The sequence below is a fragment of the Camellia sinensis genome, chromosome 3, assembly GCF_055761805.1.
Source record: "Camellia sinensis isolate YWXY chromosome 3, ASM5576180v1, whole genome shotgun sequence".
Taxonomy (NCBI): domain Eukaryota; kingdom Viridiplantae; phylum Streptophyta; class Magnoliopsida; order Ericales; family Theaceae; genus Camellia; species Camellia sinensis.
The window spans coordinates 139,171,747-139,315,925 of NC_138963.1; the positions used below are offsets into that span (position 1 = coordinate 139,171,747).

The 144,179-nt window shown below is 39.6% G+C and overlaps 2 protein-coding genes across 2 annotated transcripts; both read right to left on the reverse strand.

Moving 5' to 3' along the window:
* Positions 1 to 31,498: 31,498 nt before the first annotated feature.
* Positions 31,499 to 32,994, reverse strand: LOC114262858 (uncharacterized; the record flags this gene model as incomplete). The annotated part of the gene is made up of 4 exons (XM_082917697.1): positions 31,499 to 31,883; positions 32,377 to 32,580; positions 32,688 to 32,796; positions 32,885 to 32,994. Coding segments are annotated over 4 exons (543 nt in total), but the record flags the coding sequence as incomplete, so codon positions are not given.
* Positions 32,995 to 36,121: 3,127 nt separating this feature from the next.
* On the reverse strand, positions 36,122 to 106,309 carry LOC114262832 (tropinone reductase homolog At5g06060-like). Its single transcript, XM_028203248.2, has 8 exons — positions 105,972 to 106,309; positions 102,542 to 102,613; positions 102,198 to 102,406; positions 41,443 to 41,658; positions 41,211 to 41,341; positions 38,472 to 38,566; positions 36,637 to 36,697; positions 36,122 to 36,145 (listed from the first exon to the last, which is right to left on the reverse strand). The coding sequence occupies exons 1-8, from the start codon at positions 106,307 to 106,309 to the stop codon at positions 36,122 to 36,124; spliced, it is 1,146 nt and encodes a 381-aa protein (XP_028059049.2).
* Positions 106,310 to 144,179: the final 37,870 nt, after the last annotated feature.

Consider the following 144,179-nt stretch of genomic DNA (forward strand, 5'->3'; position numbering starts at 1 on the left):
AGAACAATTGGCTAAGGTTCATGCCGAACTAACAGCTAGAGAGAAGTCTAGTCTTGTTGGATTGGAGAAGACCCTGATGGAGACAGATAGCGAGACCGAAGAAGAGAGTAACGTAAGCCAGAAGAAAGAGGTTGTGGAGGAAGAGATGTTCGAAGCCTTCATGGCTGAGCAAACGTTTCTGACTGAAGAACCAGTTGAGAAAGATCCTTCGAATGGATCAGTTAGCAATGAAATACCAGAATGCATCATGCAGGATGTTTCTGAGGGAGTCGACCAAAGTAACCAAGAGGGGGAACAAGTACAGCCAGCCATCCAGTTTGGCTCGTTTCCCCCAGTCTCAGTGAACATGGTACACATACTACCACAGGAATTCCGAGCTGGAGATGAAAACCAAGAGGGGCAGGAAGCTGATCCAGTTCAGATTTCTAGTGAAGACTCGCAAGCAAGCATGGTGCAAGATAACTTCGAAATGGTTACACCGATGGAAGATGAATCTGAAAGTGAGGAAGTGGTAAGCATCAATCTATCGTATCCATTCGAGTACCCCTCAGATTCGATGACGCAGCACGTCAGGCCTTTGTACATCAAGGCTTTCTTTGATGGAATACAGCTGAACCGAGTCCTGATAGATAATGGGGCAGCAGTAAACCTACTCCCGAAATCTTCTTTGAAGAAACTAGGAAAAAAGAATCCCAGGTTGATACCAACCAGCACAACCATTGCTGGTTTTACTGGAGATAAGCAAATGGCTCAGGGGATTCTTCCCATTAATTTAAGTGTGGGAACCAGGGATTGTATGACAGCATTCTTCGTAATCGACAGTAATGCTAAATACAATGCTTTGCTTGGAAGGGATTGGATCCACACTAACAAATGTGTACCTTCTTCTTTACATCAGAAAATCATGATGGCTCTAGGCAATGGAGAGACAGAGGAAATCGATGCAGATCCTCAACCCTTCATAGCCTGTGCAGACTTTGCGGAGGCTAAATTGTATATTGAGGGAGTAACACCTCTCAGTATACTGATGAAAGATGACAGCTCAGCCGAAGTGACGGCTGATGAGGAGGTGACACACCTAAAGCACTTAGTCCAAAAAGGTGCTGATGAAGAGGTTGTCCTTAGAGATGACAATGATGCCTGGTTATAGGCAAAGAGAGGAACCGCAAGAAGCCAAGTCCTTGGCTTTGATTAAATTTTCAGCATTGGACATAAAAGCAATAGTCCAGAAAGTTCAGGAGCAAGAGAGAGAGGCCATGATAATTGGCCGCAAACAGCAGAAGCAACAGGCTGGAGTCTTGACTCTTGATAAGTACTGTGCATTGGACATTGAAACAAAAGTCCAGGAGATACAGGAAGAGGAAGCCTTGTGGACAGACTTTGTCTACGAGGAGGAGGACAGAGATATTGAATTGAAGAACCTGGGGGCAGAACCAAGCTTGAAGATCACTTCAAAGGTAGCAGAAACCAGAGGGAGTTCTCATGCACAAGACCCTTTAGAAGAAGTAAATCTAGGGGAAGGTTCTGTACAACAGCCCACTTACGTAAGTACTTGTTTGAACGCTCTGGACAGAAACCAGCTTTTGGTTGTTCTGAAGAAATACAAAGATTGCTTTGCATGGTCTTATAATGAACTACCAGGATTGGACAGGTCATTAGTGGAACATAGGCTCCCTATGAAGCCTAATTTCAGGCCATATAAGCAGAAACCAAGAAGGATGAGTCCATAAGTAATTCAGAAGGTCAAGGAAGAGATCCTTAGACTCCTCAAGGCAGGTTTTATTAGAACAGCCAGGTATGTCGAGTGGCTATCTAATATTGTGCCTGTAGTCAAGAAGAATGGCAAAATGAGGGTATGTATCGATTTCAGAAATTTAAATCTGGCAACTCCCAAAGATGAGTACCCCATGCCTGTAGTGGATTTGCTGGTGGACAGTTCAGCAGGTCACCAAGTCTTGTCAATGATGGATGGGCATTCCGGCTATAACCAAATCTGCATTGCAGAAGAAGATATCCACAAGACAACATTCAGATGTCCTAGGAATATTGGCACCTTTGAATGGGTTAAAATGCCATTTGGTCTGAAGAATGCTGGAGCTACATATCAAAGAGCCATGAACACCATCTTTCATGATCTTATTGGAGGATATTTGGAATGTTATATTGATGACATTGTGGTTAAATCCCAATCCATGGAAGACCACCTGTTTCACTTAGAAGCAGCTTTTGAAAGGATGAGGAAGTTCAAGTTAAAGCTCAATCCTCTTAAATGTGCTTTTGGTGTATCATCTGGAAATTTCTTGGGCTATGTTGTTCACAAGAAAGGAATACAGATTGATCAGAATAAAGCCAAAGCAATCATCGAAGCCAAACCCCCATCAAGTAAGAAAGAATTACAAAGGTTCCTTGGGCAGGTTAACTTTCTTCGAAGGTTCATTTCTAACACTGCAGGGAAAACTAAAATATTTTCTTCCTTGTTAAGGCTGAAAGATGAAGAGGAATTTGTGTGGACAGCAGAGCATCAAATTGCTTTCGAAGGTATCAAGGCCTACTTGGCTAACCCTCCAGTGCTGATGCCACCAAAGGGGAACAAGCCCTTGAAATTGTACATAGCTGCAGCAGAGGATTCATTGGGAGCTTTCTTAGCCCAAGACAATGAAGAAGGCAAGGAGCAAGCTATTTATTACCTTAGTAGGTTTTTAAATTCTTGTGAATGTAAATATTCAGCTGTTGAAAAGCTGTGTCTTGCTTTGTATTTTGCTGCAATAAAATTAAGATATTATCTTTTGCCTACAACTGTCTTGATAATTGCAACCACAGATTTGGTTAAATATATGTTATCTAGACCAATGTTGAGGGGAAGAATTGGCAAATGGATACTTGCCTTATCAGAATTTCATCTAGAATATGTCCCTCAAAGGGCAGTAAAAGGGCAAGTTTTAGCCAATTTTTTGGCAGACCATCCATCTCAAACAGAGAGCCAAGAAGTAATGGAACTTGGTATGGCCAGTGTTGAGCCATGGCAAATGTGGTTCGATGGGTCGAAAGCCAATGGCTTAATTGGAATTGGTATTGTAATCAAGTCTCCACAGGGGACAGAAACTACCCATGGTTTTAGAGTGGATGAAGCTACCTGTTCCAATAACCAGGCTGAATATGAAGCCTTAATTATGGGACTAGAGATTGTTATTGGATTACAAGTACATGCGGTTGACATATTTGGAGATTCTCAATTGGTGGTTAACCAAGTGAAAGGAATTTTCAAATGTCAAAGCATAAGTATCCTGCCATATTATGTTGTTGCATTACATTTGCTTTCTCAGTTTCAAATAGTAAATGTAACTCATGTTCTAAGATTCTTGAACAGTAGAGCCAATGATGTGGCTCAAAAGGCTTCGAACTTCAAGAGAAGGGATAATACCCAACGGGACATAAGCCAAACAACATATCAGCAATTAATTCAACCTTTGAATAAAAGGAATGTGATCTTGGAAGTCAATCATAATGACTTACAAGAACAAGATTGGAGGCATCCAATAATGCAGTACTTGGCTGGTCCATCTTCGAAGGCCAGTAGAAAAGTTAAATTGCAGTCTATGCAATATATGATATATGGTAATGCTCTCTACAAAAGGGGGGGAGATGGCTTATTATTAGAATGTCTAGGCCCGAAAGAAGCATTAACAGCCATGGCTGAGGTTCATGAAGGCATCTGCGGTGCTCATCAGCCTGGTGTAAAAATGAGATGGTTGCTTCGAAGGCATTCCTATTATTGGCCAACCATCCTTAAAGACTGCATAGAATATGCAAAGGGGTGTGAGGCATGTCAAAAGCATGGCACAATAAGGCACGTGCCCATAACTGACCTACATGCAGTAGTGAAGCCTTGGCCATTTAGAGGGTGGGCCATGGATATGATGGGAAAAATACACCCACCTTCTTCGAAACATCATTGTTTCATTCTAGTGGCTACTGACTACTTCACTAAATGGGTCGAAGCTAAGCCATATAAGGCTGTAGACCAAACAGAGGTTATTAGTTTTATTAAAGATTTGATCCATAGATTTGGCATCCCACAAACCATAACAGTTGATAACGGAACTGTGTTTGATGGGAAGATGGTGAAGGCTTTTGTGGCAGAATTTGGAATTAGTCTTGTTAATTCCACACCCTATTATGCACAAGCTAATGGTCAAGCTGAGTCATCCAATAAGTCTTTGAAAAAAGGAATACAAAAGGTTGTGGATGACAATCCCAGGGATTGGCATAACCTATTATTGGATGTTCTGTGGGCATATAGGACCTCACCGAGGTCAAGCACAGGAGTCACTCCCTATGCTTTGGTGTATGGACATGATGCAGTCTTACCAGTAGAGATTAATGTTAAATCTTTGAGAGTAAGATGTCAAGATCAATTGAATCCTGAACAATACCATCAAAGTATGTGCTTAGAATTAGAAGGCGTAGATGAAGCCAGAATTTTGGCATTAAATAGCATTCTTTTCCAAAAGAAGAAAGCAGCCAAGAATTATAATAAGAAAGTCAAACACATTGGCTTTGATGAAGGTGATTTGGTATGGAAGACAATACTCCCAATTGGGATTAAAAGCCATAAGTTTGGCAAATGGTCACCTAATTGGGAAGGACCATATCAAATTCATAGGGTTCTGCCTTTTGGAGCATACCATTTAAGAAATTTGAATGGTTATGTACATCCCAAAAAGATTAATGGCAGATATTTAAAACCTTATTTTCCAACCATTTGGGAAACACAAGGGATAGAGTGAAACACCATATGCAAAAACACAAGCTTGTTCAAGTAATATTCAAAATATTGTGCTTTCATAAAGATTAAGTACATCGTGCCACAAATTGGCCCAAAAATCATTACAATGCTCTAGTTGTTTTTGTACAATAGCTTTCCTATTGCTAAGAGAAGGAAATAATTGAATAGCCGCAGCCATGTCTTCTTTTCGATTAGCCAGCCCTTGATTGGTGATGTGCAGTTTCTTATCAGTTCGAACCAAGGCTTGGTTTACCGCGGCTAACTCCTCTTCGAGCTGAGCTTTCTTCTCCAGAAGTTGGACTCGAAAGTGGGAGGCAGAAGAGTGTTGTTCTTTCAGAGATGATACTTCGGTATGCACTTGAGAAACAAAACTCTGGTCCTTAGCCAGCTTATCATCCGCAGCCTTAGCAGCATGGCAAATGTTGAGATAAAAATCAATAGTAGCTGCAGCCTGAGATAGATGACTTGAGACACTCATGGCAGACTGCTCAGCAATATTACAGCATTGAAGGAACCCATTTCTGATGATAGGCCTTTGTAAAGCCTCGAAGGGGATCCTTGAAAATGAAGTCAGCAGTTGCAAGCATGTGTCCAAATCTACTGAAGGTACAAAAGGCTTGTTACTGGAGGAAGGAGAACTCTCGAAGATTTCCAATAAGGAGTTAGCCAAGGCTAACGGCTCAGCTTCAGCAGTAGAAGTGGGAGAGGTAGAAGGTATGTCAAAAAGACTAGCTAGTCTTCCTTCAAAAATGTCTACCTCATCCCTTGACATTAAGGGCATAGAGAGTGTTGTGGTGGAAGACGCAAAGGGCTGCATAAGGATGGGAGAAACAGATGGAGCATCTTTGGCAGCCTCTATGGTCTTGGCCACCAGCAAATCAAGAGAAGAGGGACTGGAAGTGGGCATTGGTGATGAACCATGAATTGAAGGGCTACCAGTGTCTTCTGTGGAAGAATCAACTGCCATTGGGAATGGAGTAGCAGTTGGATTTTCTACAAAGGATGGAGAAAGAGCAAGGCTCGAAGAAAAAATAGATTGAGGTAGGTTACGAGCCAAAAAAGGGAGGTATGGCTCTAATCCAATAAAGAGAGAGGCAGGAATACTGGGACTTAAAGAAGGTACGCCAAATATAGGCTTTGGAGATGGAAGTACGATTTGAACAACCCTGACTTTCTGCATTTGATCAACCTCAACCGAAATTGAGGAAGGCCTTATTGGAAAGGTGAGTGCAGTAGTTGTCGCTGAAAGAAGAAATGCAGAACATTGTTAAAATTCAATACCACAGGCTAACAAAGTAAAAAAACAGCAGAGGTATGAAAGAAATTACTTGTTCCAGAGGCGCTAGTACTGATGAGAGAACTGCGGAGAGAGTAATGTCCAGCAGTCTGCTGCCTTCTTACCATTTCCCCTTGTGCTGCATCGGCAGCAGCAGCTTCCTCTCTTTGTTCTTGCCATCTTTTCTTGGCTCTCTCAAATACAACGATTGCCCTGGAATGTTCTTGTTCGACTGCCTTATGAGTAGAATCCTCAACATGGTCAATGACAGGAACAGTCATTCTCTTTCTCTTCTCCCTCGGCAGAGATACAACCAATTCTTTTCCAACCTCCCCTTCTTCAGATCGGGGTTCAGACTCTCCAGAGATAAGTTCTTTCTCCGCTATTATGACGATTGCCTCGCTAACAGGATTTTCAATGGCATCAGATGAAGACACAGCTACCTTTTGTCTCTTTGTTCTTTGTAAGGGCACTTCCTTCTCTGACTCAACCTCTCCTTCTTCTTCAAGAGATTCAGGTACTTCAGGAGGAAGGACTAGTCTCCTTTTTGTTTTTTGTTGTTTCTTCTTGAGAATAGCTAAAGTCTCAGCTCCCTTGGGAGACTCTTCTTGTGGAGACCCTACACCAAAAGCATGAGTATAAGAAAACCAACAAAAGATTCAGAAATGAAAGGGGAGGAGAAGAACTTGAAGATACTCACCCTTCTTCGAAGCAGCTCTAGTAACTCTGGCTGGAAAGGGTAAAGTGGCAGGAGTAGTGGTGACAAATTCAGGAGGGGGATAAGTGCTCTGGGCTGTTGTTGACTTATCCTTCGAAGGCAATCCCAACCCCACCAATAAGTCATGAGGATGTGCAGAGAGGCGCACTTCCATATTGGCTGTCCACCAGTTCTTAAACCTTTTTAAGACTGAGCCAAAAGGGCGAAAGGGGATAAATTGGAATTCACTCAATTCCTTCAACAGTCTGAGTACTGCTGCCTCTGGTTTGGATTTGGGTATTCTCAAATCTCTGGCAGTGAGATGGACATTTGAAAGACTGCAAAGAGGAACAGGTATCCCTTGAGAGAGCCCAAATTGCCTTGCAAATTGAGAAGGGCAGTATACCTCTGATATGCATTTATAGGCTCGAGGGTTCAGAGTGCCAATGAACAGCTCCCTTGGTAATAATATAGAGGCCCACATATCTTTGTGGGGAGAAGTGGAACATTCCTTATCAGCCAGAAAAGATTGTAGCCAGGTTGGCCCTCTATTGGCTTCGAAAGGACAAAAGAAGGAAGCAGATGGAGAGATAGGAAGTTGATAAAAGAAGGTGAAGTAATAAGCAAAGGAAGCAGGGTAAAGGGCAATCCGAGCATATTTTTCCCCGTAAGTACTAGGATCCTGAACAAGGAATCCTAAACACTTGGGATGTAGGTCAGTGAAATAAGCAAAGAGCCAGAGTTGGAGCACCCAGAGGGGACCTCCTTGGTTAGCATCGAGGGGTTTTTCGCAAAATTAGGAGCAGGCTCTGTAGACATGACCTAGAAGATAAGGAGCAAGAGCGATATGTTTCTTCAAGACGAGTGCCTTCGCAAGTGGAGCAAACTCAGGCATAATCCTCTGAGATGAGGTGCAAAAGAGAAATTTGCATAACCAGTATAATATGAAGGAGAAGAATTCTCTGTCCCGCACAGGACCTTCTCTCTTATTTTCAGCCTTTACGAAGTCACTATAAGAAGAGTTTAGGGCTGGGAGAGAAAATTTGACAGGAAGGTCTGGATAGTTGGGAGTAAAAGGAGAACCATGGGGTGAAAGCCCTAGGAGATGGCAAATATCAAGAACGGTGGGGGCCATCATACCACACCGAAACTGGAAGAAATTGAAAGCTATATTCCAAAAGCATAAGGCAGCAGGAATCAAAAAGGGGTCTTCAGGAATAATGAACCTGGAAAGTCGAAGGGCATCGAGGATATAAAGCTCTTGTAGGTCATCTTCTCTCGCAGGCACTACTCTGTCATACCATTCCTCCCATTCAGTCCTCAATGTCGGCCAGCAACGATGAGGACGGTTTACCCTCCAAGTTCCCCAATCAAGTCTTTCTTCGTAAAGAAGGAAGTGGTCCTCCAAACGAGGGTACAGAGCTGGGAATTGAGCAGGAACCTCCCGGAAGATAGGACCCAGGATGTACTCCTGTTTGTTGCTGTGGCGAGGAACGAAAAGACGACCATCGATGTTACTTGACTCACCAGATGTCAGCTTGCTGATTTCTTCATCAATACAATGTTTCAAAGCCATGGTAGGACTGATTTGGTCGCCAGCAAGTACTTTTAGAGAGGAGGGATCCATTGGTAGTAAGCAAGAGAAGAGCAAAGAAGATCAGAAAAACCAGTAGAGAGAAGGGTTTGAAAAAGGCAAGAGATTTCGGAACACGAAACGAGAGGGTTTTAAAACCTTTGTGTCCGAAATTATACCCCGTAAGTCGTTAAGTACTAAAAGTACGAATGCGGGGAATTTCTTCCAAATTGATAGTTTTGGAGGGAAGAGCTTATTCTGGGGATTGGGGCCAGCTTCGAAATGAAATATTTGGCTTCGAAAACAAGATCTTGGCGTCAGAAAATCAAATAACAACGGCTTCGAAATACATAAGTCAGCTTCGAAGCCTAGTATCTGCTTAAAGGTGCTAAATTGCTTGATTATGGGTCTGTTTAGGAATCAAAGTAACGACCTTCGGAGCAAACCCTAGTATTCTCTGAGTATGAGAAGCGCTGTTCAGAGCATACTACATGCTTAAAAATGCCTGAATGCTCAAAAGTATTGGTCTACTTCAAAAAATCCAAAGACCCGTTTGAAGGTTATCAGTCAAAATGACTCTTTAAGGAAGAGGGGCACTGTTCGAAACATCCAAGACCAATCATTGGTTTCTGTATGAGCAAGTGGGAATTGCCATAGGTTGCCCTTCGAAGCCAAAAGAGATTAGTTTAAAATTGATTGGCTATATCAACCATGACCATATATTGGTTACAGTTATTGTTGAAAAAGTAAAGTCATTGAAATCGAAGTACTAAAATAATATCTGCCAGAATTGTCAATTATACTCCATGAATTGGACAAAGACATGATTGGTTCTTTTAGTTCTTCATTAAACAGTTGATTCGAAGGATGAGATTGTTCAATTCGAAGTTGTGAGTTAGCTTTTAGAGATGAAAGGAAATAGAGTCAAACAGTGTTAAGTACAGAAAGACTTTGTTTATATTAAAGCCAAGATGATTACATTAAGTAACTCTATCTGGGCACAAATTCAAGCTCATAAAAATAAGGAATAGAATAAATAACAAGGTCATGAAATTTTGTCCAGCAATGGTCAATAAATTTCTGTTCTTTCTTTATTATTTCTTCTATCTCTTCTAAAGTTGATTGCATAAGCTGATGAGCTCTCACTTCATAATAGAGTTCTTCAGCCTTTGCTTCGAAGGCCTCTTCCCTTGATTTTTGTTCCAATTCATCTATAACCAAATCATCCCAGTATGCAGAATCTTTATTCCTGAAGTCATCGAACTCTTCGATAAAATTCTCTGCTTCATATTGGGCATGAATTCGGAGAGATAAGAGTTGATCCAGATTTTGGATGGTGATTTTAGAATTTCGATGCCAGTAGAGGAGCACTGGGAGTTGGTCCAAAAACAAATGAAGCTCTGCTTGGGCAATAGGGTTGAGAACATGACCTCTAGTCAAGATATCACAAGCCCATTGAAAGTTCTTAAGAGGAATGTCATCCTCAAGAACATTGAAGGGCAGATGGGAGAAAGCCGCGAGCAAAAGTTGAGCTTGCTTTCGCTCGGCTGGAGAAGGGGGTGACGGAGGTTGGTAAGGTGGAAAGACTTTGTCCATTGGAAGGGCAAGTCTTAGTTTTTCTGTCCAAGAAAGGATGGGAGGAGGAGAAGGAGAAGATGACTCTGTTTCAGAAGACGAAGGGGAAGGAGCAGGTGTTTCTATCTCAGAAGATGCAGATGCAGAAGAAGGTGTGGATGCTTCTATTATGGGAGATGGCACGGGAGCAGAAGGAACAAAGGCATTAATGTAGTCAAGCCAATCAGAAGAACAAATCTTCGCCTTTTTGGCTAAAAATGAAGGGGTGTACCCTTGTGCTTCTTCTGGACGCTGGGCAGGGTGCATTATCTTCGTAGGCATGGAAGAAGTATACCAAGCCACAAGCAGATTCTCCTCCAAGCTACGTCGAAGGTCAATGGGCACGTAAGGGTAGACCACTGAGCTTCGAGCGTAGGAGGGAAACTCCAAGGGGTCAGTAAACTCAACAAAATGGTGATTGATTCGCTCCCTTAGATCATAAGTCTCAGGAGCGAACCAGCTTGTCCAGCCAGAAGCTCCAGAGGATGAAGAGGTCACAGTTTCATCCCATGCAGAGGTCTGTGAAGAAGAGTTTCCTAGATCCATATTTGCAACTTGTCGAAGCAAAGGCTCGAGGGTAGTTCGGTCAGAATACAAAGGGAGCTTAGGGGAAGAACTCTTTGTATCTGTAAGTTTGTAAACCAAAGGATTAAAGGCAATGTGTTCATAGTCCAAAGGTTTATAATCTGCAAAAGCCTCCATTACCTGAATATAGGAGGGCGGGTAAAGGTGGCTAATGAATGCGTGGAGGTTCTTTCGAGGGGGAACAACATCACTCAAAGGCTCTTCATATGCTTGATCAATAGAAAGGGAAGTTGATGCAGCCATAGCCTGTTCGAATACTAAGGTATTGGGATGTTCGACGAGTTAATGCAGATGATCTCCAAATGGATGACGGTTGTGTTTCCAGAATATGGACTCCATACACGTTCTGGAAGCGCGGGAAAACTGCAATTCACTAATATCACCAAGTATTGGGTATATTAGTGCGGGGGGTAATGTTGGCTACATATTTTGTAAAAGCCAGTTGCAATTCGACACGTGGTATAGTAAGGGTAATAAAGGAAGGTTATTCAAGCCTTTAATCCTGATCGTACATGTGGCAATAACTATTGGTCCTCACATGATCTGAGTAACACTAGATCAAATAACGGGATGCAAGATGACGTGTCTTCAACGGTTACTCATATTCAAATCCAGTACAAGAGGGAAGCTCAACTGCCAGTAATGGCGTAATGGAGCTACTTTTAAGGAAGCATGATCAGCGATCATGGAGGAGCAGTTCGACGGATCGAAGTGCAGTTCGAAGGTCATCACTGACGAGTATAAATAGCAGAGCAGCCCCCAGGAAAAAGGACGGACTCAGATCATACAAACCAGTCATTTACTTCATATATTTTCTTTTCCAGTCATTTACATTTCCAGTCTTTAAATACCTGTTCTTTAAATACCTGTACTTTAAATACCAGCACTGCACTTCGATTCATAGGAGTAGCTTCAAGTAGATTCAAGTAGATTGCTGTTGTAAACCTCTCTGAGGCTGAGTTCGGACCATTGTAAGTGTTCATTTTTATGAAATACTTCAATTGTTCTTCATATTACTGTTTTCTCTCTTAATTTCTCCTAAGTCAAGCCACCAGTAAAAGTCCTCTTCATTGAGGCTGAAAAGAACTAAAACACAATCGTCTGATAATTGGTTGGCAATCACAATTTCTGTAAGGACTGATTGATCCTTGCTGGCACGCTCACATTCACAAAAATACCCTTCGAAAAGCCAAAAAGCCAACACCCACGTATAATGTATATTATGTGGGAGAGTTATTACCACCCACAACTCTATCTTCTTAAGTGATGAGATAGTGAGTTATATACACTTATCCCTAAGATAAGTTGATTCAAAATGATTCTCTCTGAACAAGGTCTTTCAATGGGTCATATGTCATGTCACTATAGGCAAACCAATCGAATATGGGTTCTAAATCCGACCCAATTCTCAACAAACTTGTGATTAAAAAAAAAAAGGATCAGCTCCTCTCTAGTTGGGTTTTCCAACTGGAGCGTCTTGTTGGGCTTTTATGGGTTTACAATATAATTCATATCAATAATTCAAATTATTAATCGAATATTAATAACTATTTGATCAGATTATATTTATATTAATAATTTATTTTTAAAATCATAATTACTATTGACAGAAATTTAATCTAATTAAATTTCTATCAATATCTAATCAACGTAATTTTTTATATAAACGAAATATTTAATGGGTCATAAATATTGACTAGCTTAGATTATCGATGAAAACTCCCCACTGAACTCATAAAACCTAACATATATGTTAGTTCAATTTCAAACTAGAAAAAAGGGTCGAGCCTTAAAAAAGTCTCTTCCACAATGCTGACATTTGTCTCCTGCCAATTATTTATTTATTTATTTATAATTGAAGGTCATTTGTTTCTTAAAAGTCAATTTCACGGATTGATAGGAGAAAATAAGGGATCATTTATTTATGGTAGAGAAAAAGTCGAGCCTTTACACACAAAAAAAAAAAAAAAAAAAAAAAAAAACAACAACAACAACAACAATCAATAGGTCCTAATAATTGGACTTGATTTTTATCAAATTTAATTAAAAATAAGTCTTGATAAAATTATTCCTAAAAATAATTTTTTTGTGATAACTTTTTATATATGTCGCTAAAAATTAATAATTAGTAACTTTTTATGTTATAATTTTTATAAATTGAGGCTAAAACTTATAATAAATGACTTTTTTTTATGACAAATTTTTCTCATAGAATTTATTAGAAAATAAATCCACTTATTAAGACTTACACATAAATACTCTTAAAAAAAAAAAAAAAAAAAAAAAAGTCTCTTTCACAATGCTCACATTAGTATCATGACAATTATTTATTTATTTATTTTTAATTGAAGGTCATTTGTTGCTTAAAAGTCAAATCCACATATTGATCGGAGAAAATAAGGGATCATTTATTTATGGTATGTATAAAGCAACAAACAAGCCGTAAAAATAGGATCAATCTAAAATCCATTAAATATTCAAGCAATATTTTATGAGTAATTTTTACAATAAATTCGGAATTAATTTTTAATTGGTTAATAAACAATGAACATTAATAGGCATACGATTTGAAAAAAGCAAAATAAAAAAATATGAGTATACACAGTTGTATTAAGGCCTCGTTTGGGAACCTTTTTTTTTAGTTAAAAAGTCAAAAAGTTACTAAATTAGTCAAAAAGCCAACAACTCATACTAAAAAATCAAAGATTGTCTTTTTTCTCTACTTTTTGCACATCTTTTCGTAAAAAGTTAAAAAATCATCCAAAATATACTAGTTTTTTTTAGCTTATATTTTAACTAAATAGCCAAGAAATTACTAAATTAGTCTGTTCCTAAACGAGGTCTAAATAATAATTGTCTAAATAATTATGTGAATCAATTAATAATTTATTTTTACAAAATGCTGCATGTGTATCCACACTAGTAACAACCAAGATGTTTAGAACAGAGATGCATGTTCTCATCAAACAATTTTCATTACTCTTTCACATCTTCAATATCATGCAATCATCAAACAATTTTTAACGTCATCATCGTTGTTGTCATCATCAATATCATGATCTTTTTTTACAGCGCTGCCAAGTACATGAAAATGCTTTCAGCATACACCTTAATCTCCTCTGCACATACACAAAATAAAGAAAAATTAAATAAAATAAAATAATTAACAACAAGAAAGCAGGATCAATAACAAAAACTAAATTAAAAGAAGAATGAATATAATGAATAGTGGCATTTACAAAAATGTGAGAATGTGTTCTTCTCTCACTGGTTTTCGTCTTCCTTCCATCGTTTACTTCACTCTGTTCATCAGTTACTATATGCTGGTATTTCCACTGCCTCTTTGTCAGATGAAGCAACCCACAAAACGATGGTGACCATCTCCATCTACACTTCTGCTTAAGCTATTGTCAGCTCAAATAACATAAAAATCAGCAATGCTACAAACACACATGGAAGATAAGTACAAAAATATATATATATATATATATATTAAAAATCAAACGTGCACAAAAAATAAAATGTGTCTCAATTTCATCTAGCTCACATCACAATAGATTTGAATCCGTAACACACTTCATTTTCAGTGCACTTTGGTTTGCACATTTTCTGTGTAGTATAATTTTTTTTTTTTTTTTTTCCTTTCATGTTGAGAGTGCATGTGAATAGCAAGAGTTTAGACTTTTAGGTTAGGGTTTACCTTGGTTTTGGACTTTAAATTATTTTGAGGACACTGTTGTTGGTGGGAATGCGCATGCCTTAATTCTTGAGCATAGGCTAGGAGTTGTGCCCGACGGTCATATCCACGTGTTCTCATGGTGGTTCGACGTGGTTTGGAGGAGGAGGAAAATGGGTGTGGCTTCATTCTCTTGATAGTATCATTTTTGTGATGTGTTTTGATTATTGGTGACTCCACATAGATGGTAATGAGGACTCCATTGTTGCTGCTGGCCTTGTTTTTCTTCTCATTCTTAGTCCTCCTCTCTGTATGTGTCTCTTCCTTGATACCCATCAAAAAGGATTTTTGGTCTTTCAAGAATGAGCTGGTTGAGATAAATAGACTGTGTTCTTAAAAAAATTGAGTATTGTTATTCAGACTTAAAAATTAGTCTCAGTTCCTAAATCCATTAATATGTTAATAATTAATGGATTATTTTCTTGACATATCACTTAGGGTAAAAAGTGTACTTATATATAATTTTCAAAAAAATTAAAGGTAAGATTGTAATATATTTTAATCATTGTCACATGATACTTCAAGAGCATTTAACACTAAACTGATTAATATTAGCGCACAGTCGACTAGCGGTGGGCCTGACATACAAATCCGAGTAATGCTATACAAAACTTTTATACACGTATACAATTTCAAGCAATTTTTTAATTTTTAATTTTTTTTTTCACAGAATCATGTATACATATTAGTATGTAAAAAAAAAAAAAAAAAATGAATTTAGTTTTTTTTTTTTTAATTTCATTTTTAAAATTTTCTTATATTTTTTTCTTACTATTTAAAAAAAAATTAAAATCCAAACAAAAAGTTAAGAACAAATATAAAGTATTTAAAATTTTACCATATGGCTACTACTGGGTTCACAGTTACTAAGCTGAGAACAAAAATTAAAATAAAATAGGTTAATTATCAGTTAGTCCATTAAGGAGACTTAACTGCCTATAAATTCAATTAACTTTTTGAATGCACCGATAACTCTTATAATACATATATTGCCCTCATTAAATTCTCATGTATCAAGTTATTTCTCTCTCCCTCCCCTCAAGTGCATCACACCACCATTATTTCTAGCCACCACTGCCACTATTGCCGACCACTACCAACATCGCCAACCACCACCATGCGTTGGCCACCACCATTGTCACCATCCACTGCCGTCGTTCATTGGTTACCACCACCGAGCTACATGCCACTATTGCCGATCCACTACCATCATTTCCCAACCACCTCCACCATCAACGATCTACACTTCACTATCACTGATTTACACTCATAGCCAATCCATTGATCTAGTTCTAGATCTACATTGATTAAGTTGTTTCAATGGTGAAAACGACTCCAGGTGACTCCAAACAATAGTGTTTTCCAAATTTTGCCCCCCATCTCCCCTTTCTGTCTCTCTCTGTCTCTTTATTTCTAAAAGCAAATTTGTCACGAATTTATTCATTAGTGATAAATATATCAATCTATCTTATTTTGTATGTGTATGTAGGTATGGGGGGTGTCTTGTGAGTAAGTGAGTGGGAGTGAATGAGTCGGATTTAGCATCTCTAATTTTTTACAAATTACTCAATAATAAATTTATCACTGATATGTTTAGTGAAAATGTGTCTTTGATTCTTTGGTTGATCTTTTATTGATCTATGACGGTGAAGATTGATTTGAACTTTTCTTGGTAAAATTTTTATTTTCCTTTTCATCTCTCTATATATGTGTGTGTATGTGTGTGCATGAGTGTTATTACTACCATATCTAAGTAGGTGGTGGCAGTAGCGATGTGGTGAAGATGAACATTATTTTTTGTTAGAAAATGGTTAGGAAAATTTTGACAGAGATTGGAGATGATTGTCAGTAGTTATGCACGGTGGCTGGAGGTGGTCGTCGAAGGTTGAAGGTGGTTACTAGCAATCATTATCAAAGTTAAAGGTTGTTGCCAATAACCGGAGGTAATTACTGACAACAATGGGTGATAACGGTAATGTTATGGTTGATGTGCTGAATGTGATAAGGTAAGGGTATTTTTAGGATATTGATAGTTAAAAAGAAAAGGCTGACCTTATAAGTAAATAAGTAGAATCAATAGAACCAGCTCATAAGTGCTCCAAATAAAATCACCTTCCCCTGGCAACAGCAATAGGGGTCTACAATTGGACAATGAAGCAAGGTTAGCCTAGAACTAGATAACTAGATAGGATTCTTATTATGACAACCCCAACCTCTATAGTATTATATTACAGTATTTTAAGAATCTTAATTGCATGATTGTCTGATTAAATGTGTAATTACATGCTTAATTTCATGATTATCTATTGATACATAAAACATATGTTTGCTTACCGACTTAGAAAGCCCAAATAACTTGAGAAACCAAAATTGACTAGTTCAATAAACTAATTAGAATATTTGAATTTTTATGGCAACTTTAATTGAAATTTGATTCGGATCAACATAATTAGAATAAACTAATTAGAATTAATCAAAGCTAAGGGGGATTAATTAGTCCTAACTAAGTTTAATTAACTTAAGCTAATTACAACTTATATGAGGCCTTAATCATAATTTGAGATCATATTATGCAACACATGGGCTGAGATTGTTGAGAGAGAGAGAGAGAGAACAAAGAGAATTTGAAGGAGATTGGACGAAGACTTGGAGAATTAAACAAGACGACACCTGAATTCAACTCTAGGTATGGAAATGACACCCGACTCTTGTAAATAATCCACAAATGAGATGAATTCACCAAGCTTTGTGACCATTTATGCTAGAATCATCATAGTTGTGGAAGGATTGAGCATGATCATATACATGCATGCACAAATTCTTAACTTTGAGGTTGAATTTTATCAAAGTCATCACATGCATGAGTTGTAGACACATAACCATAAAGAATTCTACTTGGTTTCCTATCTTTTATACCAAATTGTTGAGTTTTGAAAAGAAAATAATCAAATTCAAGACATGCATGGTTTATAACATGAAGTTTTGAATTTGGTTTGAGAATTTTCCATGATTTTGAGTAATTGGTTTCAAATTCAGAGTGTTTTCATGTTACACAATGTTTTTCCATGTTTTTGTACCAAACTTGCAAGTTTCAAACCTTTGAATGCATGTTTTGAACTTTAAACACAATTTTAGAGATTCCAAAATTCAAGCAAATCCCTGGAGTGAAGAAAGTGTCGCTCAAGCGTAAAATTCAAGCTCCCAATATTTTTGTAGACAATTGCACAGTGGCTCAAGTGACAAAGTGTTAGCTCGAGCGAACCCACTTGTACTCTGTCCTTGGCTCGAGCGACCGTCGAGTGTATAAATCAAGCAACTAGTACTTTTGCAGAGTTTTGCAAACCACTCAAGTGACCAAAGTTGCACTCGAGCGATGAGCCTGTTTTTAGCAAATTTTGACTAACTCCTTTAAGTAAGAAGAGTTAAATTAAAGCGAAATGGATATTGAGTGGTGTTTCAATTGTGTATTTGTTATGTGTTTTGTTTAGGTAGACGTTCAAGGCTTAGTATCGACTTAATCCACTGTGAATAGTAACTTTATAAAGATAGGTTCAAGTTACATCTATTTTCGAAACTGTTATTGTTCTTGGATTCAATATATGATTGATGGAATGGTTTATTAAAATGTTATTTTTCCTTAATGAATGAAGTTCCTTTTAAATTGTATTCGTGGCATCCATTGATTATAGGCCTCCACCTGGGGGAAAAAATACCACGACCATTGATTATAAGCCCTTGCCTGTGGGAAACAATACCATGACTATTAGATTGATTGAAACACAAAGATCTCTGATGTTAGACCTTAATGGTCCATTGGATTATTGAATGACCCGTTGCGGTCCACTGATTGACCCTTATGGTCCATTGTTATTCCAGTGTTGTTACACTATGGATGTACCATGTAAATTGTTATTGAGAAATCAAAGAACATTTTGAATTGAATGGAAATGAGAATTGTCTTAAAAAAACTATTGAACTTCATTCATTTAACCTATTTATCTTGTTATCACTCATTGGGCCCTAACTTACTATTTTTATATATATGTAGGTGAGCAAGCTAAACACCAAAGTTAGGGAAAGTCTCAAAGTCTACCCCATGTCAGCCTTTTGAAGAACTTCCAAAGTGAAGCAAGTTAGGCTTGTGTGGAGCCAAGCAATTAAACCCCTTTTGTTTTGCAATCTCGTTTTAGTGCTTTAATGTTGTATAATGGGGTTATTATTTAATTATGAATTGTGGAGTTTTAATGTATGAATTAGATGTTTAAAACTTTGTTTTGTATGTACATAAACAGTTACAATATGAGGTCTTTTCATATAAACACAGCTCAATGGATTATTGTCAAGTCTTATATTGCATCCGCTAAGCCCCACAAATTAATCTAACGATGTTTTGTTAATGGAGGTCGTAGGTAATCTAAAATTACTGGCTGGTCATGACGCTAAACTTATGATGGCGGGTTTGGGTCATGATAGATTAGTATCAGGGGACGAGTTATATCTCACTCACTTGTCCATTGAGCTATAAAGGGTCTAGAAAAGACATCAGGATTGCATTTATGTACATTTGCACATTGGACTGATATAATTTTGTGATTTATATAGATTTGTGTGCATAAATATATTGTGTTTGTCGTAATACAAAGTTTCATATAGAAAATGGTGAGAACAAGAGGTGATGAGCTAGAGGAGGCAACCTCCTCAAGATTGGATAGAATGGAACGAATGATGCAAGACATGGCTGAAGCTATAAGACAACAGCAATAGTGGCAATAACAACAGCAATAACCACCACCCTACCTCCAATGCTTGTGCCACCTCTAGTACTAGGGTGTCAGACAAGCGATTGTACTTTTTCTTCAACTAAGGAGTTTAAGAAAATGAAACCACCACCGTTTCATGGCAGGGTTGATTCGTTAAAGGCAGAAGCTTGGGTTCTAGGAATCGAGAAGTTAGTTGAAATGTTCCCATGTACCAAGGCTCAGAAGGTACAATTAGCTGCATTCATATTAGAATGTAAAGCAAGACATTGGTGGATGTTGGTTCGAGAGAGAATAGGGGCATCACTTGGGCTCATTTTCTAGAGATCTTCTATGAAAAATGCTTTCCATAGTGTGTAGAGATAGAAAAGAATCCGTGTTTGAACAGCTCAAGCAAGGAAGCGAGTCAGTCGTCGAGTGTGAAGCCCAATTTACATAATTAGCTAGCTTTATGCCGCACATGGTTGATACAGACTATAAGAAAGCTAGAAAGTTTGAAGGAGGCCTACGTGACTCGATTTTGGAAAGAATTAATGTACTAAAACTGCCGAAGTATGTGGATGTGTTAGACAGAACTTTGATGTTAGAGGTGAACATGGCCAACCGTAGTCAAAAGTTTGAGTGGAAAGGCATGAGACAAAATTTTAACATGGGAGCATCATCTACAACAAGTAAAAAGTCAAAATCTGGAACTTCTAGCAATTCCAACTCAAAACAAAGTGCAAATTCAGTGTCTACCTGCACTGTATGTGGAAAAAGCATTGGGGCATCTGTTATCGCACTACCGAGGCTTGTTGTCAGTGTAGAAAAGTTGGGCATATGGCGAAGGACTGTACCTAGTCACGTCATGGTGATAACTGGGGAACTACAAGCTCAACTGCATCAGTTCGTACAGCAAAATCAAATGCAACACCTACCACCACAAGAAATTAACAATGGCAAGAAAGGGTCATTGCATTAATTCTGGGGGACACTCAAAATAAAGAGGCTGTTGTTTCTGGTACTTTCCTTATTTGAAATCTAGATGCATATGTGTTAATTGATTCAGGCTAGACATATTCGTTCGTATCTTCTGTGTTCGAACATAGATTCAATAGACCCATGGAATCATTGCCTTATATATTGTGTATTTGCTCTATCTGGGAAACCTTCTTTATGTTCATCAATATATCGTGCTTGTGAAATACGTATTCAAAATGTGACATTGTTTGTGGATCTATTGCCCCATGATATTAAACATTTTGATGTAATTTTTGGAATGTATTGGCTATCTAAATATTGTGCAACTATTGATTGTGTAACGAAACGGGTTTTGTTTAGACCTCCAGGACATGATGAAATAGTGCTCATGGTTAATGGTGTAGTACCTCTACCTTACTTGATTTCTGCAATGAAAGCTTGTAAATTGCTTAAGAAAGGTTGTTAAGGGTATCTGTGTTGTGTAATGACTGAACAAACCATAGATGTCACCCTAGACAATATACCAGTAGTGAAGAAATTTCCTGATGAATTACTTGGACAACTGGTAGATAGAGAAATTGAGTTTATAATTGATGTAATACCAATACACAACCAATCTCTTAAACTCTTTACTGTATGTCCACTACTGAAATGAAAGAGTTAAAAATTTAGTTGTAGGAATTGCTTGACAAGGGGTTCATTCGCACGAGTACATCGCCATAGGGTGCACCAGTGCTTTTTGTGAAAAAGAAAAATAGGACCCTTAGATTGTGTATTGATTACCGAGAACTTAATAAGGTAACAGTGAATAATAAATACTCATTACCACGTATTGATGATTTGTTTGATCAGTTGCAAGGGGCTCAAGTATTCTCCAAAATTGATTCGAGATCAGTTGCAGGGGGCATGTTATTAACAAAGATGGCATTTCAGTTGATCCTTAAAAAATTGAAGCAATTGTTGATTGGCCTACTCTGACTAACGTGACAGGAGTTCGTAGTTTTATGGGATTGGCAGGTTATTATCGAAGATTTGTTAAAGACTTCTCAAAAATTACAGTGCCATTGACTCAATTGACTCAAAAGGGGGAACCATTTGAGTGAACATACCAAAGAGAATTTGCATTTCAAGAATTAAAGACAAGATTGACCACAACTTTAAACCTTACTATACCCTCGGGTACGGAAGGATTTGTAATTTATAGTGATGCATCTTATAAGGGTTTGGGTTGTGTCTTAATGCAGAATGGCGGAGTGATTGCTTATGCCTCCTAACAATTAAGAACACATGAGAAAAACTATCCAACACATGACCTGGAATGTAGCAACCCTTACTTTACTCTAGTCATGCTTGCATGTATTTACATGATCTTGTCTTGTTAAGTTGCATTGCAAACCTTGATTTGTTTCGCATAAGTGTTGTTTGCATGTTTTGTTCCTTGCTTGGTGTGAGTTTAGCCGAGGTCGTCTTAAGCCTAAGTTACACCGTTGAACTTCTTACACCTAGGACCATCTTGGAACCACCTTGGTTGACCTCCACCCTTACCCTGATATGTTGGCCAAGATGTCATTATCTAGGCCGAGGTGTTCATCACCAAGGCTGAGATGTGTATTATCTAGGCTGAGATGTTGTACTAAAGTGATCTTGTCCCTGGACTGGTACGACCTAGACCGAGGTGTGGCACATCTAGGCCAAGTGTTGTTCTTCCTAGCCGAGATCATTAAGATCCTACTTGCCAAAGCTTTGTCCTAGCCGAGATCATTACTCGCCGAAGTGCCCTTGTCACCTTACTTGTTGCTTACACTTTGTCATGCTCTTGTCATATCAATCTATCACCTTTTTTAGGAGATCCAACCAGCCGTTGCCACGTGTCCCAGCAGAGGGTTAAGTCAGCCGACAGAATTAGAAACATATCATTTTGTGTCATATCTCTTGCATGGTAGAGAGAGAAGCTCTAGGAAGAGGAGAGGAAGTTGGGGTGAGAGAGCTAGATCCCAAACTTGATCTTTAAAGTTTGAGCCGTATAATCCGTGTTTTGAGGTTAGAATCTTGATTTACTTTTGTTATTCTTGATGTCAATCCGATTGCATTGCATGATCTAGCATGGTTCATGAACCACGCATTGATTTAAAGTTTGTTTTAAAAAGAGAAAATGATGTTCTTGTGTTCTTAAGATAAAACCATGTTTTGATCCGAAAGTTGGTAACAAGTTCCATGTTTTTGTGTTTGTTTTCATGAAATCTTCAAGTGGGGGTACCCAGGTCCATGTTTTCGAACTCATCTCATGAAATCTTAGATTTTGAATGAAGGAGTTATGATTTTAGCATTCATGTTCATATTCTTCATGTTCTTCAAGGGAAACCCAGATTTTCCCAGACTTCATTTCCTTGAATGTGGTCGTCGGGAACACACCTCGGTTAAGAGGTGTGAGACCTCGGCCTAGACCTGGTTAGTACCCAGCATGTTTTTCTGAGATGGAAAGGCAGTGTTGCAACTCTCAGCATGTTTTGCTTCGTTTTGACTTGATTTTGAAAGAAATGCCAAGATCCTTCCTGTCATGTAAAGCTTATTTTAAGGATGCATTTCATATCCATCATTGAGCATCTCACCTTGTCTAATTTAAACACACTCAATGGGATTTATTATGTGCTTGTAGGCCTTGGATCCTTTCTTGTAATTCCTACACCTGAAGAACTATGTGAGTGGTATTTTAAATAAAGTTATGTTATAAAGTTTTGATAAAGCTTTGCTTTGCTTTGTTTTGGAAAAAATATTTGTTAAGCATGAATAAATACCCCTATTTTGTGTATCAAGTATTAGCCTTGTTTTGGATGACATTCTTGGAAAGTCCATACGTGCTAGGGGACTTTAAACCTTTGTAGCACAAGTCCGTACGCGCTAGGGGACTCTAAACCTTTGTAGCACAAGTCCGTATGTGCTAGGGGACTTTAAACCTTTGTAACACAAGTCCGTACGTGCTAGGGGAATCTAAACCTTTGTAGCACAAGTCCGTACGTGCTAGGGGACTTTAAACCTTTGTAACACAAGTCCGTACGTGCTAGGGGACTCTAAACCTTTGTAGCACAAGTCCGTACGTGCTAGGGGACTCTAAGCTTTTGTAGCACCTTCGTTTAATGTCATCCCTTGTATTATATTGATACTAGTAAGCATCCCTTGAAGATTTGAAAGACTTGATTGATGGACTTGGTTCATCCCTTGATTTTGTATAGTATACTATGTATTGTTTAGAGAAGAGATCTTGAATGTCATTCATGTAAAAACCTTTATTACTGGTATCATTCACTGAGTATCCAAGCTCACCCTCTTATATATATATATATATAGGTGATGAGCAAGAAGGCAGAGACGCCAAGATGATTATTTGCAACTTGTTTTGGCTTCGTATTTTTGTAGCGTCTTGAAGATCATGCTTCTTGGCTTGTAGTTACTTCTTTTGTTTATGTTGGCTTGAGAAGCCTTTTGATCAAGATGTATTTTGTACCTTATTTCATTGTATCCAAGTTGTAAGCTATATTAAGACGTATGTCATTTCATTTGATCTATGCACAACTCTTGTGGACTATTTAGTTCTAAATTTATTGCTTTCGCACATGTAAGCCCCATATGTATACTCTGATTGTGTGTGAACCCTTGCAGGTTGGCCTTTGGTAATCTCGGATTACTGGCCATCACGGTACCATTCTACTAGGGGCGGAATGGGGTCGTGACATGGAACTTGCTGCAGTTGTTTTTGCATTAAAGATATGGCGTCACTACCTGTATGGAGCTAAATATGAAGTGTATACCGATTTTAAAAGCCTGATGTACTTTTTCACACAGAAGGAATTGAATATGCGACAGAGACGATGGCTTGAACTGATTAAGGACTATGATTTACAAATTCACTATCATCTGAGCAGGGCCACCACAGTGGCTGATGCACTCAATAGAAAGAATATGGGGAATCTAGTCTGTTTTCTCACAGATCGGAGAGAGTTACTGCAAGAATTTGAAAAGCTTAAGATTGAATTGGTGCCTTTTGAACAAAATAGCTTGATAGCCACAATGTTCGCTAAACTAGCGATTATTGAAGAAATCAAATAGAAGCACGTGAATAATGAGTTTTTGAAAAAGATTTGTGATGAGTTTGAAACAAAGCCTAAACTAGGGTTCACAATTGAAAATTCAGTGTTGAAATTTAAAGGGAGATTATGTGTTCCTAATGACACAGATTTGAAAATAAGGATTTTGGAGGAGGTTCACAAGTTATTATTTTCTATGCATCCCAGAAATACCAAGATGTACCAAGATTTAAAGTTTGTGTATTGAAGGCCCAACATGAAAATAGAGATTACTGACTTCAACTCCAAATGTCTACAACGCCAACAAATGAAAGCAGAATATCAGAAACTGGCAGGTTTACTTCAATCCCTTTCTATTCTAGAATGGAAATTAGAGCATATAACCATGGACTTCTTCGTCGGATTACCTCGATTAGCTAGAGGTATGAATGTTATTTGGGTTATAGTAGATAAATTGACAAAATCTGCTCATTTTCTTGTTGTGAAAACTTCCTTTAACGCATATAGACTTGCTACTATCTTTATTAATGAGATTATTCAATTGCATGGGGTTCCAATGTCCATTGTATCAGATAGAGATCCTAAATTTGTTTCTAGATTTTGGTATAGTCTACAAAGTGCAATGGGGATAGAGTTAAGGTTTAGTACATCATTTTATCCACAAACTAACGGACAAACCGAGAGGACTATTCAGACCTTAGAAGACATGCTTCGTATGTGTGTTATGGTTTTTTAAGGCAGCTAGGAAACATATTTGCCATTGACTAAGTTTGCTTAAAACAATAGTTTCCATGCTAGTATCGGTATGGCACCATATGAAGCACTGTATGCCAGAAAGTGTAGGTTGTAGTTTGTTGGACAGAGGTTGGTGATAGGGCTATTTATGGAACATAACTTGTGCAAGAAACAACCGAGAAGATAAAAACCATTTTGCAAAGGCTCAAAACTATACAAAGCCAACAGAAAAGCTATGTAGATCAACAAAAAAAGGACTTAGAGTATGGAGCAGGGGATTACGTATTTATTAAAGTAACACCGATGAAAGGGCAGACAAGGTTTGACAGAAAGGGAAAATTGACTTCTCGCTACATCGAGCCGTTTCAGATTCTGGAGAGACTGGGTCTTGTCACCTACTGTATTACTTTGCTACGGGGAATGGAACAAATGCACATGTATTTCATGTATCCATCCTTTGTGGGTACCTTAGAGATCCATTCCATGTGATTGATCATCATTCGGATTGCATTACATGAGAATATGGTTTATGAAAAATGGCCCGTACAAATCATTGACTGACCAGTGAAGCAATTGAGGAACAAAACTATCCCTATGGTGAAAGTCGAGTGGAAAGAATATTATGGGAATGAAGCCACTTGGTAAAAAGAGGATGAGAGACTGTGATAACCAAACTTTCTAAGGATGAGAGGCTGTGACAACCCCAACCTCCGTAGTATTATATTACAGTATTTTAAAAAGCTTAATTGCATGATTGTCGGATTGAATGTGTAATTACATACTTAATTTCGTGATCATCTGTTCATACATAGAATATATGTTTACTTACCGACTTAGAATCAAAAATTGAAAGCACAAACGGCATCAGAAACCGAAATTGACTAGTCCAATAGGCTAATTAGAATATTTGAAATTTTATGGAAACTTTAATTGAAATTTGATTCGGATCAAAATAATTAGAATAAACTAATTAGAATTAATCAAAACTAAGGGGGTTAATTAGTCCTAACTAAGTTTAATTAACTTAAGCGAATTACACCTTATATAAGGCGTTAATCATGTTTTGAGATCATATTATATAACACATGGGATGAGAATGTTGAGAGAGAGAGAACTCAACTTAGAAAGAGAACAAGGAGAATTTGAAGGAGATTGGAGGAAGACTTGGAGAATTAAGCAAGACAACACTTGAATTCAACTCTAGGTATGGAAATCACACCCAACTCTTGTAAATAATCCACATATGAGATGAATTCAACAAGCTTTAAGACATTTACGCGAGAATCATCATAATTATGGAAGGATTGAGCATGATCATATACATGCATGCATAAATTCTTAATTTTGAGGTTGAATTTTGTCAAAGTCATCACATGCATGAGTCGTAGACACATGACCTTAAAGAATTCTTCATGGTTTCCTATCTTTCATACCAAATTGTTGAGTTTTGAAGAGAAAAGAATCAAATTCAAGACATGGATGGTTTATAACATGAAGTTTTGAATTTGGCTTGAGAATTTACCATCATTTTGAGTCTTTGCTTTCAAATTGAGAGTGTTTTCATATTACACAATGTTTTTCCATGTTTTGCAAGTTTTGAACCTTTGAATGCATGTTTTGAACTATAAACATAATTCTAGAAATTCTAGAATTTGAGTAGATCGCTCGAGCGAAGAAAGTGTCGCTCGAGCGTAAAATTCAAGCTCCTAGTATTTTTGCAGACAATTGCATGATGGCTCGAGCAACAAAGTGAGCGCTCAAGCGAACCCACTTTTACTTAGTCCTTGGCTCGAGTGACTGTCGAGCGACCGTCGAGCGTAAAAATTAAGCAACCAGTACTTTTGCAGAGTTTTTCAGACCGCTCGAGCTACCAAAGTTGTGCTTGAGCGAAGACCTTGTTTTTAGCAAATTTTGACTAGCTCCTTGAAGTGCATACTTACATCCTCATATCATTTCAAGTATTCTTAGGTACTAATTGGACTCTTATAACCATGGAATGTGTTAGAAACACATAAGTAGAGTTACATTAAAGTGAAATGGATATTGAGTGGTGTTTCAATTGTGTATTTGTTATGTGTTTTGTTTAGGTGGACATTCGAGGCTTAGCATCGACTTAACCCACTGTGAGTACTAACTTGATCAAGATATGTTCAAGTTATATCTATTTTTGAAACTGTTATTATTCTCGGATTCGATATATGATTGATGGAATGATTTATTGAAATGCTATTTTTCCTTAATGAATGAAGTTCCTTTTGAAATTGTATTCATGGCATCCATTGATTATAAATCCCCGCCTGGGGAAAACAATACAATGGCCATTGATTGTAGGCCCTTGCCTGGGAAAAATAATACCATGGCTATTGGATTAATTGAAACACAAAGATCTTTGATATTAGACCTTAATGGTCCATTGGATTATTGAATGACCCATTGTGGTCCATTGATTGACCCTTGTGGTCCATTGTTACTGTAATGTTGTTACACTATGGATGTACCATGTAAATTATTATTGTATTGAATATTGTTATTGAGAAATCAAAGAGCATTTTGAATTGAATGGAAATGAGAATTGTCTTGAAAAACTATTGAACTTCATTCATTTAACCTCTTTATCTTGTTATTACTCACTGGACCCTAGCTCACTATTTTTATATATATTTAGGTGAGCAAGCTGAATGCCAAAGTTTGGGAAAGCCTCGAAGTCTACACCGTGTCAGCCTTTTGAAGAACTTCCAAAGTGAAGCAAGTTAGGCTCGTGTGGAGCCAAGCAGTTAAACCCCTTTTTTTTTCCAATCTCGTTTTGGTACTTTGATGTTGTATAATGGGGTTTTTGTTTAATTATGAATTGTGGAGTTTTAATGTATGAATTAGATGTTTAAAACTTTGTGATGTATGCACATAAACAACTACAATATGAGGTATTTTCATATAAGCACAACTCAATGGAGTATTGTCAAGTCTTATATTGCTTCCGCTAGACCCCACAAATTAATCTATGGATGTTTTGTTAATAGAGGATGTAGGTAATCTGAGATTATTAGCCGGTCATGACACTAAACCTATAGGAGCGGCTTTAGGTCGTTTGGGTAGACTATTTGACGGCCAGCTTTTGAAATACAAGAAATTTTATTTACACCCCAAAAAATATTTAAGTGAGTCTAATTATTCAGTACACTTTTTAAATTTATTTAAAATTATAATTTATTCTCAGTACATCCTTTTTTTTTTCCTTTGCAAATTACCCTTTTGAGGTACATCTAAATAAAACAAATTTTAAATTACTTTTGAAAAATATATCTTTTGTTCACGTGCATACAAGGAACACGACTAGGGAACCCAGCACCGACGAAAGGAGATAGCGAAGGAGAAGGAGATGGTGAATTCCATGTTTGGACTTTCAGAACCATACAAAGTGAATTTGTTTGGTCCTGAAAGTCTGAACAGTAATGACGAAAAACAGGCTGAATATTCGTTTATATATATATATATATATATAAACTCATAGAAATCAATAATTACACTTTGATATTTATGTGAATACTTACATTCTCTTTGATGAATTGCTTCAAACAACTATTTTGATTATTACTCTCTTCCATTATTTAATTTTGTTCAAACTTTTTTCTATTTGCAAGTAACAAAATAAAAAATAATGATGTTAATAATAATGGTGAGTTTTGGTGGGGAAGATTGAAATTTTAGAGTAAGGAAGAAGAAGAAAAAAAAAAATTTGAAACTTGGGGAAGAAGATAAAAAGATTTAGATAGGAAGAATACGTATAATTGATTATAATATACTATAAGAAAAAATAATATTTTTACTTTAAGGTTTAATATATGTTGTCTTTATTAGTAAATTTAAATTAGAGTATAATAAAAAATAAAATTTTAAAATTTTAATTAACCGTACTAAATTAATTTTTGAATTCAAACAGAATGAGCGTGAAATACGTCTCTCATCTCGAATTGGCCTTTTCTTTTTCGTCAAAGTTATTTAATGAAATTCTAATCTTTTGAAATACTTTGTCTAAATAATTTGTTGTGGCAACAACATCTACCCTATGATTAGATGAATACAAAAAGGCTCTGACATTCAAAAATTTTAATTTTGTGCTTGGTTTTGAATTTTGTTATGAATTTTTTTTTTAAGAAGAGAGAGAGAGAGAGAGAGAGAGAGAGAGTCGAATTATTTTCACAAATTCCTTTCATTTGTGAATCCCTCGTACAAATCTAAATCCAAATGTATACAATGATACAAAGATATGGTATATTCATTTTTTAGATCTATTTTTTTAAATTTAATAATGTGTAAATGATATAATCAATTGATGATGGGTGAAGATATAAGAGAGAGAGAGAGAATTACCTTAGATATTTTAATTAATTACCATATTATTAGATTTAAAAATTGAGTCTAAAAACTTATGCTGTTGAGGGATTCACGGAGTAGATTGATTGATGGCCTTACTAAAAGTTGGAGAGTTACATCTTCTCTTCAAGGTGAAGCATTAACCTGTAGGTGTGCATGCCGATTAGCACAAGCCCGCAACCTAGATATGGTGGAGATCGAAGGGAAATGCGGTGTCTGAAAATGCTCCGTCTTGGAAATGCGTTGTGATATTCAGCGACATCAAGCGCTTGGCTGCTCAAGGAAATTTCACCTTTAGTTGGAAGCCTAATAGCTAACCGAGCTGCCCCTCGGGTGGCCCAAGCTTCTCTTCATGGAATTCTTCCAATTGACTGGGTTCCTTTAGCTCGGTTGCTTCAAGAGCTCTGAGTTTCGCTATTCTTTGTATCTCTGCTTGTTTGTTTCTCTTGTATTACTTTCTTTGTTAAAAATAAAAATAAAAATTTGCAATGCCCATAAATTTATATACATTTTTATTTGAGCATGATCATCCTTGCTAGAACTTGTAAATTTGGGCCTGTTTGATGGGCCTAAAAGTGACTGAATTTTGCTCGAATTGGAAGGCCTACTAGTAGATCGTTTATTTGTATTTTTCAGTTAAATAAGTTTTATTTATTTCTTTTTTATTTTTCTTTGCCATGTGATAGATATCAATTGATTAATAGAGTGTTTTTTACCAGGCCGGTCCACGTCCTTCATTGATTCAAATCTAAAATCTCACCTCCAACATCACTTGGGTGCTTCTCATAACAACTTGGTGTATAGGTCGAGTCTTATATAAGTCAAAAAATCATTTTATCACTTATTTCATAAATAAAAATAAATAAATAAAAGTTTAAAAAAAAATTAAAAAGAAAATAAACAAACAAACTTAATTAATTAAGCCAAGAACTAGTTGTGTAGTGGGAAAAAAAAATAAAAAATACTTACCTCTAGGCAAATTCAACACTCACTTCCGGTCATGTTTGCAACAAATCCACTTGAGTTGAAGAATAGTGGTAACTGATTGTTTGGAGTTTTCAGATCAAGATAGCCTAATGTGTAAGCAAAATAATGAATCACGTAGAACCGTCCACAAATGCCCTTGTATTGTCACTACACGAAATGACAGTTTTGGCAACTAAAATATTGATTGTCAAAAGTCTCATTTTTGATCGCCGAATCTAATTAGCGACTAAATTATTTTGACGCCAGGTTAGTCACCTATACCCTATTGGCGATAGAATTGGCGACTGAACTATTTTTGGTCGCCGAAAGTTAAATATTTGGCTACTAGACTTTGGTTAGTCACGAAAAGTGATCTTTTGGTGACTAAATTATTAGTCGCCGAAATTGAACTTTTGGCTACTAAACTTTGGTTAGTCGGCAAAAGTATCTTTTGGCGACTAAAATATTTGTCGCCGAAAGTTCTCACATAAAACTAAATTAAACTATTAGAGACTAAAATTTTGGTCGCTAATAGAATACGGACATTTATGACCAAAAACTTTAGTCGCCAAAGGATGTTATGTTTTTAGTGACTAAAATATTTAGTCGGCAATTAAACTTTCCTCATTCTGAATTTTGGTTTAGCTACTATGTGGTTTGGTCGCAAAAAGCCATTTGGTTATTTTTTGTTACTAAATTATTGGTCACCAAAACATTTGCTTACATTTTTAGCTACCAACATATTTAGTCACCAAATACTATATTAATTTTTTTTTTTTAAATTTCTGAACCACCCGTATCGATTATTAGTGCAACCTGTACCTTGTATAAACAATATAATCCATCAATACTAAATATATTATCAACCATTCAACAATGTGCACATATTTTACTTCCAACCATCAAAAAAATTTATATTCAATGTCCAATTCTAAATGTAATACAAATTCCATACGAACCAAGTATAATCTAACCCCAATAATTTAATTCCATACATAATGGAGGATTAACCAAATTTAATATCCAAAAGGAAATCTATACCACACCAAAAATTTATTCTGTACCACCCCAAAAACTAATTTGTATCACGTCCAATGCTAATTTCTATCAGGCCAAATTTTGGACATTTAACACGCAAAAAAACTAATTTGTATGAACCACTATATATACATACGGAGATACAAAAACAAAGCTCTTCCGTACTTGTCAAAAAAAGTCATATCCACATTTGTACGTCAAAAACCATCTGCAAAAAATAATAATAATAATAATAATAATAATAATAATAATAATAAAAAAATTAATCATTAGCATATATTGGCCAATTTAAAATTATAAAAAAAACATATAAAACTTGAAATTAAGTAATCTTTTCAAATTAATCATTAGTTTTGCATACTCGAATATATATGAAACAAATTTTTTGATGTTCAATCTGAGTACATACAACATATGAATCTAGTTGCTCTATTTGATGTTGCTAATAAATTGATGTTGCTATAAAAGTAATCCTAATAATAACTAGAAATTCAAACACTGGATTTTGACAAACTATTTGCCTCAAATTGAAGCTAATAGCAGACCTGCTAATGGATGCTACCAAGGGTGTTAAGCCTCTTTATTGATTAGCGCTTCTTCTTGCCGCCTTTTGCAGCATTAGATTTTGATGGGGTTGCAACCAGGTAGACAAACGAAGCCATAATGGAGATCACAGAAATCAAGGATCCATGCTTTGCCAACAACCTCTGCAGATAGAGTCAAGTCGGAAAAGTCGATCAGTTCTGCAGTAGTCCTAGAATTCATTCAAGAGTGCTTTCATATATGATGATAAGATGGATATAAATACATGATTAACAGTACAAAGATATCTCTTGAAAATAAATCAAAACCAAAACAACAAAACATGTTGGACAACCCAAATATATCTTTTTTGATTTTTTATATTTAACATAAACTTTGATTTTTGGCAAAACTTTTTTTTTTTATTTATATTTTTTGCTCCATCTTCTTGTTCACCCAATGTTGGTCCCACTATTACTCCATTTGTAACATGTAGCTCATTAATTCACTAACCTCTAGCATATGCACTCCTAATTTTTCCTATGCAAGTGCATATAATAGTAATGAGAAAAATAACAGCTATAGTTATAAAACTATTTGTATCCTGCGGTTCAAAACTTTAAAAAAATGATAATAATAATAATAATAATAAGGGGTAATAACAAGAATAGGACATACCTTAGCCTGAGAAAATTTGGTCAACGCCAACCACAATGCCATGTAAAAACACAAGAATGTCACTAAGTGAACAAGGGACAGTGTGTCTATAAAGAAATTGATTGATAAATCTATTACTTGAGAGAGACCTACCCACTCAAACTTTTTCACCGGAGGTTTGTCTGCGAGGATATCTAAAGGCAGAATTGGAGTCGAATAAGCCTCCTAAAAATGGTAACAGTGAAAAGATTGCAAATCATTCACATTAAATAGATAAATACATGTGTACACATTTTTCTATATATACAAATGAAATAGCTGGAATGCCAAACCTGTAGAGCAGCCTTTGTGGGGATGCGGAATGTGATAACTGCTGGTGCACCATAGAACAGTGCTTGTACTTCGGACTCCAATTCAAAAGCATGCGATACAAGAGCGCCACTGCTGATTATACAAGTTAGCATGATAAAAATAAAGATATTAATTCAACAAATTGGAATATGGAGTCTTTGCAGAATGTGAAACTCACACATCAAGCCTTTCCCATGACATTGAAGTGTTTCCACAGATAATGTGAAAAACATCTTTGGACCAGCTATCATCCGTTAGACTTATATCATATGCAGTCCTGAAGATACAATACAATGTACAGAAAATACCAAAGTGTAAGAGGGCATAATGTAATCAAGAAAAATATGAAATTACACCCAAGAAAAGTCAGCAGTTGTTATTAGAAGGAGAGAGTGAGAGAGTACCAAATATCAACAAGAATCTTATGTAAGGCATTAACAACACATTCCATGAAGTGAAATGGTTGAAAAATTAACCGTGTGATCATAGTTTGCAAATAGATTAGATTGCATTAATTTAAATTTTTATAATCAAATAGTTACTCAATAGGAGAAAAGGAAACTTGGATAAAACAACTTAGTAGGAATGAAACCAATACCCTTTCCTTGATCAAACCTTTGTTTAAATATCAAATAGTCATGACAACAAAGTAAGAAAAATGAACCCAATACGAAAAAAGAAACATAATCAACTCATAACATGCAACTAAATATATTTGGCTCCATAACTACAATTGTCAATTGAACATTTGCCTCTGATGAAAAAGCAAAAAGTATCTTTGTTCCAAAGGCAAGTATCAAATGCTACTTTTAGGTTTGCAAGCAAATGCAACTTACAGAAATGATCACTACTCTCGATGAACTCTATTACGAAGAAAAAGAATACTGAGGTTTTTATGTAATAATTTTTACATAAAAAATATTTTTTTACCTATGTACCGGTTACTTACTTTGCTAGTTGAAGCCTTGACCCTTTCGACCAATGATTTTATCTATCAACATACTATATTTCAAAAATTGGTCACATCCTCTCTATCAAGTGATATAAAATATTATAAAAAAGTGGTACCTAATATAGCACTCTCATCTGGGAAAGAGGTATTCCAAGATCCACTAATTGACAAACCAAAAAACAAGGAAAAGAAAAGGATGGAATGTCACATAGAATATTATAAATAAATAAAAAATCATATTGGACCTATAAATCATTTGTTTAATTGACAAATGTATCTGCCTTTTCCTTGGGAAGAAATGAAGAAGTTATTTGATGGTGGGGTGGGGTCAGCAAAGGCAAGAATTATGTGGTCTTGTTTTGAAGCCTTTTTTGGGGATCATGGTTTCAAGGGGGGATAAATGAAAAATTGGTTGTGAACATGTGATAGAATTGGGTTGTTGCTATAATATGATTTGAGCTCAAATTGAAGAATTTGAAAGGAAAATGAAGTGGAGGCCCACATAGACATATAGTTTGTCTGCAAAATTCATTATATAGATCGCCATTCCTTATGCAGAGCAGGAGGGTTATCTATGTGAGAAGTTGTGTCTTGGCTTAGGGCCAGCCAAGTTAGATAAACTTGGCCAAATACTACTTTGTCTGCAACATTTCCCTCGGAAAATACTTACAAATAATATGCACTTTTCTGAGAACGAATGAAGAGCTTTTTTTAATTTTTTATATTATAAGTAAATTATAGAATGTATCACAAAATAGAAATAATGAATGGAATTCACGTGTGAACGCTCACCCTTTACCTTTATTTTGTAAACTAAACTTTTTGTAATTAGCATGGGGCAAGGATTAGATTGTTGAAGAGAATCATTTCCATTGCCCTGTTGCCTTTGCATTTGCACCAACTAGCCATTCTTCATAATCTTGATTGATGATCACATATATGCTGTATTTGGTTTGGAGATTTGGGAAGGGATTTGAAAAGGAAAAGGAAAAAGGTGTGTAAAACTAGGTGAAATGCAAGCATATTTTATTCACACCTTTTTAGAAAAACTAGTTTTGGTTTCCTTTCCAAAACTCTTTCTAAATCTCTCAACCAAACACAGTGATAGTGTTTGGTTTGCTAGAATAAAGGTGGATTAGAATGGAGTGTTTAGACTTGCTTAAAAAATATGTGATACATACCAATCCTCTTGTTCTTATTTGACACAATTTAAAACATTGAAGATCAAATGTAGTTAATGATTTTGTTAGCAAGTGTTGTAAGGACATTAATAACAAAATTTAAAATAATCATACAATTTTTATTGCACACAATTTTATAAAAAATGTACGAACATTACAAATTTCTTAATAAGTGATTTCAAGGTATTAATTATGACCGTGAGCTAATTAAAAAGCACCTTAGAATTCTAAAGTGGTCTTTCAACATATTTGTTTCAGAAGAACTTTTTTAGCACGACTTTTAGCTTTTTAGCTAAATTAGCTCTGTTTGAGAAGAGAGTTTTGACTTTTTGACTTTTTTGTGAGAGAAAAAATAAAATAATTATGGTTTGGATGTGACATTTTATCTTATTAACTTATTTAATTTATTTTTTTTTTTTGTACTTTTTTAGTCCCAACCAACTTCTATATCAAAAAAAAAAAAAAAAAAAAAAAAAAAAAAAAAAACTTCCAACCAACTTCCCAAACGGGAACATAATATTTTCCTTTCATTTTCAGGCAAATATCTTTCACTTAAAATTGCAAAAATAACACCATCTCATCATTTTATGAATTTTACACATAAAAATTTAGTTTGTAAATTATTTTCTATTTGAAATAGCCAAAGATAAATTCATTTTATTTTGTGGCTGTAGACTTAAAGGGTACGTTAGATGCCTTGCCACAATTGAAAATATTGTCCCCTCTAATGTAATCCAACCTCTACAATGCAATTCATCCCCACAAATTATAACAATGATAAAAACAAAGTTAATAATTAATAGGGAAAAATTTACTTTACCCCTTTGTATTTTAAGCTCAGAACATTTTATCCTTATGATTGAAACGTTTTACCCCTTATGATTTAAAAATATACGGAGAACTATCTTGTAATTTTGAATTAAATAGTAATTCAAACTCTGTTAACGATAGGCTTAAAATGACCATAATACCCCTATGGCTTTTCTTCTCTATTTGTATACTTCTCTTAATTTATTTCTCACTCTTTTATTATACAAAAAATTCATACATATAAACGTATTTATATATATACAAACAGAATTATACAACCAAATTTATATATACACACAAACAGATTTTATATATACAAACATATTTTAAATCATACATAATATAGATTTATATATACACACTATGTATACACACCAACACAAACAGAGAAAACACCATTCCAAACCAATTCAATAAAAATCATATTAAAACAAAACGAATAACTACTAAAAAGAAGAGTCACAGCTAAGAATCAAATCCAAACCATTAATTTGACCTGCACATACAAAGACATTGAGAAAATAGAAGAACTCATTTGGATTTGTGTCTTTTGAGAGATACCTAGATGGTGTTCTGGACTGAGAGAGGCATTGTTTCAAACTGTTTCTGAGCCATCGTAGTTACGAAGAAAAGCATAAATTCAATAATGAATCAAAATACAAAAAAGAAAACATTCACTTGAAAATTTGGGGTGATGAAAAAATGAGATTGCTCGAATAATCTTCCAATGGATTCGCATTGTATACAACAAAAGCATTAAAAAAAAATTTAAAAAAAAATCTAAATGATAAACAAGAACAAATGCAGCCATCAAGCCCATAATCCTAAGATCAAAACAGAGCAGAAAACCCTAGAAGAAGAAACCCCATCGATTTGGGGTTGGGTATGTGTGAAGGTATGCAAATGGAAGAAGAAAATCCTAGAGGCTGAAATTAGGGGAAGAGAGACCGAAAGATAGAGAGAGGGAAAAATAGAGAGGGGACATACCTGGGGCAATGCTCCAATGGTGGATTGACGGTGCTGCTCGTGTGCGATGGTGGTGATGCTCCTGTACCCGATGAAGATGGAGACAAAAGCGAGGGAGAGAACTAGAGGAGGGCAGAGGCGTGAGAGAGTGAGAAAGAGAGAGAGAGAGAGTCACAGAGTGAGAGATAGACGACGTATGAGAGTTTGAACGTGTGGAAGTGTATTTTTTAAACGTAGTTTATTTTCTTTCTCGACCAATTTTTGTAGTCGCCAATAAAAAATAAAGACGTTTTTCCGACTACCGACTTTAGTAGCCAATTAATTTTTCCTCCAAAATCTGAAGTCTATTTTTTAAATGTTTTAATTATAATCGCTGATTAAAATTTAGTCGCTAAAAGTAAATTAATACCGACTAAATTATTTTTAGTAGCTAAAGATTATACATTTAGGGACCAAAATTTTTTTAGTCGCCTATAGGGTAATTTTTTAGCGACTAAGTAATTTTTAGTCGCCTATTGAGTAACTTTTTAGCTACTAATTGTATTTTAGTTGCCTATTGGGCTATTTTTAGCGACTAACTGTGTTTTAGTCACTGATTGGGTCATTTTTTAGCTGCTAATTATGTTTTAGTCGCCAGTAAGTAATATACGGCTACTAAAAAATTTTAGTAGCTAAAATATGAAACATTGCCGACTAATTCAAATTTTAGTCGCCAAAGGGCTGACTTTTGGTGACTAAATTAATTTTAGTAGCCAAATTTGATCGCCAAAAGTGTAATTTCTCGTAGTGTATGGATTCATTCTTAGGGTTGCCCCAGACCCCATTCACATCCAATGGTAGGGCGGAATTATGCAGCATAAAAACCTTTGAATAAATCTTTGTTGGAATCTTATCTATGACTATTAACACTGACCTGTGCTTTTTATTTGGTTCATTACTTAAATCTTTTCTCTGATTCCTTTTCTATTATCTGTGGATTAAAAAGGAAAGGTTTTCATTAATACTTTCTAATTTCTTTTTTTTACCTTTTGTGGGGACGTAATTTTGGGGCCAAGCCACGTGGCCGAGGTGATTGCCAAGATACCACATGGACAAACCAGAGTGCCGATGTGGTTGTGATATAGCCGAGATACAGTGCGGTAATATCGGAATCCTAGATATTTGGATAGAGGACAAGAGTCCTAGATAAGTTACACACTTAGATCGGATAGGGATGAGGCTATTGAGTAGTTCACCCATATCTAACTAAGAGTTCGAGATAAGTGTTATGCTTAAGTCTTGTGAAGTGAGACTTCTAGGGGACGAGGGCACCACTGGTTATAAAAGTAAGACACCCCCACAAATCTAAGGTATGCTTTTACTTATACACTGTTCATTTGAGTTAATATCTTTGAGAGATAAGTGACTGACTTGATCATCAGAGTGCCTCCGAGTGGACGAGCCACCGTAGTGTTCTTATCTTCTTGTGTGTAGGTGCGTGATTTAATCTATTATGCTGCATGCTTCCCAACTAAGTTCCATATTTGGTTGTGAGGTCAAAGATCAATATCCACAATTTGGTGTCGTCTATGGAAACTTAGTAAAGAATAGATTTCCAACGCTGGACAAGAGGTGAGAGTTGGGAAAGACATACATAGTGAGGAAGAGGAGTACATGGATCCAAATGTTGGAGGAGGAAACAATGGCGAACAAGCGCAAGAAGTAAATCCTAAAACAAACAATGCCGCTAGGGGCCTAATGGCCCATGAAGAGGCAACCGAGAAGAATATTACAAAGAGAGCAACTTCCTGGTATAGAAAGAAAGATGTTTGAGAAGAGACGACGAGGTGAAAGACTTGGTGAACAAATTGACAGACCTGTAAACCGTGGTGAACTTCATGATGTAGAACAAAGTGATACAACCAGCATTGCCCTTATCGATAATGTCGATCCTAGCAATGAATGCCAATGCCTAAAAAGAAGGACAAACCGCGGTACTAACCATCCCACAACATGAGAAAAGGCTAGGGAACTTGCACCAGGGATCACAGAACACCAGGCGAATAGAATCACAACGGGAGGAGTCACAGAGAACCCCGAAAACCAGAGGAACCCAAGTCAGAGAATCTTGGCAAATCAACAGGGAGGGCCTCTGCTTTGACGACATAATAGACGTGGAGAAGTCCAAGAGGACGGATCCCAACACTAGAAGCAATGCACCAAAGACACTAAAATCAACCGATAGCTAAACTCCTGGGCAGACGAAGGAAAACTTGTGGGATTACCTGCAGAGGAAGAGGTAGGGAGCTGAGGTCACGTCCACCGCACTGCTGAGAATGCCTTTCTTGATAGAGTTGGATACGTTCGAGACACTAAAGAGATTTGGTATACTAAGGTTCCAGATTTATGATAGTTAGTAAGATCCAAACTTTCACGTTGGTTTATATTTAAATGCAATGTCTGTGGAGTGGAAACAATCAATTGTTATGCAAGGTGTCACTACAAGAAATAACACTTTTAGCGACCAACTTTTTGGCCGCAGAAAGCTCATATCTTGTCGCTAATAGTTTTTAATGACCAAAAAATGTTGGTCGCAATTTAGTCACCAAAAGACTGTCACAGAAGGTTTTTTGAAGTTGGTTGCGGAAAGTTATAATTTGCGACCATATATTTTGGTCGCGGAAAGGATTTTAATTTGTCAAAATTTGATCATTTTTCGACCAAAAATTTGGCCGATGAAAGTTAACATTTGTGACCACCTATTTTGGTCGCTAAAAGTTAACATTTGCGGCCACCTATTTTGGTCGCTAAAAGGGTTTAAATTTGTTGAAAGTATGAATTCGTGACTATTTATTTAGTCATTGAAAGTCTATGCTTTAGCGACCACGTCCATGGTCACCAATAGTTATTCCTAGAAGCTTCTCAAACACCTATTGCGACTAAAATTTTATTGGTCGCAAAAGAGCTTTAAATTTCAAAAATTAATTTTTTAAATCTAATACTATTTTTTTTAATCCCTATAATACATTTACAATTAATGCATAATTCATGTCCATCCAATCAATTTCAACATACCAATCCATCAACAATCCAATCTAGAAACAAAAAACCATCGACTATAAAACCGAAATAGTAGTTAATCTATCTAATTACAACCACTTGTCAACATGAACACATTACAAGTCCAAAATTACCATCCATTTGTTTAGTTTACAACGAATTTACATCAAAAACATATTTACCAAAACCATTAGAGATTCCAAAAACCATTAATATCCAAGTGTGTGTCATATTTGTCCGATGTGAAATATATCCCAAAAAAAAAATGTATAAGCAGAACTTAGAATTAATGCATCGGCAAACTCAGGTCCATAAACACGCATGAAGAAACCTCTAGCAACTTGCAATAAAAAAACATGAAGAAAGCATTGTCAATAATAATATTTTTGCATACATTTCTATTTAATTTTGTAAAAATCCGTGGATCTAATTCCACTCCCAAAACTAGCAATCACACACAGCCTTATTGCCTAGTCCAAAAAATAAAATAAAATAAACAAAATAGGGAATTAATCTAACTAGAGAATGTTTCATTGATGGTGGCAACAATCATCAAAGTTTTTCAAAAACAATTATTAATTTTCTTGATAGGAAACATGTAGAAATATTCAAATGAGTCACAAGCAACTTAAAAAGCTAGAAGGCATTTTTCCCAATGTCAATTCTAACTGGAGTTCTTACACTTAGGATTAGATTCTTATAGTTATTTCCTAGTAGAACCAAGATTTCCCTACCATTATAAATTTGGCTATGATCCTCTCTAAGTAGAAATTAACTCAACTACCAATTACATCCCCACTAAAATTAATCAACATTTGAAAAATAAAGAACGAGTTAAGCTTGCAAAAAATAAGCAATCAAACGTGCCTAATTATATTAAAAGAATGTTAGGTTTAATAAATTAACCAAAAATTTTATATATAGCAAAAACTTTGTTTTGGTTGGTGGGGGGGAAGAAAAGGAAAAATCTAGACATGGTTGAAGAAACAATTATCTTTAGCGATAAGGTAAAAGAAACAATTCTACTCAGTGCAGATGTACATCCAAAAAATCTTGGTAATATACTTCATCAATTTCTCTAGAATGGAGTTCGAAATTAAAGAATTATTTTTTGCTTACCTTGCAAGAATGAAAAAAAAAAAAAAAAAAAAAAAAAAAAAAATGGCCTAAAAACTGACAGTCAAACAAATAAAGAAAAAAAAAAGTCAGCAAAAAGCCGGCCATTAACATATCAATTTGGAAAAAAATTACTAACATAATTGCTAATAAATTCACAATTTAAAACTATAGCATAACATAATTACACCATAGATGACAAAAGAATTACAAAGGTACTTCTGATTGCTTCTTCAAGCAACCATCAAATGGAACCAGTTAACAGAGTGGATGAACGATGCCATTGTTTTGTGAGGAAAACAATCATTGATGTTGTAAAAACTTCACCATTCAACATTTTAGAGTAACAAAAGGCAAAATGGGGATGCACTCAGTTCTAAGGTGCTAGACTAAGATTGGCCTAATAATACTTTAAGGACCTACAACAAATTATGAATTACAAAAGAAGGTGAAAAGGAAATTACTTGCTCCACCAAAGAGGTTTTAATATACCAAGGTGAAACAGCGTTACTCCTGATATTGTCTTTTGCCCACTCACATGCCAAATTCCTTGTAAGTTGATTAATTGCTCCTGGGAGTGATGAATAAACATGATTACAACTTTTTGTGACATAACCTCTACAAGTATACTGCAAAATCTTGCAATAATGATCAGATCAAAAAATAAATTACCTTTAGTTGCTTCATGGACAGACATAAACTTCAGTGACACAAAGCCAAAGACAGGGGAAGTGAATACAACATTTCCTACTCTTGATGCTTTTAAAAGAGGATGTGCAAGTTGGCACATATGAAAAACAGATTCAAAATTCGTCGCAAAGAGTGTAGCATATTCTTTGGCAGTGAACTCTACCATTGGCTTCCTTATGTTGGTTCCATCATTATTAATTGTAGACACCCCATTTTTGACCGACGTTAAGACTCAGACGTCATCGTTTGTGTGCGTGATGATTATGCATGTTTGTGCTCGTTTTGAGTGCCCGAAGATCTCGGCTGTGCGCCTTGTCTTTGAGCCTCTAAACCCTCTGTGTTTTGGCCTGGTTTTTGGACCATGCCTTGGTGCCTTTGCCTGGAGGGAGAGAGAGGCCTGTAGGCCACTTTTTGTAGCTGTAGGCTACTTTTCCCTCTTGTAGGCCACTTGCAGTGGCCGACAGGCTAGTTTTTGGAGCTTTCGGCTGAACGCCTTGTCTCGGGACCTCTTGACTCTCTTCTTCTTGGTTTGTTTTTGGACCATGCCTTGGTGCCTTTGCCTGGAGGGAGAGAGAGGCCTGTAGGCCACTTTTTGTAGCTGTAGGCTACTTTTTCCTCTTGTAGGCCACTTGCAGTGGCCGGTAGGCTAGTTTTGGGAGCTTTCGGCTGAGTGCCTTGTCGTGGGGTCTCTTGGATCCCTTTCTTTTGGTTTGTTTTTGGATCATACCCTGTTAACCCTTACCTAAAGGGAGAGGAGGGCCTGTCGGCCACTTTTGGTGGTTGTAGGCCACTTGAAGTGGCGTACGGCCTTTTTTCTATTTTTGCAGATATTTTTAAATATTTTGAGCCAGCTGTGGCTCACTAAGCCATCCTTCATACACGTATGGAGGGATGAAGGCAAGTTTCAAGCTTGTCAGGCAAGCTTTTGCTTGCATTGCTTATAGAAGGAAAGACCCATCTCCCTTTCCAGAGGTTCAGAATTTTTAGAAACAAAATTCACTCTCTCTCTCTAGAATTCTCTCTCTACATATATATTTTTGTGCTTGAAAGTTCTTGAAAGTGGGAATTCTTGGTGCATTTGCAAAGGGACTCTTGATCAAACACCTCTACCTTGAGGCTAAGGTGCCTGGAAGTCTTATTTGAGCTTTTAAGGGCTGATTTTTCCTCAGAAGTTGCTAGTTTTGTAGTTGTACTTCAAGGGTGATTAATTTCCTCTTTTAAGCTTATTTTAATACACAAGCTTAGCCACCTTTGCATGTTATTTTAGGCCTAGCTTTCAACTACAAAAAGCTTTATTTTAAAGTGTTTAAAATGGTTGTTTGAGGCCTTGTTTGAGTTAGTGGTGGTCTACCCCTTTTGGTAGCTTGTTTTGCTTTGCTTTGTGCCATCTCTTAAGGCCTTTGAGATCATCTTTGTTTAGCCTTTTCACCACTAAATTCCAAAGGAATTTTAGTGGTGGAAAGTGGGTTTTGAGACCCAAAATGGATGGGTTTGTGCTTTGTTTGCATGTGTTGTTGGACTTAACACTTTGGCATGTTTTTCTACCCTCTTGAGGCTCTATCTTAGCATGTTTTTGGCCTTATTTTGCCATGTTATAACTCTGTTTTGGGTTGGTTTGGCCTCATGTTGTTTTCTTTTTGCACTTGTAATGTAAACTTGTTCACTAGCCTAACATGCTTCATAAGTTAGCTTGTTATTCTAGCATGTATTGGCTTCACTCCAGCATGTTTTGGTGTTATTTTGGCATGCTTTAACTCTGATTTTAGTTGGTGGGGTCACCTCTTGCTTGGTCTTTGTACTTGTAGTGCGATCCTCCTTGTAGGCTTAACATGCATCATGCTTTGTACCTCTAATTCTAGCTTGTTTTAGCTCTGCTCCAGCTGGTTCTTAGCCTTGTTTTGACTTGCTTAAACTCTGTTTGGAATGATCTTGGCCCTTTGGGGCTTGCCTTGTGTGGACATAGTGTAATGGCCTTTGCTAGTCTTGTGTCTTAGGGCCCCTAGCATGCCTTATTTGTGACATATGTGTGATATAGCATCATTTGGTATGTAAATTCAGAGCATAAACTTCTGTCGTACTCTCATGGTTATCGCTCTTTCATTGTGTTTGAGACGTGTGCCTTTGTGCCTTATTTGTAAGTTACCAAAGGAGCATGATTTTCTACTCTTTTGAGCCTTAGTTTGAGCATGTTTTTGCTACTAATTTGCCATGTTGTAACTCTATTTTGGGCTGGTTTGGTTGTTTAAGCTTGATATTGCATGCCCCTTGTGTTATGCTCTTTGCTAGCTTCAATGCTCTTGGCTCTTAGCATGGATTCCATGGTTTGTTTGCATGATTTCAAGGTCTTTAGCATCTCATTTCAGTGCTGAAATACATGCCATTGCACTCCATTGTTTACTCCTTCATTTATTTTGAAAGAGGTCTTGAGCCCCTTGTTGGCTTGAGCATGGAATTGAGGCTCTCATGCCTAATGGTTTTAGCCTTCTCTTGAGGGCTTCCACTAACCAAAAGCATGAAGCTTCTTCCATGCTTAAGGTACTTGTGGTTTGGACCATCTTTCCCATTAGAGGACAATCACATTTGGACAAATCAATTAAAGGATTAATTGGTAAGATTAAAATGTGTAAACAAAATTGGACCAAGTAAAACATGTTAAACTAAGCATACAGTGTTTGCATTGCATTGCCTTGCCTTTGGATCGGACGTTAATCCAAATGCGAGAAATGAGAGACGTTTCATACTTGAAGTGATGAAACGTGCCTCATTTCTTGGTCGCTGTCCCCCTTGATTGTGCATGATAGGGTGGAGGCCTCTTGAGTCTTGCGTGTTATTTGTGCATTCATAAACTTGTACAAACTTGACTTCTCGGCCATCGTGCATTGCGATGCTCAGTTGGTGGCCCGAGAGTTGAGTACCGCACTTCTTTGAGCTTGAGAAATGATAAGGAGGGTGGTCGTACACACATACCCTGCAAATGCCTTGACTTGCTCCTTTTGTAGTCAGTTCGCAGCAAAACTGGAGTATGCAAAAGCAACTGGCCAATCGGCCAGAGGAAGTGGCCTACAGCCTCCCTGGTGGCTGACAGTCCACCAGCTTGAAGATGGTTCAAAGTAGTTCTGGTTCTGGAGCAGAAGCAGCCTGCGAATTGGTTCAGTGTTCAGGAATCAAAGTGAATGCAAACAAAGGCAACCGGTGGCAAGGCGACGGGATTTTGGGAGGAAGCCGATCGAGCATGCATGCATCCCTCGCCCTCGAGGCCTTTTAACTGCTTTACTTAGCTAGTTAATTTATTGGCTTTGCACTTAATTAGTTAATGTGCTTAGCTAATCAATTTTGTGTTGTAATAATTAGTTAACTAGTTAGTTAATTAGTTTGTTTGTAATAATTAGCTTAATTAGCGTAGCTAGTTAGCTTTCATTTCATTTGGACCCTCCTTCGAGAGGGCATAATGTTTTAATAAGGGTGCGTGTGTGTGTGCATGTCTTCCAACCCCATTTCTTTCTCCCTTTTGCTTACCCGCTTTCAGTGGTTAGATTAGGGCATGTTTCAATTAGCATACTTATGCTTTGCATACGTGTATCATTCATTTGTCTTGCATGCACGAGGCTCGGCGCAACATTCAAACTGCATTGTATTTCAATACCTATTTGAATACATGTATCAAATGTCGCATTCATATGTCATGATTAGGTAGTCGAGCCTACTTAGTTGCCTTTTGCATGTGTTGCATTAGGCATCTTAACATAGCTAGGATCATGCATTGATTTCTAACTAGTTTTCTATTTTGGCTCGGAGTACACTGTAAGTGTTTATGCTTTAGCATCCTTGCATGTGTGTAAGCGACTGCCATGACAGCATGCTTGCCATGGGGCTATTTGCTTAATTGCTATAACTGCATGAATGCCTATGGATGAAGGCTTCATTGCTTGAATTGGAACAATTCATCAAAATGTGAGTTTTAAGCCCACTCGGAGTGGCAAATCATCATGTTCTAAACCCACATTGTTTGGTGGCAAATCTGCATTTCTAAGCCCACTTGAGGGTGGCAAATTCAAACCATTTTCAAAAGCAAACATTGAATTGTTTTGTTCCAATTCAGGAGATCGAGTCTATACTTGTATGTTGTGCGCATCACGTAGTAATGATAGATTAATAATCGGAATAAGAACACATGTGTTTACAAAAACAACATATCATGTTTAGTAGAGGCCGATCTTTTGATCGGGCGAGCAAGGGTGCTCATTTCAGGACCTTCTCCTCTCGTACCCAAGTTCCCGAGCCGAGGCAACTTTGGTGATGACGGACATGTGGCCTTAGGCACGAGTCAAGGTTTCCTAAATTTCCCAAAATAAAATATTTAGGTGGCGACTCTGTAATCTGGAAAAGCAGTCCATGTTTGCTGCTTTTTGATTAAAATCGATTTACCAAAACGATTTGCTGGATTTAGACTCTTTGGTGATTTATTAGTCTCACATTGCACTTTGTGAGATTAGATTTAGAACCGTGACAGGAGTCCTGTAGACGTGCCCGAACGTCCCGGGCTCTGCGCGCGAAATTGCGCGAAAATCCGTTTTGTTCATTAGCATACTACAGTTCGGACTCAATGTCACGGTTCTGAATCTAATCTCGCAAAGTGCAATGCAAGACCGATAAATCACCAAAAAGTCCAAATCTGGCAAATCATTTTTGAAAATTGATTTTTATAAAGAAGTGCCAAACATGGATTGCTTTGCCAGATACAGAGTCGCCACCTAAATGTTTTTGTTTTGGAAAATTTAGGAAACCCTGACTCGTGCCTAAGGCCACGTGTTCGTCATCACCAAAGTTGCCTCGGCTCGGGAACTTGGGTACGAGAGGGGAAGGTCATGTAATGAGCACCCCCGCTCACCCGATCAAAGATCGGACTTTACTAACATGATATTTTGTTTTTGAAAATACATGCGTTCTTATTCCGATTATTAGCTAGAATTACTATGTGATGCGCACAACACACATGTATAGATTAGATCGCCTAAGTTGGAACAAAACATCTCATGTTTGTTTGTTTGAAAATGGTTTGAAGGTGCTACTCGCAAGTAGGCTAAGACGTGGATTTGCCACCCTCAAGTGGGCTTAGAAAACATGATTTTGCCACTCTTAAGTGGGCTTAAAACTCTCATTTGATGAATTGTTCCAATTCAAGCAATCCAACCTTCACGCACAGGCATTCAAGCAGTTAAACATATAAGCAGTTAGCCTCATGGCAAGCATGCTGTCATGTTAACACTCACACACATGCAAGATGCTAAGGCATAAACACTTACAGTGTACTCCGAGCCAAAACAACAACTAGTTAGAAATTATGCATGATCCTAGTTATGTTAAGATGCCTAATGCAACACATGCAAAAATGCAACTAAAATAGGCTCAGCTATCCTAAAATGGCATATGATATGCAATTTGATAATCATGTATTCAAGTAGGAATTGAAATACAATGCAGTTAGTATGATGCGCCGAGCCCGGTGCATGCAATACAGATGAATGGATGCAAACATGCAAGCATAAGTATGCTAATCAAAACATGACCTAGAACTAACCATCGTAAGCGGTTAAGTAAAAAGGAGAAAGACGTGGGGTTGGAAGACATTCACACACGCACGCACGCACACTTATTACAAAATTCGCCCTCTCGACGGAGGGTCCGAATAAATAATACAAACTAACTAATTAATCAACTATCCTAGCTAATTAATTATTACAAAACTCTTAACTAATTAAGCAAATTAATTAAGTTACAAAACAGTTAAAGCGGTCTCAAGAGGAGGGACAAATGCATGCTCGATCGACTTCGCTCGAAAATTCGTTGCCATGCCTCATGTTGCTTATGTTTGCACTGTTTTGCACCTCTGAAAACTGTACAAATCTCTGTGATGCTTCTGAACCACCACATGGACACTCTGAGAGGTCATCGGCCAAGAGTTAAGGCCATCGGCCAAAGGATAAGGGCCATCGACCACTTATGAGGCTATCGGCCAAGCATTGTTAGCCGATCGGCACTGCAGATAGCCGATCGGCCATCCTTCCGGTAGACTGCTCCTTTTTGCTGCAGCAGAGGACAAACAAGGGCATGGAAATACATTTGCAAGAAAATGTTGTGCAACTACACCCCTTATCAAGTTTGGAACTCAAAAGAGTGTAGTGCTCGACTCTCGAGCCATCAATCACGCATTTCGATGCACGATGGCCAAAGAGGCTGAGTTGCACAATTTAATGTGAATGACATGCATGAAAACACACAAATGCCTTAAAGTCTATCATGTTGGATCAAGAGTGTCAGCGACTGAGAATTGAGGCACGTTTCATCACTTCAAGTATGAAATGCCCCTCGTTCCTCGTGTTTGGCTTAACACCCCAAACCAAACACAATGCAATGTATGCGACATGGAGAAGCTATGCAATGCAACATAAGCATGCCAAATGCAAATGTAACAAGCATGCAAAATGAAATGCAACCTAAGCATGAAAACATGCAATGTACCAAGCATGCAACAACATGCAAAAATCATGCAATGCGACAAGCATGCAACAACCACAAAATGGAACAAGCATGCAACAACATGCAAGACACATACATAATGGACTTAAACTGCAGATGGACAGTCCTTAGCCATGCCAAAAACAGTGGCCAAAGTGATGAATTGATGACATGAAATGCACATACAAACATGTATGCCAATTGGCCCAAGAATTAAGGCATGAAGACACCAACTCTTAAGAGCACTTAAAGAGTGAAAGGTCTGGATAAGTGACAATACTATAGGCCCTGAAATTAAGCATGGAATGATGCCAAATCAACCACATAACACAAGGATAGCATGCAAAAAACCTCAAAGCTTGAAACTTAGCAAAGGGACTTAAACCACGGCCATGCAAAGCAAGCCCTAAAGGGTCAAGGGCACCCAAAACAGTCCCAAGACAGGTCAAGACAAGACCAAAAACAAGTTTGAACCTAGCCAACACAAGCTAAAACAAAAGTCCAAAAAGCATGAGGCATGCAAGGCTAACAAAGGGGGATTACACTACACCTATGACAACCAAACATGGCATGATTTAACCAATAAAAATCAGAGTTATGGCATGTCAAAATAAGCCCAAACATGCACTGAAATGGCATCCCAAAAGCCTAAGTATGATGGCATGCACAATGATCCATTCTTGAAGCACAAAACACCAACTCTTCAAAACATCAAAAGGGTGGCAAATGCAAGTGTATGGCTACACTACATGGACTGAAATCTCATATGAAATGATGCCAAATCATGAAAATGGTCCAAGCAATGCATGCTAATGACTTGGACACTCAAAGCTAACAAGCTAGATTGAACCAAGGCTATACAAAACAGTGCATGCATGACTAAAACAACATGAAACAGAGCTCAAGCATGGTAAAACATGACGAAAAGCATCTTTGAGTTGAGCCAAAACATGCAAGAATGATAGTCCAAACACAAGATGCATGTTATGTTAGCATGCAAAATTGCTCTATAAGTGTATGGTGCATGCAAGAGGTCATCAAGACAATTTTAGACAGAGGTATAGCAGGGAAAAATAACACCAAATACTTACTGAAATGGAGACAAAACAAGCTAAGCAAGCATGCTACCATTATGAGCCATTTATATTAGCATATGAGACACAAGGAGAGGGGGGTGTCCCACTCCTATTTAAGACTCTAAAACCACCTTTCCACCATTGAAAATCCTCTGGATTTCAGTGGTGAGAAGGTCAAAACAAGATGGTTCCAAAGCTGAAAAGGGAAGGCACAAAACAAGGCCAAACAAGGCCTAAGAGGGGGTAGACAACCCCCAACACAAAAGTGACATTAAACAAACATCACAAGCATGAAAAATTAGAACTTTTTGTAGTTTAGAGTTAAGCTTAAAACAATATGCAAGTAGGTCTAAAAGCTTAAGCCAAAACAAGGGATTAAAAGGTAGTTAACTCACCCTTGAAGAACATCTTCAACAACACAACTCCAGCAACTTTTTTGAGTTCAAACCAACCCAAAAACACTAAAATCAACTCCTCAGTACCTCAGTAACAAAAAGATGGTGTTCTAGTAGGTGTTTGTGTGCAATAGTATGAAGAAATCACACTTTTGAGTACAAACAAGAGCAAATGGAGAGAGAGAGAGAGAGAGGGGTAAAATATAGAGAGAGATATCCAATTTCAGAACCTCTGGAAAGGAAGAGGGGCCTCCCTTCTTATAGAATTTCAATTCTCAAGCTTGTTCAACAAGCTTGAGTCTTGAAGCAAATCCCTCCATACACGTGTATGGAGGATGAGAATTGTGCTCACCAGCTGTCACAGCTGGCACAAAATATCTGCAAAAAGCAGATAGAAAGGCCTCAGCTCAAAAATATGGCCGATCGACCAAAAATAGTGCTGATCGGCCAACACTTATGGCCGATGGCAAGAAAACATGGCTGATGGCACAAAGCCTTAGCTGATGGGTTGCAGGGATGGCCAACAAGCCACCCTCTTCCCTCAGAAGCAAAACCACAAGTCTTTGGCCAAAAACCAAGCACAAAACAAACAAGTTGAGAGATCCTAAGGCAAGGCGCACAGCTGAGACCTTCGAAACTCAAAACAAACACGAGCATAGATGATCATCGAGTGTTCAAACGATGACGTCCAAGTCTTGAGGACGGTCAAAAATGGGGTGTCTACAGTTGCCCCTCTTTGATAGAACTCAAAAGTCATAAGATGACGGGAGTGAATGTCAAAGCCCAGAGACGACCCATTTTCGACAACGCCGAAGACTTGGACAAGCATACAAGATAACAAACAAATGTGCCTGCAGGCAGGGGCAAGATGCAAGTGGCATGCACAATGCCGAGCATAACTTATGATCATGCAAAGAGAACTGTAATGAAGCATAACAACCAACAGTTTAAGCAAGCGAATAAGAATCAAACTACATTTCATGCAGAAAGGATGTAAGAGAATTATACAATTCTCACTACGTCTCACGCGGAGTACATACAATACCGTCTGGTACGTCTGGTCGCGCCAGCTTCAAATGAACCGTACATACAATATCGTGCCTGGATAAGAAAGAAACTTAACAGGTACAAAATAGTTAGAAACATGCATAGTAATGCCAGTGAAAAGTGCGTGACAACGCAAGTGAAGGGGTGCATGACAATGCAACCTAAGTGTGACGCATAACAATGCGAAGGGGTGAGTGACAATGCAACCTAAGTGTGCGCATAACAATGCGAAGAAGTGCATGACAATGCAACCTAGGCATGCGCATAACAATGCAGAGGGGTGCATGACAATGCAACCTAAGTGTGTGCATAACAATGCAAAAGGGTGTATGACAATGCAACCTAAGTGTAACGCATAATAATGCGGTTTTGAAAGAAGCATAATAGCGCAAATAAAACATGCGTGACAACGCAAGTAAGGGAATGCATAACAATGTAGTTTGAAATAAGCATAACAATGCAAGGAGGGCATGCGCGACAATGCAAGCCAAGGGCATAAACACATATAAGTAAAGCACGCACGACAACGTAAGCAATGTGTAACAATGCGACGATAAGCATAAACACATGTAAGCAAAGCATGTGCGACAACGTAAGCAATGTGTAACAATGCGAGGATAAGCATAAACACAAGTAAGTAAAGCACGCGCGGCAACGCAAACAATGTGTAACAATGTGAGGATAAGCATAAACACGTGTAAGTAAAGCACATGCGACAACGAATGTGTAACAATGTAAGGATAAGCATAAACACATGTAAGTAAAGCATACGCGACAACGCAAGCAATGTGTAACAATGCGAGGCATAAACACATGTAAGTAAAGCATGTGCGACAACGCAAGCAATGTGTAAAGCAAGAGAGGCATAAACACATGTAAGTAAAGCATGCATGACAACGCGAGCAATATGTAACAATGCGAAGCATAAACACATGTAAGGAAAGCATGCGCGACAATGCAAGCAATGTGTAACAATGCGAAGATAAGCATAAACACATGTAAGTAAAGCATACGCGACAACGCAAGCAATGTGTATCAATGCGGCAACAAAGAGAGGCATGTGTTCAACGGAAGCATGGTGAAGACATGTTATTCGCGATGTTGAGATGCAACTTCAAAGCAAGAGGAGGCATGCTCAATGCAAGAGCAAAAAGACATATAACAAGCGCGCTTGTAAGCAAACATGACAAAACATTGTAATGCAACGTATTCAAAGTGATTTCCGAATCTCGCAATATACAAAAGGATACGAAAAAGGGTACATCTAGTGTGTATCAAGTGCCGCACACGAAAGACACGGTTCGAGGTCAATACGAAGGTCAGTTAAGCTTCAAAAGTGTACTTTCTTGCACTTTCTTGAGAGATGAAGGTACTAATCAACATAATTGAACCAAACAAGGGTATAGGAGGTGCATCGACTACAAGGGGAGGCCATCGGCCATCCATCAGCCACAAAAGGAGATCATCGGCCAAAAATTTAGCCGATCGGCTAACAATTTGGCCGATCGGCAAAAATGGCAATTTCGGGGCAATTTTGTCCATTCACCTCGGGTCTTTAAATATAGAGCCTCAAACCCTATTTCCTCACTCTTCCCTTGCTGAAAATCCTTGCTCTCTCTCTCTAGGTCATTCTCTACCCTTAGATCCGAGCTTTTCCCTTATTTTTGAGCCTCCCGCGACGTTGATTCGCGAAACCCTCTTCGTTTTACACATTTTGAACTGAACGAAACACATTTTCAGTGCCACATTCTTAATTTCCACCACTTGGGGTTTGTTTCCCCCGAGTTTACCTCGATCTTCGTGCCTTTTCCTACACTCCGACCTTTTCTCTCATTTTTCACCCCTCGGGGTTGACTTTTGGTTGACTTTTTGCATTTTCACCCATTTTCCACATCCTCAGCCATTTTTGCACTCTTCTTGAGATGGCAGACAACATTCCACGGGGTGGGACTCCCCCAGAGATGGACACAAACCCTGAGGTCGAGCTCCTACCTCTTAGCATTCGACCATTCGACCCGGCGACATACCGGCCGACGATACACATACTGCCTCCTGATAGCATCCATCAATTTAGGAGCTACGCGCGAGGTGCGCCATTGGAGCTCCTGCTACGCGAACCGGAGTCGCACCTTTCCTACGGCACTGCTGAGGTACATTCTTCCCCTCTTTTATTTTCTGCAATGTAGATTGTACGCTTCGGATAGCCAGCATTGTTCTATAATTGATTAACCCAAACACACTGATACATGACATGCTTAGTTCACCGTGAGCACACTTACACCCGATAGCTGTGTAAACTCGAACACATACACACACACTGTATTTTTAGCAATTCTGAATGCATTCAAACACTGTATTTCTAACATTACTTCGCAACTGTTTGTCTTGAACACAGGGAGATTCCCATGCCTTCCGGGGGTATGAGAATACCATTGCCCGAGAATGGCACATGGAGTTGCCCGACGCGGTTCGCCACATCGTTGACCAGGCCGGCTTCAGCGTCTTCTGCATGGGACTCTCGCCCCTCACTGCGAGTAGGCTCCTTCTTGGTGCACTGGTGGAGAGGTGGTGGGACACCACCGATTCCTTCCACATTTCTGTTCTAGGGGAGATGACGATGACTCCCTTCAACTTCTCGATGTTCACCGGCATTGGAGTATGGGGTGATTCGATTCCCTTTGACACCGACATGGGCGAGTGGGATGCTGTCTGCTCAGGGGCTATTGGCGAGCCTGGGAGGTACATTTTCTCTTTCTATTTTACAATTTTGCTTTACACTATTTGTACACCACACATACTGCATACACGTAATCTGCTTTACACTGGTTATACACTGCACACACTGCACAATACACTGCACATCGTTCTCTAATTTCTGCTTTATCTGCATACTGCCTTACTGATAAGCATACTCATTGTGGCCCTTTTACATTCTGTAGTTGTGGGTGTATGCCTACTTTCCGAGGCTTGCCCTAGTGCCAGATGTAGAGATCCCTCTCACTGTCCCATACTCTCATCGATACGATCTGAGGTGTGAGCGGAGGCCGCAGAAGTCTTTCCTATTCTTCCGCCGATACTTCGATACCATTACCACCACAGAGGTATTTCAAACATTACAGTTTATTTAAGCTTCGCTTTGCATTATACGTTTAATAGTAGATAACAAACTGTATATCTTGTCATTTGCAGATCACCTGGAAGCCCTGCGTTGTGTTGCCAGATACGGTGAGAGATCAGTATGCGGGTGCTCGGGAGACTACCCGATTTTAGATTTTGCTGGAGGGTCCGGTCTACCGGGCTTGGTATTTTGGAGAGCGCTTCCTGCGGCAGACTCTCGGCATACTAGAGCAGATAGTCCCGAGGCCACCTCCTACCTATATGAGGGCTACCAAGAGGTACACCTTGGAAGAGATGATGGATTACATGATCAGCTGGGACTCTGACTTCTTCAGAGACGAGGGCGACTACACCGAGTTCATCCAGGCTTTTCTCATGCGTCCTCTGACCAGTGCTCGTCGAGTCGAGAGGGAGAGGCCTGCAGCGCCAGTAGCAGGAGTAGGAGCACCGAGGGCGACTCAGGCCCGTGACAGGAGTGGGTCCCAAAGGGGATGGGGAGTTGAGTGGCTAGCCCTGCACACCACCATGACATGCCGAGGATAGGGTGGGGAGACTTACCAGATACCCATCGCTCCTCCTCCAGCTGATCATGAGCTTGTCGGAGTTCGCGGCTTGACCCCGGTATGTGTTATATTTTGCATTATTGTAGACACCCCATTTTTGACCGACCTTAAGACTCAGATGTCATCGATTGAGCACTTAGTGATTGCGCATGTTGTGCTCGTTCTAAGGTTTCGGAGTCTCCATTGAGAGCCTTGCCTCCGGACATCGGGACTCTTTTGTGCTTTGCCTCGGTTTGTGAACCAGGTTCTATTTTCTCTTCCCGAAGGGAGGGAGAGGTCTCATAGACCATCTCTCAGTGGCCGTAGGCTACTTTTCATGGTCGTAGACCACTGTTCCTGTTTGGAAATCAGTTTCTGATTTTCGAAGCCGTCGGCCGTGTGCCTCGGTTCGGGACGGCTTAACTTTCTTTGTTTGCTCCGATTTTTGGCGCACACCTTGTTTCCTCTCTCTAAAGGGACACTGTGGCTCGTGAGACCACCTTTGCGGTCGCACGCCACTTTCAATGCTTAACAGTCAGTTTTCGGGGCACTCGGCTGTGCGTTTTGACCCCCGAACTCTCGTTTTGCATCCATCTTGGTTCATTCTTGGCATGGACCTTGTTTTCATTGTTTGAAAGGTGGTACAAGGTTGGGAGACCACCTTTTCTCCTTGAAGACCACTTTTCCCCCGCCGACCAATTTCCTTAAGAGGTAACGGGTCTCCCTCACTTTTGGGCCACAATTGCTGGTCTCCCACCACACCACTAGCTTGCATTCAATTGGGAGACCACCAATTGGGGTGGCCGACCACCATTCACTCACTTGAACCTTTTGAACTAGTTGGCCGACTAGGAGGAGTGGTCGGCCGACCACCTGAACTGGTTGGCCTGCCTCCTTCAGTTCTGTCTCTGTGAGTTGTTGCCAGCTGTGCCAGCTGGAAGGCACAGAATGGATCCTCCATACACGTGTATGGAAGATCTTCAAGCTTGTTTTTTAGCTTCTTTGAGAGGCTTTGGACCCCTTTGGCTACAAGGGAGACCCTCCCCCTCATTGGTAAAGGTTCAGAATTTTGGTCTAAGGCATACAATACCTCTCTCTCTATATCTCTACATTCAAGCTCAAAAAGTGCTAAGTTCTTGCCCTTTTGCACATTACCTTTTGGACTAACACCTCCAACACCAACCTAAGCTTCTTGGAGGGTCTTGAGAGGTTCTAAGGAGCTGCATTTTTGGTCCATAAGCTGTTGGAGTTACTGAGCCACAAGGGTAACACCCTATTCCCTCTTTTGAGCTTTATTTTGCTCTATCTTTTAGCCATACTTGAAAACATTTTTGAGCTTCGGTGTAAACCAAAAAAAGTCTTCAAGGGTAACCCCTTGCATGCTTCATTTCGCCTTATTTTGAGCCATGCATTAGGGCCTTTGCATTGACCTTTGTTTGGCCTTCTAGCCACTGAAATCTAGTGGCTAGCATGCTATTTTGAGTGCCAAAATGAGAGAGGGGACCCCTCTCTCCCCTTGTTTTGTTTCCTAGCATATTTGGCCTAACAAAGGATCCCTTATTTGCATGCTTCCAAGCCATGTTTCAGGCCATTTTTGGTGAGTTTTAGGACCTTCATAGGCCCTTTCCAAAGCATTTTTTACCATATTGGGTGTCCATCTTGCATGTGTAGAATAACCTTCTTCATAGCCTATAAAAGGAGCACGTCATTCTTGCATGCATTGACCATGTTTCAATGAATTTTTGTGCTTTATTTGGCATGTCATATCTTTGACTTTTGCTGGTTTAGTGGCCTCTTGATTTCCTCACATGCTTGTAGTGTAAATCCTCTTTACTAACATACATTGCATGCTATTTTGGCCTTTGATTCTAGCATATTTTGGCCATACTCCAAACTAATTTTGTGCATGTTTTGGACTACCTTAGCTCTATTTTTAGGCCTCTTGGTTGAATGATGCTTGCTGTGCATGCTTGTAGTGTAATACCCATGCCTAGCTTTGAGTTTTGAAGCTTCTTGCATGCTTGAATGGTGGTGTTTTCATGTTTTGGGGTCATTGAGAATGTCATTTTAGAGCCTATACTTGTGCCACATTCCCATGCTTTCCAATCTTTAAATGTGTTTGAGGGTCGTGCTTAAATACCTCATTTATAGGCCATAGCATGTGCTTCATTTCTTTGCATTTTGAGCCATCATTTTAGACCATTTTCCCACTGTCTCGACCTGCATAGGGACTATTTGGGGCTGGTTGTGTCATTTGAGCATTGCTTTGTGTACCTCTAGTGTAATGCACTTCACTAGTTTCGATATCCCGGCCATCTAGCATGCATTGTGTGAGGTGTTTGCATGATTCGGGACCATCTTGCATGTCATTTTAGAGCTGGAAAATATGTGATTGTATGCCATATTTCATGCTTACCATGCTTTGGTGGAGTTGCACTTTGTGCCTTAGGTTTGGTCCCTTGCATTTGTGCATGTTTGCATGTGTGTTGTTGCTTCATTTTCATCATGTATGGCCACTGATTTTAGTGTGGCTGAGGCCCATTCATTTTAGTTTAAGTCCATCTTGCATTATGTACGTCATATCCATGTTGTCGCATGCTTGATCGTTGCATTGTGTATGCCTTGTTCATGTCTTCGTGCATACCCATCTTCGTATGTGCATTGCGTATGCCATATAGTTCATGTGCATTAAGTATGCCATTCTTAGTTCATAGCATTGTGTATGCTAGTGGCATGTTTGCATATCATCCCTCGCATGCTAGCATGATTAGGTTACATTGCGCTTAGGGTTGCATGCTAGTCGCATTGTGTATGCCATGTATATTGCATTGTGTTTGGAATAGGATTTAGTCCAAACACGGGAAATGAGGGACGCTTCATACTCCAAGTGACGAAACGTGCCTCGATTCTCGGTCGCTGACACTCCGGATTATCCATGATGGAGTTTAGGCCTTGTTGTGTTTATATGTGCATTCAATCTACATCGAGTCGTGCAATCCGACTCCTCGGCCATCATGCATCTAGATGCGTGATTGGTGGCACGAGGATCCAGGACTGCACTCCCTGGAGCTTGTGCAATGATGGGGAGAGTGGTCATGCACACATATGTTGAAAATACTTTGCCATGCCCCTTTCTCGCTCTCTGTTGCAGCAAACCGGAAACCAGCAACAAAAACTGGTCAGCAGCCTTCTGGAGCTTTGTACAGTGTTCTGGGACCAGTTGCAAACAGAGGCAAATTGGGGCATCGTGATGAATTTCCCGACAAGGCGACTTGAGCATGCATGCATCCCTATCATTCGGAACAGAGCTGAGGCAGTCCATTTTGTTTAATTTGCATGCTAGTTTCCTTACTTACTTAGTTAATTCGTTAATTAATTAATGTTGCGTAACAATTAGCTTGATTAGCTTAGATTAGCTAGTTGGTTGTGTATTATTCATTCGGACCCTCCGAGGAGGGCAATGTTGTAATAAGTGTGCGTGTGTGTGGTGCATGTCTTCCAACCCCACGTCTTTCTCCCTTTTATTTACCAGCTTACGATGGTTAGTTTAGGGCACGTTTCAACTAGCATACTTATCCTCGCATGTTTACATCCATTTATCTGTCTTGCATGCACCGGGCTCGGCGCATCATACTAGCTGCATTGTATTTCAATTCCGAGTTGAATACGTGTATTAGTCATTGAATTTCATATGCCATTTTAGAATAGCCGAGCCTACCTTAGTTGCATTTTTTTGCATGTGTTACATTAGGCATTTCAGCATAGTTAGGACTCATGCATGATTTATAATTAGCTTCTTTCTTTGGCTTAGAGTACTCGATAAGTATTTATGCTTTAGCATCCTTGCATGCGTGTGAGTGACTACCATGATAGTATGCTTACCATGAGGCTATTTGCTTATGTGATATAACTGCCTGAATGTCTGTGGGTGAAGGTTGTGTTATTTGAATTGGAACAATTCATCAATTGAGAATTTTAAGCCCACTTGAGAGTGGCAAAATCATGTTTTCTTAAGCCCAATTGAGGGTGGAAAAATCCACGTCTTAGCCTACTTGCAAGTAGCACCTTCAAACCGTTTTTCAAAACAAACATGAGATGTTTTGTTTCAATTCAGGCGACCCAGTCTATACTTGTATGTTGTGCGCATCACATAGTAATTCTAAGCTAATAACCGGAATAAGAGCACATACGTTTTCAAAACTCGATATCATGCTTAGTAGTGGCTGATCTTTGATCGGGCGAGCGGGGGTGCTCATAGCTGACCTTCCCCAATCGTACCCAGTTCCCAAGCCGAGGCAACTTTGGTGATGATGGACACGTGGCCTTAGACAACGAGTCAGGGTTTCTTAAATTTCCCCAAAAATAAATATTTAGGTGGCGACTTTGTATCTGGCAAAGCAGTTCATGTTTGGCACTTCTTTCTAAAAGTCAATTTTTCAAAAAATGATTTGCCGGATTTGGGCTCTTTGATGATTCATCGGTCTTGCATTGCACTCTACGAGATTAGATACAGGACCGTGACATTGAGTCCTGAACTGTAGTAAGCCCAAATGAACAAAACGGGATTCCCTCCCGAGACGTTCGAGGACGTCTATAGTTTCTGGCGACTCCGCTGGGAAGTTAGAGAAGTTGACTCGAACTCTTGATATCTTGTTTTGATTACATTTATGTGTTTCTTTGCATTGCATTTGCATTGGTGCGCCTAGGACACCGTGTTTGCCATCTGCTATTCCTGAATAGTTTGCCAGAGGCTCGCTTTGAGAAGCGTGCCATAAGGCTGGCCGGTTACGGGCTCTGTCACAATGGGAGCACAAACCCTGATTTTTATCGGGGCACCCTTTTTGGCCATTCGACCTAGTACATATTCGGAATCCATACTGACCATCCCAAATTAGGACAGGTTGCTTACCCGATTATAGGTTGTTTGAAACCGCTGTGTGCGTAGTGAAACCCTAGCTCCTGACAAAGTAGGATAGGGAAACCCTACCCCTCCATACGGGTGTTTTTGGCTCTCACTTGTTTGCTATGTGCTTTTAGGGTGTGTCTCTACATGAATGCGTATATCAATTTGCAAGTCTGGGTATCAGGCATGCGAGCATCGATATCAGTGTTTTGAGAATCAGTTATATCTACGGGTATCAGATTCAGTTTTGGGGCATAATTCAGTGGAGAGCACAGTCATTCGGCTTTGCTCATATCTGTTCTGATGAAATTGGGCTGAGATGCTGCTTGTTTTCTCTTTTGCTAGGTAGTCTTGGGAACCATAGCTTCAGAAGGCTTCAATTTCCCCCGGGTACATTGGACTTGTGCTGATAGACTTTGTCAGGTCAGAGATTTAGTTCAAGGGCAATCAGTGTTCCTTTGCCAGAGGCAGGGTAAAACGGCCTGTCAAGCACAGATCATCAATTCAACAGTCTTCGGATCAGTGATCATTATCCACCTCACCTGTGCGCAGTTGGGCTGAGATATCTGTTTCCACCTAAGAAAAGGGATGCACACTTATTTAGTTCGATCAGCAGTTTTCAGTTAGCATGGAAGAGATGATGCGTCAGCTCCAGGAAGTATGAAAACGATGAAGCAGGACGCTGTTTGTCAAGCATAATTTGCCAAACAACACGCCGAGGTCATGGCTCAACAGGCAGAGTTAATTGCCAGGCTACAACAGCAAACCGGAGCATCCGCTTCACACCAGGCTCCTCCCCCACCAAGAGTGCCAATACTTGGGGAGACAGCTAATGTCCAGGAAGATACGGACATTCCAACAGGGTTGGCTCCGCCTCCAATCCTACCCCAGCTATCCAAAGCACAGACCAACCTGCCAAATTCTCCCTTTGAGTTCGAGGTGGACCCCACAACACTAAAAGTAAGCAAGCTTGAAAAGTTATTCAAGAAATCTTAGGGTGTGAAGTCCATTCTAGACACAGAGGATGGATACACTGATTCGGTGGTGACATTACCGGACCGATTCAAGATGCCACATATCGATCGTTTCGATGGTTCTGGAGACCCAATGGTGCACCTCCACCTATTTTCTGATATCCTGAGGCCAATGGGGTTGACCACAGCCCAAAAACTGTCACTATTCGGTCGAACCATGTCTGGGATAGCCACAATCTGGTATGCAAAATTGGAGGACTCTGTGAAACAGAACTGGGAAGAGCTGGCTGAGGCCTTTATTGCTCAATACTCCTACAATACACAGATAGAGGTCACAACTCGTGATCTCGAAGTCACCCGCCAAGAACCAAAGGAAGACTTCTCAGAGTTCGTGACAAGATGGAGAGCAAAGGCCTCAATGATGACTACCAGGCCTTCTGACAAAGATCAGATCAGGATGATTGTTCGGAATCTACATGGCAAGCTGTTGCAAAAGATGGTCGTCCTACCTCTGTTTACCTTTCCAGCCCTTCATGAAATGGGGGTTCAAATCGAGGATGCCATTAGACAAAGAATCTTTGTGGAAAATGATGAGCCTTTGCGGAAGAATGTTGTTCGCAGTTCCAATGCTACTACTGATGGTAGCACAACTGTAAAAATAGACTCTATCACCACTTCCCTCAATGGCCAAAAACCTGCCACTTCAAATCGGCCCCCAGGCCCGAAAGTTCAATCCTCTTTACATGAGTCTCTCTCAAGCTTTGAAAAAATTGCGAGAAGAAGGGCACCTAGAACTCCTAGAACCCCAATCCCTTCTAAATCCTCTTCTACCAAGATATGACCCAGCTAAATATTGTGCCTATCATCAACAACACGATCATGATACGAACCATTGCATTCGTCTCCGTCATAAGATTCAGGATCTTATTGACGAAGAGACCCTAGCTCCACCCAAAGGACCTCAGGTTAGTACTGACTCGTCACCTCCCCACCTCAGCCTCATCCATATACTACCATCCACCTTCGACCCCAGCATATACATCACCCCAGCCTATCTACCCAAGCCTGAGGTGTTTATTCCGGAAAGCATGGACTTATGCATGATGGGTGCACCTGAATTCCAATCATCTCAAACCCGTGAACCTACTACTTCTGAGTTGATGAGAATGATTGAAGATCTTCAAAGAACTGTGACAGATCTGGCCTCCGGGACATTCGCTCCATCATCGGTCACATCACATGCTAGGAGTTTTATGACAAAAGGCTCCCCAATCTTGGGACAGGTTGTATTGGAAGAAGGCCAATCCCTTGGCGAAGTGAAGGCCAGTGGTAAGAACAAGGTAGGGGCAGGCATTGATCCCCATGAACAACTTTTGTGGGCTGTGGAGGCTTTGAAAGCGGAAGGGCTAAACAAACAGCAAGTGCTCGCAGTTGTTGCAAAGATTGTGGAGGATAGTTTCGTCACTCAGAATGAGAGCAGTTCGAAGCAAGGGAAAAACCGGGAGAAGGGTCATCGTACCAGAAACGATCTTTTGAGCTCTAATCCTACACTCGGAAGAGATCGACAAACCAGGCCAGCACCTGCCAACCCCTTTGCTGGTGCGTCCAGCAAAAATCCAGTAACTTTGAAGTACCAACCCCAAAGTCAGAGGGTCTTCCATGCTCTCTATATGCCTTTGTCCAAAGCTCTCCAAATCCTTATTGGACAAGGCCATCTCAAACCCCTTGAGCCTTGGCCTCTCCCGAATCCTCTTCCGACTACGCATGATGCTGCCCAATACTGTGCCTTCCATCAACAAACCGGTCATGGCACCGACAATTGCTTTCGTCTTCGCCACGAAGTGCAAGATTTGATCGACAACGGGGTCATTGCCGCGCCAAGCTCGGCGAAGTCTACCGGCACTGGATCGGTGAACTTGGGCGATAATGTGACCATGTGATCAGGGGATAAACCACCTGCGGGCGGCACCCAGTTTACTCCAGATGTGGCGTATGGCACGCACTGTTTTGAGCATTTGTGAATCTTGGTTTTTGTACTTCCTGACTTGGGTATTGGGTCAGTCTTGTTGTTTTGTATAGAGTCAGTCTTTTTATGCTGAGTCAACCGGGTCTGTCTTGTTGTATCGAGTCAGTCCTGTTTTGTTGGAGTCGGGTGATTTCGGGGGTGTTACCTCGGACATCACTTGCTTGTTTTGTGTTTGTCTTTTCATTTTCTTTTGAGTCTGTTTTTGCCTTGGAGCCATTAATGGCAACAGATTTGAATGAACAACAGTGATTTTCACACCCTTGTGTTTGCTTCTGCCTTGCGCCAGTTGTGCCAGAAAATTTGAATGAAACAACAGTACTTTTTGCCTACTTTTCTATGCCTCGAACTCATTGCATTGACCTAAGCTTTCCAAAGCTTTTCAAACACTGTGATGAAAACAAAGAGAGAGGAATTCCTCGGGTTTTGCAAAGTTTGATCAATTGAGAGAAAGAGAGGCATGTTAAGCCCTTAATGAATGAAATCATGTTTGTTAATGTGAGTACTAAGAAGGACCCTGGCTTGATCCAGATTGGTTCTACACTGTCTTCAACGCGAGCGATTTGTCAGTTTCTTAAAAAATTTCAAAAAAAATGTTTTGCGCGGTCCTGCGAAGACCTTTGTAGAATTGCTCTTGAGATTGTGCAACCTAGGATCGCTCTCAGCCTCGAGACTCGACCCCTTGCTTTTGAACCTTGAACTTAGATTCAGAATGTTCAATGGTCAACCACCATGTAAGGCTTGTGTGGCCGGATCAGAAGCAGCCCATGAACTAGGGACGAGAATATCAGATGTGATCAAAGGAAGCTTGCGAAGCTAGATCAAAAGCAGCCCTTGAACTAGGGGTAAAAATGTCAGATGTGCTCGAAGAGTCAAAAATGGGGTCACTGCTCAAGCTAATGAAGGTCGGCAAGAATGCCAAATCCCAGAAGGGAGAAAAGAAGAAAGTATTGCTAAAGGATAACCGAGTTCTTATCCACAACATTAGGGGCAAATTCAGTCCCCCATTGGATGGACTCCTGCATCGTCAGCGAACAGCAGCCATTTTTCTGGATTCAGATGATTTCAGGATCTCAAAACCATTTGAAATGGACAAAGCTACACTTTTACCCTTGAGAGGCTCGCTGGGTCGAAAACCCGGAAGGGCGACCCAGCCAAAAGTTAGAGCAAGAAAAAGAAGAAAAATGAACAAAATAAAAATGCAAAGAATGAAAAAAAGAAAAGAAGAAATGAAAAAAAAAAAACAACAACAACAACAAAAAAAGAGAAGAATTGAGAAGAAATGAAAGAAGAACAAAGCTCGCAAGGTTGAAAACCCGAAAAGGGCGGCCTTGGCAAAAGTTAAAGCGTAAAATGAGAGGTTAATACCCGAGTGTACCTAACCCCGAACTATGTAAGGCTTGATTCAAATCTTTCGGATACGTAGGCAACTTCTTTCTGAAGTCCAACCACAAACACTTCCAAATCGACTGTGTCCATGTAATGGTTCTGATCATCATTGTCTTCTTTGTATCCGAGAGCTCGGTTGTGATCGTCACCTTGAAAACTGGTTACAGTGTGCTGCGGTGCTATTCAAACAAGGGGCAACTTTCCGTTGCCATACAGCGCACTCCGGTGCCATTCAAACAAGGGGCAACTTTCTGTTGCCATGCAGTGCCGTTCAGACAAGGGGTAATTTTTCATTATTTCGGATCTAAGGTTGTGCATCTCAAGAGTAAATTCTGTGCTCGTTGAGCAGTGGCCATTTGTAAAAATAGTTTTGAGAATTTTTAATGAAATTGAATAATTTTCCTGAAAATTACTTCATTTTTTTTCCAAAACTGGACCATTTCTTGGACCCAAAAAAAGGAAATTTTTCAGTGCTCATAACCTGACTTGCATGATTTCAAATCAGAAAATCGAACAAGCATGTTAATCTAACTCTCATTTTGGTCAAAATTGTTTTAGTAGAAAGCCAAAAATAAAAAATGATCAAAATGATGAACTAGGGGCACAATTGAGTCAGGTTTTCTGTCTTTTCGCCTTTATCAACGCACTTGCCAGAAAGGGCATCATACCTGTCGGAAAAGGGCACCACTGAAGCTGATTGCAAAAGGACAGAAAGCTCTCACATCCTCCAAGCAACGAGGTATCAAGCCAAGTGCGAAGCATGAACTGGAATGGGGCAAGATATTCCACTCCCTCATTTGGACAGATATGATCACGTCCAAACTCCCCAGCAAAGCATCGTCAACCGATGTCAGCTGCAGATTTGCTATACACCCAGTTGTAGCACAGCCCCTCTGTGGGAGAGACTCACCGTTATAAAGAAGAATGAGAATCTGGTAGAATACCAGGGGCAAGAGCCCACAACTTCCTGCTTATCTATCAACCACCCAGGGGAGGGATAAAAAAATAAGAGATTGAAGAATAGAGAGATGTGCGTTAAGAAAAGAAGTGAGGAAAGGGTTTTTTCAGAAAAATAGAGCCTGAGGGCTGAGTGATGTGAGAATCACAAATGAGAAAGGGTGGGAAACAATACCCGAAGAAACTGGCTCCTCGCGAACTGAGAGGTCTCTCGCTATTGGAACACATCTGAGTGTCGTGTATCTTGTTTTTTTATTTGTCTCGATTTTTGTTGAGTCGTTTCAAGTGTCTGTGTTTGTGTTTAGGTTATTTTACCTTTGTTTTCCTTTGTCGAGTCGTGGTGCACTGCGTTTGGTTATAGGCTCAATACCCAGTTGAGATTTTATTCTCACTTTTAATTTCAAAAAATCGTTTTGTGTTCAGAGTGCCGTGCTGTTCTCCACATTTGTGCAAAACAAGATTTGTTCTTTCATAAAACCGCAGGGTTCAACCCAGGTCATGTAAGAACAGTAAAACTAGGACCTATCTGAAGCTATGAAAGTTCCGGGCTGCAAAGCAAAAGAAAAGAGGGAAAATGTCGGGCATCTAAGTTTATTTCAACTTCTACAAGTTCCGTTATTGCATCTTGTATGCTCAGAATGAGTAGTGTCTTGTATGAGCTGTGTGCCGAATAAACTGAATACTGTGTTATGAGCTGCGTGTTCAAAATGAGCAGTGTGCTGATACGAGCTGTGTGTTCAAAGTGAACAAAATACTGTGTTGACTATTTCATTGTTTCAGGCCAGAATGGCAATCAGAAGTGCTCTCCTTGAGTACCATTCCCCATCAAAGTTACCTTGGCTTTGTAATGAGGGAAAGTTGTGAGTATGATCAAGAAGAAAATGGCATTTGTGGGTTCTACGTGCAGAAGTTACCCTTTGTCAGCATTTTCAGCACCTTTGTACTGTGAGTTGAAGGTAAGAGTTCGAAGAACACAAGGGGAGATCCTCGTCAGAGTAAAGGCGTTTACCGCCACTCACTCCATAAGGTGCTTTCTAAAGTGCCGCTTTGTTTGTTTATTGCATTCCCTAAACATCATGCTCTAAATTGCTTGTAACATGTACTGTATCATCGTACCTATTGCATTTATCAGCATATTGTGTTATCTTGTACCATTTGTCCTTTTACGCCGAGCGGCGTTTAGGATCGTTGTCCTCCTGGGCTTTCTCAGGTTGCGCCGAGCACGCGCCTGATAGTTTGTTTCGGACCTCCTCTCACAATTTCAGTGTGGTTTGAGTGTCTCTTTCCTCACATGATTTCAGCGTGTTTGGAATTTATCTCAGGTTGCGTCGTGTACGCACTTGGGCAGTTTGTTTTCGGACCTCCTCTCACGATTTCAGCGTGGTTTGAGTGTCCGTTTCCTCACACGGTTTCAGCGTATTTGGAATTCATCTCAGGTTGCGTCATGTACGCACTTGGGCATTTTGTTTTCGGACCTCCTCTCACGATTTCAGCATGGTTTGAGTGTCCCTTTCCTCACACGATTTCAGCGTGTTTGGAATTCATCTCAAGTTGTGTTGTGTACGCACCTGGGCGGTTGTTTTCGGACCTCCTCTCACAATTTCAGCGTGGTTTGAGTGTCCCTTTCCTCACACGATTTCAGCGTGTTTGGAATTCATCTCAGGTTGCGTCGTGTACGCGCTTGGGCATTTTGTTGGACCTTCTCTCATGATTTCAGCGTGGTTTGAGTGTCTCGTTTGTTATACAATTTCATTGTGTTTGGAATTTATCTCAGGATGCATGATGCGCTGGCCTGGGCGGGTTTTATCTCAGGTTGCATTGTAGATGCGCTGGGCGGGTTGTTGGACCTCCTCTCACGATTTCAGCGTGGTTTGAGTGTCCCGTTCCTTACACGATTTCAGCGTGTTTGGAATTTATCTCAGGACGCCTGATGTGCGGGCCTAGACGGGTTGTATCTCAGGTTGCGTCGTGTACGCACCTGGGCGGTTTGTTTTCGGACCTCCTCCCACAATTTCAGCGTGGTTTGAGTGTCTCATTCCTTACGCGATTTCAACGTGCTTGGAATTTATCTCAGGACGCCTGATGTGTGGGCCTGGGCGGGTTGTATCTCAGGTTGCGTCGTGTACGCACCTGGGCGGTTTGTTTTCGGACCTCCTCCCACAATTTCAGCGTGGTTTCAATGTCCGTTTCCTCACACGATTTCAACGTGTTTGGAATGTGTCTCAGGTTGCGTCGTGTACGCACCTAGGCGGTTTGTTTTCGGACCTCTTCTCACGATTTTAGCATGCTTTGAGTGTCCCTTTCCCCACACGATTTCAGCGCGTTTGGAATTTATCCCAGGTTGCGTTGTGTATGCGCCTAATGGGTTGTTTTTCCTCCTCTCATGTTTCCAGCATGCTTGGAATATTTCACCCTTTGCATCTACTGTACTATCTATCGCATTGCACAGTTTTGTGGACCTTACTTGCGTTGTGCACGCATTTTATCGCGCTATTTTACACATCGCACTGTTTTGTGCACATCTGCGTCACACTGTCTTGTGCATTCACTTTCACTCGCACTGTTTTGTGCATATTGTTATTTGTATCATTCGCACTGTCTTGTGCACCCTTCGGTCTAGGAGACCTTAAATCCTCCAAAGGTGCAATTCCTTTGGTGTTTGTCGTACTCGAACGACTTCCGGTGGTCTGGTATAGCCACCTACCTGTGTTTGCGATGAGTTCCTAGGAGACCAACCGAGACGGTGGAAACTAGAGTTCGAATGGCTCATGCCTAGAAAGCAAAGGTTCAGGATTTCCGAGACTAAAGTTTAGTTTAAATACCCAGGGGTATATCCTCGGTTTGAAATCTGTATGGCAGCCCCATAGATTGAGATATCACGTGTATGCACCTCAATTCTGGATACTGAACCAACCTAGTCTATCACCCTATTGGAGAATAGGGAAAGCTGCGACCATAGTCAGGGAGAAAAGTAGTACCTGCGGTTCAACAGAAAAGAAGGGAAAGGTCCCCGGCAGCATGACGCACGATATTGTTTGTATGGTTCATTTGAAGCTGGTGCGACCAAACGAACCAGACAGGTATTGTATGTACTCTACGTGAGACGTAGCGAGAATTGGATAATTCTCTTACATCCTTTCTGCATGAAATATAATTCGATTTGTATTAGTTCAAAACTGTCATATTCATTGTGTATGATTGCTTCGTTACAGCTTTCTTTGCATGATCATAAGTTATGTTCGGCTTCTTGCATTGTCACTTGCATTTTGCTCCTGCCTCCAGGCACATTTCTTTATTATCTTGCCTGTTTGTCTAAGTCTTTGGCCTTGTCAAAAATGGGTCGTCTCTGGGCTTTAACACTCACTCCCGTCACTTGTGACTTTCGAGTTCTGTCAAAAAGGGGTAACTGTAGACACCCCATTTTTAACCGACCTTAAGACTCAGACATCATCAATTGAGTGCTCGATGATTGCGCATGTTGTGCTAGTTCTGAGGTTTCGGAGTCTCGGCTGACAGCCTTGCCTCCGGACTTTAGGACTCTTTTGTGCTTTGCCTCGGTTTGCGAACCAGGTTCTATTTTCTCTTCCCGAAGGGAGGGAGAGGTCTCGTAGACCATCTCTCAGTGGCCATAGGCTACTTTTCGTGGTTGTAGATCACTATTCCCGTTAGGAGACCAGTTTTCAATTTTTTGAGCCGTCGGCCGTGCGCCTCGGTTTGGGACGGCTTAACTTTCTCCGTTTGCTTCGGTTTTTGGCGCACACCTTGTTTCCTCTCTCTAAAGGGACATTGTGGCTTGGGAGACCACCTTTGTGGTCGCACGCCACTTTCGATGCTTAGCAGTCAGTTTTCGGGGCACCCGGCTGCGCGTTTTGACCCCCGAACCCTCGTTTTGCATCCGTCTTGGTTCATTCTTGGCATGGACCTTGTTTTCATTGTTTGGAAGGTGGTACAAGGTTGGGAGACCACCTTTTCTCCTTGGAGACCACTTTTTCCCCGCCGGTCGGTTTCCTTGACGGGTAACTGGTCTCCCTCACTTTTGGGCCACATTTACTGGTCTCCCACCACACCACTAGCTTGCATTCAGTTGGGAGACCACCAATTGGGGTGGCCGACCACCATTCACTCACTTGAACCTTTTGAACTAGTCGGCCGACCAGGGGCAGTGGTCGGCCGACCACCTGAACTGGTCGGCCTGCCTCCCTCAGTTCTGTCTCTGTGAGTTGTTGCAAACTATGCCAGCTGGAAGGCACAGAATGGATCCTCCATACACGTGTATGGAGGATCTTCAAGCTTGTTTTTTAGCTTCTTTTAGAGGCTTTGGACCCCTTTGGCTATAATGGAGACCCTCTCCCTCATTGGTAAAGGCTCAGAATTTTCATCTAAGGCATACAATACCTCTCTCTCTATAGCTCTACATTCAAGCTCAAAAAGTGCTAAGTTCTTGCCCCTTTGCACACTACCTCTTGGCGTAACACCTCCAACACCAACCTAAGATTCTTGGAGGGTCTTGAGAGGTCCTAAGGAGCTGCATTTTTGGTCCATAAGCTGTTGGAGTTGCTGAGCTACAAGGGTAACACCTTATTCTCTCTTTTGAGCTTTATTTTGCTCTATCTTTTAGCCATACCTGAAAACATTTTTGAGCTTCAGTGTAAACTAAAAAAATTCTTATTTTGAGGTCTTTAACATTTTTGTTTTAGATCATTTTTCCGTTAGGGGTCATCTACCCCCTTACATGCTTCATTTTGCCTTATTTTGAGCCATGCATTAGGGCCTTTGCATTGACCTTTGTTCGGCCTTCTAGCCATTAAAATCCAGTGGATTTTCAGAGGCTAGCATGCTATTTTGAGTGCCAAATGAGAGAGGGGTGACCCTCTCTCCCCTTGTTTTGTTTCCTAGCATATTTGGCCTAACAAAGGAGCCCTTATTTGCATCCTTCCAAGTCATGTTTCAGGCCATTTTTGGTGAGTTTTAGGTCCTACATAGGCTCTATCCAGAGCATGTTTTTCTATATTGGGTGTCCATCTTGCATGTGTAGAATAACCCTCTTCATAGCCTATCAAAGGAGCATGTCATTCTTGCATGCATTGACCATGTTTCAATGAGCTTTTGGGCTTTATTTTGCATTTCATACCTCTGAAGTTTGCTGATTTAGTGGACTCTTGATTGCCTCACATGCTTGTAGTGTAAATCCTCTTTACTAGCTTACATTGCATGCTAATTTGGCCTTTGATTCTAGAATATTTTGGCCATACTCCAAACTGATTTTGTGTATGTTTTGGACTGCCTTAGCTCTATTTTTAGGCCTCTTGGTCGAATGATGCTTGCTGTGCATGCTTGTAGTGTAATGCCCATGCCTAGCTTTGAGTTTTGAAGCTTCTTGCATGCGTGAATGGTGGTGTTTTCATGTTTTGGGGTCATTGAGAATGTCATTTCAGAGCCTGTACTTGTGCCATATTCCCATGCTTTCCACTCTTTAAATGTGTTTGAGGGTCGTGCTTAAATACCTCATTTATGGGCCATTGCATGAGCGTCATTTCTTTGCATTTCGAGCCATCATTTTAGACCATTTCCCACTGTCTCAGACCTGCATAGGGACTGTTTGGGGATGGTTGTGTCATTTGAGCATTGCTTTGTGTACCTCTAGTGTAATGCACTTCACTAGTTTCGGTATCCGGGCCATCTAGCATGCATTGTGTGAGGTGTTTGCATGATTTGGGACCATCTTGCATGTCATTTCAGAGCTGGAAAATATGTGATTGTATGCCATATTTCATGCTTACCATGCTTTGGTGGAGTTGCACTTTGTGCCTTAGGTTTGGTCCCTTGCATTTATGCATGTTTGCATGTGTGTTGTTGCTTCATTTTCATCATGTACGGCCACTGATTTGAGTGTGGCTGAGGCCCATTCATTTTAGTTTAAGTCCATCTTGTATTGTGTATGCCTTGTTCATGTCTTCGTGCATGTCCATCTTCGTATGTGCATTGCGTATGCCATATAGTTCATGTGCATTGAATATGCCAATCTTAGTTCATAGCATTGTGTATGCTAGTTACATGTTTGCATATCATCCCTCGCATGCTAGCATGATTAGGTTGCATTGTGTTTAGGGTTGCATGCTAGTCGTATTGTGTCTACCGTGTATATTGCATTGTGTTTGGAATAGCGTTTAGTCCAAACACGGGAAACGAGGGACGTTTCGTACTCCAAGTGACAAAACGTGCCTCGATTCTCGGTTGCCGACACTCCAGATTACCCATGATGGAGTTTAGGCCTTGTTGTGTTTATATGTGCATTCATTCTACATCGAGTCGTGCAGTCCGACTCCTCAGCCATCATGCATCGAGATGCATGATTGGTGGCACGAGGATCGAGGACTACACTCCCTAGAGCTTGTGCAATGATGGGGAGAGTGGTCATCCACACATATGTTGAAAATACTTTGCCATGCCCCTTTCTCGCTCTCTGTTGTAGCAAACCGGTAATCAGTAGCAAAAACTGGTCAGCAGCCTTCTGGAGCTTTGTATAGTGTTCTGGGACCAGTTGCAAACAGAGGCAAATTGGGGCATCGCGAAGGATTTCCCGACAAGGCGACTTGAACATGCATGCATCCCTATCATTCGGAACAGAGCTGAGACAGTCCATTTTGTTTAATTTGCATGCTAGTTTCCTTACTTACTTAGTTAATTCGTTAATTAATTAATGTTGTGTAACAATTAGCTTGATTAGCTTAGATTAGCTAGTTGGTTGTGTATTATTCATTCGGACCCTCCGATGAGGGCAATGTTGTAATAAGTGTGCCTGTGTGTGTGATGCATGTCTTCCAACCCCACGTCTTTCTCCCTTTTATTTACTAGCTTATGATGGTTAGTTTAGGGCACGTTTCAATTAGCATACTTGTGCACGCATGTTTGCATCCATTTATCTGTCTTGCATGCACCGAGCTCGGCGCATCATACTAACTGTATTGTATTTCAATTTCGAGTTGAATACGTGTATCAGTCATTGCATTTCATATGCCATTTTAGAATAGCCGAGCCTATCTTAGTTGTATTTTTTTGCATGTGTTGCATTAGGCATTTCAACATAGTTAGGATTCATGCATGATTTCTAATTAGCTTCTTTCTTTGGCTTAGAGTACTCAGTAAGTATTTATGCTTTAGAATCCTTGCATGCGTGTGAGTGACTGTCATGATAGCATGCTTACCATGAGGCTATTTGCTTATGTGATAGAACTGCCTGAATGTCTGTGGGTGAAGGTTGTGTTATTTGAATTGGAACAATTCATCAATTGAGAGTTTTAAGCCCACTTGAGAGTGGCAAAATCATGTTTTCTTAAGCCCACTTGAGGGTGGAAAAATCCACGTCTTAGCCTACTTGGGAGTAGCACCTTCAAACCGTTTTTCAAAATGAACATGAGATGTTTTGTTCCAATTCAGGCGACCCAGTCTATACTTGTATGCTGTGCGCATCACATAGTAATTCTAGGGTAATAACCGGAATAAGAGCACATATGTTTTCAAAACTCGATATCATGCTTAGTAGTGGCCAGTCTTTGATCGGGCGGGTGGGGGTACTCATAGCTGACCTTCCCCAATCGTACCCAAGTTCCCGAGCCGAGGCAACTTTGGTGATGATGGACACGTGGCCTTAGGCAACGAGTCAGGGTTTCCTAAATTCTCCCAAAAATAAATATTTAGGTGGCGACTCTGTATTTAGCAAAGCAGTCCATGTTTGGCACTTTTTTCTAAAAATCAGTTTTTCAAAAAACGATATGCCGGATTTGGACTCTTTGATGATTCATCGGTCTTGCATTACACTCTGCGAGATTAGATACAGGACTGTGACATTGAGTCCTGAACTGTAGTAAGCCCAAATGAACAAAACGGGATTCCCTCCCGGGACGTTCGGGGACGTCTACAATTATGTACAGTCATTTCATTTCATTTGATATCCCGCAGAATACTAATCACCTCAACACTTTTACAGGCTTCGATTGAGTACACTGGACAGTCACTGGAGCTGACAGCCTCGGTGATGGGGATGCTTCAGAGGAGTATTGACCTGTTGACCATCTACGGCATCCCGGTGAGTTCTTTCAACCTCGGTCTCAAGACTCTGCATAATCTATTCCATACATGGTCTAATGCATCACCTTATCAATACGGCGCTTGATACACTTCACTCACATACCTCTCACGACACTGATACACTAGTACAACATTCATACACTACTCACGGCATCCATACGCTGCTCACAGCATTCATACATTGTGTTCGATATTCATACACTACTTACAACATTTATACACTGTACTCATACACTATATTCGGTATTCATGCACTGCTCATAGCATTTATACACTATACTCATACACTGTATTCGATATCGTACCCGACTTTGCACAATATAATTGATGTTTTTGCTGACTGTTCTTTTCAAGCCCCATTCCAGATACCGGCCACATGGAGTGCCTCAGTAGGACCTTCAGCGCCTACCAGAGCAGCAGGGGGAGCCAGACGGGGGATGACGATGCATAGCCGAGGCAGACATAGACGTGTTTGTGCTCGACTGTTCTTTTTTGCTTTATTTTTCTTTTTACTAGTAGTTTTGCACATTGTACTGCGTCAGGCAGATTTTATTTTCTTCAAAACTATGTACTTTTTGCAAAAGAAATATGATGGAATGAAACAACTCTTTTGTTGAAAAAGTGTTACATTTGTACATTCTATGCATCGCATCGCATCACATTACATAACAATGTAAACGAGAATGAACTTTGTTTTGAAAACTAAACACTCGAATTGCATTGATCAGGTAGTGAACCAACTAACAACAAAACAACTCGATAAGCAAAACAAAGAACTTGACAAGCTAACCAAATGTAAATACAACTTGATAAGCAAAACAAAGACTTAAAGAATACAAAAATACAACTCGATAAACAAAAGTACAACAACTCGATAAGCAAATTGAAGTAACATAGGCGCGACTTCGCAAAATCATCACCGGAAGGCATTTGAAGTGGAACTAGTCACAAGTTCTCAACATCTCCAACACATAGACAGCTTAGAGAACAAAATGAAGGGCCATCAGCCAAATTGAGAGGCCATCGGCCAGCATTACTAGCCGATCGGTCAAAAAAGATAGTCGGTCGGCACTCTTTTTGGCCGATCGACCAAAAATGGTAAGCACCTCCAGAATGCTGACACCTGTTTTCCACTGAACACCTTATCTTCTACAAAAGCCTTAGCTTCGGAGTTTTCTGCATTTCAGCTCAATTTTTGCACCAAATGGAAGCATTTCTTGTCCAATATCTCACAAATTGGATTGCCAACTTGGATGGCTCGGAAAAGCTGAATTTCTGGGACTTTGGCATAAATGCACTATTCACGTTGAGTCGCACTCCGCTGCGTTTTCCGTTCCTCCATGCCGTAGCAAGGTTTTGGAATCCATTAACACACGTCTTTAGCTTTGGCAGACAAGAGATGTGTCCCACCTTCGAGGATTTCCAAGCTTTAATGGAATCCGAGCGTGATGAAGAAATCTTGCCTCAATTCCGCTTTGGCTACGTCCAAGCATTGGGACGGATGTGCGGCCTTACTTTGCACGACGCTCGGTCATTGATTCACGACAGAGTGCTAGACATTCCGAGCTTAATTCGTCGATTTTCTGATGCCGGTGACCGCGGCGATCATCATTGGCAGGGTTATCGGCGACATGCGCTTTGCTTATGCATGCTGTCTCATTTCTTGCTTGCCCCAGGCTCTAGAGGGTTTAGCACTCGTTTGATTGAAGTTGCGGAGGGCTTAAAAGATGGCAAGAGCTGCATCACCATGACGCTAGCTAAGACATTGATGGGTTTGGACGCTTTTCATCGCCAGGAGACGACTAGATTCACGGGGAGTCCACTACTACTACAGGTAATGTTTCCCACCCTATCTCACATATATTGCGATAGCTCTCTCCACTTTGTCCTTAGACTCCTGTGCAAGTATGCAGCCCATTGTAATTTCAGTCACTGAAAGATACAGAATCAATGGTTTTCCCAGCTCAGGCGGTGATAACACAGGTGGGTTCTATAAATATTGCTTGATCTGTTCAAAAACAGCTTGGCATCGGCCGTCCCATTGGAACTTCTTTCCTTTTTTCAGGAGACCAAAGAGTGGTTCACAAGTCAAGGTTAATTTTGCAATAAACTGTCTTATGAATTGTACTTTACCCAGAAAGCCTCGCACCTCATTTTCAGTCCTCGGTGGTGGCATTTCTAAGATGGCCTTGATTTTAGAAGGGTCGATTTCGATGCCTCTCTGTGTGATCAAGAACCCTAGCATTTTCCCTGCTGTAACACCAAACGTACATTTCTGAGGATTCATCCGCAACCGATACTCTTTGATCCGTTGAAATAATTTCTGCAAGGCAGTGTAGTGGCCCTCTCTTTCCTCGGACTTGACAATCATGTCGTCCACGTACACCTCAACCTTCTTATGGATCATATCATGCAAAATCGTGGTCGCAACCCGTTGATATGTAGCTCCAGCATTCTTCAGCCCAAACAGCATCACCCTATAGCAATAGGTCCCCCACGGGGTGGTGTAAGCAGCCTTCTCTCGGTCTTTAGGCGCTATCAATATCTGATTGTAGCCACAAAAGCCATCCATGAATGAGAGCAACGCATGCCCCACAGTGAAGTCCACTAATTCGTCAATATGCGGCAGAGGAAAGTCGTCCTTCGTACTAGCCTTGTTCAAATCCCTGAAGTCCACACATACCCGAATTCTGCCGTCCTTCTTCAGCACTGGAACTATATTGGCCAACCAAGTTGGGTATTCAGATACTAGTAGGAACCCTGCGTCAATTTGCTTGGTGACCTCTTTTTTGATCTTGATAGCCCAGTCCGGGCGGATCCTTCTGAGTTTCTACTTAACAGGTCGGGCCTCTAGGTCAAAAGGGATCTGGTGCTGTACAATCTCAGGATCGATTCCAGGCATGTCTTCGTAGGACCACGCGAAAACATCTTCGAAATCTTTTAATAAAGTGACTAAGCGCTCGCGCTCTTCCGAAGACAACGTGGACCTGATCTGGACCAGCCGCAGGTCCTTCTCAGTACCAACATTAATTGAGGTGATTTCATCAACCAACGGTTTTACAAACCTCTCCTACTCTTGATCAAGCAAATATTTCAAAACCAGAGGAATTTCTTCCTCGTCATTTTCATCGAAATTTTGAAAGTCTAAATTAATGCAATAAATCAAGGGCACAGAAAAATACTCAAAGGCCACGGCCATTCCATTCTCATTAATCACTTCTAAGTCGCCTGATTCCTCTGTTACAATAGACTCAAAGGAAAAAGAAAAAGACGATCTAGACAGGACTGTGGCATCCGGGTTGTCACTCTCAGGAATACCAGACTCAGACTCAAACGAGCTGGAACCTGATTCCGACTCCACAGACTCGGTGAAATCAGATTCCGGCTCACTACCTGACCCAGTGCTACTCGATAAGAATCCCTCTTCGTACTGCCAGATGAGGGAGGGTGCGATGGACGCATACAGAATGTTTGAAGATGGGCTCGCAGCTGTTTCATTCCTAATCATGGACACTGAGTTATCCCCCAAGCACTCTTGTAGGATCGGAGGATCTAAGAGTAGACAGGCCAGTGCTGCCCCCATTTCAACCTCGGTGCTCTCGGAATCCTCTTCTTTGCACTGCTCAGCCTTAGCTGATGGGTCTGTCTGCTCTTCGGCAACATCATCCCCGGACAACTGCAAGTTAAAGAAGATCTCAAATCCCGGCAAGCGCCTCTTTTCTGCATTTAGCCATGGCTCTGGGAAGCCGCAGATTGGAAAGTCTTCCCCCTCCTGGACAAAGCGTCCGTTTAGGGTGCCCTGGATAGACCGAAGTATCTACTCATAACGCCTCCCAGTCTGCTTGGCCTTGGCTTTTCCAGCCATCTCTTTGTCTTTCTTCATCCAGTCCTCTTTGGTAGGCAGATAACCTAAGCCAAAGGTATGCGGGTTGTGCTACACTTCGGCCGATACTGTAATGCCCTTCCGGCCACTTTTTCCTAGTCCCATCCCAGGGATGTGCTGGAGCTTGTTCATGAGGTACACAAACTGTGCACTGACATATAATCCCTCATCAACAACCAAAATGTTCTGTACGACCCTGGCCTTCGCTAGGGTAAATCCTGATATGAACACATCCTCCATGCCATGCTCGATTTCCAGAACCGGTGTAGACACCTCTAGCGGCGGATGGATTGACGAATTCCCGAAAACTATAGCCACCCCTTTCCCGTGGGGGTATTTCAACATTTGGTGCAGGGTAGAAGAGACCGCCTTCACCTGGTGCAGCCACGGCCGCCCTAGGAGTAGATTAAAGGTTGCGGGAACGTCCAAGACATGAAAGTCAATATCCTACTGTCCTGGACCAACCTGAGTCCGAATCTTCACGGTTCCCATCACTTCTCTGCTGGTATTATCATAGGCCCTTATCACCTGGGCAGTTGGCACAAAATTCGCGGGCTTCAACCCGATTGCATATGCCGTCCTCGACGGGCATACGTTGATAGCAGATCTTGTGTCGACAAAAACCACTGGTATCCATTTGTCTCTACATTCGATAGAGATGTAAAGAGGTTTGTTATGGCTTGCACCCTCAAGTGGCAGCTCCTTGTCAGTGAATGTCAACGTCGGGAAAGCTCCTCTCGAAAAGACCAGTCCTACCAGCTACTCAGGCGTGGTATCTATTGAAAGTTTAGCCTTGTCCATCACAGAAAGGACAGCCTGTCTATGAACTCTTGAGGCCATAAGCAGTCCCCAGATGGAGATGTCTACTTGTATCTTCTTAAGCTGTTTCAGTACAGCCTCCTCCTCGAGCAATTTATCTTTCTGCTTCTTTGCCTCTTTGTCCTTTCTGGACGCCTCTAGTTGACCTAAGTGCGGGGGCTTGAAATACCGCCCACTCCTAGTCATGTGGTCAACTTTGCTAACACACCAGGTATCATCTGGCTGGCTTTGCCCCCAGTCTTCATCGGTATGGGCAAGACATAGGTCGTCATGTTCCCACCACATGCCATCTGCAGCCGACAGACACCTGTCCGGCTCCGATACTACTATTCCTGTGCCCGCAGCACCTTGTGTTCCTTTGCTCGCAGCACGCTCTGTTCTTGTACACACAACACGTTCTTTCCTCGCAGGGCCTTTGGCCTTTCTAGCCCTCTCAGAATCTTCGATCCTTTCCCGCTCAAACTGCTTTAGTGCAACCTACTGTTCAGTATCTTCCATACCCAAACTGGTCGTATTCTGAGCAAAATTCTTAACACTGGTGCTCTCTAGCGGTGCATTCTGATTCTCAGCCCTTCTGGCCACTGTTGATGTCCCTGTCCCTGACGGACCCTGTTCTGGCTTAGGTTGCTCAATAACATCTGGTTGGTCGTCAAGCCACCCGGTAGTTTCCACTGACCCTTCCAGATCAAACCAACTGATAGTCACGTCCCCTGAGTCTTGTTCGTTGAAAAATTGGAGGTTTGCAATGTCTTCTCCCAAATCCGCTAGGTCATCTAGCCCCTGATTAGGTCCATTCTCCTGGACTACACAAACCTCTGCCTCCACTGGCAATTCCAGATTTGACCTAGCCTGGCCTGCTGATGTAATGTAACTGCTCGGGTTGTACATGAAGCTCGCAGACCCCTCAGGCTCTGTATAATCATTCTCATCTGCCCCCACAGTCGACCCACTTCTATCTTTGATAGCCACTACCACCGTTTCAGGTTGGGTTTGGGAGATGTCCAACATGCACAAGTCAGTGTTGTCTCGAATGAACACCTCCGACTTGGGTAGGTGGAGGGGGGTGATATATATGCTAAGGTCGTATGACACAACCCCAGTTTGGATCAAATTAATGCGTTAGGGAGGTGGAGCTTGGTTATGTGGTGGGAGAGGGTTGGTTGTGACATTCGGTTTCTCCGGAGGCACGATCACCCTGTTGTAAACGAGATCCTGAATCTCATGACGCAATCTATAGCACTGGTCGGTGTCATAACCATGTTGTTGGTGAAAGGCACAGTACTTCGCCGGGCTATGGAAGGGGGGAAGTTTTTCTGGAAATGGTTGCAACTCTAGGGGCTTCAAGTGCCCTTTCCTGATCAAAACCCCCAAAGCCTTAGACAAAGACATGTATAGTGGGGTGAAGGTTCTTTGGCCTCGGGGTGAAAACTTGGTTGTTTGTGAGCTACTTCCAGATGCACCGATGAATGGTGTAGCGGTAAGGGTTCTTGGGGTGGTGGTGGTAACCAAACTCACATCTGAAGCTCTGGCAGCTGCAGCACTGCTTGTGCATGCATTCGTACTGCAGTTGGATGCCCTCTTGGGCTGCTCTCTCGCATAATCAATGAGGCCCTGTTTCATGGCCTCTTCGATCTCACCCCTATCTCATGTAGATCCGCAAAGGTGGGGAGGGGGAGAACGATCATCTTCTGCATGAGCTTGGGCTAGAGGTTATGCACAACCATCCGAATCTGATCTTTGTCAACAGGCCTGATGGTCATCATCGAGGCCCTGGCCCTCTACCGGGTCATAAAATCAGAGAAGCTCTCCTTCGGCTCTTGCCTAGTTGTCTCAAGATCACGAGTTGTGACCTTGATCTGTGTATTGTAGGAGTATTGAGCTACAAAGGCCTTAGACATCTCCTCACAATTCCTCTTGACAGAGTCCTCTAGTTTTGCATACCAAATAGCCGCTACACCCGACAGGGTCCCGCCAAACAAGGAAAGCTTCTGCAATCTGGAGAGGTCCATCGGCCTTAAGATATCCGAGAACAGCCGCAAATGAACCATAAGATCTCTAGACCCGTCAAAACGGTCTATGTGCGGCATTTTAAATCGATCCGGCAGAGTCACGGCCGAGTTAGTGTACCCATTCTCAATATCCGGAATGGATTTCACGCTCTGGGACTTCTTGAACAGCTTTTCAAGCTTGCTCACTTTTAGCACTATGGGGTCCACCTCAAACTCAAAGGGAGAATCCGATAGATTGGTAGGTGCTTTGGATAGCTGGGGTAGGATTGGGGGTGGAGCCGGCCCTGTTGGAACATCCGTATTATCCTGGATGTGTGCAGTGTCCCCAACTATGGGAACTCTTGGTGGGGGAGGAACCTAGGCGAAGCAGATGCTTCGACTTGCTGCAGTGGTTGTCATTGCTGTAGTCTAGCAATCAACTCTGCTATTGTGCCATAACCTCAGCCTGGCGTACGGCAAATTCCGCTTGACGGGCAGCATCCTGCTGCATGGTTTTCATACTTTCCTGGAGCTGACGCATCATCTCCTCTATACCTGCCATATTGTGCTGGTCTATCTGAACAACCGGTATATTTGTCCCTATAGTAGAAGCTGAGACCTCAGCCTGACTGTTCACTGGTGGGGTAGACCACTGATTTGGCGACCGCTGTACTGATACACTGTGCCTTTTTGACCTCCGTCTGGTAACCGGGGATAAAGAAAGGAACAATGCTTGTCCGTCTATCAGATCCCTGGATCGATTAAGTCTACGACCTCTAACCCAGAGTGCTCGGGGGATATCTTCCTGGTCGGATGCAATGGTGCTAAACTACCTTGCAAAAAGATAAATAAAGCATAATAAGGAAATAATGAACAGAAAAACGGACAGCATAACGGCTTAAGTAAAGACAACACACAGTTGGTAAACACAAGCTGAAATAACTGTTCTCAACCACTGATCATTGTTCCTGTAAACACCCCATTTTTGACCGACCTTAAGACTCAGACGTCATCGATTGAGCGCTCGGTGATTGCGTATGTTGTGCTCGTTTCGAGGTTTCGGAGTTCTTGGCTGAGAGCCTCACCTCCGGACCTCGGGACTCTTTGTACTTTGACTCGGTCCGTGGACCAAGTCTTGTGTTCTCTTCATGGAGGGAGGGAGAGGTCTTGTAGACCATCTCTCAGTGGCCGTAGGCTACTTTTTGTGGTCGCAGGCCACTGTTCCTGTTTGGAGACCAGTTTTCAGTTTTTAAAGCCGTCGGTCGCGCGCCTTAGTTCGGGACCGCTTAACATTCTCCGTTTGGCACGATTTCTGGCACACACCTTGTTTCCTCTCTATGGAGGGAAACTATGGCCCTGGAGACCACCTTTGTGGTTGTACGCCACTTTCGATGCTTAACAACCTGTTTTTGGGGCACCTGGCTGCGCGTTTTGACCCCTGAACCCTCGTTTTGCATCCGGCTTGGTTCATTTTTTGGCATGGACCTTGTTTTCATTGTTTGGGAGGTGGTACAAGGGTGGGAGACCATCTTTTCTCCTTGGAGATCACTATTCTCCCGCCAGCCTTCCTGACAGGAAGCTAGTCTCCTTGGTCTTTGAGCCACATTTACTGGTCTCCCACCATACCATTAGCTTGCATTCAATGTGGAGACCATCAAATGGGCTGGCCGACCAACTTTTTTTGGGTTAAACCTTTTGAACTGGTCGGCCGACTAGGGGAAGTGGTCGGTCGACCACCTGAACTAGTCAGCCTACTCCCTTCTATTTTGTCTGTGTGAGTGTGTGCCAGCTATGCCAGCTAGAAGGCACAATTTGTATCCTCCATACACGTATGGAGGATCTTGAGCCTTGGTTTTTAGCATCTTGAAGAAGCTTTAGCCTTGTATCTCTATAAGAGAGGTCCTCCTCTTCCTTGGCACAGGTTCTGAAATTGCTCTAAGGCTCCAAGATATATCCCTCTCTATATCTCTACACTTTGAGTCCAAAAGGGTCTCATTCTTGCACCTTTACACCACATCTCATAACCACACACCTCCACCATTGTTCTAAGGTTCTTGGCGGGTCTTGAGAGGTCTCAAAGAGTTGGTTTTGGGATGGAGAAGTTACTGGTTTTGCTGAGCTACAAGGGTAACACTTTTTCCCTCTTTTAAGCTTTATTTGGATCCATCTCTTAGCCTTATTTGAATGCATATTTGAGCTTTGTTGTCAACTGAAAAAAGTATTTTTTTGAGGTCCTTTTGATGTTTTTCTAAGGTCATTTTGTTGTTGGGGGTCATCTACCCACTCGCATGCTTCATTTTGCCTTGTTTTGAGCCATGCCCTAAGGCCTTGTGTTGACCTTTGCTTGGCCTTTTAACCACTAAAATCCATCAGATTTTCAGTGGTTAAAATGTGCTTTTGAGAGCCAAAATCAGAGAGGGGTGACCCTCTTCCTCCTTGTCTTGTTCACTAGCATTTTTGGCCTTACAAAGGAGCCTTTATGTGCACACCTCCAAGCCTTGTTTTAGGCCCTTTTCAGTGACTTTTAGGGCCTACCTAGGCTCTTTCCAGAGTTGGTTTTGTCACCTTGGGTGTGTCTCTTGCATGTGTAGAATAACCCCTCTTATAGCCTATCAAAGGAGCATGTCATTCTTGCATGCATTGATCATGTTTCAGTGGGTTTTTGGGCTTTATTTGGCATGTCATATCTCTGAATTTTTCTGGTTTAGTGGCCTCTTGACTGCTTCATATGCTTGTAGTGTAAACCATGCTCACTAGCTTCCATTCCATGTTGTTTTGGCCATTGATTCTAGCATATTTTGACCATGTTTTAAACTGATTTTATTCATGATTTGGGCTGCCTTAGCTCTGTTTTGAGGTCCCATAGTCGAATGATGCTTTCCATGCATGCTTGTAGTGTAATACCCTTGCCTAGCTTCGAGTTTTGAAGCCTCTTGCATGCTTAACTTGAGTTGTTTTCATGTTTTGGCATCATTGAACATGTTATTTCAGAGCTTATACTTGTGCCATATTCCTATGTTTTCCACTCTTTAAATGCGTTTGAGAGTTGTGCTTGTATGTCTCATTTTTGGGCTATTGCATGAGCTTTATTTTTGTTCATTGCAAGCCATCATTTTAGTCCATTTTGCCACTGTTTTGGGTCTACATAGGGACTGTTTGGGGTTGGTTTGGTCATTTGAACATCGCTTTGCATACCTCTAGTGTAATGTGCTTCCCTAGTTTCGGTATTTGAGCCTCCCAACATGCATCGGGTGAGTTGTTTGCATGATTCGGGACCATCTTGCATGTCATTTCAGAGCTGGAACATGTGTCATTGTATGCCATATTTCATCCTTGTCATGCTTTGGTAGAGTTGCGCTTTGTTCCTTAGGTGTGGTCCCTTGCATTTGTGCATGTTTGCATTTACCTTGTTGCCTCATTTTCATCATTTTGGCCACGGATTTGGGTGTGGCCGAGGCCCATCCATCTTGGTTTAAGTCCATCTTGCATTGTGTATGCCCTATAGTCCATGTTATCGCATGTTTGATCATTGCATTGTGTATGCCTCATTCATAACAATGCGTATGTTAGTGCATTGTGTATGCATGCCATATAATCCATGTGCATCAGTATGCCATTGATTAGTTCATAGCATTGTGTATGCCATTTGCATGCTTGTATGTCATTCTGTGCATCTTCGCATCACTTAGTTGCATTGCATTTAGATCGCATGCTAGAGTTGCATGTGTATATGCCATGCCATTCTACTTGCCGCATTGTGTTTGGAATAGGAGTTAGTCCAAACACGGGAAATGAGGAACGTTTCATACTCCATGTGATGAAACTTGCCTCAATTCCCGGTCGCTGACACTCTTGACCATCCATGATGGAGTTGTTGGTTTTAGTTGTTTATATGTGCATTCATGTCCCATTGAGTCGTGCAATTCGACTCCTCGACCATCATGCATCGGGATACGTGATTGATGGCACGAGGATCAAGGACTACACTCCCTAGAGCCTATGCAATGATGGAGAGAATGGTCGGGCACACATATGTTGAAAATACCTTACGTTCTCTCTCTCTTGCTTTTGTTACAGAAAAAGCAGAAACCAGGAGAATGAACTGGTCGGCCGACCAGGTTTTCTAGCAGGCCGACCACTTTTTCTGGTCTTCACCACCAAGGGTGGTCGGCAGGTGGTCTCCAAGGCCATGAGCTAGTCGGTAGCCTTCCCACAGTTTCCCTGGGTAGAGTTTCATCTCTCTAGAGCCTCTTGCAACTTTCTGAAATCAATTGCAAACAAAGGCGAGTCGAGGCATCGCGATGGATTTCCCGACAAGGCGACTTGGGCACGCATGCATCCTTCATCATTCGAGGTAGAGCTGAGGCAATCCATTTCATGTAGCTTGCATGCTAGTTTATTTGCTTCCATAGTTAATTTGTTAATTAGCTAGTGTTGTGTAATAATTAATTAGCTAGAATAGTTAGTTAATTAGTTGGTTCTGTATTATTTATTCGGACCCTCCGTCGAGAGGGCGAATTTTGTAATAAGTGTGCGTGTGTGTGCTGCATGTCTTCCAACCCCACGTCTTTCTCCCTTTTATTTACCAGCTTACGATGGTTAGTTTTAGAGCATGTTTCAATTAGCATCCTTATGCTTCGCATGTTTGCATTCATTCATCTGTCTTGCATGCACCGGGCTCAGCGCATCATACTAACTGCATTGTATTTCAATTTCGAGTTGAATACATGTTATCTGTAGCATCTCATATGCCATCTTAGAATAGCCGAGCCTATCTTAGTTGCATTTTGCATGTGTTGCATTAGCCATCTTAACATGAACTAGGATCATGCATTGATTACTAACTGGTTTCTATTTTGGCTTGGAGTACTCGATGAGTGTTTATGCTTTAGCATCCTTGCATGCGTATGAGTGAATGGCATGATATCATGATTGCCATGAGGCTAACTGCTTATATGATATACCTGCCTGAATGCTTGTGGGTGAAGATTGGATTATTTAAATTGGAACAATTCATCGATTGCGAGTTTTAAGCCCACTTGAGGGTGGAAAAATCTGCATTTCAGCCTACTTGCGAGTAGCAAACCGCTTTCAAAAACAAACATGTGATGTTTTGTTCCAACTCAGACGATCCAGTCTATACTTGTATGTTGTGCGCATCACGTAGCAATTCTAGGCTAATAAACCGGAATAAGAGCACATGTGTTTTAAAAAACTCGATATCATGCTTAATAATGGCCGATCTTCGATCGAGCCAGCAGGGGTGCTCATGAAATGACCTTCCCCAATCGTACCCAAGTTCCCGAGCCGAGGCAACTTTGGTGATGACGAACACGTGGCCATAGGCAACGAGTCAGGGTTTCGTAAATTCTCCCAAAATAAATATTTAGGTGGCTACTCTATATCTGGCAAAGTAGTCCATGTTTGGCACTTCTTTCTAAAAATCAGTTTTTCAAAACGATTTACCGGATTTGGACTCTTTGGTGATTTATCAATCTTGTATTGCACTTTGCGAGATCAGATTAAGAACCGTGACATTGAATCCGAACTGTAGTGAGCCCAATGAACAAAACAAGATTTCTCCCGAGACGTTCGGGGACGTCTACAGTTTCTGGCGACTCTACTGGGGAGGTAGAGAACTTGATTCGAACTCATGATATCTTGTTTTGACTACACTTATGTGTTTCTTTGCATTGCATTTGCATTGGTGCACCTAGGACACTGTGTTTGCCATCTGCTATTCCTGAACGGTTTGTTGGAGGCTGCGTGCCATAAGGCTGACCGGTTACGGGCTCTGCCACGATGGGAACACAAACCCCGGTTTTTACCGGGGCACCCTTTTTTGACCATTCGACCTAGTGCATATTCGGAATCCATAATGACCTTTCCAAACTAGTACAGGTTGCTTACCCGATTGTAGGTTGTTTGAAACCGCTGTGTGCGTAGTGAAACCCTAGCTCCTGACAAAATAGGACAGGGAAACCCTACCCCAACATACGGGTGTTTTGGCTCTCACTTGCTTGCTATGTGCTTATAGAGAGTATCTCTACAGGAATGCATGTATCAGTTTGCAAGTCTGGGTATCAGGCCTGTGGGCATCAGTATTAGTATTTGGGAATCAGTTATATCCGCGGGTATCAGATTCAGTGTTGGGGCATTAATTTGGGGAACAGCGATCAGTGGTCAAATACAGTTATTCAACTATGCTTATGTTTGTTCTGGTGAAAATTGGGCTGAGATGCTGCCTGTTTTCTCTTTCAAGGTCCAGAGATTTGATTCAGAGCAACCAGTGTCCTCCATCGCTAAGGCAAGGCAGAGAAAGGCCAGTCAAGGCTCACTAGTTCATCAGATCCGTCAGCCACCAGTCACATCACCTCTGTTCAGTTCAGCAGACTCGCGATGACACATAATCCAGAAAAAATCATGGTTGTGGCTGCCACACTAAACCAAGGAATTATCTTGCAAGGTGAGACCGATGTTGAGGTACCACACCCGCCTAGGTTGCTTGCCGCGCATCCAATCTGGGAACCCTAATTATTTCAAACCCTTGAACCCACCATCTTTGAGCTGATGGAAATGATTGGCGATCTCCAGAGATCTGTGGTTGATTTAGCCTACGGAATGTCGGCTTCGCCACCGACTGCATCGTATGCCGGGAATTTCATGCCAGAAGCGCCCCCGCTATTAGGGTGAATTGTAATTGAGCTCAGCCAACCTGAAGCCATCCCAAGTTCCGGCAATGGAATGTCGACAACAACGGGGCTCCGCTCTGACGTAGCAACCCAAACCTTCTACCATGCTGAAGCGATGGTAAAAACAAGGTGAAGGTGGGCACCGATCCCTACGAACAACTCCTATGGGCTATTGAGGCTTTGAAAGCTGGAGGACTGAATAAATAGCAGGTGCTCGCTGTTGCTGTAAAAACTGTGAATGACACTTTCCCCACTCAGACTGAGGGCAGTTCAAGCCAGGAGAAAAATCGGGAGAAAGACCATCATAGTGTGCCCAGCAAAAATCCACAAACCTCGAAGTACCAACCCTGAGGTCGCATGGTCATCCATGCCCTCTATATGCCTTTGTCTAAGGCTCTTCAAGTCCTTGTTGAGAAAGGCCACCTCAAACCTCTTGAGCCTCGCACCCTCCTGAATCCTCTTCCAGCTAAGCATGATGGTACCCAGTACTGTGCGTACCATCAACAAACCGGTCATGCCACTGACAATTGCTTCCGTCTTCGCCACGAAGTATAGGATTTGATTGACAATGAGGTCATCCTCCCACCTAGTACAGCAAAGTCTACCGTCACTGGATCAGTGAATCTGGAGGATAATGTGATATGACCAGAGGGGTTGAACCACCTGCGGGCGGCGCTCAGTTTACTTCAGATATGGCGTATGGCACGCACTATTTTGAGCATTTGCGAATGCTAGTTTTTGTACTTTCTGACTCGGGTATTCAGTCAGTTTTGTTGTCTTGTATATAGTCAGCCTTTTTATACTATGTCAGTCGGGTCTGTCTTGTTGTATCGAGTCAGTCCTGTTGCACAGAAGTCAGGTGATTCCAGGGGTGTTACCTCGGACATCACTCTCTTGTTTTGTGTTTGTCTTTTACACTCTTTTGAGTCTGTTTCTGCCTTGGAGCCAGTTACACTAGAAGATCTAAATGAAACAGTAGTGATTTTCACACTCTTGTGTTTGCTTCTGCCTTGTGCTAGTTGTGCCAGAAGTTCTGAATGAGATGGCAATATTTGACTAAAAACTGTGTCTTTTCTGTGCTTTGAAATCATTACATTGATATGAGTTTTTCAAAACTTTTTGAACATTGTGATGAAAACAAAGAGGAAGGAATTCCTCGGGATTTGCAAAATTTGATCAAATTGAGAGAAAGAGAGGCATGCTAAGCCCTTAATGATTGAGATCATGTTTGTTAAGGTGAGTACTAAGAAGGATCCTGGCTTGATCTAGATTGGTTCCGCACGGTCTTCAACGCGAGCGACTAGTCACTTTCTTAAAAGATTTCAAAAAATATTCTGCGAGGTCCTGCAAAGACTTGTGTGGAATCGCTCTTGAGATTGTGCAGCTTAGGATCACTCTCAACCCCGCGACTCGACCCCTCTTGCTCTCAAAACCTTGAACTTGGGTTCAGAATGTTCAATGGTCAACCACAATGTAAGGCCTGTGTGGCCAGATTCGAAGCAACCCTCGAACTAAGGGCAAGAAAGTCATATCAAGAAGGTCAGACGTCGTCAAAAAAAGCCTGCAAAGCTAGATCAAAAGCACCCCTCGAACTAGGGGCAAAAAATATCAGACATGCTCGAAGAGCTGAAGATGGATCATTCTGCAAATCAATGAAGACTGGCAAGAATGCCAAATCTCAGAAGGGAGGAAAAAAGAAAGTTTGTGCTGAAAGACAACTGGCTTCCTACCTATAACACTAGAGGCAAATTCAGCCCCCATTGGATGGACTCTTACATCATCAGTGAACATCAGCCATTCTCCTGGATTTAGATGACTTCAGGATCTCAAAACCATTTGACATAGACAAAGCTACACTTTTACCCTTGAGAGGCTCGCTGGGCCGAAAACTCGGAAGGGTGACCTTGGCAAAAGTTAGAGCAAGAAAAAAAAAGAAAAAAGAAAAAAAATACAAAGAATGAAAAAGAAAAGATGAAAAAACATGAAAAGAAATGAAAAGAATTGAAAAGAAAAGAAAAACATAGCTCGCAAGGTTGAAAACCCAGAAAGGCAGCCTTGGCAAAAGTTTGAGCGTAAAAGGAGAGGTTAATACCTGAGTGTACTTTACCCCCAAACTACGTAAGGCTTGATTCCCATGTTTGGGATACGTAGGCAACTTCATTCTGAAGTCCAGCCATAAAACACTTCAAATTCAACTGTCCTGTCTATGAGATTGAATGGGTCATCTTTGTCATTTCTGTATCCAAGAGTTCGGTTGTGACCTTCACCATGAAAACTGATTACAGTGCGCTGCGGTACTATTCAAACAAGGGGCAACTTTTCATTGCCATACAGTGTGCTGCGGTGCTATTCAAACAAGGGGCAACTTTCTGTTGCCGTGCAGTGTCCTTCAGACAAGGGGCAATTTTCCATTGTTTTTGGATCTGAGGTTGTGCATCTCAAGACTCAATTCCACGTTGGTCAAGCAGTGGCCGTTTGCAAAAATAGTTTTTGAGAATTTTTACTGAGGTTGACTAATTCTCTCGAAAATTATTCTTTTTTTTTCCCAAAATTGGACCATTTTCTTAGATCCAAAAAGGAAAAATTTTCAGTGCTCATAACCTAACCTGCATGATTTTAAATCAGAAAATCGAACAAGCATGTTAATCTAACTCTCATGTTGGTCAAAATTGTTTTAGCAGAATGTCAAAAACAAAAAATGGTCAAAATAATGAACTAGGGGCACAGTTAAGTTAGGTGTTCTGTCTTTTCCCCATTGTCAACATGCTTGCCAGAAAGAGCATCGTATCTGCCAGAAAAGGGCACAACAGAAACTAGCAGCAAAATACCAAAAGTTCTCTCATCCTCCAAGCAACGAGGTATCAAGCTAAGTGCGAAGCACGAACTGGAATGGGGCAAGATATTCCGCTCCCTCACCGGGACAGATCTAATCACGTCCAAACTCCCCAGTAAAGCATCATCAACCAATGTCAATTGCAAATCTGCTGCACATCCAGCCGCATCACAACCCCTCTGTGGGGGAAGTTCACTGTTGTGAGCAGAAGAAAGAGAATCTAGCAGAATGCTAGGGGGCAAGAGCCCGTAACTTCTTGTTTATCTATCAACCACCTAGGGGAGGGATAAAAAATGAGAGATTGAAGATAGAGAGATGTGCGTTGAGAGAAAAAGTGAGGAACAGGGCTTTTTCAAAAAAAAAAAAAATAGAGCTTGAAGGCCGAGTGATGTGAGAACCTCAAATAAGAAAGGGTGGGAAACAATACCCGAAGAAACTGGCTCCCTGTGAACCGAGAGGTCACCCGTCTTTGTGTTGCGTCTGGGTGTCGTATCTTTTGTTTTGTTCGTCTCAATTCTTTCCTTGAGTCGTTTTGAGCATCAATAAATGTGTTTAGGTTGTGTACCTTTTGTTTTTCTTCGTTGAGTCGTTTTAACTGTGATCTGTCATAGGCTCAATACCTGGTCGAGAACTCATTTCTCCATTTCAAAATAAATCGTTTTGTGCTCAGGGTGTGATGCCATTCTCCATATTTGTGCAAAACAAGAATTCGTTCTTTCATAAACCACCGGGTCCAACCCAGGTCATGTCAGAACAATGGAACCAGAACCTATCTGAAGTTTTGGGTTCCGAATTGCGAAGCAAAGGAAATTAAGGAAAATTCGGAGCATCTGAGTGTGTTTCGACTTATGCAAGTTCCCTCTTTACATCCCGTGTGTTCAAAATGAATAGAATACTGTGTTATGAGCTGTGTGTTCAGAGTGAGCAGTGTTCAAAATGGGTTGTATGTTCAGAATAAGCTGTAAGTAGAACAAATCAAGTACCGTGTTATGGGCTGTGTGTTCAGAGGGAACAGTGTTCAGAATGGGCTGTATGTTCAAAATAAGCTATGTGCAGTATACATAATGTACAGAGAATAGAGAATGCTGAGTGCAGAATTAGAATACAGAATGCTGGGTGCAGAGAGCTGAGTGCAGAATATACAGAAAATGCAGAATGCTGAGTGCAGAATGCATAATACAGAATGTAATGTGTGTTGTGTGCAGCGTACAGACAATCGAAAGCAGGACTGTAAATCAAGAGGGTAGAATGTACCTCCCAGGCTCGCCAGTAACCCCCAACTATGGTCCTCCGCTCACGGGAGGTCGCGCTCATGTAGCAGTAAAAGGTAGCGAGGGCAGCGCCACCCCAATCAAAGAGCTGGACCCGTGATAGGTCCACCATAGCACTGAGCAGATAAAGCCCAACTGTGTTCCCCCTGTCGGAGAACAGTGTGGTCCCGAAGAGGAACATCAAAATCCCTGGGCATATTGATGTATGGCCTCAATGGTCTGGGGCATAGTCCTCCGGTACTACTCTGAGAACCAGGTGTACCTGACGCTACCTGATGATCTGTCGATCGACGGACGGTCTCTGAGCAGATAAATCTACGCAGCCTCCCACTCGTCCATATCTGCGTCATATGGAATCGGCCGGCCTCCTACGTCAAGGCCCGTTAGTATGGAGAAATCAAATGGCGTCATCGTCATATCCCCCGTAGCCGAAAAATGGAAGGAGTTGGTGGTGTCCCACCATCTCTCTACAAGTGCGCCCAGGAGGGTCCTGCTCGCTGGATGACGTGACAATTCCACACAGAATGGGTCAATCCCTGTCTCGTCCACAATGTGTCGGACAGTATCTGGGAGCTCCGCATATCACTCCCTTGCAAGGATAGATCCATAACCCCGTATGAAACGGGAGGACACCTGCATTCAAAGTGAATAGATGTATTCAGTTCAAATGAAAATGTTTGAGCTGCGTGTTCAGAATCAAATGCGTGCAGATGAAAACATTTAAGCTGCGTGTTCACCAAAACATTTGAGCTGCGTGTTCAAAATTTCAAAAAGATGTGGGCTGCCTGTTCACCAAATTTGAGCTGCGTGTTCAAAAAACTTCAAAAAGATATGGGCAGCATGTTCACCAAATTTTTGAGCTGCGTGTTCAAAATTTCAAAAAGATGTGAGCTGCGTGTTACCACAAAATTTTGAGCTGCGTGTTCAAATTTCAAAAAAGATGTGAGCTGCGTGTTCACCACAAAAGTTTGAGTTGCGTGTTCAAAATTCAAAAATGTGAGCTGCGTGTTCACCACCAAAGTTTGAGCTATGTGTTCAAATTTCAAAAATGTGAGCTGCTTGTTCACGACAAAAGTATGAGTTGCGTGTTCAGAAATTCAAAAGTTTGAGCTGTGTGTTCAAAATGCAAAAGTGTACTATGTTATGAGCTGTATGCCGATCAAAACAGAATGCTGTGTTATGGACCGTGTGTTCAGATTGAGCACTGTTGTAAGCCGTGTTCAAATTAACAGAATACTGTATTATGAGCTGTGTGTTCAGAGTGAGCAGTGTTCAGAATGAGCTGTGTGTTCAGAAATGAAAATTTATGAGCTGCGTGTTCAGAATTAAGAATGAGCTGCGTGCAAATGAAAATATATGAGCTGCATGTTCAGAATTGAAATGTGTGAGCTGCGTGTTCAAAATGAAGTGAATGAGCTGTGTGTTTAGAAATGAAAATTTATGAGCTGCGTGTTCAGAATTAAGAATGAGCTGCGTGCAAATGAAAATGTATGAGCTGCGTGTTCAGAATTGAAATGTATGAGCTGCGTGTTCAAAATGAAGTGAATGAGCTGTGTGTTCAGAGATGAAAATTTATGAGCTGCGTGTTCAGAATTAAGAATGAGCTGCGTGCAAATGAAAATGTATGTGCTGCGTGTTCAGAATTGAAATGTGTGAGCTGCATGTTCAAAGTGAAGTGAATGAGCTGTGTGTTCAGAGTAGAAAAAAGCTGAGCTGGGTGTTCAAAATTGAAAAATGAGCTGTGTGCCCAAAAAATTAGCTGTGTGCCCGAAATGAGCTACGTGCCCAAAATGAGCTGTGTGCCCAAATGAGCTGCGTGCCTGAGATATGCCGTGTGCCCGAAATCAGCTGTGTGCTTGAAAATTGAACCGTGTGCCCAAAATGAGCTGTTTCGGGCCGTGTGCCCGAAAAATGAGTTGTGTGCCCAAAAATGAGCTGTGTGCCCCCAAATGAGCCATGTGCCCGAGATCTACCGTGTGCCCGAAAAATGAGCTGTGTGCCCAAAAAATTAGCCGTGTGCCCGAAATGAGCTGTGTGCCCAAAAAATGAGCTGTGTGCCCCTAGATGAGCTGTGTGCCCAAGATTTGCTGTGTGCCCGAAATGTGCTGCGTGCCCGAAATGAGTTGTGTGCCCAAAATGAGCTGCGTGCCCGAAATGAGTTATGTGCCCGAATAAGTTGTGTGCCTAGATAAATAGAGTGATGTGTTTCGAGCTGCGTGCCGAATGAACAGAATATTGTGTTGTGAGCCGCGTGCCAAACAAACAAAGTGTTGTGTTGTGAGCTGTGTGTCAAATGAATGGAATGCTATATCGTAAGCTGTGTGCTAAGTCTTGCATTGTGCATGCATTTTATCGCGCCATTTTGCGCATCGCACTGTTTTGTGCACCTTTACTTGCATAGAAGATGCATTTTATCCCGCTATTTTGCACATCGCACTATTTTGTGCACCTTACCTGCATTGTGCATGCATTTCACTCGCACTGTCTTGTGCACCTGTATAGCACTGTTTTGTGCATTCCCTCTGCATCGCACTGTCTTGTGCACTCTCCGGTCTAGGAGACCTTAAATCCTCTAAAGGTGCAATTCCTTTGGTGTTTGTCGTGCCCGAACGACTTCCGGCGGTCTGGTATAGCCACCTGCCTGTGTTTGCAGTGAGTTCCTAGGAGACCAACTAAGACGGTGGAAACTAGAGTTCGAATGGCTCATGCCTAGAACGCAAAGGTTCGGGATTTTCGAGACTAAAGTCTGGTTTAAATACCCAGGGGTATATCCTCGGCTTGAAATCTGTATGGCAGCCCCATAGATTGAGATAACATGTGCATGCGCCTCAATTCTGAATACTGAACCAACCTAGTCTGTCACCCTGTTGGAGAATAGGGAAAGTTGCGACCACAGTCAGGGAGGAAAGTAGTACCGGCGGTTCAACCGAGAAGAAGGGGAAGGTCCCTAGCAGCATGAGGTAGGTCAATGCCAATTGCCCCTGTTAGGTACCTTCACTTCCTAACTACTACATCATCTAGTATGTCCATTGCATTGTACATAGAATATATTGCATGCATTTACTGCATATCCATTATATCACTTGCGCCTTTCCATGTTAAGCTTAGTCTAGCATGTGCCCACACTTTTCGCGTTAAAGCATGATTATGTGATTATGTGTACGCACCTATTCCACTAAGGGAATTGTGGTTTGAGGGTGACGACACCATTTCTGTGTTAGATGTGGTTTGTTTGTGTCCATGCCTTTTCTAGGCAAAATATGGTTTGGCCGCGCGCTTTATTCAATTCATCCATTGCATCCATTTCATCGTATTTTAGTTTGTTACATTCAACATTTAGGATCACGATCTTTCCTCAGCAGATCATTCCCCACTTATATCATGCCACCCAATTACTTGTACTTTGTGGTCTCTCTGCGAAACACATAGTTTTGCATATGCTCGCACCCCTTTCATGTTGAAACACGGTTCTGTTATGTGTAAGCATCCATGCTGAGTTGTGGCCAGTACTAGGATGTAGGCACTTAGCTTGTGTTAAGCGTCGTTCGGCTTGTGCCCACTGCCTTTTCTGTGTTAAAAGTAGTTTGATTTTGCATCTCTATCCCTTTATGATATTTGTGTGATTTTGTATTGCTTGTGGTTTGATCATCTCACGTACATTGCATATCATTTGCATTGTTTCGTTACATTGTATATTATTACATTGTTTTCTAATATTGCATATCATTCGCGCTATTTTACGCATCGCGCTATCTTGCGGATGGCACTGTCTTGTGCATTACATATCATTCGTGCTATTTTGCGCATCGTGCTATCTTGCGCATCGTACTGTCTTGTGCACTGCATCATTCGCGCTATCTTGCGCACCTCATCTGCACTTGTTAGTGCATTACATTGTGTTGCATCCCTACCGCATTGTCATGCGTTACACTTAGGTTGCATTGTTTTGCATTCCTTCCGCATTGTTATGCGTCACTTTTAGGTTGCATTTTCTTGCATCCCTTCCGCATTGTTATGCGTTACACTTAGGTTGCATTGTTTTACATCCCTTCCGCATTGTTATGCGTCACACTTGGGTTGCATTGTCATGCATCCCTCCGCTTGCGTGGTCACGCACTTTTTACTTGCATTGCTATGCATGTTTCTAACAATATTGTACCTGTTGAGTTTCTTTCTTTTACAGGCACGATATTGTATGTATGGTTCATTTAAAGCTGGCGTGACCAGACGAACCGGACGGTATTGTATGTACTCCGTGTGAGACGTAGTGAGAATTGCATAATTCTCTTATATCCTTTCTGCATGTAATGTAGTTTGGTTTGATTTCGTTCGCCTGCTTAAACTATTGCATTTATTGTGTATAATTGTTTCGTTACAGCTATCTTTGCATAATCATAAGTTATGTTCGGCTTCTTGCATTGTCACTTGCATTTTGCCCCTGCCTGAGGGCACATTTCTTTGTTATCTTGCATATTTGTCTAAGTCTACGGCCTTGTCAAAAATGGGTCATCTCTGGGCTTTGACATTCACTCCCATTACTTATGACTTTCAAGTTCTGTCAAAGAGGGACAACTATAGACACCCCATTTTTGACCGACTTTAAGACTCAGACGTCATCGATTGAGCGCTCTGTGATTGCGCATGTTTGCTCGTTTTGAGGTTTTGGAGTTCTTGGTTGAGAGCCTCACCTCCGGACCTTAGGACTCTTTGTACTTTGACTCGGTCCGCGAACCAAGTCTTGTTTTCTCTTCCCGGAGGGAGGGAGAGGTCTTGTAGACCATCTCTCAATGGCCGTAGGCTACTTTTCGTGGTCGCAGGCCACTGTTCCCGTCTGGAGACCAGTTTCCGTTTTTCAGAGCTATCGGCCGCGCGCCTCGGTTCAGGACTGCATAACATTCTCCGTTTGGCACGGTTTTGGGCACACACCTTGTTTCCTCTCTCTAGAGGGACATTGTGGCCCGGGAGACCACCTTTGTGGTCGCACGCCACTTCCGATGCTTAACAGCCTATTTTCGGGGCACCGGTTTGAGCGTTTTGACCCTCGAACCCTCGTTTTGCATCCGTCTTGGTTCATTTTTTGGCATGGACCTTGTTTTCATTGTTTGGGAGGTGGTACAAGGGTGGGAGACCACCTTTTCTCCTTGGAGACCACTTTTCTTCCTCCAGCTGATTTTCTTGACAGGAAGCTGGTCTCCTTAGTCTTTGAGCCACATTTACTGATCTCCCACCATACCACTAGCTTACATTCAATGTGGAGACCATCAAATAGGCTGGCCGACCAACTTTTTTTTGGGTAAAACCTTTTGAACTGGTCAGCCGACCAGGGGAATTGGTCGGCCGACCACCTGAACTGGTCAGCCTACTCCCTCCTGTTTTATCTGTGTGAGTGCGTGCTAGCTGTGCTAGCTGGAAGGCACAGTTTGTATCCTCCATAGACGTGTATGGAGGATCTTGAGCCTTGGTTTTTAGCTTCTTGAAGAAGCTTTAGCCTTGTATCTCTATAAGAAAGGCCCTCCTTTTCCTTGGCACAGGTTCTGAAATTGCTCTAATGCTCCAAGATATATCCCTCTCTATATCTCTACACTTTGGGTCCAAAAGGGTCTTGTTCTTGCACCTTTACACCACATCTCATAGCCACACACCTCCACCATTGTTCTAAGGTTCTTGGAGGGTCTTGAGAGGTCTCAAAGAGTTGGTTTTGGGCTGGAGAAGTTGATGGTTTTGCTAAGCAACAAGGGTAACACTTTTTCCCTCTTTTAAGCTTTATTTGGATCCATCTCTTAGCCTTATTTGCATACATATTTGAGCTTTGTTGTCAACTGAAAAAAGTCTTGTTTTGAGGTCCTTTTGATGTTTGTTTAGGGTCATTTTGTTGTTGGGGGTCATCTACCCCCTTGCATGCTTCATTTTGCCTTGTTTTGAGCCATGCCCTAAGGCCTTTGTGTTGACCTTTGCTTGGCCTTTTAACCACTAAAATCCAATGGATTTTCAGTGGTTAAAATGTGTTTTTGAGAGCCAAAATCAGAGAGGGGTGACCCTCTCCCTCCTTGTCTTGTTCACTAGCATTTTTGGCCTTACAAAGGAGCCTTCATTTGCACACCTCCAAGCCTTGTTTTAGGCCCTTTTTAATGACTTTTAGGGCCTGCCTAGGCTCTTTCCAGAGTTGGTTTTGTCACCTTAGGTGTGTCTCTTGCATGTGTAGAATAACCCCTCTTATAGCCTATCAAAGGAGCATGTCATTCTTGCATGCATTGATCATGTTTCAGTAGGTTTTTGGGCTTTATTTGGCATGCCATGTTGCTGACTTTTCTAGTTTAGTGGCCTCTTGAATGCTTCATATGCTTGTAGTGTAAACCGTGCTCACTAGCTTCCATTGCATGTTGTTTTGGCCATTGATTCTAGCATATTTTGACCATGTTCTAAACTGATTTTATTCATGATTTGGGCTGCCTTAACTCTGTTTTGAGGTCCTATAGTCGAATGATGCTTGCCATGCATGCTTGTAGTGTAATACCCTTGCCTAGCTTCGAGTTTTGAAGCCTCTTGCATGCTTAACTTGAGTTGTTTTCATGTTTTGGCATCATTGAACATGTTATTTCAGAGCTTATACTTGTGCCATATTCCCATGTTTTCCACTCTTTAAATGCGTTTGAGAGTTGTGCTTGTATGCCTCATTTTTAGGCTACTGCATGAGCTTCATTTTTGTGCATTGCAAGCCATCATTTTAGTCCATTTTGCCACTATTTTGGGTCAGCATAGGGACTATTTGGGGTTGGTTTGGTCATTTGAACATCACTTTGCATACCTCTAGTGTAATGTGCTTCACTATATTTGAGCCTCCCAACATGCACCGGGTGAGTTGTTTGCATGATTCGGGACCATCTTGCATGTCATTTCAGAGCTGGAACATGTGTCATTGTATGCCATATTTCATCCTTGTCATGCTTTGGTAGAGTTGCACTTTGTTCCTTAGGTTTGGTCTCTTGCATTTGTGCATCTTTGCATGTACCTTGTTGCCTCGTTTTCATCATTTTGGCCACTGATTTGGGTGTGGCCGTGGCCCATCTATCTTGGTTTAAGTCCATCTTGCATTGTGTATGCCCTATAGTCCATGTTATCGCATGTTTGATCATTGCATTGCGTATGCCTCGTTGATAACATTGCGTATGTTAGTGCATTATGTATGCATGCCATATAATCCATGTGCATTGAGTATGCCATTGATTAGTTCATAGCATTGTGTATGCCATTTGCATGCTTGCATGCCATTCCGTGCATCATCGCATCACTTAGTTGCATTGCATTTAGATCGCATGCTAGAGTTGTATTTGTATATGCCATGCCATTCTACTTGTCGCATTGTGTTTGGAATAGGAGTTAGTCCAAACAGGGGAAACGAGGAACGATTCATACTCCAAGTGATGAAACGTGCCTCGATTCCCGATCGCCGACACTCTTGACCATCCATGGTGGACTTGTTGGTTTTAGTTGCTTATATGTGCATTCATGTCCCATTGAGTCGTGCAATTTGACTCCTCGGCCATCATGCATCGGGATACGTGATTGATGGCACGAGGATCGAGGACTATACTCCCTAGAGCCTATGCAATGATGGAAAGAATGGTCAGGCACACATATGTTCAAAATACCTTCCCTTCTCTCTCTTGCCTTTGTTGCAAAAAAAGCAGAAACCAAGAGAATGAACTGGTCGGCCGACCAGGTTTTCTAGCAGGCCGACCACCTTTTCTGGTCTTCACCACCAAAGGTGGTCGGCAGTGGTCTCCAAGGCCATGAGCTGGTCGGCAGCCTTCCCATAATTTTCCTGGGTGGAGTTTCATCTCTCTGGAGCCTCTTGCAACTTTCTGAAATCAATTGCAAACAAAGGTGAGTCGAGGCATCGCGATGGATTTCCCGACAAGGCGACTCGGGCAAGCATGCATCCTTCATCATTCAAGGCAGAGCTGAGGCAATCCATTTCATGTAGCTTGCATGCTAGTTTATTTGCTTCCTTAGTTAATTTGTTAATTAGCTAGTGTTGTGTAATAATTAATTAGCTAGAATAGTTAGTTAATTAGTCGGTTCTGTATTATTTATTCGGACCCTCCGTCGAGAGGGCGAATTTTGTAATAAATGTGCGTGTGTGACGGAGGGTCCGAATAAATAATACAAACCAACTAATTAATCAACTACCCTAGCTAATTAATTATTACAAAACTCTTAACTAATTAAGCAAATTAATTAAGTTACAAAACAGTTAAAGTCGCCTCAAGAGGAGGGACAAATGTATGCTCGATCGGCTTCGCTCGGAAATCCGTTGCCATGCCTCATGTTGCCTCTGTTTGCATTGTTTTGCACCTTTGAAAACTGTAAAAGTCTCTGTGATGCTTCTGGACCACCACATGGACAGTTTGAGAGGTCATCGGCCAAGAGGTAAGGCCATCGGCCAAAAGATAAGGGCCATCGACCACTTATGAGGCTATCGGCCAAGCATTGTTAGCCGATCGGCACTGTAGATAGCCGATCGGCCATCCTTCCTGCAAACTGCTCCTTTTTGTTGCAGCAGAGGACAAACAAGAGCATGGAAATACATTTGCAAGAAAATGTTGTGCAACTACACCCCTTATCAAGTTTGGAACTCAAAGGAGTGTAGTGCTCGACTCTCGAGCCATCAATCACGCATTTCGATGCATGATGGCCAAATAGGCCGAGTTGCACAATTTAATGTGAATGACATGCACGAAAACACACAAATGCCTTAAACTCTATCATGTTGGATCAAGAGTGTCAATGACCGAGGATTAAGGCACGTTTCATCACTTCAAGTATAAAAATGCCCATCATTCCTTATGTTTGGCTTAACACCCCAAACCAAACACAATGCAATGTATACGACATGGAGAAGCTATGCAATGCAACATAAGCATGCCAAATGCAAATGTAACAAGCATGCAAAATGCAATGCAACCTAAGCATGCAAACATGCAATGTACCAAGCATGCAACAACATGCAAAAATCATGCAATGCGACAAGCATGCGACAACATGCAATGCGACAAGCATGCAATAACCACAAAATGGAACAAGCAGGCAACAACATGCAAGACACATACATAATGGACTTAAACCGCAGATGGATAGACCTCAGCCATGCCAAAAACAGTGGCTAAAGTGATGAATTGATGACATGCAATGCACATACAAACACGCATGCCAATTGGCCTAAGAATTAAGGCATGAAGACACCAGCTCTTAAGAGCACTTAAAGAGTGAAAGGTGTGGATAAGTGACAATACTATAAGCCCCGAAATTAAGCATGGAATGATGCCAAATCAACCACATAACACAAGGATAGCATGCAAAAAACCTCAAAGCTTGAAACTTAACAAAGGGACTTAAACCATGGCCATGCAAAGAAAGCCCCAAAGGGTCAAGGGCACCCAAAACAGTCCCAAGACAGGTCAAGATAAGACCAAAAATAAGTTTGAACCTAGCCAACACAAGCTAGAACAAAAGTTCAAAAAGCATGAGGCATGCAAGGCTAACAAAGGGGGATTACACTACACCTATGACAACCAAACATGGCATGATTTAACTAATAAAAATCAGAGTTATGGCATGTCAAAATAAGCCCAAACATGTACTGAAATGGCATCCCAAAAGCCTAAGTATGATGGCATGCACAATGATCCATTCTTGAAGCACAAAACACCAACTCTTCAAAACATCAAAAGGGTGGAAAATGTAAGTGTATGGCTACACTACATGGACTGAAATCTCATATGAAATTATGCCAAATCATGAAAATGGTCCAAGCAATGCATGCTAATGACTTGGATACTCAAAGCTAACAAGCTAGATTGAACCAAGGCTATACAAAACAGTGCATGCATGACTAAAACAACATGAAACAGAGCTCAAGCATGGTAAAACATGACTAAAAGCTTCTTTGAGTTGAGCCAAAACATGCAAGAATGATGGTCCAAACACAAGATGTATGCTATGCTAGCATGCAAAATTGCTCTACAAGTGTATGGTGCATGCGAGAGGTCATCAAGCCAACTTTAGACAGAGGTATAGCATGGCAAAATAACACCAAATACTTGCTAAAATGGAGCCAAAACAAGCTAAGCAAACATGCTACCATTATGAGCCATTTATATTAGCATATGAGACACAAGGAGAGGGGGGTGTCCCTCTCCTATTTAAGACTCTAAAACCACATTTCCACCACTGAAAAATCCTCTAGATTTCAGTGGTGAGAAGGTCAAAACAAGATGGTTCCAAAGCTGAAAAGGGAAGGCACAAAACAAGGCCAAACAAGGCCTAAGAGGGAGTAGACAACCCCCAACACAAAAGTGACCTTAAACAAACATCACAAGCATGAAAAATAAGAACTTTTTGTAGTTTAGAGTTAAGCTTAAAACAATATGCAAGTAGGTCTAAAAGCTTAAGCCAAAACAAGGGATTAAAAGGTAGTTGACTCACCCTTGAAGAACACCTCCAACAACACAACTCCAACAACTTTTCTGAGTTCAAACCAACCCAAAAACACTAAAATCAACTCCTTAGTACCTCAGCAACAAAAGGATGGTGTTCTATTAGGTGTTTGTGTGCAATAATGTGAAGAAATCACACTTTTGAGTACAAACAAGAGCAAATGGAGAGAGAGAGGTAAAATATAGAGAAAGAGATGAATGATGTATATATCCAATTTTTAGAACCTCTGGAGAGGGAGAGGGGCCTCCCTTCTTATAGAATTTCAATTCTCAAGCTTGTTCAACAAGCTTGAGTCTTGAAGCAAATCCCTCCATACACGTGTATGGAGGATGAGAATTGTGCTCACCAGCTGTCACAGCTGGCACAAAATATTTGCAAAAAGCAGATGGAAAGGTCTCGGCTCAAAAATATGGCCAATCAACCAAAAAGAGTGCCGATCGGCCAACACTTATGGTCGATGGCAAGAAGACATGGCCGATGGCACAAAGCCTTAGCTGATGGGTTGCAAGGATGGCCAACAAGCCACCCTCTTCCCTCAGAAGCAAAACCACAAGTCCTTGGTCCACAACCAAGCACAAAACAAACAAGTTGAGAGATCCTAAGGCAAGGCGCACAACTGAGACCTTCGAGAACTTGAAATGAACACGAGCATGGATGATCATCGAGTGTTCAAACGATGACGTCCAATTCTTGAGGACGGTTAAAAATGGGGTGTCTACAAGTCCAAACTGTAGTAGCTAGAACCCAAATCCGCGCCCTCTCCGAAAGGGGGCCGCGCAGAGGAAGTTCGGGCAGTCTGCAGATCTACAGATTTAAACCACAAAATCCAATGTCCCCATAAGTTCAGTAGATGGTAAAAGCACAATGAAGTGAAGCATTGCAATTCTAAAATGTTGATCCCTGGAAAATAAGATATACTAATCGTATCTGGGGCTCTTAAGTTCAAATCTCATCACATAAGGAAAGAATCGGTAAAACATCTAAGTTGCAACCATGTTTGAAGGGACATGACACCAACACACCACCTTTTTAGAAGGGTCTATGCTTTTTAGCTTGTAACTTGTCTCATACAGTACAATTGATAATTAGGACCTCTTATCAACAACTTGGATGTCTTTGAGCCAAAATTCCATTATTGCCTCAACTCAATTGCATCCAATTAAAAAAGAGTTACTTGGACTGGGGCAGAAACAATTCCGTAAAAATCCTACGAAACTATAAAGCTTCTTTGGGAACATTATGACTGTATTTGGATCATAGATTTGGGTAGAGACTTGGAAAGAAAAAGGGAAAATGTAGGTGAACTATAGTTATATTTTATTTACATTTCACTCACCTTTTTTTTCCTTTCCCTTTCTTTTTTCCATTTCCAAATCTTTATTCAAATCCATGATCCAAACACAGCTTATATGAATCCTCGATAAGAACATTTCAAGCCCCAAATTTATTTAAGGCAGTATGTCAATTCCCAACTCCCATAGAATGAACATAACCATAGCTTTAAGGCCAACTACAAAGCCTTCTAATCTACATTACTTGGGCTTATAATTCTGAACATCAACATTAATTTAAACTAAATGCCCACTTTAAATCTACAAAATCTCACACAAAAGCACACAATGCTTTGTTTGACTTCTCATCGTCATCATCATCACCAAAACATTTATGCACAAAATCAATCAACTAAATATTTTAAAGAGTGCAGAAAATGGGAATATGGAGACTTACAAGAATGTTGAGCTTGCCATTGAAGACAAAGGAGATAGAGTCCATTAGCTCCTCTAGCTGGAGGCAAGACAACACATCACAAACCGAACCCGTAACTCCAAATCTTTCATCTTCCCAATCTCCCAAACACCTCTTCAGTTTTGTTTCGTGCTGAGCACAGGTATGCACTTTCACCCCGAGTCCTATCAGTTCCTCCATATTCGCATGCCTACATAAATGTAATTACACCCAGATTCCAATTTCAAAATTAGGGTTCTACAAAAAAAAACCCATTACATATATATAAATAGAGAGAGAGAGAGAGAGAGAAAGAGATAGAAAGAAAGAGAAAGTGAGGGAAGACCTAATTCCGCGAGTGCCACCGGTGACGAGAGCAGTCATTCCATGGAGGGACCATCTTTTGCTATTGGGTAGGCTTCAAATGGAGGTGGTGAATTGAAGAGAGCAATTGTTGTTGATTGAGAGATAACTATGAACAGTAGTTTCTAGAGATCAAAGTTTTAGAGATAGATTCACTGACGAGAGTGAAGAGGTTGCTCCGAAGAGGGTCTGAGAGTGGGCGAGTGTGTGACCTTTTGACTCCCCAAGTCCTATGCCAAAAATTAGGCCAAGTATTGCAGTCCGTTTGGATCATATCATAAGTAAGAAAAATAAAAAATGAAAATTAAAAATTAATATTTAATATTTAATTTTTTAAGTTGAAAAATTATTTGATAAAAATTTAAGTATTGAACTAAAAATAAGTTGTTTGATATGTAGAAGATTAAATTTAAAATTTATTCTTTTTCAATTGTATATTTCAATTTTTATATTGTGATGGTGGCGGTAGTGATGGCGATGATTGTACGATGGTCATAGTGGTGGTGGTAGTGTTGGCATGGTGGTAATGGTGGAAGTGTTAATAGTGATTATGGTGATGGTAGCAATAGCGTTGATGGTGGCAACGATGGCAGCAATAGTGATAATAATAGTAGTAAAATGATGGTGATGCTTATGGTAACAATGACAATAGTGATGAAGATAGTGGTGGTGGTGGTAATGGTGGCGACAGTGGTGGCAATGACATGATGGTGATGGTAGTGGTAGCGGTAGTGGTAGCGGTGGCATGGTGGTCGTAAAGATAGTGATGGTGGTGGTAATGGTAGCGGTGGTGGTGGAAGTGAGTTTATAATAATGGATATCGATGCTTAGGTTTAATATTTATATATAAAGAAAAAAAATTAAAAAAAATTACTACATTTCCTTATTTCATCATCCCCAATTACACTTCTAATGAGGTGACAAACAATTTTCAAAGGAGAGGAGAGTTTGAAGAAAGTTGTTTGGTTGGTATTGTTTGCCACCTCATTAGAGGTGCAATTGGGGGTAGGGTGATGAAATAGGGGATAGAGTATTTCTTTTTATAAATTCAGTCAGAATTAAATAAGTTCCATATGACTTAAAATTTTCTTAAGTTTTAGACTATATTTTAAGACACTTAAATTTTAAAATAATATTAATTGTGGTTATCAAACAAACTTAATTGATTTTTTTACTTAATACATTCAGTTTTAAATGCTAAATTAGATTATCAAACAACCCCGTGGAGTCCCATTTATTAACATTTTTAGTTTACTTAAAAAATAACCATTTTATTTTATGTAACCACGATTCACTTGGTCACCAAAAGTTTAGAAATACTGCCTAATTTTTTTGTTCTCCCGCCACTACCTTCAATGACAAGCAAAAGGTTCTGTATTAGCTACCAAAGAGCTATTGGTTGCTAAAACTTTGATCATTCGCGACTAAAATTTATTTGGTTGCAGAAAGTAAACTATTTCTAACCAAAATGTAGTCGCCAAAAGGTTTTGAGATCCCCTTTTTTTTCCCCCTCTCCCGCCATTACTTTCTGCGACCAAAATTCTTTTTTTGGCCACAAAAAACTACCTATTAGCTACCAAAATGTCGTTGGACGCAAAAACACAACTCATCAACGACAAAAAAAATGTTAGTCGCAGAAAGTCAACTATCTCGATTGCCAGCAATGGCGTATACCGATTAGATGATAGCGATGGCAAGGAGTTGCCAAGACCTTGGAATACTAGCAATCTAAAGTTCTTCTATCATTAATTTTCATTATTTTTTTCTATGTAATTTAGATTATTTTTAACTGAAGCATTGATTAATAAAATAGTTGGATTTTGTTCTTTACAAAAGTTGTTACTTAATAGTTAATGGACAATCTTAAGTCGATGTTCCAAAAAGGAACAAGACTTTTAACTTAAACTTGCTAGAATGGAAAAGTTGAACTAAGTTAAAGAGATGTTTCAAGGAGAAACAAGGCGAAACTAGCCATGATTTGGTTAGTTTGTATGAAAAGTCGAGGTAGGTAGTACTCTCGATGCACTAAGGTTAAGTCTTGAGTATTTTTTTTAGACGAGCTCAACATGATGATCTCGATCATGGATGTCTAAGTTAGACTTACACAAGATTCAGGTGATGTATCTGAGAAGTGAACCTAAGTCATGCTTATATTCACATTAGGAGGCAGGAAGCATGGATGAGTTAAGAGAATGTGATACTTGTAAAAAAATTTAGAAAATTTGTTGAGTTGAAGTTATCTGAGATGTTTGATAAAAGTTTTATCTTAGATTTTTTAACCCGAGATAACTATCCAATATATTATACTTCGAAGATTTTGAGAAAATGCAAAGCATAAAAACAACAAATGTATACAAAATAGTATGAAAAACAGCAAGCATTCAACACTTAGTCAAAAATAGACATGCATTCAAAGGAATAACTTGTTTCAATACATCAGAAGGCACTCCGGCCTAATAAGAATAGAAGTGTTCAAAGAAGAGAAAAGCTACAACTAACAGTAAAGAAGGAAAGAAAAATCCTAAAGTGCTAGATTCTAGAGCAATATTCTCAGACTATTCCATCTCAACAATTGGCGTTGTGTCAACCTTGGTGGACAATGAAGAAACTTTCTCAGCCTCGGCATCAACTGTTATCTTTGCGTCAATTTTCCTTAGACTCTCCTTGAGACTTTTGTTTACAACAACGATCTTGGTCTCAGAGGTGTCGACCTACTCTGGGAAGATGTTTTTCGAGACCTCATCCTTGTCCTTTCAAATAGGTCCTGGACCTGATTATTCAGCGTTGGGGACTTAGACCCAGCTGCAACAACGTCAGCCTCTTCTTCCTCATCCTCGGATTGGTCAAAAGGGAGGGGAAAGGCACATCAAGTTGGCTGATATCCCGAAGAGGTGAGTCCTCAGGGATAGAGAGTTTTTTTAAGAGCCGCAACCTAGCCAAGGTAGTAACCCTTGTTGTAGTCCAGGTTGACTTGTTTCTTGTATTGATCCCACACATCGGCCCACCCCTCTTCGTAGGCTTTTTCATCGGCGGCCTTGATCTTGGCCTCTTTGGTTTCAAGGGCCTTCTTTAGTTTACTCTCAGGCTCGGTGGCCCTTTCTTCAGTGCCCTTGGTAGCAGCCTCGACCTTGTGTTCTGCTGCCCTGGTTGCACTAACTTTGTCTATTTGACTTTTAATCCTAGACTCGTCCTTGTTAAGTTGAGAGAGGAAGCTTGCAGCCTCTTACGTCTTTTTAGTCAAGTCTTTTTTCATTAACTAGCCTTGATTGCATAGGAGTGGACGTGTTGAATGGCCTACAAGGAAATAAACGAATTAGTAATATTTTACTAAGTATGGAGGACTGAATTTAAAAATAAGAGTACGGGAAGTTACCAGAACTGAGTGCCTCATCATTAAGGCAAAATTTTCATACTGGTTGTACTTGCTAATTTGGCTTAAGTTTGTGTAGAGGAGAAGGCCCGTGGTTAATGTAGCCCTAACTTCGATGTCTTTGAAAACGTTGTCGCTAACTTTCAGAAGTTGATCACCCACTTGGATCTCAGGAAGCCAAGTGTCCTCGGGGAGGATGTCACTTTTACCCCCAAGACCAATAGACCTCGGCTTCTTTGCAGGAGGGGCATCAACAGAGTCAGTCAAAGCTAGTCTCTTCTTGGATTCAGCTAATTTTGAGATTGGCACAGTGTCCTCAAGATCCTTCTCCTCGTCAGAAGTGATGGTTGTGACTCTAGCATTTTCCTTGGCCTTCTTCATCTTCTTTGATTTTTAAACAAACTGAGGGAAATGGGTGGATTAGACCGTGATGACCTCAAGCAAACTGACTAGTAGGTCCTCGGCGACTGCTAGCTTACGACCCATCTTTTTAGAGATGGCAACGATGATCACTTCAGTGCTGAGTCTGAATATAGAAAGATCAAGACGCAGATTAGCATGGTCGTATAGTAGAATATCGGTACCTCAACATTTTTTGCACGTCCTCCCAACTGGAGCGTTTATGGGTCAACAACGACATTGGCATTGAGCTGGTGCAATGTGCTAGGATAGAGCCAAAGTTGACGGCTGGTCAACTAGGTATCCTTGATTTGCCCTTGAAGAGGCAAGTGGCATTGATGCGGAAGGTGGGGTCTTGTTTCTTGATAGGACATCAGGAAGTGGAGACTTGTACGTGGCTATGTAGTCCAGGAGAAAGGGGCCTTTGTGAATGTTGATGGCCAGGTCTAGAAGCCTTTGCAGATCGGCTCTATGAATGTAGTACTTTTGTAAAGTTCTTCTCGGGCTGGAAAAGATTTGGTTAAAAGAAAATGGGAGTTATATGATCAGCAATATGATTAAGTGAAAAACTTAAGCAGATAATTGACGACAAGTGTGTATTCTAAGGGCAACTTACTTTTGTGGTCTCCTAAAATACTTCTGGGGATTGGAAAGAGGTGTAGGTCGTCGTCTGGAGCAAACTCCCAATTACCCGAGATAGTAAGATAATCATCTCTTGTACCCTTGTTGGAATTAGGGAGGTTGGCGATTATCTTGTAGGCTATGGACTTCGGTTTGAGGTAGTAGGTTATGCCATTTTTGGATTGAAGGGTGCACATCATGTAGCAGTACTAGACATCTTAGAGGTTTAATTGGGCTCTATGTTAGCGATTAGGTTCGGCTATACTGTTGATTACACAAAAGGTGTTGATGGCTAGTTGTATGGGATTTATTCTGTATAAGTGAACCTTTTTCCTAAATAGGATATTAAGGGGGAAGATAATTCCGCCCTCAAGGATTGACACTACAGGGAATGGCTTGTAATTGTCTCCATGCATAATGGAATCATTTTCACCAGCGAGTCTGATATGGACATCGGTTGGAATGTTATATTCTTGGCTAAAATTCTAAATCCTAGTGAAGCTATCTACTCTCCATTTATGCATGCCCATGACCTCGGCTAGATGGTTTTGGTATTGTTTTCTAAAAAATGTTATGACCCTAGGAACCTCGGTGTAACCTAAGAAGTATTGGGGCAAAGATTCTGGGAATCTATAGGAGATTGTAAACACAATTTGTTTTAGTTTCCCTAATGTATAATGTTCTAGCAAATCCCAATCCTAAATCTAAAGGAGGTAGGGACAAGAGGCAATGATCTGAAATAACAAAGAAAAGACAACCAGATTCAGAAGATGAGGACTAAGACGCATGGACACACATGGAAAATATAGAAAAGGCAAGAACACATCCAAGGTATGAGCAAATTCAAATGCAAAAGCATAAAGAGGCGGTAAACATGGGCTCAGAATTTGGCATGGAAGTACGAAGAACAGAAATTGAAAAAAACAGAGCATTAAAACGCAGAGGATATAAGCATGGCAGCAACATGAATAAAGATACATTATAATCAAACAAAGGAATAGTAAAGAACTGAAATAAAAAAGGGGATGACCCAAGGACTTACAAATTGAAGTCGTGGGAATGAGGGTTGGAATTGTGTTTGTCGAAGTTAAACGGTGCTTTCGATCGGAGCAGAATAATTGACCATTTGCCAGAGACGATGAACACGAGCAGTTGCAGAAAGCTTCGAAAGCTCGACAATGGAGATTTTAGCGAGAGAGAGAGTCTGAAGAAGTTGTAATCGCAAAATGAAGAGATGGAAAGTGTGTTATGTGGGAATTCAAAAGGCGACAAAGCTAATGATTTAACCGCCTAGGGAGACATGCCCGTGATGACATCAAATGACGTGGGGTAGAGTTGATGTGACATAATGAGGATGTGATTGGTACGCTCCAATCTGGTAATAACACGTGGAGGTAATACGGTTGAGACAGTTATGACACAATAACTCACGCGCAGTAAAGGCTCTTAAAATTCTTGAAATAGAGGAGTCATGATCTCGATTGAAATGATGCTTTCGGTTGAGATGTTGATCTCAGTTGAGATGGTAATCTCAGTTGAGATATTGATCTCTATTGAGATGTTGGACTAGGATGAGATAGAACATGATGATTCTTGATTCTTGGTTCTTGGTTCTTGATCTGAGATGCCTGTATCCTTGTTTCATGAAGCCTACGAGTCATGATCTCGATTGGAGGAGTATCTCTAGCATGTTAGTTAGTTGACATGTTGGAAGATTAGACGATATAGGTTCCATCATCTCAAGTTGTCGAGATAATAGAACCTAGGGGGTAGTTGTGGGGACGTAATTTTAGGGTCATGCCACGTGGCCGAAGTGATTACTGAGGCGCTACGTGGACGAGCCAGAGTGATGAGGTGGTTGCAGTATAGCTAAGATATGGTGCGGTAATATCAGCATTCGAGATGTTTGGACAGAGGACAAGAGTCTTAGATAAGTGAAGCACTTAGTTCGGAGAGAGATGAGGCTCTTGAGTAATTCATCCATATCTAACTAAGAGTCCGAGATAAGTTTTATGCTTGAGTCCTGTGAAATGAGACTTCTATGGGACGAGGGCACCACTAGTTATAAAAGTAAGGCACCCTCATGGGTCTAAGGTATGCTTTTACCTGTGCACTATTCATTTGAGTTGATATCTTTGAGAGATAAGTGATTGACTTACTCGTCAGAGTGCTCCCTAGTAGACGAGTCACCGTAGTATTCTTATCTTCTTGTGTGCAAGTGTTTGGTTTAATCTATTCTACCGCGTGCTCTCTAGCTAAGTTCTCTATTTGGTTGTGAGGTCAAACTTTGAATCATTTTTTTAATCATTTTTTTTTTTTTAAATCTTTGAATCTTTGAGCTCAAGTGTTGGAAAAAAATGGTTTTTGGGTGACTTTAATGTGAAATTAAATTAGGTCCCAACCATTGGTTGAGGTAGGATTAAATGGGTTTAGATGTTTTGTAACAAGGTCTTTACACCACAAAAAAAAAAATGACCAAAAACCATTAAGAATTGAATGAGAATTTGTCTCATAAAAATGACCTCATGAATGAAGTATTGGGAATTGTGTATAACTAACTACCAATCCCACATTGATTGTAGAGGAAAACTTTGATGGGTATTTAAACCTCAAGATTATAAGAAGGGCATGAGCCCTTTGGGGCATCCAAATTTTTCGAAGGAAGTGAGGCATGGATGCTTCAAGGATGGGCTTGAGCCAAGACTATGGTCCAAGTTGGTTATGGCAAAATTTCCACACATGCGAGCGCCGCTCGCCCGCTCAGACCGAGTCAGGGCCAGGTCCGTGGTCTGTGACCCGTGGGTCGTGGATCATGGATCTTAGGACTTGGGCTTGAGGCTTGCTGAAATGGGTTAGGTTTGGGCTGGGCTGAATTGGTGGTCCACTAACCTAATCTTTTTGGGTTAAGTCTGCTGCAGATATATACACTTGTGTATATAGATTATATATCTCATATATATTATTGCTCCATCAGTTTTGGACCATTACTCCAGCAATTTTACAGGAGTAATGAGCATTGGTTGCCAATCTTAATGGGCATTGGTTGCTAGCCTTCATGGTTGGAGGCTCCTCCTCTCTTCCCCATAGTGTATAAAAAGAGACCCATCTCCTTTGGTTTTGGTACAGAATTTTGCTCTCAGATTATAGCCTAGTTAGTCTCCTCCCATATAATTTTCTTCCTGTGTTGAGAGAGTGCTGCCATTGTCGGTTCGCCAAAGCTAACAGAAGGTGCTTCTGCGTTAACCGATCTAAACCATCTTATCTTGGGAGACAGAAGTTAACCACATCTTACATTTTATGAAACTGTCGACCTAAAAATAAATTGGCCCATTGTTGTCTTGAAATGAAACTTTGTGGGTTAGTCGATTGAAAGGATTGCTTTATGTTGTCTCTCTTTTTCTCGACTAATTTTTTATTTTTATTTTTTTGTTGTTGATAGTTGTAAGGAATTTTGGCTTATCTAATTCTAAACTGAATTTGGTGGATTTAAATGTGGTCCTACAGTAAAGAAGAATATATGCTAAAGAGGCGGCTAATCTAGTTTAAAGACACTGTAATATCACACAAAATTTAGTTTGATTCCTTATTTTTAATATTTCGATTAACTATGTATATCTGTTAATCATGTTTTATGCTTCATGCTCTAGAATGTAATTTATCAAATATAAATTTATTTGATGTTCTATTTTAATAAATCATGAATCTATTTATTTTATTTAAGTATACTATTTGGACAACAAACTTAAAACACACCACCTATACTTATCATGAAATTGTACATATAGAATTCGTGTATTAGGACACATAGATTCATTTTCGGATTGTGCACTCAGCCCACCGTTTTCATTTGCAGTGAATGTTTATGATTAGGGGGAAAAAATAATAATAATAATATTATGTCCACTGTATATGTTGACCACTAATATTTATTTATATATATATATATATATATATTGTTTTTCCAACAAGTGCATATAGGCTATTGGTTTTATATTCAATATATGCATACGCTACTTGTTTTGTTCCCCAGTTGTAACTTGTTTTTTTTTTTTTTTTTTTTTTTGCCCTCACTGTTCGTGATTAGAAAATAGATAGGCTACTAGTGCATGCTTAGAATAATACATAAAAACAAAACAGTTGCTTGCTGAGGTTGTTTTTTTTTTTTTTTTTTTTTTTTTGTGGTCTATACATAGTTCTAGTAGTGGTTTTTTTTTTTTTTTTTTTTTATGCCTAATGTATGTGTGGGACATCCATGATTAGCCTAATCAAATATATTCCAAACCCACATTGTTTCTTGTATGGAGTACATGATTAGGAATATTGTAGAATTGCCAATTAATATATGTAAGGGTCTGTTTTTGGTTTTTCCAGTTTGATTAGAATGTTTTCTCTCTTGCATAATTTATATGCTTATTTAGTTCTAAAAATAATTTTATTTTATGAGGATGATTAATTATTTCCTACCATGTTAATATTGACTTGCTAAATATCTTCTATTGTTTAGTTAATTCACATGTGTTTTAGATTCTAGAATTGTAGGATAATTTGCATGTTCAAAAATATTCTAGATTTTGATTCGTTACATGCCTATTATTTTTTAGACTATTTGCATGATTTTAATTGCTAGAGTTAATTACACGTTTAATGTGAACTAAATTTATATATATATATATATATATATATATAACTCTTGACTATTAATTTTAATTTAATTCTTAGAGTTATAGTTTTATTTTTGTAACTCTTGTCAATTAAAAGTGTTAATTGTATATTTATTTACACGATTATTGTGTTATAATTCCCTATAACTCTTGTCAATAAATTTTTAGTTTAATTTTTAGAGTTATAAAGTTTGTAATTCATTTGGGATTTATAAGTTTAATTGTATAACTTATCTAGCATAATTAACTTTGCTATTAAATTAATTGATTAATTTTACAAGTTTCTTTAGATTATTTGTTTGTATTTTGTAGTTTGCTACTAACCTTCTTTGTAGGCATACCCTATGCAAAAGGGAATTGAAACAATACAAATCCAAATTAATAAAATTTGGGAGTGCAAGGAAAAGGAAAGGAAAAATAATTTTGGACTACTTACAATCCTCAATTTGGATCGGTTTACTCGTCTTATATTTGAAGCAATTTTTTTGCTTGAGATTTATTTGGTTGTTTACCAATTTGTAAAAGTAAGTTTTATTTGCTTGTATTGTTGTAGCAATTTTTTTTATTGCTTGTAATTTGGTTAACAATTTTTAAATTGCTTGTAAGTGTTGAACCTTGGTTTGTTTTAACCTAGTTCATCCCTTGAAAAACTTAATTCTAAAACTTGTTTCTCATGGACTATGAGCCAACATGCTCTTGAAAGTTTTGTCAAAAGGTTAACTGCATTTTAAGTGGGACCGATGTGACCTCTCCAGTCATCCTGGGAACATTCTTGACCATGTTCAATTCTAGGTTTAATGGTGAGACTAATTTTGAATTAATTTTTCAACTGTGGGATTTTCTAGTGTTAAGTTTAATTTTTGGAAACATAGAAAGTGATATTCTGTTGTATTTTTCAGAAATGACAACTATCACCGATGCTGCTGCTACTGCTACTGCTACTGCTAATGTTGGTGGCGATCTGAACCCTGGGGCAACTGGCTTGCCAACCCCAACTGTGACCTCTGTGATCAACCCTGGTGCTACTCCGGCTGTCACAGGAGGACCACTCAGTCACCATGAGCGCCCAGAGAAATTTGCTAGGGTGAACTTCAAGAAATGGTAGCAAAAGATGTTGTTCTACTTGACCACGCTGAACCTTGCAAAGGTTTTGAGCAAGGATCCTCCAGCCGTGGCAGAGAATGAGCCAAACAGGCTCATGTCACTTGACACATGGAAGCAGACAGACTATCTTTGCCAGAACTATGTGTTCAACAGCTTGGCAGATTCACTCTACAGTGTGTTTTGTGCCAAAAACTCAGCAAATGGGTTATGGGAATCTCTGGACAAGAAATACAAGACTGAGGATGCCGGGGCAAAGAAATTTTTTATTGGTCAGTTCTTGGACTTTAAAATGATAGCTTCAAAAACAGTGATAAGCCAAGTCTAAGAGTTCCAAGTAATCTTGCATGAAATTCATGCTGAGGGGATGCCTTTGAACGCGTCATTCCAATTTGCTGTGATCATTGAGAAACTTCCCAATGGTTGAAAGGATTTCAAGAGCTACTTGAAGCACGAGCGCAAGGAAATGTCAGTTGAAGAGCTGGTTGTCCGACTCCGGATTGAGGAGGATAATAGAAAACAATGAGTGAGTACGTCCTCTATGATGGCCAATGTCATTGAGCATGGAAAATCTTCTGAGGTAAGGAAGAAGCACCCTATGAAAAAGGGCTCAAAGTTGGGGCCAAGGGGTGGTGCTACAAAGAAGCTGGCATACAAGCCGCGGGAATTTGGTTATCGGTTCTTAGCAAAGTGCTACAACTGTGGTAGCGAGGGGCATCGGGCTAGTGACTGCCGCAAGCAAAGAAAGCAATACAAGACCAAACCTCATGCTCACATGGCAGATGAGGATGACATGCACTCGTCTGTTGTTTAAACTCAATGTAATGACTCTTATTCCAAAGATGAATAAAAATGCTTCTTCTTCTGCTTACATGCTTGAGTCTTCCAATTTGTGACGTGGTAGACTAGGACATGTGAACTTTGAATCTTTACGTAAATTAATCCAGTTAGATCACATGCCATCTTTTAAGATTAATCTGAAACACAAGTGTGAAACTTGTGTTGAAGCGAAATTGACAAGCTCTTCATTTCATTCTATTGAAAGAAGTTCAAAGCCATTGGGCTTAGTGCATAGTGATGTGTGTGACTTAAAGTTTACACAATCACGTGGTGGCAATAAATACTTCATCACTTTTATTGATGATTACACTAAGTATTGTTATATTTATTTGCTCAAAAACAAAGATGAGCCTATTGATAAGTTTGTTCTTTATAAGAATAAAGTTGAGAATCAATTAGGCCGCAAGATTAAGGCTTTAATAAGTGATTGTGGTGGTGAGTATGAATCACCATTTATTGAGATTTGTGCTCAATCCAGGATTATCCATCAAACCATGGCGCCTTATTCTCCTCAATCAAATGGGATTACTGAGTGGCAGAATAGGACAATAAAGGAGATGATGAATGGAATGTTGATAAGTTCTGGATTGACACAGAACTTGTGGGGGGAACCAATTCTCTCTGCGAATTACATTCTAAATAGAATCCCTCAGAAGAAAATAGACAAGACTCCATATGAATTATGGAAAGGCCGCAAGCCTTCTTATAATTTCTTACGAATATGGGAGTGTCTTGCAAAAGTGGCGGTACCTACACCCAAGCAGGTTAAGATATGTTCGAAAATCGTGGATTGTAAATTCATTGGTTATGCACAGAATAGTAGTGCATATAGGTTTCTTGTGCACAAGTCTGATATTTTAGATATCTACAAGAATACCATAATGGAGGCAAGGGATGCGTCTTTATTTGAAGACATATTTCCTTGCCGAACCTGAGGAGAGGATCAAAGTTCTGAGAACGAACATGAAGATGATCAAGATGATGATCAAGAAGGTGATCAAGATGATAATCAAGCAGATGATTAAGATGAGGAAGTAGATGCGCCAAGAAGGACTAAGAGAGCTAGGACTACCAAGTCCTTTGGCCCGGACTTCTTGACTTATATGTTAGAGAGAGAACCTCGAACTTTCCATGAAGCTGTGACTTCAATTGAAAGTCTCTTATGGAAAGATGCTATTAAGAGTGAAATTGACACTATCTTATAGAACCATACTTGGGAGTTAGTTGATCTACCCCCAAGCAGTAAGGCCTTGGGGAGTAAGTGGATTTTTAGAAGAAAGATGAAGGTTGATGGGTCAATTGATAAATATAAAGCTAGGCTAGTTATCAAAGGATACATGCAGTGAAAAGGCCTGGATTACTTTGATACGTATTCACCTGCGACAAGGATTACATCCATTCACATGGTGATTGCGATAGCCGCTTCCGTGGTCTAGAGATACATCAAATGGATGTAATGACAACTTTCTTAAATAGAGATTTAGATAAAGAAATCTGCATGGAATAACCCGAGGGGTTTTCAGCTCCAGAGAAAAATAAGAAAGTCTATAAGCTTATCAAATCATTATATGGTTTGAAACAAGTGCCTAAGCAATGGCATAAGAAGTTTGACAACGTTATATTGTCAAATGGGTTTAGAATCAATGAGTATAACAGGTGCGTATATGTGAAAGACACCGACAGTAGTTATGTTATTTTGTATCTATACGTAGATGACATACTCATTGCTGGTAGTAATGCTGAAATGGTTCGAACTACCAAAAGATTGTTAAACTCTAAGTTTGACATAAAAGATATGGGCCTTGCAGATATCATTCTAGGTATTAAGATTACCAGAACATCTAGTGGTATTATACTCTCTCAGTCTCATTATCTTGAGAAGATACTTGAGAAATGTGAAAAATCAAATACAAGTGTGTCTAGGACATTGGTAGACGTAAGTCTACATTTGACCAAGAATAATGGTGAGAGTGTCTCTCAGCTAGACTATTCTCGGGTCACTAGAAGTTTGATGTATCTGCTAAGTTGTATAAAGCCAAAGTAGGCTTAGTAGATATACGAGTAATCCAAATGCCACTCATTTGAAAGGCATTATGCGAGTGTTAGGTTATTTACGCTACACCCGGGATTATGAGTTGCATTATACTAGATACCCAGCAGTACTAAAAGAGTATAGTGACGCTAATTGGATATCTGATATGAAGGACTCCAAATCCACTAGTGGTTATGTGTTTACCCTCGGAAGGGCAGTCGTGTCTTGGAAGTCTTCCAAGCAAACGTGTATATCGAGATCAATGATAGAATCTGAGTTTATTGTTTTGGATAAAGCAACTGAAGAAGCTGCATGGCTTCGCCAGTTTGTTGAGGATATTACATGTTGACCAAAACCTGTGCCTGCTATCTGTATTTATTGTGATAGTTAATCGGTGATTAAACGGGCACAGAGTCATATATATAATGGAAAGTCTAAACATATTCGTCATAGACGTAATTCCATACTACAACTACTCTCTAATGGAGTTGTCTCGCTAGACTATGTAAAGTCTAAGGACAACATTGCTGATTCGCTAACCAAAGGGTTAACTCGAGAGTTAGTAGAAACGTCGTCAAGAGGAATAGGCTTAAGGCCTTTAGTAATGTTACCGGAACGGAAAACCTAACCTAGTTGATTGGAGATCCCAAGACCTAGCTTTAAAGGGATAACCTAATTTCGTGTAACGAGTGAGTCACTGAAGAAGTAAATCCTCTTACTCATTCCTTTGTACAGTGATATCCGGTGGGAGTAGAAGGTTAAGATAATATTTTTAATGACCTAGGTGATATAAATAGTCAACCGTGGTATAATGCGATACTTTATATAGGTCACCTATGTAAGTGCGAAGTGGGGCCACTTCTTTAAGAATTGGGAAGACCAAATTCTTTAAAACCATTCACTGAACTAGGCTAGTGTTCCAGGGCCATACTGGACACACCAGTGAAAACAAGAACAATGGTTGGACTAACTCCTATGTGAGGTCTATTGTCTCGGTTTACACAAACGGCAAAACAGTTCAAGACATCACGTTCACCGATCAGCCAGTAAATCCGATAGGCTTTCACTATGAAAGGTTCAAGGCCAACAGCTACCTTTTCTGATGTAGGGTTAGTCTATATTCTCTCTCTCCGAGTCTTTGTTGTAAACGTTGTCCGTTTTCTTTATTAGGTCAATTTTTATTCATGTGGGGCATTGTTGGAAAAAATAGTTTTTTGGTGACTTTAATGTGAAATTAAAATTGATCTGAACCATTAGTTGAGATGGGATTAAATAAGTTTAGATTCTTTATAACAAGGTCTTTACACTACAAAAATAATGACCAAAAACCATTAAGAATTGAATGAGAAATTGTCTCATAAAGATGGCCTTATGAATGAGGTATTGAGAATTGTGTATTACTACCAATCCTACATTAATTATAGAGGAAAACTTTGATGGGTATTTAAACCTCAAGATTATGAGAAGAGCATGAACCCTTTGGGGCATCTAAATTTTTTGAAGGAAGAGAGGCATGGATGCTTCAAGAATGGGCTTGGCCCAAAACTATGGTCCAAATTGGTTATGGCAAAATTGCCACATACGCGCGGGCGCCGTCCATCCGCCCGAACCAGGCCGAGTCCGTGGTCCGTGAGTCATGGATCATGGATCTTGAGTTTGGGTTTGGGTTTGGGTTTGGGCTGGAAGCTTGAGGCTTGCTAGAATGTGTTAGGTTTGGGTTGGGCTGGGCTGAATTGGTGGTCCACCAACCTAATTTTTTTGGGCCAAGTCTACTGCAGATATATACACTTATGTATACAGAATATATATCTCATATATATTATTGCCTCATCAATTTTGGACCATTTCTCCAGCAGTTTTGCAGGAGTAATGAGCATTGGTTGCTGGCCTTCATGGCTGGAAGCTTCTTCTCTCTTCCCTATAGTGTATAAAAGGACACACATCTCCCTTGGTTTTGGTACAGAATTTTGCTCTCAAATTATAGCCAAGTTAGTCTCCTCCCATACAATTTTCTTCCTCTGTTGAGAGAGTGCTGCCATTGTCGATTCACCAAAGCTAATAGAAGGTGCTTCTGCATTAGCTGATCTAAACCATCTTATCTTGAGAGACAGAATGCGACATTCTTCCAGCACCCACATTAGGCGGCTAATCTATTTTAAGGACATTGTTGTATCACACAGAATTTGGTGTGATTCCTTATTTTCAATATTTCGATTAACTGTGTATATCTGTTAATCATATTTTATGTTTCATACTCTAGAATGTAATTTATCGTATATGAATTTATTTGATGTTTTATTTTAATAAATTACGAATTTATTTATCTTGTTTAAGTATACAATTTGAACAACATCAAGCCCATCTTAAACTTGACCACGTGTCGAAACCAGATTAATTTGGAATCAACTGTCTATTCTAACTTTGGTCTTATAGCTTTACTTGATCATTACCTATGATTTTTGTTCATAATTCATGAGCTTGGCTTATTTTAGACAATCATTGAAGAGTATAGATGCCTTCACATGCGCAGGTTGTTGAGCTGGTGAACAGGAGGGATCTTCAGGGCCAACAGTCCAATTTCATGGCAACAAAAGCAACCACAAAAGAAATAATAAAAATTGTGGTTTCTGTGTTTGTCTTACTCGTCTGGATCAAATGCACAAAGCCAAACAAAGCTGTTAAATATTAATAAAAAAATGTCACCTTCACATACAAAATTCTTATTAAAATAGAGTTTGAGTAGGATATAATGTACATAATTTTGTCGGCACTTCCAAAAAAAACAAAGATTTAAGAAGGCAAGATACATGTAATCAAATTAAGGTTAAGTTTGGCATCTTTCGAAAAAGTTAAAAAGTTAAAAAGTCATTATTCTATTTAAGGTCAAGTTTGACATCCTCTAAAAAATTCAAAAAGTCAAAAAGTTACTATCCTATTTAAGTCACATCATCTTATTTAAGTTACATCACCTCTCTAACACATCACTTCAAACCCAACCCAAATTCAACCCATATTTCATAAAAAGTCAAAAAGTGCACTTATTTAGTCTTCCCAAACTTGGCCTCACATCATTTTATTTAAGTCAGATCACATTTTTACCACATCATTTTAAACCCAATTCATATTTTATAAAAAGTCAAAAAATATATTTATTTAGAACATCTCAAATAATTTTTAAAATTTAATATATATATATATATATATTTTTTCTCTGACATCATCTTTTTTATTTGAGTTCAGTTCCCCCACAATGTGACGAGAGTCTTCCAAAGTTATTTAATTTTGTAGAGCAGTTTGCCAGTTGGCCCTAATTCTATGGACGCCATTCAACTTTTGAGAAAGGAACCTTTTTATTTAATAATATTTGTACTATTATATAAATTGAAAGAATAATGCTTGGGACTCCTTTTAGGGGTCATTCCCTCACCCCTTTGTCACGTGGCGGGTGATAATTGGAGGAGCAGGAAAAAAAAGAAAAAGAAAAAGAAAATGTAACCAATAAGAGAGAGAGGGGGTCAAACGGGGTGGGGGAAAAAGGAGGATAAATCATTGTTGAAATTGAAAAATGTTCCAAACCACTAATTCAAGAATTCTAATAGTACTAATATTGGGACAGATTTCACATGATGAAATATTTTGACCTTGTATCTTTTTATTTATTATTATTATTTTTTAATTTATTAAAACTATTAATGGTCCAAAATTAATGATACCAATCACTGCTCATATAAATTTATAATGAGCCTGATATGAACACAAAATATCAGAACTTTTTGTTTTATCAAAATGTCTTTATGTAATTCTAATTGTTTAATTTAACATTCATAGATATGTAATTGTCTCATTTCAATTACACCCATATAGATATATATAATTGGGAAATTCTGTATGCCATATGTGTATTTGGTTATAATCTTTATGGTGTTTGATTATAATTTATTGTAGTATTAGTTATGATTCATTTATAATGTTAGTTATGCTATTATTGTGATTATAATCCAATTTTTTTTTTATTATACCTTTTGTGATATTTAGTTATAATTTTTTTTTTTTTAAATTATGATTCTCATAAAATTAAATTATAACATTTATAAATATCATAACTTTTAGTGTATATATTTTATATATGTTTTGAGAGAGAGAGAGAGAGTGAAAAAGAGAACCCCACCACCAGAAACCAAGGTGACTCCATGATTCACCAAAGGGCCAATATCTGCTCACCCACATTAGGCTTCTGTGAGCTGCCCCCTCCCATTATGATTTGTGACCCCTTTCTATTTTTGTTACCACTCCCCTCCTCCCATATATACATTTATATATAGTCAAAAATAAATAAATAAATAAATAATTTACATACAAAGTTCAAAAAGCTATTTCGAATATAAAATAAAATACTCATATCTAAAATCTATTTGATACAATCACTTCATCATTTTTCACTTTTGGGGCTCAGTAACTGCGGCCCTGTTTTTGATCATTGGCCATTGGGGCTCCCATGCGCCACTCATTTTCCACCCACCGCTTCTCTCTCTTTTTATTTATTTACTTATTTATTTATTTGCCTCTTGGCTTGAGATCAAACTCAGCTCTCTCTTTACCTTTCTCCCGCCCCAGTTTAGCCATTATGTCTATTTAATTATTAATATGTATTGCTAAGGCTCATGCAAGTTGATTATCTATTAATGGGGAATCTTATCATCTAATAAATAATTCGGCATAGTTAAAAACAAACCCAAAAAAAAAACTTATCGCAACATGCATTGCTTTATTTATGATCCATGAATGAAGTCTTGTTCCCCTAAAAAAAGAAGCAGTGGGCTTCCCTACATTTTAACTGGTTGATACTGTCCGAAACTCGTGAAGTTGATCACAAATCTCATTTTGATATTCATTTCATAAGATCTTTTATGTGTATTATCTATATAAAATATTAAGTTAATTTGATAATTATAATTAGGAAAAGATTATGGTACGCATCTCTCAAACGGTGTGGACCATATGTACTTTATAACTAAAAAAGAAAATAATAAAATTTTATACTTTCTGAGTCATAAAAATAAAAAATAAAAAAACAAGTTATTATCAAGCACCACATGAGGCATAACCAAAGATTTTATGAACCATAACTAAAATAATATCATAACTAAAGAAGAAAATTGATTATAACTAAAGTAGAAAATTTCATAATTAGAGGTGCATATCCCTTCCAAATGATGTGTATAGTAGAATTTCCCTTATAAATAATTTAATTTATCGTGTTTGTTACACACAAAAAAATCAAGTGTTCATTTTTAAAAACACACTTGTCTATTTTTTTGAAGACAAATGTGATAAATTGAATAAGTTATAATTATTGAATCAACTTAATTTTGTGTATGGGTGATATTTACAAACGGCTTGACAAAATGAACGATTTAAATTATTAAAACATGATCTGTGATGAGTTCCACAGTACTAAATGATTTAAATCATCAAAACTAGAGGAAAATCCAATTCTACAAAAATACAGGTTGAGCTTTAAACTTGAGAGCAGTTGAGGGGCCTGTTGGGCCAACCACAAATCTCGTTTTTGATAGCCTGAATTGATCTTTTATAGGACCCTCAATGTATATCACCCGTGGAAAAAAAAATAAGGTCGATCTGATAATCATAATATTTTATTTTTATCACATTTGTTTCCAAAACAATGAACAAGAAGTATGTTTTCTAAAAATAGATTATCAATTTTTTAGAGACAAATATAACAAATAAAAGTCTTACGATTATCAAGTCGATCTAATTTTTTTTATAAATTATAATCAAGGGCCTTACCAAATGAACGGCTCAACTAATCAAAATGGGACTTATGGTAGACTTTACAGGGCCTTCAAGTTCTTCCAAATTCATATTTAAAAAATAAGAAAATAAAAAAAATAACTCAAAAAAGTATCTCATAAAATGTCAAGAAATTATTTTATAGGTTTAAAATTGGTGTGGTATGAGTTACAGCCAATAAGGTTAGAGACATTAACAATTAATTCTAACAACAAACAAACTAATTAATGCGATTTTTATGACATTTTCGTTGTTTTAAAATTTTGAATAGTTGAGTTTAAAAATTGTTAAAAATATTACTTTCTTTCTTAGTGGGAATTTTATTTTATTTTTTTGACTTTTTTTAATTGCTTTTTTAATATTTTCCAAACGTACTTACTTTTTAACTGATATTTTTTAGTGGATCCGAGACATGGCATAAACAAGTATGTCTCAGGACAAATGATAAATTTAACAAACCTTAACGTCATTATTAGATGACATTATGTGTTTATTGATTAATCCCTTGTCTTGCTGGACTGCTATGTTCCAAAAATAGTATGACATTCTGTATAAATTTTTATGTTTGCTGCTAATTATAATTATAATAGGGTTACCGTCACACAAATCTTCCCTTACAAACCCCCCAAATGACGTGGAAAGGAATTGGTTGGAAGGTTTCACTATAAAAAATTAAGATTTAGAGATTAAAATTTGGGAATAAAATTAATTTTTAAAGACTAAATATTTTTGTTGCGAAAAGTGTTATTATATTTTTAGCAACGAAAATTGAATACTAGTAATGAATTATTATCTTTTTGGACCAAATTTTTTGTCTAAAAAAATAAACCATTTTGAGACCAAATTATTTTGTCCCTAAAATCTATTTATTAGTGACATTTTTAAAATGTTGTCGCTAAAAGCCTTGTTTTTTACTTTTCAGAACAATCTTTTAGTGACTATTCTGACGACGATAGAAATTAGTTTCTAAATGTCTTTGCAACAAAAATTTCACTTTTAGAGACTAAATAATTTAATCTCTAAAACTCTTATATATTGTAGTGTTTTGAGAGAAGAGAGGAGTGTAGGAACATGATTCAATGTCATTCGGATGAGATTTGTAGAGAAAAAATTGTGTGGATAAAATATTTTTCTTATAATTATTGGGATATATAATGGTGTGGATATGAGATAAAAGAGTTTTTTTTCCCTCCGATTTTGGTTTTCATGCCAAATTTTTAAGTAACGTAAAAAAGAACTTTGATATATAATTATAAATATCATAACATTATTGAAACTAAATTACAACAATATTAGTCACACTAAAATAGTGTTTAGGAGCAATTGAATTTTGTTACTCTTATTTTCTACCATTTTTCTTAACAAATGGATAATTGAATTATTTTTTACTTATTTATTTTGGAGATATTGCACAATTGATATTAATAACTCTAAAATCTCGTGAGTCTTGATATTTCTTTATTTTATTAGCCAGAGTTGAAGTGATTTTCTTATTTAAGATACATGCAATTAACCGTAAATATCATAATGAAACAACCTAATTTTGTACATATAGCCTTTAACGTGACATACATTGTTGGATTTATTGTTTTACGAATAGCTTGATACTTTTTTAATGGAAAACGTTTGGTAGCTCAAAAATAATTGGCTCGAATTGGCTCGAAACTCAAAACGACGCCGTTTTGGATTCTCTTATTGGTAAGATATATGAAAATTCTCTTACCGGTAAGATAATTTTTATTAAGGACTTTTCTTAAGTGTGCAACTTACACCTTACACTTACGCCTTTCTGTTTGCTGTCCTGTTTTATGTTTACACCTTCCACTTACGCCTTTTGTGTTGGTTGCATATAGTGTGCAACCTTAAAGGGTTGCACACCATAACAGCACCCTTTTATTAAATATTCCTCTCGTAAAACGAAACTATCGTTTCAAAAGACGTCATTTTAATTTCGAGCCAAATTTGAGTTCAAAAATTTCGAACTACATACCATAATCGTTTTTGAATAATTGATGATATGACAGAGAGTTTTGGTTCGTCGAGCTCTTGAATATAAATTTGGCTCAAGATCATTTGTTTAAGGGGGCTAATAATGAAGAAAAGAAAGAAAAAAATTTATTTACTTGTTGAGGATTAATAAAAGTGAATCGGGAGTGAATCTTGTTTTGGAGCTTTTTTTTTCTTTTTTCTTTTTTTCCCTATAATGATAAGGATAGTAAAAAATAAAAAATAATAAAAATAAAAACTCAATTTTACCTTCTTAGTTTGAAAAATATTCAATTAGGCCATCTCAGTTTTGAGATACTTAAAAAATGCCCATATTTCTATCACTTTTGTCATGTTCTTCACAAACCTTATAAATTCTTTATTTTATCCCTATTATTAATATTGAGTTAAACTACGTAGGTCTATTTTTGGGAAGTAGTTCTTTTTTACTTATTGGTGTATTAAGAAGAAAAAAAACGTATAAAAAAATAAAGATGTTATATGATCCAAATAAGTTAATAAATTGACATTTTTTTTTTCTATGTTCCCAAAAAGAGACCTTAGGCCTCGTTTGGGAACAGGTTATTTTAATAATTTTATAGTTTTTTAGCTAAAATATGAGGTTAAAAAACTAAAATATATTTGTAATAACTTTTTAATTTTTTACGAAAAAATATACTTTTTGGTATACTTTATAGGCTTTTGATTTTTTAGTAACTTTTTTATTTTTAGATTAAAACTATTACATACCAAACGAGGCCTTAATCTCAAATTTTTTATGTATCCCATTTATTTAAGACAATCATTTCCATTTAATTTTACTTCCTCCAAAGCTTACAATAAATAATAATAATAATAATAATAATAATAATAATAATAATAATAATAATAATGTATTAGCAATGAACTGAAACATATTTTCATGAATTTTTATGAAATGAATAGTACTCAATATCCTGTATCTAATGATGATTTGGTGGGTGTTATAGAATAGAGTTTAGGAAAGAATTAGAATTTGTGTGGCGAAGATTAATTTATTAAGATGTGAGATTCATGCGTGAAATGAATTATAACTAATGATTGTTATTTCTAGACCAATTCTAGATAATAAAAAAAAAAATTAAATTTCTAATCCCTCTATAGATTTTAACGTTCACCACTGCTAACCAATGAAAATAACTAGTACTCAAGCATGTCATTTCTAAAATTTAACCTAATAGACTTTGCAACGAAGAATATAGATTGTTTAGTTAGTTTGTTGACTGCTAACTCATCTTAGGAGAGTAGAGCATCGAAAGGAAAAATGAGTGGGACATGTGCTAGGCCAGCTCTTCCATATGTGTGTGTGTGTTGAAGTTTTTCCACCAAAAAGAGGGAAGTAGTTGGTTCTCTTGACTTTGTCTCTCTTTCTTTCTTTTATGTTTTTCTTTATTCCATTTCCCCGTGTACATATAGATGCAGATAGGGAGAAAAGAGGTAAGTAGTGTAGAGTGGTGTGTGAGCAACAACCACAGAGTGTATAATCTATGTGTAAGAGAGTGAGTTCTATAAAGGGTTGTGAGGTGTGAGTTGTAATCTCCCTTCAGGAAATTCTATAGTCAGTAATCTCTCTCCGTGGACATAAGCTATTGCCTAACTACGTAAATCCCTTGTGTTATTGCTTGTGATTGCTTGTTGGTATGCCAAACAGGTTCCCGGATCTTAACAAGTGGTATCAGAGCCTGGTGGAAAAAAAATGGTGCGTTTTTTCAAAACCTGTCAAATTTTGAAGTTGTCGAAATCAGGTTTTGAGCACACTATGAGGGCCATCTCATCAAAAGGAGTCCGAAACTGCGAAGCAGAGTCCAAGATGACCCCGGACGCGCTATCATGGGCCACCTGTGAATCCCAGTCTCAACACGCACCTTAATGCACAGTTAAAGGTTGACGAAGAGTGAGTCTGAGCTTGGATCTGACATTTAGCGTGACATTATCAACTCAGGAGCCAAGCTAAGCCACCCTCGAGCCACCAGCCAGCGTGCCACGTGTCTACCACGTTAGCAGCCACCTGTCCGCCACGTCAGTGACACACCAGCATACATGTTAGTGCCACGTGGCTAATATGTCAGCAGTCCAGATCAATCGGCTAACCCGACCTGACCCAACAACAACCGATCCGACCAGTCTAGAAACTAGAGAAGTTATCCGATGCTTTTGCGATGCTGGCGCAATGATTGATCTGAACCGTCAAGATTTTTTTTGCTATATCTAGGCGATTTTGAGTCTGATTTTGACGATCCAATAGTGGTTTGCAACTATTTAGAGCATTCTTGACACATTTATACGGTCAAATTTTTGAATTAGAGTTTTCTGTAAAAAGAAAGAAGATAATGGAGGAATATACTTCAAATTCAATGATAAAGTTAACTACTTCCAATTATGCAATCTAGAAGCCATGAATACAAGACATCCTATATTGCAGAGATCTGTTTGAACCCTATTGTGCTTGAAGGAGTCAAACCGAAAGAAAAGAAAGATGTAGACTGGAAGAAAATGAACCGAAAAACTACAGGTTAGATCAGACAATGGATTGACCACAGAGTGTTCTACCATGTCGCCCAAGAGACAGATGTTTATGCCCACCCAGAACAAAGCCTTACTGATGTAAAGGCTTGTAAATCTAAAGTTGAAGAATGGTGTGTCTGTCACCAAACACACCAGTGAATTTAAAATTTTGGTGAATCAACTTACAACCGTCAAGATGTCCCTGGATGATGAAATGCAAGCCGTACTATTGCTGAGTTCTTTACTGGATAGCTAGGAGACGTTGGTGGTTTCTCTTAGTAACTCTGTACTAGAAAGGAACCTAACTATAAGCATGGTCACAGACACCATATCTATTGAAGAGACAAGGAAGAAAGACATGGGGAGTAATCAATCCCATGCCCTTGTCACAAAAGGTAGAAGGAATGACAAAGGTAACGGAAAGAGCAAAGGAATAAGCAAGAGCAGGGGCAGATAGAACAATAGGAGTAAATCCAGAGACAACAAAGATCAAGGAAACTCCAGCTTTACTTGTTTTCACTGTGGCCAAGAGGGTCACATAAAGAGAAACTGTCCAAACCGAAAAGATAAAGGCCAAAGAAGTAAATCAAAAGGAGATGAGAACACGACAATCACAATAACTAATGAGATACTTCTTGCAGTTGGTGAAGAGGAAAAGTTCCTTCATGTAACTGGGGACAGCTACATAGAGTAAGTGGTAGACACAACTGCATCCTATCACGCCACCTCCCACAGAGAACTCTTCAGCTCGTACAACACTAAAGATTTTGGCATTGTTCGAATGGGAAATTCTAGCTATTCAAAGATTGCAGGTATTGGAGACATTAGTATTCAGATTATTGTAAGATACAAGCTGGTTCTCAAAGATGTGAGGCATGTTCTAGATTTGCGCTTCAATCTTATCTCTGGAAGTACCCTAGACCGACAGGGCTATACAAATACATTCGATAATGGTCATTGGAAGCTAACAGGAGGTGCTTTGACAATTACCAAAGGAGAAATGTCATCTACACTGCACAAGACTCAAACAAAGATCTGTCCAGGGAGTCTTAATGTAATAAGAGACAAGGAGTCACCAGACTTATGGCACAGAAGACTAGCTTGCATGAGTGAAAAGGGATTGCATCTGTTGGCGAAGCAATCCAGGATATCTTTGTCCAAGGGTAATGCTCTTAAGTCATGTGATCATTGCCTATGTAGCAAGCAACATCAGGTAGCCTTCAGTTCAACGAGCAAGAGGAAATCAGAAGTGCTCAACATGGTCTACTCAGATGTTTGTGGCCCCATAGAGTTACTTGGCGAGCGTAATTATTTTCTGACTTTCATTAATGATGCATTAAGGAAGTTGTGGGTGTATTTCCTAAAGGCAAAGGACGTGGTATTCCAATACTTTAAGGAGTTCCATGCAATAGTGGAAAGAGAGACCGAGAAGAAGTTGAAGTGTCTTCGCACAGACAATGGTGGTGAGTACACTTCCAATGCTTTTGAAGCATGTTGTGTGCCAGTAGAGGCATTCGACACAAGACAACAATTCCCGGCACCCCACAACACAATGGTGTGGCAGAGAGGATGAACTGCACTATTGTTAAGAGAGTCAAATACATGCTCAGAATAGCAAAGTTACCAAAGTCATTCTGGATTGAAATTGCCCCGTACAGCCTGTTATCTCATCAACAAGTTGTCTTCAGTCCCGCTGAACTTCAAGATATCTGAAGAAGTCTGGTCCAGAAGAAAGGTATCATATTCTCACTTGAGAATCTTCGGATATAAGGCATCTGCATACATCTCCAAGGAAAACAGACAGAAGTTTGATGACAAATTCACTCCATGCATATTTGTGGGCTATTCAAATACAACGTTTGGATACAAGTTGTGGGCCCCAGTGAACAAGAAGATGTTCAGGAGTAGAGATATTGTGTTCCATGAAGTCCAGACCATAGCAGATTTTGAGAAATCTGCAAAATCTAGAGTTGTCATCACTCTAGACTTGTTTCCATCTCTCGAACCATCACAAAATGCTAGATCTGATGGGGTGTAACTGGAAGTGCTAGAGTTGCAGGATCTTATGCCAGAAATTGAGGATCATGAGAAAAGAGATGAATAGCTGAATAAAGATGGTGTTGAACAGTGGGAGCAACCCCATCCATCAAAGGCAATTAGACCTCAGTTGCAGAGATCGGGAAGAGTTGTTGTGTCATCATCCAAATTTCCCGCTTCTAAGTATATTTTGATTATTGATGAGGGGGAGCCTGAGAGTTTTTCAGAAGCGAAGAGCCATACAGAGAAAAACTGCTGGATGTAAGCCATGAAGGAGGAGATGAGTTCTCTGTAGAAAAACAACACTTATTAGCGTGTTCCACTTCCAAGAGGCAGGAAAGCTTTGAAGAACAAATGGGTGTACAAGTTGAAGAAAGATGGCAATGGAAAACTACTTCAACATAAAGCTCACTTGGTTGTCAAGGGTTTTAGGTAGAAGAAAGGAATTGATTTTGATGAGATCTTCTCCCCAATTGTGAAGATGATTTCCATTCGAGTAGTATTGGGATCAGCAGCTTGCTTGAATCTGGAGCTAAAACAGATGGATGTCAAGACTGCCTTTCTTCACGATGATTTGGAGGAAAAGATCTACATGGAGCAACCAAAAGGTTTTGAACTTAAAGAGAAATAGAATCTGGTCTGCAAACTAAAGAAGAGTCTCTATGGCCTAAAGCAAGTGCCAAGACAATGGTACAAGAAGTTTGATTAATTCATGATTGATCACGAGTACCAGTGAACAGTAGCAGACCAGTGTGTATACTTCCGAAGGTTTTCGGATGAAAACTTCATTATCCTACTATTGTATGTCGATGATATGTTGATCATAAGACAGAATACTACTATGATCAACAAGTTGACAAGGACTTGTTACAGTATTTTGACATGAAGAATTTAGGGCCAGCACAGCAAATTTTGGGCATGAAAATTGTTCATGACAAGAAAGCCAAAAAAATATGGTTGTCATAAGAGAAATATGTTGAACGGGTGATTGAAAGGTTCAACATGAAATATGCCAAGCTAGTCACCACACTACTAGCCAACCATTTCCAGGTAACAAAGCGTTTGTGTCCCATGACCAACTCTGAAAGGAATGAAATGGAGGCAATCCCTTATTCTTCCACAGTAAGAAGTTTGATGTATACAATGGTGTGTACCCGGCCAGATATAACTCACGCAATTGGCATTATGAGCTGATTCTTTGCCAATCCAAGAAAGGAGCATTGGAACATTGAGAGCCAGTCAAATGGATTCTTCGGTACTTGAAAGGAACTTCAAAGATGTGTTTATGTTTTGGGGGAGCTAAACCAATTTTGGAAGTTTTACAAATGCAGATATGGCAAGTGATCTTGAAGGTAGAAAATCTATATCAGGATTTCCGTTCACTGTCGAAGGGGGAGCTATTTCATAGCAATCCAAGTTGCAAAAGTGTATTGTTTTATCTATAACAAAGGGAGAGTACATTGTTGCCATAAATGCTAGAAAAGAAATGTTGTGGTTGAAGCGGTTTCTCCAATACTTGGGTCTACAGCAGGAAAAGTATAAGGTACATTGTGATAGTCAGAGTGCAATTAATCTAAGCAAGAATTTCATATACCATTCCCGTACAAAGCACATTGATGTCCGGTATCATTGCATACGAGAAGCGATGGAGAAGCAGCTAATGAAACTAGTGAAGATTCACACGAACAAGAATCCTTCTAACATGATGACCAAAGATTGTCACCAAAAACAAACAGGAAGTTTGCAAGAATCTGATTAGGATGGACTTTAAGTGAGAAGTAGGTTATAGAGATGAGCGTGGAGGGAGAGAATTGTTGACTTCCAGCTCATCTTGGGAGAGTGGAGCACCAAAAAGAAGAATGAGATGGCCATGTGCTAGGCCAACTCTTCCACAAGTATGTGTTGAAGTTTTTCCACTGAAAGAAAGAGAGTAGTTGGCTCTCTTGACTTTGTCTTTCTTTCTTTCTTTTTTGTTTTTCTTTGTTCCCTCTCTCCGTGTATATATAGATGCAAATAAGGAGAAGAGAGGCAAGTAGTGCAGAGTGGTGTGTGAGCAACAAGCACAGAGTATATAATCTGTGTGTAAGAGAGTGAGTTCTATAAAGGGTTATGAGATGTGAGTTGTAATCTCCCTCTGGGAATTTCTATAGTGAGTAATCTCTCTTTGTGGACGTAAGTTATTACCGAACCACATAAATCCCTTGTGTTATTGCTTGTAATTGCTTGTTGGTGTGCCAAACAGATTCCTGGATCCTAACATATTTAAGCTAGAAAAAGAAATTGCATTCCAACTAAAATAAGACAATTACAATTTGTGAGTTAAAAAGTATAGAATTAATGATTACAAAAAGTAATGTTTACCTTTTACGTTTTTTTCATTACCAACTATAGAATTATATAAATAATTTAGGTAAGTACTTTTTCTATTCTTATGTAGAAAAATGTGAACGAGAATGTATACTTCTTCATAGGTACTTTTGGAAGTATGATTATAAGGTTTGTGAATGAGAGGGGAAAAAATGATAATAATAATAATAATAATAATAATAATAATAATAATAATAATAATAATAATAATAATAATAATAAATTTTAAAAAATAAATAAATAATAAGAGGCATCTTGAAGAATTTCAAAAATAGGCTGTCAAACGTGAAGTTTTCCAAGAAAAATCTCATTTTTACCCTCTTGGTTTGGCAAATGTTTATGCCATCTTCATTTTGAAAAACTTCACATGCAATTGACATAAGTCTATCTAATAATTGCACTGGTCATGAAATTATTTGAGCTTTTTAGTATATGCACATCTGTCCAATCCATATATTCCTTGACTAATCATACATTCATGTTGAACCAAGCTTAATTCATTCATCAATAACATTAATCCGTCAATTCCACGCGAGTCCAACAAAGATTATTGCGTAAATCCTTAACATTTCATGATTGTTGATTAGTATTTGTCATCAAAAAGTCATTTAAATCCAAAAAGATCATCTTGTGAAATTTATGATAGTATCGCATTTAAATATATCACAACTATTGTAATATATCACTAATTTATAATTCTATATTATTGTACTTCACACATTCATAATAAAATATAAATGACTTTTCTTTAATAGTTAGTAATTTCTTCTAAACATAGGACTAATCAAGAGTATTCAACTAAGCTGTGAAATTTTATCCCAACTCATAGGAAGGAACCTATCACTGGGATAAGAGGGGAATACCACCAAGGAGCACTACTTTTTCTCTCCTACCAAAAAAAAAAAAAAAAAAAAAAAACCTATGCCTTGAAATACAATTGAGATAAAAATTTAGTTACGTAAAACATTTTTGTTGAATAATGTTAGAGATATCAAAAATTTTATCAAAAATTTCACATGAATGTGAAAAATTTACATATAAAACATTTGATAAAAAAAAATTGATAAAACTTTTAAAATTTATGACATTTTTCTTTTGCTAAAAGATATGATGTACAAAAGTGAATGGCGCTAAAAACAAAACTTTATACATAAAGTAAAACTAAACTAGTTAGAATGTCAAAAATATCATACCAAAATCGATAGGCATTTCTTGTGAAGCATATAATGAATCCACTGATCCACCAAAAGTAAATAAATAAATACACATGGTTTTAAAGTTCCTACTAGCCAAAGTCAAACTACATCCACTTTTGTAAGCAGGGACGTTCTATCCAAACAAAGAAAGTTTTATCCAAAATCATTATGCAAGTTTGATGGTTTACTCTAGCCGTGTAAAGCTTTCGGGCAATTACATTTACCTAATATTATCCTCTTTCTTTTGCATGCGGATTGTAAAAGCATGATTAGATATTTACACATTAGGTTTCGTTTGGGAACATGTTAATTTAGTAAATTTTTTATTACTTGATTAAAATATGAGTTAAAAAAAATTAGTATGTTTGGGATGACTTTTTAACTTTTTTACGAAAAGATGTGTAAAAAGTAGAGAGAAAAGAGAATTTTTGATTTTTTGGTATAGATTGTTAGCTTTTTGATTTTTTTAGTGACTTTTTGACTTTTTGACTAAAAAAATCACTTGCCAAACAAGGCCTAAAACATTACATTTTGTTCATGATTGTCTATTTGTTAATAAGTTTGAACTAATTGTCCACGCAATGATCTAGCCATTTCTATTAACGTAATTATCTCATTTTCATAGCTTGCTTGTGCAATTTACTTTCGTGCACATGTGTATTGGCATGGGGAAATTTATTACATTTGAACAAAGGAGCTAAGTTGGTGTCACTACTCGAGGAGCGGTGCTTTACTTATAATTGGAGGTGCCTAACTTTGGAAAATTTAATTAGGTAGAAATTAATTTAATTAAGTGTGATTATTAGTTTAAAATTTTCTTTTATTCACTTGGCCATCCCTTTATCATTTGTAAATTATCTTGTTAGCCTCATAGGTCAAAAGGTGACACAGTTAAATTTGGATATATATTAAAATAAACTGGTCCATGAGATAAATTGGTTTCAATGGTGCCCATAAGGAAAGCTTGCCAATTAGTACATCTACCATCTCTAAGGGTACACTGAATACTGGTATTCTAGCCTAACAAGGTTAAAGACTTGAAGACTATCTGGATAAGCCCTATATGAATGTATCTATATTTTTTGAAAAAAGGTGCAAGATACAGGATATGGAGTGATTTAATTATTTCATCATTATTCTGGAAAGGAACAGCATACTCAAAGGTTTTAATCAACTTTTTACTGGTAAAATCAAAAGTTTTAATTTTATAAATTGTATCTAGTTTGCCAGTTGGAATTGTCCATTTGTCTAAGGCTTCCTTAACATCTTGGTAAACCACGAGTTCTGCTACTTCTGATGTAGAAGCTACTGTATTAGCTATGGACGTAATTGTTGAAGTTTTAGTATTCATGATGTTTACTAGTGACCATATATGTATAATTTAAGTAACGTATAAACTCAATATGAGTTGTCATAAACTTGGTTTTCATACCAACTAGGTGCTTGACACAGGAATCAGGATAAGCACGTCTGTCAAAGGCTTACTGGAAACCAGACCTAAATACAATCATTGTAACAACAGCCCTAAACCCCATACACGAGTTGGGTGACGTCCCACTTACCCTCAATCTGATCAGTCCGTAATTAGCACACACCCAAGAATACTACAACCCATATTATGATTATACTAAACTCAAATTATGCCATACATGGTCTCATATACTGTTTTACTATTGGGGAGGAGGCCTAAGAAAGGCTGCCAAACGGCAGATCTCCTCTTGGATACTATTCTGTAAGAGCTATGAAATGATCAAGTTTTTCTAGTACTGATAGTATAGATGATTGTAAATAATTATCTAAAACTAAACTTAAATATAAAGAACAGACATGTTTATGAAATTCTAATGCATCACATAAATAAGTGAGTAATTCAACAGGTATACATAGAAGAAATACTTACAAAATATTTTTAGTGCTCCAAACTGAACAACTACTTAATATTACAAAAAAGAGAGAGAAAGAGAGAGAGTCTAAAAGAAGAGAGTCTTAAAGAAAGAGTAAAAATTGTTCGTGCCTCAACAAGAGTGAAGCCTTTCCTTTTTATACACAAATTTGAAAATTAAAAAAAAAATAGGGTTGAAGACAAGTGGCGTATCCTAGATGGCTTGGAGTCGATCGCCCTTATCTTCAACCTTCGTGGGAATCTTATCTCTTTCGTCATGGAGTGAGATAGCTGTAAGCTCCTTTTCTGGATAGCAGATAGAGAATCTATTTTTTTGAAAGTTACGTTAGTTGTTTTACTGTTTGTTGTCTCCTTGTGCCGACATTTGGCTGGAAAGGAATTCTGGAGTCAAGGAATCAAGCTTTGCCTTTTCTTTTCTTGTCCTTGGCTAAAGCATCGAAGATCATGCCGGTGAGAGAATCCCAAAAATCTCCAATATTTTATGCAGCAATAATGACGTCATCTGGATTTTGTGATTCTCTTCTCAAGACTGGATCTTCACTGCTACACACAGGTCGAGCAGCCAGTACTGGTGGTGTTTCTTCTTCATCTTCATTACTGTGGATGAACACCGTGTGATAGATGTATCATCTCGAGATTGAAACTAGCTAGTGATGGTTTGAAAGAATTTCTCCTTCATGTAGTCCATACTTTTGACAATGAGTTTTGTTTGTGAAATATTTGGAAATTGTTGGCGAAGAGCCTCCTAAATTTCCAAAAATGGATTGCTGGATGATACTGGAGGGGGAATGGCCTTGGGTGCCATATTCCAACAAGCTTTAGAATTAGCTTTAATTCTCTAAATGAGTTTTTCCTAGTGAGGATCCATACCTTTACTTCACCACTTAGCATAAAATACTTGCTTCAAGCAGGGAATACCGATTGGCAAATAATCACACTGAAAATCCCATTTTCAAATCCAAGGGATTCCAACATTAATAACAAAGATAACCCAAGATTTGGACATGGCAATTTCCCTGTTGCCTAAAGTGTGAAAATAGGCAATTTGCTACTCACTGAATTTGGGTTTGAGAGCTTTTGGTAAAATACCCTTTGGCGGACCAAATTTATTCCACCAAAGAAAAAAACCAATTAGGTATACTAGATTTTAAAACATCTTGGAAAATTTTGAAAAACCAAGAATGGTCGTTGACTGAAATGAAGAGGGTTGTTTGTTCTCTGGGCCTCCACAAGGGTGTGGGCAAACTCAACTGAAGCAGTGTCAATAAGGATTTGCTCATAGACATAACAGTATTGGTAGAAATGAGGGGGGAAAGCTTGATTGGTAAGATACCTTCTCCTGATTCCCCATGGATCCCTCATCCATATTGTTCATCTTATTTTTCAATAATGAGTATTGTTTCCTCTGTAAGAGCTATTGGGGTGAAAGTATTTTCTAGATTAGAAAGATGTGATTCTTTCATAGTATTAGATTCTCCCTAAGAAGTTTTACTGGATTGGCCTTTCGGCTTAACTGTAATCCATGAATACTCAGAGGTATCTTGGAGGTTTGGCTGGTGAGGCGAATGTCCCTGTCCACTGCCTCGGTTTCCCCGACCTTTGCCACGACTACCACTCATGAGCCCTACAAATATTCTCTGGTTAGATAATATGATAAGGAGTTGGATTCTCCTTTGATATGTTCAGTATCAAAATCAAATAAAGAAAGTAAGCTTTGCCAAGTGGCGAATATCTGTATGTTACTTGGTTAAAACTGCCTTTGTTGAACTACTATTAACTCTGATTAAAAAATGTTAATTTAATAAATCATCTTGCAATTTAAGAACACATTTAACAATGGAAAAACATTCTTTTTTAATTGTCAGATAATTTAAAGAAGCATTTTTCCAAACATCAGAGGTGAATCATAAAGTTCTTCTTTTTCTGTATTAGGATTTAATTGTTTAAGGATACCGCCATATCTGATATCAGAAGCATCGACTTTCACGATCTTTTTCCATGTTGGATTTGCTAAAGCAAGACAAAGAAGTTGCTTAGCTTTAAGCTTAATTTTATGGACTGCTCTAGTATGTGCTTTAGTCCAAGGTTCTGGATTTTTTCGTAATCTGGAATAAAGAATAGTTGTATCTTGCGCCAAGTGTTCATAATAATTTGCAATATAATTTAAACTACCAAAAAATCTCTAGAGTTAAGTTTTATCTTTAATTTCATCTGGAAACTTAGAAGCAAATTTAATGCTTCTATCTATCGGGATAATAGTGCCATTATGAATATTATGGCCAAGAAATCTAACTGTTGTTTGAAAAAGTTTCATTTCCGGCGCAGAAATCACCAAACTATTTCTGGATACAACATTCTTAAATATATTAAGATGTTTAATATGCTGGTCAATAGAAGATGAAAAAATTAACACATCATTTATATAACAAATTGTAAATTTTGTAAGTGGGTTAAAAATATCATTCATAATATTCTGGAATTCATATGGTGCATTTTTTAATCCAAATGACATAACATTCCATTCGAAATGCTCAAACGGTATTGTAAAAGTAGTTTTATATCCATCATACTCAGCTATCTGGATCTGCTAATATCTTGATTTCATGTCAAACTTAGAGAATATAACAGCATCCTAGAGTCGATCTAAAAGATCTTTCTTATTTGGAAGAGGATACCTAATCCATTTCAAGGCATCATTAAGAGACTTATAATTAATTACCAATCTTGGCACACCTCATTCTTTTTCTACATTTTTATTAACATGGAATGTTGTATAACTCCAAGGGGAGTAGGTTTTTCTGATTAACTTTTTTTCAAGAAGATTTTCAATTTTAGTTTGGCAAAGTTTTAGATACTCTTTGTTCATCTGGCTACGGCGAGCTTTTGGTAGGTATATAACGCTCATCAAAGTCTGGTTCATATCGGAGAGAGACTATGTGCCTTTTACAATCCCAAAAAGCATTGGGAATATCACTGCAGACTTCTGATTTAAATTCTTGTTCAATTATTTTGATTTTATTCTGGAGGGAAGGTTGTAACCTCTGATCAATACTTAAGAAAGAAATTTCTTTTTGGAGAAAATTTATCTATTTTTCTTTAAAGTCAACTAGATCTTTGATTTGATCTAGTTCTTTTGTATAACGTTTTGTAATAAATTCAAACACAATGATTTGATTACTGATAGTGTTATGAATACCTACTCAATCAACCTTGTCTATGGGCATTAATAGACATAGAAAAGGAGTCCCTAAGATAATAGTTTAGGACATATTTCTAATAAGAACAAAAGAAGTAGGGAGACAAATCCCTTGATTATAGATAGAAGTGATCCGGATGTACCATTTCAAAAAAGTGACTCAATTCATTAATAACAAATACTAATCATCCTTCTTTTCTAGAGTGTCTTCGGTAATTATACCTTTATTCTTTTAGGGTATTTGAGATAACTGGTGGTTAATTTTGAGAATCTTTGAATTAATTGTTTGGTTAGAAGATTTGAGATTTTTAACTTCTGTTTTCAAGACATTAATTTTCATTTTGAGATCTTGTATTGTTACTGGTTTTTCTTAAAAGGAAAAGGTTTTCATTCGATCCATAATTTCTCGCATATTGTAATGTTCTACAGGAAGAAATTTTTCAAATTTTTGGGTTTGATAACAGACTTCTAAAAGTTTTAGTTTCATTTCTAGATCCTTAACCTGGTCAATTAAATCTAGAATAGATTTTTGATTGTCTGTTAGTATATAAAAACTGGGTCCTCAAATGTTGAGACCATTTATTTCAACAATGGCTTTCCAATAATTGGATTATGTAATTGCATTTAGATGACTGGTGGTACAGGGACACGGAGTATCATCAAGAGATTCATCGGACTCAGAGTCAAAATAAAGCTCACTAAGCTCATCATCAGGGATCTGATTTAGAGTCAGAATCAGAAGAGTTAAGCAAAATCTTCTATAACTGTTGTTTGAGACCTTCATCAAGAGAAAGCTTATTAGAAAGTTGGTTAAGTTTTTGGTTGAGTTTCTGTTTCTATTTGGTTCTACACTTATTAGCATAGTGTCATATTTTGCCTCATTTGTAACAAGTTGTTGTAGATCTATTCTTCTGAACACTAGATTTTTGTTTGCCTTTATAGTGTGTCTTAGGCTTTTACTAGTAAGAAGAACCCTTATATTTCTTAGAGTAAGATTTTCTAGAAGATTTTTTGTAAGTTTTAATCTGCCTAGATCGCCTAGACTTTGAAGGATACTGGGTTTTGGTGTTGTAGGCTAATTGGTCGCAAAATTCACTAAGCTCTTTTTTGCCTGTGAGATTTTGTTTTTTCATGAGATACTGCAGTTTGAGGTCATTACATAAAAGATAGACCTTCTTCAATAATAAGACCAACAAGTTGACCATAAGTATACTGGTTACAAAGAATAGTCATACCATTGTGACGATCCCTAATTTTTTTCCTAATTTTGTTTACAAAGAGATTAGGGAGGCCATCAATAAATTTGGCCTTCCGATGGTCATTGTTAGCATCTATGCGTTGCATGACTTTAAATAGGAAAACATCTTTATACCATCTGAAATGGGTTAAGGATGGACAACGTAGAAGAAGTTCACGACCTCGGTCACCACTAGCGATTTCAGATCCGACAAAGTGGTGAAGGATAGTTTGGGTTAGGGTATAGACAGTATCTTCCCTATTTCTTGTGGTGCCAGTGATTGGATCGGTTTCAATCTTAATAGAGTTAAGAATTTCATTCTATTGAGTTGGTGTGAGAACATTGTCCCACCATCCTTTAAGAATGCCGGTAAATCCATTGATGATGTATCGTGCTATTTGGCTATCTGTATTATCATTTTGTTTACAGACTGTTTTGTACATAAGTATCTGGTGGATGGTCTCAAAAATTTGGTATTCTGATTTACCATCTATGTTCCATTCATAAATGGTTTTCCCATGATAGGATTTCTGAATGTGAAGAAAATCTTCTTCATAAAGAATATCCTGGGGAGTAGGTCAGGAATAGTAATACCTACTTGGTCCTGTTAAGGCCATATGACTGATTTGTTGGGGGAAATAAGTCTTATTGACATATTGTATTTCCTGGAAACTATTCTGGATTTCAAAGATTTGTGATGGCATAAGGTCATCATCTTCTTCACTATTTGAAGGAGGATGAGGCTATTGCTGAGAAAGCACATTAATCTGGTGACTGGAAGATCTATTCGGATGTTTTTCATTTTATTGACAATGGCGTCAATAAACTCATCATTCTGTTTAGGAGGTTTAAGTTTAAAGTTTGAAACCTTTAAAGGTGGTTTGATACTAATTGGTTGAAGATCTTTTTCTAGTTTAAAACTTAAGGAACTAAGTTTTTGATGTTCAACAAATACAGTAACTGAGTCTTCAATTATGGTTAGTTGTTTTCCTACAGTTTGAAGGTACAGGTTGGTGTAATTATTCTGTTTAATGAGAGGATTAAGATCAATAACCTTTGTAGGGTCTCTTTTTTCTAGAGTAACAGTTGGTTTAACAAAAGCTGTAATCACCAACAGAGCACTTGAACAAGAAACTAAGCTAGGCGCTAATTCTAAAGACTGTGGTGGAGGATATATCGATTTGATACTTTTCCCTTCTATTGTCAACCAAGTCTTGTGAAAATCATCTAAGACATTAAGCTGTGGCTCTGGAAGAAGTTCCATAACAGTGGCAAATTCAAAATACCACTTAGGAAAAGGGATAATTTTCTAATGTTTTTCTAAATGAAAGTAATACTGGTTTTTTAATCGCTCAAGCTGTTGAGGATTGTGATAACTAAGGTACCATTGTCTAAATTCTGGGAATTTGGGTTGCATGAATTCCTAGTAATAAGACGACTTATCTCACTACCTAGTGTAAAATCCATCAAATCTCAAAATTCATATCGCTGGCCGTACGGCTTTCCCTACCATATGATGGCCTTCTGGTGTTATATACTCCATGAGGTATTTGGTTTTCAGAAATATGAATTCTTTGAATTACAAATTCTAGTGGTGGTTCACTAGGTGGTATAGAAGGCATACCTTGTAAGATAGATTCTGGAGGTTCTAAAGTAAATTGCCTAGAAGAGTCAGGTAAATCTACTCTATACGATGGTGTAAACCTGGAACTGGTACTAGACATACTTCTAGTTAAAGGTCGATGAAATTAGAGGTACACATTTCCTCCTTGTATCTAAATGACCTGGTCAAGTGTTTGGCGTACTATAGGTCTTGCTGGAACAACATTTGGTATTTGCCAATTTTCTGGAAAGGTAATATCCTTCCATGGTATCTGAGAGGGTAATTTATATGAGAATTGGGCCGAGCTGGGTTGTTATGGGCCTCGGTGTGAAGAATAAGTAAAAAGGCCAAAAAATTACTCCGGTCTTGAAGAGGATTAAATTTAGTCCGGTCTCAAGGCCAGAAGTTAGACTGGTTCGAAGGACTCTTGGTGATTAGCTCGGTTGAAGGATGCTTTGAACGTATACCGGTCATGGCGCAACTAAACTAGATCGGTCTATACCTTGGTAAAAAGATAGTTCGGTTTTGGGCATACCCTGGTAGGTGGAAGAGGAACAAAGGACAGAGAACCAAACCAATTATAGTTCGGCTAAGTAGGGCCATGCTTACTTCAGTCGTATGGTAGTTCGGCCATGGTAAAACCATCTCATTTGGTTTAAGCAGTGAGGGGGGTGTTGAAGGATAAGCATTATCCTTCAGGAGTATGAATCCTAGAAAAACTCTGCATGGAGGAGTAGAAGTCCTACTAGGATTGTGCCACACGAAACCTATAAAAGCTCACAAACATCACCTTTGGAGGGGTAACACAACTTTGATTCTCGAATTCACAGAGCTTCTTGTCTACTTGTCTGTTTTTCTGACTTAGGCATCGGAGGGGTTTCCGGCACACACTCGCCGACTAGCTCACGTTTGTGTTTTCAGGGAATAAAGCGACATCGTATGGAGGAGTGCAGACTTGATCAACAGGATTATACGAGAATGTTTATTTCTTTCCCGTACAATTGGCGCCGTCTGTGGGAAAAATAGATAGGACAAAACCTCTTGATCAAGCTATACCTCTTTAGGAACAATGGGGCACAATAAAGATTTACCACAGTCCGCCATCGACGAGCAAACACCAGATGGGGGTGCAAGGCGCGAAGGACTACCTTCTATCCCTCCCATGGCAGACTTGGAGCCCCAACGACATAACTCCAGGAGGGATACTAGGGGGAGGCGGACTAACAGCCCCCGTCACTCTCATTCACAAAGTCCTGACAGACAAAGGCGGAGGATTGATCCTCAAGTTCTGGAGGACAGCGTGAAGGAGCAAGACGAATTAATAAGGACGATGGCGGCGGACATGGAGGCCTTGAAGCGCCAGATGAAGGGAAAAGGAGTGACGACAGGAGAGGGGCGCAAAAACAAGACGCCCCCTCGCCGCTCAGAAGACCATGGAAGGCATTCCACACCATCACAAGCAGAGAGTAGAAGCCTCAGGACAGGCGATACTTAGTCTAGAACCTCTAGAACTCGTTACTCCAGGTCTGAGAGAACGAGATCATTGAGGTCTTACATAGAGGGAAGTACCTACCGACCCTCACACTCGCACCAAACATCATCCAAACAGACGGAGTTGCCCAGATCATCCGATTTGCGGATCATGCTGGAAGAAAAGGCACGATGGAAGGAGGACACTAAGGCGCGCGACTCTCGCAGAGTTTCTGCCCTTCAACGATTGGCTCCTCGATCGCATGGAAGTGTCGAGGTTGGAATGCCATTACCACGCCCTGCCTACAAACCGACGGACAAAGCATTAGCGAGGCTGCAGACCTCGCCGTTCGTTCCGGTAATTGAAAACGCGCCCCTACCTACAGGCTTCCTTCAGCCCAAATTCACTACGTACGAGGGGAAAACGGACCCCTACATTCACCTATGCCACTTCCGCCAGGTTATGGCAGTATATCGGCGAAACGAGGCTCTAATGTGCATCCTCTTCCCGTCAAGCCTTGGCGATCTAGGCTTGACTTGGTTTGAAAAACTTCCAGAAGGCAGCATAGCCTCCTGGGTGCAATTGGCGGAGGCGTTTGTCACAAGGTTCAGAACAAACACCAAAACCGCGGTGGAGATTGACCAGTTACACTCCATCGACATGGATGAAAAAGAGACGCTAAGGTCCTACAATAGTCACTACTGGGAGACATTCAACCAGATTGGGGACTGCCTCACCAATCTCGCCATTGCACAGTACAAAAGAGGCCTTCCAGTCGGGAATAGACTAAGGGACTCGATCACCATGACACCACCCCTCACCATGGAAGCCTTGATGGAAAGAGTGCATCAGCACATCAGGGTAGAAGAGGATAGAGCCCGTGCCAAAACAAAATCCGGCACCACCGCAGTGCCAGAGAAAAAGGCCTCGACAAAGGTCAATGCGGTAGATCGTCCAAGCAGAAATGGACGAGGCAGGCGAGACAACGGAGAGGGCCAAGATAAAAGATGGTTGAGAGTCCGCACTGCCATAACCACAGTCTTCAAGAAACCGATCTACCGAATCCTAAGTGAAATACGGGATGAGCCTTTCGTCAGATGGCCAGCTAAGCTTGGGGAAGCTCAGAAGGACTATGACAAAAGATCACGGTGCACCTTCCACAAAGAAAAGGGGCACCGCACTGAAAATTGCACGCCATTGAGACAGCACCTGGAGGAGTTGGTGGCAGCAAGTCACCTGGATAAATACATTGAAGGAGGGGCCCAACCAGCCCCCCAGGACCATAACAACCCCAACGGAATGCCAATCGACGCCCCATCTCAAGGCGTTATCAATGTGATACGTGAAGTTTTCGAACCTGAGCGTGTATGCGAGCTTAGAGGATCAATCAAAAAGGCTGCGCATTTAAGAGAGGTACAAAGTGCCCAACCTGCCATCAAGAAGGGGAAGACAGAGGCCACGAACGTCATGTCTTTTTCAGAAAAGGACTTGGCAAGGATATATTACCTTCACAATGATGCCTTGGTTGTCACTCTCCGAGTCAAGGATTTTGACATCAAACGGATCTTGATAGACCAAGGCAGTTCATGTGAAATAATGTACTACAACACCTTTAAACAGTTAAAGTTACAAGATAAAGACTTGGCACCTGCCGTATCTCCCCTGATTGGATTCAACTCCATGCCAGAATGGCCCATTGGCAAAATAATCCTCCCAGTCAAGGCAGGAAGCGTGACGAAACAAGTGGAGTTCTGGGTATTAAAGGTCCCCTCCACTTATAACATCATCTTGGGCAGAACATGGCTGCATGCCATGCGATCGGTGGCGTCATCCTACCACCAAGTAATGCGGTTCCCCAACGACACCGGTGTAATTGAAGAGGTCTATGGAGATCAGATTATGTCCAAGCAATGCTTTATCACGGTGAATGGCAGCCGCGCTGCCAAAGGATACGTTCATTCGGTGGAAGAACCTGAGAGCAATGAACTGTTCGCAGATGTAGGCAAAGCAGCTAATCAGAAAGCGGTGGAAGACTTGGTAGAGGTAAGAATAAATGAAAAGAACCCGGATAAGTTCTTTTTGCTCGGTCCTTCGTTGTCCAGCACTGAGAGATTAGAGGTCTTGGAATTTTTAACCTCTAATATCGAAGTGTTTGCCTGGACACCATACAACATGCCAGGCATTGATCCCAACTTCATCTGTCACCAACTCAATGTCCACCCATCCGCCAGACCAATCATTCAACGCACCCGTAGATCGGCACTCCACCATGCCGAGATAGTGGCTGAAGAAGTAGGAAACCTGCTAGAGGCAGGAGCAATCAGAGAGGTGCACTACCCAAGATGGATCTCCAACACAGTTGTGGTGCCAAAGAAGAATGGCAAGTGGCGTGTCTGTGTCGACTACAAAACAGTCAACAAGGCATGTCCGAAAGACAGCTTTCCTCTACCACGTATAGATCAACTGGTCGACCTAATAGCGGGGCACAACCGACTTAGCTTTCTGGATGCATACAGAGGCTACCATCAAATCGCCATGCATGAACCAGACCAGGAGGTCACATCCTTTACAACTCCAAGAGGACTATACTGTTACAAGGTCATGCCCTTTGGCCTAAAGAACGCAGGGGCAACATTCCAACGGATGGTCACCAAGATGTTTGAACCATTGTTAGGCAGAACAATGGAGGCTTACATCAACAACATGGTGGTCAAGAGCAAGGATGAGAATGACCATCTCAAGGACCTAGGCGAGATGTTTGAGATCCTGAAGAAACACAAGTTGCGCCTCAATGCATCCAAGTGTGCGTTCGGAGTAGGATCTGGCAAATTCCTGGGCTTCCTTGTGACCAACCGGGGTATAGAAGCAGACCCCTCCCAGATCAAAGCAATCCAGGATTTGGAGAGACCAAACTCAGTAAAAGAAGTGCAGCATCTCACCGGCATGGCAGCTGCGCTCAATCGGTTCATAAGCCGATCATCGGACAGACTACGACCATTCTTCCATGTACTAAAAGCCAAGTTCGAATGGGATGAAGAATGCGACCAAGCTCTGGAAAGCTTGAAAGAATACATGTCTTCTCCACCATTGCTGGTCACCCCAATACCTGGAGAAGAACTCTTCCTGTACCTGGCAGTCTCTCAGCACGCAATTAGTGCAGTGTTGGTCCGTGAGGAAGTCATCACATCTGCCCATCTATTATGTCAGCAAGACATTGCTGCGAGGCGAAACAAGGTATTTGCC

Coding starts and splice junctions, on each gene's coding strand:
- LOC114262832 (XM_028203248.2), bottom strand. CDS start 106,309: ATGAAGAAGGCCAAGGAAAATGCTAGAGTCACAACCATCACTTCTGAC. Junction 102,407..102,541: donor GGTGGCACTCGCGGAATTAG/GTCTTCCCTCAC, acceptor ACATTTATGTAG/GCATGCGAATATGGAGGAAC. Junction 36,146..36,636: donor CCATTGGAGCATTGCCCCAG/GTATGTCCCCTC, acceptor TTGTATGTGCAG/GTCAAATTAATGGTTTGGAT.